A 144,179-nucleotide genomic window follows, 5' to 3' on the forward strand; every position below is an offset into this window, starting at 1 on the left:
CAGACAACATCCAAGACAAAAAACATAAGAATTGTAAACAAACAAACAAAACACTACAATGCTGTGTCGGAGCTCGCAACGCAGCAGCCATACTCGGCGCCATCTTGAGTCTAAAAAAGCACATGCTAGTAAGGGGCCATTTAGTGGCTCCGTGGGTCATGGGGGCGGTCCTTGGCACCCCGAGGAGGAAGTGATGCAATATAGTGGGCATTTGGGCCTATAGGGTTTTCGTGGTCAACCCTCACCTACCCAAAAAAAAGAGCCCACCTGTGGTTTATTTGAATGGAGAGGGAGCCCACTGCACCCTGCGGTCAGCTGTAGAACTGCAAGTAAATACTTTCAGTTTTTGAACGCTCGTAGCGCGGCCACCGTAGGGCACAGCCGCATGGGGACACCTCTGGTCTTCTTCGGGGGGCCCACCGGTCAATGCGGAGTAGCGCTGCGCGTCGGCAAAAATCATCTAGGGGGCGTCGCACAGTGTCCATGAACCAGCAGCCACGGAGCTACCGAATAAGTGCTCTGAGGACCTCCTGGCCTTACTACTTCCCTACGGGTGGGAAGGGTCTTTGATTAAGGCTCTTCTGTACACTCTCTTGTGATAGATGTCATGCCGAAATGGCAAGGCTGTGCCAGTGATGGACTGTGCCGTTTTGACCACATGCTGAAGTGCTTTGCAAGCTTGGGCATAGTTGCCATACCAAACAGTTATGTAGCTGCTGAGTATGATCTTGATGGTGCACCTGTAGAAGTTTCTAAGGATTTCCTTGGTCTCCTCAGAAAATAGAGCCACTGTAGTGCTTTCTTTATTGCGTGTGTGATATTGTGTGACCAGGTGAAATCCTCATTGATGTAGACCCCAAGAAACTTAAAGCTGCTCTCCCTCTCTACCTCAGCATCACAGATTTTCAGTGGCCTGTGGTTTACCTTCCTTTTCCGCATGTCTATAATCATTTCTTTAGTTTTGTTGATGTTCAGGAGGAGGTTGGTTTCCTCAGACCAGACTGTCAGGTCTGTTATTTCTCTCCTGTAGGCCGATCCCTTCAGGAGCTGGGGGATCGGAGTACAGAGGCGGAGCCGGTGGGACTGAGGACCAAGGCGGAGCCATAGGGAAGGAGGTCCCCGGTGGAGCCGCAGGCTCGGATTGGAGATTGTAGCTGTGAGATTGGAGAGCTCAGGCAGAGCCAGGTGACCGACTGACCAAAGCAGAGCTGGAGGGACAAGGGACCCCGGTGAAGCCGATTGGCCGAAGGACCACAGTGGAGCCAAAGGGACATAGAGCCAAGGTGAAACCGAGGGCCCGGAGAACCAAGGCGGAGTCCAGGGCCTGGAGGGTCTAGGCAAACTCATCATTCCTAGTGATGAGACCTATTTGTCGGCAAACTTGATGATCGTGTTGTCTTTGTGGGCAGAAACACAGTCATGCAAAAATAGGTTAAATAGGGCTAAGAACGCAGGCTTGAGGTGCAACAGTGTTTCTAATCAGGGTGGTGGAGGTCCGGTTCCCCACTCTGATGGTCTGGGGTCTACCTGTGAGAAAGTTGAGTGTCCATTGGCAGAGAGTAGGGTGTAGTTCAAGCGTGAGAAGTGTGTCTGCTAGTTTGATGGGAATGATCATAATGCAGTCCGAACTGTAGTTAATGAACAGCATTCTCACGTAACTGTCCTTATTCTCCAGAAGCCAGATTCACAAAATGTTCTTAAGAAGAAATTTCTTCTGAACTGCCATTTTCTTCTTAATTTGTAACTTAAGAAAAAAGTTACGAATATTTTGTATTCCTGATTAAAAATCTTAAGAAAGTTCTTGTAAACCATGTAAATGTTATCACCGTATTCAAACAATAAATGTTGTTTTGAAGCTTCCTAATGTGGTGACCAATCATGCTAATTCAAACGGATGTGCTACATATAGCGCTCTGTCTCTGCAGTCTTTTGAGTTCATAGTAACATAATAATTATAACATTCACTTGAGAGGTGGAGCCATGGAAGGCGGAGCTGTGAGAGACTTGAAGGGCGACACCATGGAACTTGGTGCCCGGAGAGTAGCCGACGACTCGAAGGACCATAGTGGAGCCAGAGGTTCGGAGAACCGAGGTAGTATCCAAGGCTCGGAGGACCGGGGAGGAGCTGGGGGATTTGAAGACAGAGGCGGTGCCGGTGGGACTGAGGACCAAGGCGGAGCCATAGGGAAGGAGGTCCCCGGTGGAGCCGCAGGCTCGGATTGGAGATTGTAACTGTGAGATTGGAGAGCTCAGGCGGAGCCAGGTGACCGACTGACCAAAGCGGAGCTGGAGGGACGAGGGACCCCGGTGAAGCTGATTGGCCATAGAGCCAAGGTGAAACCGAGGGCCCGGAGGGTCTAGGCAAACTCGGAGGGTCGGAAGCCCCCCCGTCTGATCCTGAGGAAAATCCATAGGGTGGGTACCAGGGCAGGAACCATCTCCAGGTCCAATAGCTCAGATGTGGCTATGACATGGTGTGGAACAGACTCAGGCGTGGCTGTGACATGTCATGGAGCAGGCTGAGGCGTTGCTGTGACATGGCATGGAGCAGGCTCAGGCGTGACTGTGACATGGCATGGAGCAGGCTCAGGTGTGGCTGTGACATGGCATGGAGCAGGCTGATGATCCAACATTTTCCTTGCAGTAATTTCCTCAACAAGAACATCCAGCTCTTGTCTACTGAAGTTTTGTTTCTTTTCTTTTCCTCCATGTCAAAAGTAAGCAGCAAGTAAATTCTCCTATGACGGTTAATGTCGTTAAACTAACACATCTCACACACTTTACATTAAAAAAATTTATCGTGAGGTGCTTGCTACTTAAAAAAAATGGTTAAAAGATAAATGTATAATTTCGATTTACCAGTGTTGAAGTACTGAATTTGTTGTAGACTATTAGACAAGGCAAGCCCATGAGCAGGCTGATCAGACAATGTCAAAGCCTGTCTTTTTTATTCTTAAGAAAAATGTTCAAATGTTTTTAAGAAAATATTTGAGAATTTTTCAAGAATTGCACTTAGGAACGTTCTTACAAACTTCTTATAATTTAATTTAAGAACATTTTAGTGAATCTGGCCCTAGGTGTGTGAGAATTGTGTGGGCGGCAGCAGAGATGGCATCCTCACCGGACCTGCTGTGACAGTTTGCAAACTGAAGACAGTCTAATGAATCTGAGATGATATTCTTTACATAGGCCATGATTATTCTTTCAAAGCATTTCATGATGATTGGTGTGAGAGCTCATTTGGTAGTCATTCAAACATGTCACACTGTTTTTATTAGGCACTGGGATGAAGGTTGTTGTCTTGAAACAGATGGGCACAATAGCTTGGGTGAGAGAGAGGTTATATGTGTCGGTGAGTACAGCAGCGTGTTCCCTGGCACAAGCTGTAATTGCACGTCCAGGTATGTTGTCAGGACCTGCAGCTTTGTGTGTGTGTGTGTACTCTGCAGAGGGTTTTGCAAACATCTTCAATGGACATAGTGAATGCAGGCTCCGGTGTAACTGGAGCAACTGGAACCCAGTTCTGTGATGCATTGTTGGATACATCGAACCCAGCATAGAAAATGTTCAGTTCATCAGGTATATTGTTGTGGCTGTATACATTGTCATTCTTTGTGATCTTATAGCCTGTGATGTGCTGCAAACCTTGCCACATTCTTCGAGGGTCATTTGTAGTGAACTTGCATTTGAGTTTGTGCTGATATTTTCTTTTTGCCTCTCTAATACATTTCGTCAGATCATACTTTGCTTTCTTGTTAACTTCAGAGTTACCTGACTTGAATGCAGAAGATCGGGCATGAAGCATGGTCCGGACCTCACTGGTAATCCAGTGTTTCTGATTCATAAATGTCCGTTTATGTGTTGTTGGAGCTATGTTATCAATTCAATTGCTTATATTGCCAATCACACCAGCAGCATAATCCATAATGTCAACAGTGAATTCCTCTTTCAGAGCTGCTGTTTTAAACACTTCCCAGTTGGTGCGGTCAAAGCAGTCTTGCAGGATGCACTCAGTCTCCTCAGTCCAAACTTTGACGGTCTTACTCACTGGGGCAGACTGCTAGAGTAACTGTCTGTATGTACAAGGGTGTGGTGCAGCTTTGTAGGCTCCATGAATGTTACTGTAGACATGGTCAAGTGTGTTTTTTACCCTGGTTGGGATATGCTGGTAATACTTTGGAAGGACAGTTCACAGATTACAATGAATTAATTTCCCAGCGATGATGAATGCAGCATCAGGGTGAGCACTAATGGTGTCACAGAAAAGTCAAGTCAAGTGGCTTTTATTATCATTTCAACCATATACAGCTAGTACAGTACACAGTGAAAAAAACAACGTTCCTACAGGACCATGGTGCTACATAAAAACAACATGAAACAACATAAAACAAACACAGACCTACATGAGACTACACAGAACTAAAAGACCTACACATTTCTACATAAAGTTCATGTGAAAACATGTGCAAACAGTACAAGACAGTACAATTATTGCTGAAACAGGACAATAAGCACAGTAAGAGACAGTGCAGCACTGACCAGTACACAGTTCTAGTGTGAAAGTGTCAGATGAAGCAGGTAGTGCAAAAAGATATTACAATATAATAGAAAATGCTGTGAATGTAAATATAACATACTATGACATAGTATTCAGCAGATAAGCTTATACTATATATGGACATAGCAGTCATTGGTGTAGCAGCCAGCTAGAAATGACAAGAATTTAAGTACAATATTTTATGAATACAGTAGCAGCAAAAAAATTCAGGTAGATAATACAGAAATGTGCAAAATTGCAAAGGGAGTCGGATGGTGTTCAGTTGAGTGTGTGTGTGTGTGTACGTGTGTTGTCAGTCCAGTCTCTGAGTGTTGAGGAGTCTGATGGCTTGGGGGAAGAAACTGTTCCACAGTCAGGCCGTGAGGGCCCGAATGCTTCTGTACCTTTTGCCAAATGGCAGGAGGGTGCAGAGTTTGTGTGAGGGGTGGTGGGGTCATCCACAATGCTGGTGGCTTTGGGGATGCAGTGTGTGGTGTAAATGTCTATGATGGAGGGAAAAGAGACCCCGATGATCTTCTCAGCTGTCCTCACTATCCTCTGCAGTGTCTTGCAATCTGAAACGGTGCAATTTCCAAACCAGGCAGTGATGCGGCTGCTCAGGATGCTCTCGATAGTCCCTCTGTAGAATGTGGTGAGGATGGGGGGGTGGGAGATGAGTTTTTCTCAGCCTTCGCAGAAAGTAGAGATGCTGCTGGGCTTTCTTGGTTATGGAGCTGGTGTTGAGGGACCAGGTGAGGTTCTCTGCCAGGTGAACACCAAGGAATTTGGTGCTCTTGACGATCATCACAGAGGAGCTGTCAATGTTCAGCAGAGAGTTGTCTCTCAGTGCTCTCCTGAAGTCAACAACCATCTCTTTTATTTTGTCCATGTTCAGAGACAGGTTGTTGGTTATGCACCAGTCCGTTAGTCGCTGCACCTCCTCTCTGTATGCTGACTCGTCATTCTTGCTGATGAGACCCACCACGGTTGTGTCATCTGCGAACTTGATGATGTGATTCAAGCTGTGCATTGCTGCACAATCGTGAGTCAGCAGAGTGAACAGCAGTGGACTGAGCACACAGCCCTGGGGTGGCCCAGTGCTCAGTGTGGTGGTGGTGGAGATGCTGCTCTCGATCCAGACTGACTGAGGACTCCCAGTCAGGAAGTCCAGGATCCAGTTGCAGAGGGAGGTGTTCAGGCCCAGAAGGTTCAGCTTTCCAATAGGTCTATGAACAGCATTCGAACGTACATTTGTTTTTTGTCCAGGTGGGTGAGGGCCAGATGGAGGGTGGTGGCGATGGCGTCATCTGTTTACCGGTTGGTACGATACATGAACTGCAGAGCGTCCAGTGAGGGAGGCAGCTGGGTCTTGATGTGCCTCATGACAAGCCTCTCGAAACACTTCATGATGATGGGTGTGAGTGCAATAGGATGGTAGTCGTTGAGGCAGGAGACTGAAGAATTCTTCGGCACAAGGATGATGGTGGTGGCCTTAAAGCACATTGGAATGATGTCACTGCTCAGGGAGATGTTGAAGATGTCAGTAAGAACATCCACCAGCTGGTCTGCACATCCTCTGAGCACTCTACCAGGAATGTTGTCTGGTCCAGCAGCCTTCCGTGGGTTGACTCTGAATAGAGTTTTCCTCACATCAGCCGTGGTAAGACATAGAACCTGGTCGTTGGGAGGAGGGGTGGACTTCCTCGCTACCACATCATTCTGTGCCTCAAACCGAGCGTAGAAGTCATTCAGTGCATCTGGAAGGGAGGCATCTCTGTCACAAGCAGGTGATGTTGTCCTGTAATTGGTGATGGCCTGGAGAAGACCCAGCTGTGCTGTCACGTTAGCATGTGGTTGAATGTAAACAGGCATGATGAAGATCACAGAGAATTCTCTGGGTAGAGAGAAGGGTCTACATTTCATCAGCAGCATTTCTATATCAGGTGAGAAGTGTCTGTAAGTAGGCTGCACATCTACTCACCATGCATTGTTGACAAAAACACAAACACCTCCGTTGCGGTGCAGTCTCTGTGATAGACTGTGTGTGTCTGTAGCTGAACTACTGAGTCCGGGATGTTTTCAGATAGCCAGGTTTCCATGAGAATCAAGATGCAACAGTCTCTGATTTCCCATTGTGATGTAATCCTGGCTCTCAGATCATCCATTTTATTATCAAGAGTGTAGACATTAACCAGTAGTATGCTTGGCATAGGAGGACTATTAGCCCTAGACTTTAGCCTTGCATGAAGCCCTGCTCGTTTACCCTGTCTCCACTTCGGTCGAGTTCCAGACCGGCCGTCTTCTGCGCTAGGCCGGGGTGGTGATAGGCTGTGTCAGAGTAGATATGAGTGTAAGGAGGCAATCCAGATCAAGTAGACTTAAAAGATGATTCCCGGTGGATTTTACCAATGTCAAGTAAAGTTTGTCCGTCGTAAGTTATAATTGCACAGCAATAGTGGACATGTGAAATCAAAACAAAAGTGAACTAATACAACAAAAAACGGCGATTATGGGAGGAACACAAAGACGTCTGCCACAGTGGGCGCCATCTTCACTAATGTCCACTTTCACCATCCCCACCATTTCTTTGAAACTAGATGCTCCTTTGGGGTGATAAATGCTGTGAAGTATGCAGTCAAAAAAAAAAAAAAATGGACAAAGCTCCCTTTTGTGCCATAACAACTCAATGTTCCCAAATTGTGGAGCTATCAGAATAACACCTAGCTGAATTGTTTTTTTCTTTTTCTATTCATCATGTCTAACTATGTGTGAAGGAATTCGTTGGGTGGAAAATGAGGAAATGGGAAACTTGGGTCTTTAACTAAAAAGATAGATCTTTTAATTTAGACAAAACTCAAAATAGCTTTTCAGCTGACTTATAACAGTTTGCTTTTCAGCAGTCAATTTTCACACACTCATCTTCGTGTGTCTCTCTCTCTCTCTGCCTCTCGCTGCCTCTCCTATATCGCTCTCCCCAGTGCTTACTGCAATCAGAAGCAGGTGTTAGATATTATAGCGCTCAGGTGTGTACACCCTTACCTACGAATGTGTACCAAGATAAAGGACATTCATTGGGTTTGTCCAAGCAACCCCTTTGTTAGAGAGGTGACTAACTACCTCTATGGCCTAAGAGCCGAATCACCTGAACAAAAGTGTCAAGGTAGCATGTCTGTCATAGATGATGGAACAGAGACAAAGGTAGAGTGAGCAGGCAATCGCTGGCTCATTAACACACCAACCACCGAAGTTCTAATGTCATATGACTGCCATGATACAGCCACTAAACTAACGCTACCAAATCAGATGGTGTTCTTAACGGTTCCCCAAGGAGCCACCGTGCACATTGACGATATTGTCCTCCATCATCTCAGTGTCAACAACAATGAGGCGTAAATTGAGATCATGGACACATTTAGAGGTCACAACCTCACCATTGATGACACCCTTCAACAGCAGCTTCAGGCTGAAGGGACGAAATTAGTGAAGTTCAGTCTCAAACCGACTGGACTGACCACTATTTCCTACTCACATAAGCAGATCATTATCTTACCAAAAACACCTTATCAGTCTGATTGCCCTTGGGCTCCTCCTTAGTGGTTGGATCATCACTGCAATTATTGCACATGCCATGTACAGGTACATTCAAAACCTACAGGCCAGACTGGACTCCCTCCTTCTCGTACAGCCGCATTTTACACACCAGTTTGAGCCCATCCCACAGGTTAACCCCAATCATTTCCAAGGATAAGCCTTTTAACCTCTAACCCTCCTTTCCTTTCCTCTAACCCCTTTCCTCTAACCTTTTGGTCCTAGTATTCATTGTCAGGTTCTACTATGATTTTGTGTTATGTCCAAAGAACAGCAAAGGATTGTGTTACGGTTAATGCTGTGCCTACCTATAACTTGGAATATTTGTTTTCATGTGTGATGAATGTAGTTTTAGACTTAGCTAGAAGTTCTATGCCCAGATGTGCCTCAGTCTCTGCCCAGACGATAAAGCCTCTGTGAACTCTATGAATTGTATGGACTGTGCAACCGTTTTCTTTTCTATCAGGAAGACATGGACGGTGTAACCAACAGGTTACTGTGAACCTACAGGAACTGTTTGGCCCTTCAGTTGCTCTAAAAATGCTGGACAACAACCAACTCTTTAGATCAAAGGGAGGAATGCTACAAAGGCAGGCCTACACACAGTCATAAAACCTGACAGAGGCCTGTAGGAACACTCAAAGCCTAAAGCCTATATATGTATATATCAGTGGCGGCCCGTGCATTTTAAGTCTTGGCCCTCAGCGTGATTCATGCCATTAAGAAAACACTGTTTCACAATTAATAAGACACCCAATGCCTATGGACATCATACATTACATCGCAGCCAATTAATAATACCAACTGACATTTTTAAAACACGTCTACACACGAAAGCCAAAACCAAGAAGGTCTAATACCAGGAAAAAGCTATCTAATAATATTTGCGATCTAAATGTTGCTTGCAATAATTTTTGTCTCGTATAGGTATACGTTTACTTTTCAAAACTTAAACTGACACGAAATGCTCTCGCCAGCCTAATTTACACTTAGAAAACTCCTGATGTTGCTATAACAATTCATAAAGCACTTATCAATTTACTTGAAGTGAAAATCAGCCCTCCTTTCCTGTTTACATCTCAGGTTTTTAAATCCATAAGGATCTCTTTCTCAATGTCAATAGCGGCAGTGATGACAGCCGACTCGTCAGCTAGATCTCGCGCTCTTCGCTTTCAAATTACGTACATCACTTAAAGCGTGATTGCGTCACTCAAGGCCAGCTAGAAGGCCTCGACTGGGACATATCCTAAAGACCACACCGACCAAGAACAAATAAATCAATCTGATTGGCTGATGAATCTGACAGTCTGACTTTAGATGCCTATTCACTGCACTGTTGAGGGATTCTGTAAAAATTCTGAAGGCTTAACGGGCTTAACACGCTGCTTCAGCTAAAGTGCTCGGTATTCCCATAGCTTTCCTTCATGTTTGACAGCGGCCAAACAAATGCTTGAAAAGCCTGAAGCAGTCGCAACATATCCAAATGCACAGCTGCTGTTATATCATCTCCATAGTAACAGTGTAGCATATCCTCCATGTTGTGCGTTCACTATCAAAATCTTATAGTGATTTATCTTTATCATTCGCGGGACTGCAGACAGCACACATACAACACAACTAGCATTTTATCTTCACCCTGCGTGCTGAGAATGTGACACAAAAACCCGCATTTATACAAAGAATCCCTAACATTCACTTAAAATCCCCATTAGTTGTGTAATAAAATGTGATTAGATTTTGAAGTGCTAATAATACAGTAGGCTATGAATCTGAAAATGGCAATATATGTTGAACACTTGTATGCTGTAAGTGTTCATAAATGTTTTTACTGATATAAAAATGTCAATTATATACAATAGATATGTGCAATATATAGAAAATGACAATATGCCAAAATTGACAATTTTCATATAGGTAACATGTTTTTTTAAACACTTTTGGAATTTAAATGTGTATATAAATGCTCAAATATATGAACTCTAATTGTATTTGTTCGTAGATGGCCATATACCAAATTTATCCCTCAGCATGTCTGAGTTCAGAGCTCCAAACTCATGATTTGGCTAGCCCTCTCAATGAAATAAAATATGCATCAACTGTCTCTTCCGAAGGCTAGGCTCTCTGTCTACATTTATGACATTTTAGAACTACATATCTCCGCAGTGTGAAGTATGTGTCCAAAGCAGCAACAGCCTGTGAATCAGTACCTTTCTCACCTGGCAGGTTGGCAAAAAAATCCTTCTGTACAAGAGCTCCTATACAGTGCAGTAACATTCTCACATTATCCTCCACCTCAGTTATTCCACTCGCAATTTTGAAGTGTTATATTCACTCCACATTTTTATACTCTGAGTATACATCTGAAGACATCTTTCAGTTCCATTTTAGAGTTTTATTGAACTCCATCTCACATCACCTGTGTCTTTCATCACAGTAAACTCAATACTGCCTCCAGCAGTCACTTCCCGTCTTGTACGCTCTCGTGAGAATATCTATAACTATACTACAATCTGCTTATTTTAGAGGTTTTTGGTCTAATAAATATTACCTCTGTTTTTTTTTTAAAGAATTGAGTAGAAAGAAATTACTAGCCATTCAATCTTTGATATCATTGATACACTCCTCTAACTTAGAGAATTGGGAAATTTCATTGGGTTTCAAGGAAATATAAAGTTGGGTATCATATAATAGTGAAAAATAATTCCACGGTTCCACTTCCCAGGGGAAGCATATATAGAAAAAAAGCAGAGGCCCTAAAACTGATCCTTGTGGCACTCCATACCTAACTTTTGCTTGATCTGACAATTCCTTGTTTACACAGACAAAGTGGTATAAATATGACCTAAACCAAGCTAATGCCTATCCACAAATGCCAGCATAATTCTCAAGCCTATCCAAGAGAATTTCATGATCTGTTGTGTCGAAGGCAGCACTAAGATCATAAAGTACTTGAAGAGAAATGTAACCATGATCAGATGACAAGAGCAAGTAATTTGTAACTCTGATAAGTGCAAGCTCTGCACAGGGAAGGGGGCCTAAATCCTGACTGAAATTCTTCACATATACTATTTCTCTGTAAAAATGAACATAGTTGGAAGACACTGCCTTTTCTAGTATTTTCGACATAAATAAGATATTGAGATCTGTCTATAATTAGCCAACACTCTGTCTTCTGAAGTGCTGTGGCAGGAAGTTGCATAGTTCCAATTTTGTTTCTGAAAGTTTACATTTTATCAGCAATCTATGTAGAGTGCTAGAAAAGACTTTATCTATATTTTCTGTGACAACATCAAGTTCTTCTGAAATGTATGCCTTATGGAGTATTTGAAACAGATCTGGAAGTTTGAGTTACCTTAGCTAAGCACAACATGCAAGAGACCAGGTAATGATCTGAGATGTCATTGCTCTGTGGCAGAATTGCTATTTCATCATCATCAACTCCATATGACGGAATTAAATCTAGGGCATGATTATTGGTCCTGACACATTTTGACTGAACCCAACAGATCAATTTGAGAATATTGATAAATGCTAATCCCAGTGTATCATTTTCATTATCTGTGTGTAAGTTAAAGTCACCAGCAGTATTAGATCTGACAGAATATCAGCAAATTCACTAAGGAAATCAGAATATGGCCTGGGTGGTCTATATACTGTAGCAAGAGCAAAGGACGACAGAGTGACGATGGTCACATTAAGCATTATCACTTCAAAATAATTAAACTTGTGTCCTGACTAGGGCTGGGTATCGATACAGATTTGATTCTGATTCACAAGCTCTCAATTTGATTTGATTTCGATTTGATTAGATTCAATATCGATTCATATGGGTATATTCAGTTATAATGTCCCTTTTGACCTTCTAACAAGGTCCAATATGAAAATATTATAATATAATAAATACATTTTACTAATTATATTTTATTAGTTTTTCATAATTTTGGTCAAATTTTAGCTTTTTAAAAATGAACAAATCAATTTATTTAATCAATAAATATAATATTATATTGCAAATATTATATTTTGTTACATTTGTATTGTTTAATTGCATAATTTGTACTATTTACAGGTATTTACATTGATTTGTTGAACACGTGCTAAAATCAGTACTGTCTCTATAAGGAATACTGCATTTCTGTGAACAGCATCTTTAAATAAGTGCATGTTAACAAGAGAGACTCCAGTGGCTTTATCGCATCTGTGCTATGCCTGATTAGATTTGAATATTTATTTTTTGTTTTGTTGTGTTTATAATCAACAACTGACTGTAAAGAACAGAAAGGGTACTAAAGTAGACATTATTCAATGTCAAATGGGTTGCGAGTATCTCATCTTTGAACACACATTAAACAGAACAACTTTTCTCGTTGAATCCTCCACCACTATACTAAACAATTAATTCACTGGTGAGTGAAATCTAAACATTTACCAGCCAGTTGCTAAATATATAAATTTTAGTCGCTTAGTGCGAAATTTGGTTGCTACTGCAAGTGATTTCCTCTCATTGTAGTGGAGGGCTGTGCATAGAGTAAAAGATCAATCTTGGGATTTAAGAATCGATATCGAGATCATTCAAATGAAGATCGCGATGCATCAGAAAATTTATGTTTTTACCTACTTCTTGTCCTGACCTCTGATTAACACCAAGAACATCACTATAAATTGTAGCAACACCTCCACAACCCTTCATTTAAACTAATATATATTTATCCGGTTTAAGCCAGGTTTCAGTCCAACAGAGTGAATCCAAACTATGATCTGTAATAATTTCATTTACAATTAGTGCTTTGGATGAAAACAATCTAATGTTTAGTAGCCCTACCTTTATAAGATGTTTATCTTCACTTTCTTTGTTATTTTCTAGTTTGACATAAGTCCATTTTTTTTCTAAATGACTTAATGAGGGTTTGGTAGTTTGGGGAACAGACACAATCTGTATTTGATATCTAGGTGATACAGTCTCTATGTGTTGCAGTTTATGTGACCTGTGTGACGTCTCAAGGCAGCTAGCAGATGGTTGGAATAGCCAGTCTGTCTGCTTCCTGACCTGGGCCCCAGTTATCAAATCAAAATAAAATGAAATCACTTTTATTGTCACACAGCCATATACACAATTGCAATAGTGTGTGAAATTCTTGGGTGCAGTTCCGAGCAACATAGTAGTCGTGACAGTGATGGGACATATACCAATTTACAATAAACATCAGATTTACAACACAATTTAAAATCTACTATACACATAATTACACATAACACAATATACAAATAATAACATACAATGTACAGTATACAATACACACAATATAGATACACATTATTCAATAAAAAAGTATATATAGTATATATAAAATGTACAGTAGGTTGTATTGTACTGTATTGACATTCAGGCTGTCGGTTGATAGTAAGTTGCCAGTGTGTTGTTAAGTGATAATTTAATATAATAATATTATTATTTATGACAGTCCGGTGTGAGATATAAGAGTAAGAGTAATAAAGTGCAGTGCTGATGTATTTTGATCGTGGGAGATCAAGAGTTCAAAAGTTTGATTGCTTGGGGGAAGAAGCTATCATGAAGTCGGCTGGTGCAGGTCCTGATGCTGCGATACCACCTGCCTGATGGTAGCAGTGAGAACAGCCCATGGCCTGGGTGGCTGGAGTCTCTGATGATCCTCCGAGCTTTCTTCACACATCACCTGGTATATGTGTCCTGGAGGGAGGGAAGCTCACCTCCGATGATGTGTCTGGCAGTTCGCACCACCCTTTGCAGGGCTTTGCGGTTGTGGGTGGTGCTATTGCCGTACCAGGCGGAGATGCAGCCAGTCAGGATGCTCTCTACAGTGCAGGTGTAGAACCGTGTGAGGATGTGGCGGTTCATTCCAAACTTCCTCAGCCGTCTCAGGAAGAAGAGGCGCTGATGAGCCTTCTTCACAACGGCCTCAGTGTGGATGGACCATGTGAGTTCCTCAGTGATGTGGACACCCAGGAACTTGAAGCTGCTGACTCTCTCCACTGGTGCTCCATTGATGGTGATGGGACTGTGTTCTCTATCTCTTCTCCTGAAGTCCATCACAAGCTCCATTGTCTAACTGACATTGAGGGAGAGGTTGTGCTCCTGACACCAGTGTGTCAGAGTGTGCACCTCCTCTCTGTAGGCTGTTTCATGATTGTCAGTGATCAGACCTACCACCATCGTATCATCAGAAAACTTAATGATGGCATTGGAGCTGTGTGTTGCCACACAGTCATGTGTGTACAGAGAATACAGGAGTGGGCTGAGAACACAGCCCTGCGGGGCTCCAGTGTTGAGGGTCAGTGATGAGGAGATGTTGCTGCCCATTCTAACCACCTGGCCTCTGCTTGAAAGGAAGTCCAGGATCCAGCTGCACAGTGAGCTGTTTAAGCCCAGAGCCCGGAGTTTCTCATCAAGCTTGGAGGGCACTATGGTGTTGAATGCTGAGCTGTAGTCTACAAACAACATCCTCACATAAGTGTTCTTTTTTTTTCCAGGTGGGAGATAGCAGTGTGTATTGTAGATGCAATGGCATCATCAGTGGAGCAGTTGTTGCGGTACGCAAACTGCAATGGGTCCAGTGATGGAGGCAGCACAGAGCAGATGTAATCTCTGATTAGTCTCTCAAAGCATTTGCTGATGATGGGGGTCAGAGCAACAGGATGCCAGTTATTTAAGCAAGTGATTTTGGATTGCTTTGGAACAGGCACAATGGTGGATGTTTTAAAGCATGTGGGGACTACAGACAAAGAGAGGGAAAAGTTGAAAATGTCCGTAAAAACACCATCCAGCTGGTTCGCGCACGCTCTGATGACGCGGCCCGAAATGCCATCTGGACCCGCGGCTTTGCGGATATTCACCCGTCGGAAGGATCGGGTTACATCCGCTACAGAGACGGAGAGTGAACTAACCTCTGTAGCTTCGGCTGCGAGAGCTCTCTCCGCGAGGGCGGTGTCATTTCCCTTGAAACAAGCATAAGAAGTATTTAGCTCATCCAGGAGAGAGGCAGCAGTGTTCATGGCGGAGTTTTTATTTCCTTTTAAAGTCCGTGATGATATTAATTCCCTGCCACATGCTTCTAGAGTTGGTGGTGTTGAACTGTCCTTCAATCTAGTTCCTGTACTGATGTATTGCTGTTCTGATAGTTTTTTGGAGGGCATAACTGGCTTGTTTATGCTCCTCCGCATTCCCGGAATTAAAAGTTGAGGTCCGCGCATCAAGTGCTGCGCGAACATCGCTATTAATCCAAGGTTTCTGGTTCGGGTAGATTCGTATTGTTCTGGTCGGAACGACATCCTCTACACACTTTCTGATGAAACACATTACGTTATTAGCGTAAAGCTCGATGTCGTCATCAGAGGCGGACCGGAACATCTCCCAGTCCACATGATCAAAACAGTCTTGTAGCGTAGAGTCTGATTGGTCCAACCAGCACTGGATCGTTCTGAGGGCGGGTGCTTCCTGTTTCAGTTTCTGCCTGTAAGCGAGCAGAAGCAGAATGGAAGAGTGGTCCGATTTGCCAAATGGTGGGTGGGGGAGGGATTTGTAGCCGTCCCAGAAGGGAGAGTAGCATGGTCCAAAACCCTGTCCCCTCATATGTTAAAACTAATGTGTTGGTGGTATTTTGGTGCGACTGATTTGAAACTGGCTTTATTAAAGTCCCCGGTCACAATGAACATGGCTTCAGGGTGCGTGGTTTCCTGCTTGCTTATAATCCCATACAGTTCCTTGAGTGCCCGGTCTGTGTCGGCTTGTGGCGGGATGTACACAGCAGTGATAATGACCACTGTGAATTCCCTCGGCAGCCAGAATGGTCGACACAGAAGCATGAGAAATTCCAGATCAGGAGAGCAGAAAGACTTGATAGAATGTACGTTCCTCTGATCACACCAGGATTTGTTGATCATAAAACATACACCACCACCTCTGCTTTTACCTGAGTGGTCTTTCGCTCTGTCCACTCAGTGCACGGAGAACCCCGCGGGTTCAGTGGCTGAATCTGGATTCTCAGCAGACATCCAAGTTTCCGTAAGGCAGATAATGCAGCAGTTCCTCGTCTCTCGTTGGAAAGAGATCCGCGCTCTCAGCTCGTAGAGCTTGTTGTCCAGAGACTGAACATTTGCCAGTAGTATACTGGGTAGCGGGGGTCGATTTGCATGACGTCTTACTCTGATGAGAACGCCGGCTCTGTTTTCCCTTTTCCTTTTGCGTTTCCGCGGCCGGGCAGCCCAGACAAAGGGCTCCGCTGGTGTGTTTGTAAACAGTGGGTCAGCATTGTGGAATTTGATGTCCGGTTTACGGTGTGTAATTCCAGAACCAATGTCCAAAAGTGTTTGTCTGTCGTAGACAATAAGGCAGACAACATCCATGACAAAAAACATAAGAATTGTAAACAAAACAAACAAAACACTACAATGTTGTGTCGGAGCTCGCAACGCAGCAGCCATACTCGGCGCCGTCTTGAGTCCAGTTATGTTAAACACTATAAATCCTTTGCTCTTCTCCGGACACTCACAAGATATCCAGATATTTAGGAACACTACTCTACTATAAATCTCATCACCGCAGCAAGCAGGAAGGGGGCCAGAGCATGTTACAGTGTCTGAGATCATTAGGTGGAAAACTTTTTCAATAATTTAAACAGAATTCATGGCCATCCAGACATTAAAGCCTATTCTAAATTGTACTTGCCCTTATTAAAGTTGTCCATTGTCCTTGCATTGTTTAACAGAGCCATATGTCAAAGGCCATAACCACAGGTAAGACCATAGATGGCTCCTCATTTCTGTGGTTAGGTCAATGTAGATAATATTTTTAAATAATAAACTATAGTATTTGATTTGAAAAAAAAATAAATAAATAAATAAATAAAAATAAATAATAATAAAAATAGCTTAAACACATTTAGAAACTTTAACTACAACTTTCACAGTTGTGATAAAAATATAGTATAATAGATTCATTCTAAAAGATTTAATGAATCTATGACCCTGTTTACACCTTCAATATGAGTCTCGGGTAATTTGATCAAATATGGTCAGATGAGACACATTTACACGTGGTCGCTTAAATGTGTTTCCTTTGACCACTTCTGTTCGGATTTTGAGGGGAGAGTCATTTCATGACAACATACATCAATCAGTGTGTCAGTGTGCTACTGCATGATAATAAAAAGCACAAAAGAATAAAAGACAGAAAACACAAATATAATTGGCTAGTGTTTCTCCTAGATGCAGTTGAAATTCAATCTAAGCACAAACGCAACATTTTGAACAGAATTATCTGTTGTTTTAATGGAGTACCTGTATTAAACTGAGGTTCAGATATGTGTGCTTGTCATTTGTCTCCCTGCTTTTTGACATCACACACACTGAAGATCTGTGAAGTTCTCATGCTTGTGTATGTTTTTTTTATTTATTTATTTTTTTAAAATTATCCAATCGGACAGTTATTTCCATTTCAAGCCGTTTGTAACCGGCAAATTTACACTTTTGTTTTAGCACAGAGTTTGATTGACATGTAAGGGGTTGTGCTTAGCTGCTTTCTGGGATGAATTCAGTATGATACCTCAACTATGATGTGGTCACATGTCTTTTTGACTACTTCCTTATGTGTTTTTTGTGATCCAATAACCAAAATTTTGCACCCCATTTACATCTATATTTAACGCTGACCATTTATAATCGCCCTTACGAAAATTGAGAGTTTGTGGCAAATTTGTGTTTGTGGCAAATCATTTTCACATGCAAATGAGCTTTGCGGCAAAATTGTCCATTGTTGCCAAAGGATTGTCGGAGGTTCACCACTACCAGCGAAGAGCTGCAAATTTCTGCCAAACATTTGCAGCAAATCAAAAGCTCATTTGCATGTGAAAATAATGAGCGGCAAATTTCCTGCAAATTTTAACTTCCTCTGAAGCGATGTAATGTTGAAAAATCTGTGTAGAATTAAAATGGGTTGCAGAAGTTATGTGCCACAATGTCGAGGGAAGCATGGTTGTATCCTGCTATTGATCCACTATGTGCTATCCTATTTCCGGAGCATACTGCTGTGTGTTGCAATGTTTCGTGAAAAAACACGCTTCATTCACCCCGTGCAGATGCGAGTGTCAGATACTGGAAGCATATTTAGTTCTTATAAAGCGGTGAACTCAAGATTGATATAAAATAAATTTCTATAGCGGCCCGATATTCAATGCAGGAAAAACCCTTTGTAGGTGTTTAAATCAGTTTTACTATCAGAAATAATCAATAATTAATTGTTATTAATTATGGAGTAATTAAATAACAATTAAATAATAATTAAATAGAATTTAACTCTTTAAATTCTATTCTCGGGGCACCATTCTTTGAAAAGAGAAAAATGATAGCAAGTTACTGATTGAGTCTCACAGAAACAAAATCTACCCTGAAGGTTGAGTATCTTAATTGTTAATCAAAATAATCAAAAAGGGGAAAAACTAGTTAAATTATTGCTATACAAATCTAATAGTAATCTAGTTACAGTTAGTTTCTAACACCAATAAAATAACAGTACTCTGAGGTAACGTCATGGTTACTTGTGTAACCTCCGTTCCCTGATGGAGGGAACGAGACGTTGTGTCGATGTAGTGACACTAGGGGTCACTCTTGGGAGCCCGAGACACCTCTGGTCTTTGATAAAAGGCCAATGAAAATTGGTGAGTGGTATTTGCATGCCACTCCCCCGGACATACAGGTATCATGGAGCTGGTATGCAACCACTCATTCAGGTTTTATGCTGAGGAGCCAATATAAGGTCTGGCCATTTCAGCGGGTAGTTCAGCGTTGTAGCAGGAGGGACACAATGTCTCGTTCCCTCTATCAGGGAACGGAGGTTACGCAAGTAACCAGGACGTTACCTGTCTGTCACTCACTCGACGTTGTGTCGATGTAGTGACACTAGGAGTCCCTATATGAAACGCAGCAACTGGCTGAACTGTGTTACGTGAACTGGCAGTGTGTGACAGGCAGACCACTGTGTGCCTCATAACCAGTGCACCAGGCTGACATGTAACCTCCCCCAACGCTGTTATGAGTTTCGAACAGCCCTTTAGGGACAAGTCGACTGCCCAAAAGATAGAGACAGGCTAGCCCAGTCGTTGCCTCTTATCCTCTTTTTTTTTTCCTCTCCCCAAAAAAAGGAATTAACCGACTGGGGCCACTAGGTCTAGTCGGGGGGGGGGGGGGTCACTCCCAAGGGGAAAACACCGTGGAGACCACACCCCATCCAAAGAGAGGGGGAGGTATTTTGAGTGGAAATACGTCACATGGTCTTGCCGAGCTTTGTCGGAAGTATGTCATGTGGAGAAGTCCCATGGTAGGAGTTTCTACAAGCATGGTGACTGGGGCAGAGGGGCCTCTGCCCAAGGAAGTTGCAGTTTACCAACAGGGAAACAAATTAGTGGAAAATATACATTGCATGGGTTTACCTACGGGGAACCACCACATGCGGAGCACCTACCCCAGTACAGGGCTTAGTTAGCACATGTACTGAGCCGGCAGCGAGTTTCTCCACAAACTCATCTGCCACAGGGCTCGGAGGAAATCATCCAATGAACACAGTTTGTGAAAACTACTGGGAGTCAACAGTGCATGTCTTCAGCTCAGGGGAGGTGAAAGGCGCTATGCACAAGCGATATACCCGGCCAGCTCTCCAGGACTTACCTGCTTATGCGTGCCACTACACGGGACGAAACCAGTTCCACCCAGAGATTGTAGAACCTCGCAAAGGTGTTGGGTGTTGCCCAGCCTGTTGCTCTGCAAATGTCTGTTAGAGAGGCACCACTGGTCAAGGCCCAGAAGGCTGCTACACCCCTGGTAGAATGGGCTCATAGCCCTGCTGGGGGCGGCACGTCCTGGGCGTGATATGCCATTGTTTTGGCATCAATGAGCCAGTGGGCAATCCTCTTCTTGGAGACAGCGCTTCCTTTCCACTGTCCACCAAAGAAGACAAAGAGCTGCTGAGAGACTCTAAATCTCTGTGTGCAATCCAAATAGATGCATAAAGCGCACACCGGACACAGCAACATCAGGGCTGGGTCTGCCTCCTCCTGGGGCAGCGCTTGCAGGTTTGCCACCTGGTCCCTAAAAGGGGTCGTGGGAACCTTGGGCACATAGTCTGGTCGTGGTCTCAGGATCACATGAGAGTAGCCTGGACTGAACTCCAGGCACGTTTTGTTGACAGAGAATGCTTGCAGGTCTCCTACCCTCTTGATGGAAGTGAGCGCAGTAAGGAGGGCAGTCTTAAAAGAGAGTGCCTTAAGCTCAGCTGACTGCAAGGGCTCAAAGGGGGCTCTCCGTAAACCCTGAAGAACTACAGAGAGGTCCCATGAGGGAACGAGGCGTGGTCTGAAGGGATTCAACCTCCTGGCACCTCTCAGGAACCTGATGATCAGGTCATGCTTCCCTAAGGACTTACCGTCCACTATGTCGTGGTGTGTCGCTATAGCGGCTACATACACCTTCAAGGTGGAGGGGGACAGCCGCCCTTCCAACCTCTGCTGCAGGAAGGAAAGCACCAATCCGACTGCACATCTCTGGGGGTCTTCGCATCGGGAAGAACACCACTTAGTGAACAGATGCCACTTAAAGGCATACAGGTGCCTTGTAGAGGGGGCCCTAGCCTGAGTGATCGTGTCTACCACCGCGGGTGGTAGGCCGCTTAAGTCTTCCATGTCCCGTCCAGGGGCCAGACATGGAGATTCCAGAGGTCTGGTCGCGGGTGCCAGATGGTGCCTGGTCCTTGAGAAAGAAGGTCCTTCCTGGGAATTCACCAGGGGGGGCTGTCGCGAGGAGCGTGAGGTCCGAGAACCATGTCTGGGTGGGCCAGTAGGGTGCTACCAGGATGACCTGCTCCTCGTCCTCCCTGACCTTGCACAGAGTCTGTGCAAGTAGGCTCACTGGGGGAAACGCATATTTGCGCAATCCAAATAGGTGCTGCTGACTCCAGAGGAGGAGACGGCGGGCGAGTTGTTACATACAACGGGAGCACAGACCGCCTTGGCGGTTGACATATGCTACCATTGCCGTGTTGTCTGTCTGAACTAACATGTTCTTGCCCTGGTTCAACGGCTGAAACCTCCGCAGGGCAAGCAGAATTGCCAGCAACTTGAGGCAGCCGATGTGCCAGTCGCAGCCGTGCACCCATCCATGAGCCGGCGGCTGCCTGACCATTGCATACAGTGCCCCAGCCCAATTTGGAGGCATCTGTCGTAACCACGACGTGCCTGGAGACCTGCTCTAAGGGAACGCCTGCCCGTAGAAACGTGAGGTCGGTCCAAGGGCTGAAGAGGCGGTGACATATCGGCGTGATGGCCATGCGATGTGTCCCACGGCACCATGCCCATCTTGGGACTCAAGTCTGAAGCCAGTGTTGAAGTGGTCTCATATGCATCAACCCGAGCGGAGTGGCCACCGCTGAGGATGCTATATGTCCCAGGAGCCTCTGAAACAGTTTCAGTGGAACTGCTGTCTTCTGTCTGAACACCTTCAAACAGGTCAGCACCGACTGTGCATGCTCGTTCGTGAGGCGCACCGTCAACGAGACTGAGTCCAACTCCAAGCTGAGAAAATAGATGCTCTGAACCGGGAGGAGCTTGCTCTTTTCCCAGTTGACCCGAAGCCCTAGTCGGCTGAGGTGCGAGAGCACCAGGTCCCTGTGTGCACACAACACATCCCAAGAGTGAGCTAGGATTAGCCAATCATCAAGATAGTTGAGGATGCGAATGCCCACTTCCCTTAGCGGGGCAAGGGCTGCCTCTGCGACCTTCATGAAGACGCGAGGGGACAAGGACAGGCCGAAAGGGAGGACCTTGTACTGATATACCCGACCCTCGAATGCAAACCGCAAGAAGGGTCTGTGTCGAGGTAGAATTGAGACGTGGAAGTACGCGTCCTTCAGGTCTACCGCTGTGAACCAATCTTTATGCCGGACGCTCGCTAGAATGCGTTTTTGCATCAGCATCTTGAACGGGAGTCTGTGTAAAGCCCGGTTCAGTACTCGCAGGTCCAAGATTGGCCGCAACCCACTTCCTTTTTTCGGTACGATGAAGTAGGTGCTGTAAAACCCCTTCTTCATCTTGGCTGGAGGGACAGGCTCTATTGCATCCTTCCGTAGGAGGGTAGCGATCTTCACGTGCAAGGTAGCAGCGTTCTCGCCCTTCATCGAGGTGAAGTGGATACCGCTGAACCTGGGCAGACGCCCGGTGAACTGAATCGCGTAGCCGAGTCGGATGGTCCGGATCAGCCATCGCGATGGATTGGAGAGTGCAAGCCACGCGTCCAAGCTCCAGGCAAGGGGGACCAAGGGGACAATCTCGTCGGATGTACCGGAGCCTGAGGTGCCACGCCATGTTGTGGCCGTGCTGAGTTCAGGGACATCGAAGCACTTACCTGGCTCCGTCTGACCACCCCCAAAACAGCATGGGATGGCTGCCATAGGTGCACCGCGTGCGCCTTATCCACTGGGGGAATCGCCGAATAGCCCCTGGCCGCCCCACCATCGAGTGTAGTGAGGGTGGGGGAGCTGAAAGATTGGGACCGGGCAGTAAAAGGTGCCTCCCACGAGCTTGTCAGCTCCTCGTGCACTTCCGGGAAGAAAGGAACTGGAGCGGGGCATGGTTGTGAGCAGTGCCACAAGCCCAGGAACCAATCATCGAGCCACGAGGGTTCAGGGGAGAGCGGAGGGTTCCACTCTAGCCCGACGCTCGTGGCTGCCTGGGAAAGCATGTCCGTCATTTCCACATCAGCCTGTGACTGGGCGACTGTACCCGAGGGGGGGATCCCAGCTGAGGCTTCTGCATCTAACTGGATGAGCCCACTCTCCGATGCTGCACTCGAGAGCTCATCAGATTCGCGGGGTCCGAACAAGAGGTCGAACTTGCCATGAGACGAGCCGGCGGACTCATCTGGAAGCCCGATCGGGGCAGACGATCGTGCTGGGGAATGGGAGGTCCGTGGTGGGATACTCCGTGTGGGTTGCGCCCAGACACGAAAGACAGCGATCGTGACTGTCAGAAGTTGAGAGATAACGACTGCAACCAGGAATAACACACAAACGGAAAGGAATCTTTAAAAAGACGTTCTGTGTGTGCCGCTATTTTAGAGAAATATACTCTCTTATTTCTGCCGAAGCGTCCAGGGGCATTCTCTGCAGTGCACCAGTGCAGAGGAGGGAGAAGCCGCTGAAATGCACCATCAGATCCAGCAGAGGTGAATGAACAGTCAGCTCAGTAAACATCGACCGTTCGGCTCCGAAGAGAAAATCTGAATGAGTGGTTGCATACCAGCTCCTTTTATACCCGTATGTCCAGAGGAGTGGTATGCAAATACCACTCGCCAATTTTCATTGGCTTTTTATCAAAGACCAGAGGTGTCTCGGGCTCCCAAGTGTGACCCCTAGTGTCACTACATCGACACAACGTCGAGTGAGTGACAGATAGGGAACCAATCATATGTGCTTTTAGCTTATATTGTCATGAGTATCTGGTAGTTTTCAGAAATAAAATCAGTGATTGGATGGCGAAGATACTGAGACAGGAACCATGGAAATAATTGTTCCCAAATTTGAACACTCCGGCTGGTAAGGGTTAAGCCTTGAATGAGAGTTCTAGGCACTTTGGCAGATTATGTACAGAATAAGATTACAGTAAAGTAAGTTTTGCGATTGTGTCAGAGGTTATAGATTCAAATGCTGTTTGCAGGAAACGATTACAATGTCTCGTAATCTGATGAGTCTAGTTTAAGTGTAGCAAATTGGTTTATATTGAAGGACAAAAGGAGAGTGTCTTAGCTTTTCCTGGGGTTTCCAGGGAGTGTGATCTAACTCATAGGAGTCATAAGGGATTCCCTGATTTACGACATGTACGAGAAGGGGTCCTCTGCATTCACAGATCTTCTTTTGTTCGTTTTATTGGTCAGATGTGAGCTTCAGTCCTTCAATCTCTGTCTCCCTCCTCCCCTTTGTTTCTGCTAGTCTTTTCTTATTGGTTGCCTCCCCATATCTATCTCTGCACGCCTTGTAAAGGATGTCGCCAAACAGGATAAGCTTGGCCTCTACTGATCCTCGTATGTTTTTCTGTTGCAGATCTAGCAGGTACTCATCTAGTCTTCTCCACTCCCCCTCTTCTTTCGACCTGGGCCATTTTCTTTAAGCCTGCCTTATTTCTTCAGGCCTCTCTCCCTTTGACTTGGCTCCAGTCTTGGGTCGCTTCGGGGTGCTGATTCTGGGTCTTCATTATGGTGGTCTCTGCTCTCCCGGTCTACCAACTCCTTACTCTCTTTCTGCCTACTTTCATGCACTTTAATGTTTTTAAGCCCCTCCTAAAAAATAATTCATTTTCAAAACTCTTCACGCAGTCATCTCTACCAACTAGCACAACAGTTAATCTTTCATCAAAATCAATTAATTTCACCAAAACACTGGCAAACTGTTTCTCCCAATAGATATACTTTGCCACTCAAAAACACATGACCTAATAAACACAAACAACAGGAATCAAAACAATATGTTTCATTTTTGCTTAAGGTATGCTAGATTATTTACATATGTAAACCAGTATTTTGTTACAAAGCAAGATGCACTTCATTGTGTAGAATGTACTCCATTCTATACTAACAAAATGTAATTAATCTCAAATGCTGCAGTTTTCTTCAATGTACTTTTCTGTATTTTCACATATGTGTGCATGTGGCACAATAATTCCAAAAAAGCTCAAAATGAAAAAGTTACAAAGTTACAGTAAGCAGTACTTCCCCTTGTATTACTGAAAAAAAAAAAATGGATTCTCAAAATCCAAAAATGAAGCAGTAATTCCAGTACTCGACAATAAAAAATAAACAAACATAGATATACAAATTAGACAGAGAGAGAGAGAGAGAGAGAGAGAGAGAGAGAGAGAGATCATTACTAAGCTCGGCCAGCCCAGTCTTCCACATTTGGCCACATGTTCTCGTCCACATCACACCTTATGTCCTCTCCAATCTTCTGCAGAGATGTCCAGGCATCCAGGTGTCATAGCATCTAGTAAAGACATTTGGTCACGTGGGCGATGTTCGTAAACCTTCCAACTCCAGGAGGAAAATAATTTGTCTATGGGGTAAGGTGGTAGAAAAACAGAGACTACAGTTCTTAGTCTTCTCCTCATTGGTCTGCTACCACACATTACTCTTCTCTCCTTCTCCTGCCAGCTCATCTTTCTCTGTGACCTACTTGTTGATCCATACTTGCAAAAGGAACCATTCCAAAAATGTTATTTTGTAGAGATGGTAATGGCATAGAAGACAAAACACCTGGGTAGGTCTTCAGCTAATGTTGTGCTGACTGTATAAAGAGTTTTGAAAATGTGTTCTCAGTATTGAGGAAAGTGTGAAAATAATTGTAAAAAACTGTAATACCCTTTCTATACTTTACAGTCAGTTGTTGATTAATAAAAAAAAAAGAACATTAAATTCTAATCACACATAGCACAGATGCGCTTAAAAAACAATTTGCAACTCCACTCAAGTTAATATGCGCTCACTGGCTGATGCCGGCAGTCTTAAAGAGACAGCACCGATTTTGCATGTGTTCTATATATCAATGTAAAAACCTGTAAATACAAATTATGCATGTAAATAATAAACATGTAACAAAAAATATATTTTCAATTTAATATTTACAATTTCAAGACATTTATTGATGGAAAACATTGAATTTGAACATTTTTCTAAAGCTAAAATGTGACAAATGTGATTTAAAAAAAATATGAAGCGATATTTAATCTAATTGAAACCTTGTGAATCTGAATCAAATAGGGAAAGCTGCATCAACACCCAGACCTACTCATAAAGGTACTTAATGATATTTGGCTATATACTGATTCAGGCAAAATATTGTTGACCACAATATACTCATAAAAAGACTGGAAAACTGTGTAGGGCTCTCTGGGACAGTCCTTTGCTGGTTCAGGTCATATTTACAATAGACTCCCTATGCCTGATTAAATTAACAGTTGGATGTGCCGGAAATTCCTTTAGTCAAACAAAGACAAAATAGAAGTAATTGTATTTGGAAATAAAGACGAAATTCTCAAGGTTAACACATAACTTTACTCCAGGGGTCAAAAGATGAAAAATCAAGTCAGGAATACTGGTGTCATTTTGGAATCAAGGCCTGTTTTCACAGAGATTTTTAACTTACCACTAGGACTTCTCCAGAGAGTTCCTAGCTAGGAGATTTTGCTTAAAACCTATATACAAAACTGCTAAGTGTAAGTTTTACTAAGGAAATCTTAAGATCAGAGTAAAGCCCCATACACGCATGCAGCGACTTTAATGCTTGATGTCGCCAGTCTCTGTACTGTGAAGTCGCTTGTGGGCGTTCCTTCTGCTGTCGCTCTAACGTTATTGGTGGACTACACGTCTGGCCATGTCTTTTGAAAATATGATCACAGATTAAGAATTTTGCTAGTAAAACTACAATTTCATTCTAATTTATCAAGGAATCCGTTTTCTTGTCCCTAAAAATGCACATTCTGCAGGGGAGAGTGTTTTTATATGAACTGCAGCAGTGCTCAATGCATTATAATATTAATAAGATGAATGAACTATCAATGTACGAATCAAACTCACTCAGACTGCCAAGAATGTCATCATTTTTTTATTTATCCATTTATGTGGTCACAGACAAATCATATAGAACAGTGAAATCGCTCACAGAAACTTTAACTTCTCTCTCTTGCTTGCACTTGACTCCATTATAACAAAGGAGACGGATGACGTGAGCTCTACTGACACAGTCTTCACTCCTATTGGTTGTCGTCCTCATTTGCATCAAGTTAAACTTTTCTCAACTTTGTCGTGTCGCTCGTCACACCCACGTCTAGTCGCCAGTGGTCACTGTCGCTCGTGTCGCCGGAAGTCGCCAGCTCTCATTGACAGTGAATGAAATGAGGTCGCTTTGGCCCTGTCCCAATACCCACACTTGCAGTCTTGGCCACTTGAGTGCACGTGCATGCGACATGAAGTAAGTGTTCAAGACTGTCCCATGTCTAAAATACGCCAAAGCTCAGTGCACTTAACCAACACTAAATCAACACTAGTGCGAATACCGCTTCGGAGCAGTTTTTCAGGCTAAGTGTATCCCAGAGTTCATCACGATCAGGAGCCACACCCCACCTACCCGAGCGATCAGTGTATTTTCGCCATGATGACGTCAAGAGAAGCTTTTCAACATAAGTTATTTATTATAATCAGACAGTGAAATGTAAGTGAAGCATATATTTATTTTAGTATAAATGAAAGTATTTAACATTATATAACGTGTTTAGGATGACTTAATATCAGCATCATAATTACAAAATATTATTTATGTGTGTATATATATATATATATATATATATATGTATCCTTCTGCCCAGTAATCACCTTATTTAGTTTGTTCTTGCCTAATACTGCTGGTCATTTTGGTCATTTATCAGCCTATGTGGTCTAGTAAATGCTGTTTTAAAATGTATCAACTACTACCACCGGTTCTTTCTCATTTTTATGGATTTAAAATAAATGATTTAATGCTTTTTATTTGTTGTATGAAACCACATACTGATAAGTTGTGTAAAGCAGTCTCTGGTCATCTTATATAAATGGAAGCCAAAGCATATCATTTAAATGGCTTGTATTAGTAGCTATTAATAGATCACGCAGGTTTATAGAATAAAGTTTAATTTTTTTTTATTAAGTTTTAAAATTGACTTTTATGTACTTTTATTTTCTTATTATCATTTCTATGTAAAGCACTTTGAATTACCATTGTGTATAAAATGTGCTGTATAAATAAACTAATAAACTAATAAATAAATAAACTGCTTATTTGTACCTATATGTACTTTTTATCATGTGTCCTTACTATAGCTGGGTTTCCTTACATGTATTTTTATCTGCATTTTGGAATACCGCGTAAAAACTGTGCATAAAAAACGTATAAGCTCGCTTGAGGTGGACACAGATGTTATTAAAGAAGAAGAAATGCGCACAAACTATGATGGAAACATATTTACTGAATAGACCCCTATTCAGTTAATTAGGAATACAAGATGCACATAAAAAAAAAGTGGTGACTGAATAACTCGTTCAAAACTGGACTAACCAGCGTTCCAATCATCGCATCTGAAATGTTGCTCTGGCCATCCTGAAATAATGGTGTCTAGAAAATCAAAAGCCTGCAAAGAGTTTGCAGAGCAAATAAGTTAATACAATACAAACTTGAACTATGCCGAAGAGCAGGTTTATTTTTATTTTATTTATTTATTTATTTATTTTGTAATTAAAGATCTTTATTGATTCACAGTGAAAACACAACATATACACACCGAATCAACATTTGACTTTTAACACTCATTAACATCCCTCCCCAAACACCAACCCCACCCTACCCCAAAGAACACCCCTGTGGTCACATAAAATAATACACACACACAAATAATAAAATAAAAAATAAATAAATAAATAAAATATAAAATAAACATACATAATTAAACTAAATGTCTCCCTCCGCATCCCTTCCCCTAGAGTCCTCAAAAACTGCCAAATACCTACCCCACTTCCTGAAAAATAAGTCCTCCAGCCCCAGCCTCCATCTATCATCTTCTAATAAAATCTTTATAAAATCTTAAACTGCATAAGGCAAACCCTTGCATCTCTAGATGCAGACTTTAAATTTTTCAGAATCTTAGTCCACACTCCATCCTCCAATACCAAATTCAAATCTTTCTCCCATAATTTCTTAATAGAAGTTAAAGCTACATCCCCCATACTCTGAATTAACAGAGAGTAGTACACTGATGCCTCATGACCTTTTCCAAAAACCGCAATCACCTCTCCCAAAGCATCTGCCTCCTTAGGGGGGCTGTGTGCTACTCCCAAAAATAGTACAAAGCAGGTGGCGCAATTGTAAATACCTATAAAACTGAGGTCTGGGGATCCCAAAATGTTGGACCAAGTTTTCAAATGATCTCAACACTCCACTTTCATATAGGTCACTGAGTGTAGCAACCCCCCTCACAATCCACTCTGGCCAGCAGAAAGGGGACTTGCCAATGCATAATCTTGGGTTCTGCCATATGCTCAAGGCAACATTTAAATAAGTGTCCAATTTAAACAATCTGGACACTTTAGTCCGTACCGAGTGTAAATGCGAAATAACGGGGTATAACTTAACTTTTCCGATTAGTTTGATAGAGATGCTTTGTAATGGCGAAATAGGGGCAAGAACTGCCTGTTCAATAACAAACCAGGGAGGGGCTCTCTCAGGTGGATGTGACCAATGAGCCAAATGTCTGAGACTGAACGCATAGTAATAAAACAAAATCTTGGGTAGGCCTAGCCCACCTTTGTCAATCGGCCTATGTAACTTATTAAAATGCAATCTGGGACATTTACCATTCCAAATGAAGGACTTCTCTATGCTATTGAATTGCTTGAAATAATAGAGGGGGACATCTACAGGTAGGGACTGTAGCAGGTAGTTCAATTTTGGAATACAATTCATTTTAATAACATTAACCTTTCCAATCATCGATAAATGTAATGAAGCCCACCTGCCCACATCGCTAGAAAATCTTTTTATTAAAGGGTCAAAACTGACTAACTAAATCAGACAAATTTGCTGGGAATAAAATCCCCAAATACTTAATGCCCTGTTTAGGCCATTGGAAGGCACCCGGCTGAAAAGCCATTACTGGACAGTACACTGTCAGAGCCAAAGCTTCGGATTTAGACCAATTAACTTTGTATTCTGAGAAAATGAATTAATAATTCTGTGGAGGCAAGGCATAGATCTAGTAGGTTCAGAGCCACATAATAAAATATCATCTGCGTAAAGCAGCACCTCCCACCACCACCCCTGGAAAATCATCTTCCTTTCTTATCGTGGCTGCTAATGGTTCCAAGGCAAGACAGAACAATAAATGGGAAAGAGGGCAGCCCTGCTGAGTGCCCCTATCCAGAGTAAAATAATCTGAAATGAATCCATTTGTTTGTACCACTGCTACAGTGTGTTCCTGAACCCATACATTTCCAAAATCTTAAAAAGATAATCCCATTCTACCATATCAAATGCCTTTTCGGCGCCAAGTGAGATGGCAGCGACCAGAGTCTGATCATTCGCCACTGACCACATAATATTGATGAGACGCCTAATGTTATCAGAAGAGCTGCGGCCCCGAATAAATCCCACCTGATCTATATCATATATATAACTTTTACACTCACTTGGATCTTTGTCCATTTTAAGAATCAGACTGATCTGGGCTTGTGTCATGGTTGGAGGAAGCTTTCCATTCTTTAATGATTCAGTATAAACTTCTAACAAAAGTGGAGCCAGTTCTGTAGCACAGGATCTAAAAAAATCAGCGGCAAAACCATCTGGCCCCAGAGCCTTGCCAGTAGGTAGGGACTTAAGTTTCTAATATCTTCATCAGTAGATGGAGACGTGGAACTATAAAGATCAATATAGAACTCTTTAAAGACATTATTAATATCAATGGCTGAGGTAAAAATTTCACCACCAGCAGATTTCACTGAGGGAATGGTAGAAAGAGACTCTCTCTGCTTTATATATCTATGCAAAAGCTTCCCTGCTTTGTCACCTGACTCAAAGAATGACTGTCTTGCCCTGAATAACCAAAACTCCACTTTCTGCGACAATCTAGTATTATATCTATATTTCAATTGGGTCAATTCTCTGAGGCCATCAGCTGACATACAGCACTTCAGCTCTGCCTCTGCACTTTTAATATTTCCTTCCAACTCCACAAGTTCTCTTGCTTTGGATGTTTTTGGTGAATGAGGCATACTGTATGATCCGACCCCTAAGAACTGCCTTAAGTGCCTCCCAAGCCACGCCCACAGAGGATACTGAGGACCAGTTGGTCTCCATATAAACACTGATTTCAGTCTTTAACATTTTTTGAAAATCAGGATTTTGCAAAAGGGACACATGAAGGCGCCAACTATATGATTTCTTTGTCTCTGTATATGGCAACACATCTAAACTCACCAGGGCATGATCTGAGACTAAGATATTTCCAATTGAGCAATCAACATCAGATGAAATGAGGGATTTGGATATTTAAAAAAAAATCTATTCTAAAATAAATCTTATGGACTGATGAAAAAAATGTATAGTCCCTACCAGATGGGTTCAAAAGTCTCCAAATATCCGTAAGACCAAGATTTTACACATCCTGTGAAGCGTCAATGTTGCTCTTGGGGGTTTACACACTTTTGCTTCACTGTGATCAAGGACAGAGTCCATCAAAAGAATAAAGTCTCCTCCCAATATTATATCATGAGGGGTGCCAGCAGTTTGTAACATCCCTTCAAGATCTATAAAAAAGCCCTGATCATCAATGTTAGGTGCGTAAATATTAGCCAAAATCAACCTTTGCCCTTGAATTTCAACTAACACAATAATGACTCTTCCTAATTTATCTTTAGTCTGTTTGAGACATTTGAATTGTAGATGTTTATTAATCAATATAATGACTCCCTTGCTCTTACCTGAGCCAGCACTAAAAAACACATGTCCACCCCATATCTTCCCAAAAGTTTTCAGCTTCCTGTGGGGAAAGATGCGTTTCTTGAAGAAACACTATATCATATTTCTTACGTTTAAGAAAAGTAATAACCTTCCTTCTTTTTATGGGGTGCCCCAACCCATTTACATTCCATTTGGAGAGAGATAGTACACTCATATTAACATATGACATTTTGATATAGTAGAAAATATAAATTGTGTGTCAAAAACAAGATTATACAGACCACATTCCCCATTAGTGAAACAATCAAACCCCGAACTTCCCCCCCGAACAAAACAAACAGAAAAAAGAAAAATGTGCGCATTAACCCCGCGCACGAAAGCGCCAACCGGCGACAAACTCAAAAGGTCCATACACGCCCAAGAGCCCCACAACAACTTTGCCATCGGATTGCTCAATTTTGCCTGACAAATTTGTGAGGCAAAATTACATAACAGAAAATACTTTGTAAAATAAACCCAGCAAATAGGAAGAATGAACACAAAGAATGTGTAGATTCATTCACAGAACTGTCTCTGTGATCTTCCACAAAACAAATTCTAGCCGATATATATCCTTTGTGTGAGCATGTAGATATTTTGTGGTCATCCGTAGTGTCCACTCTCAAACTGGCCGGGAACTTCAATGCAAATGTAATCTTTCATCAATGCAAAAGTTTCTTTAAGGAAAAGTGTTATTCACAAAACAAGCTCCAGCCGCACGGTGGAGCCAACGCAAGAAACCCAAAATGTCGCCCAGCTTCCTCAAGAGTAAGTACAGCGAGTCGACCCACTCACATGAGAAACATCCAATGGTTTACTCACCCAGTGATTCAATAAAAGACATTGCCTGATTGGGACATGTAAATACTTTGCGACCGACCTTCATTTCTATTCTCAGTTTGGCCGGAAACATCAGAGCAAATGAGATCTTTCACCGGTGTAAGAGTTTCTTACATTCCTTGAACTGATCTCATTTCTCTCTTGTCGAACTCGCAAAGTCCGGGAACAAGAAAATATTATGGTTCTTCCAAGAAAGCTTCCCTTTGCTCCTCGCCTGGCACAACACAAGATTTTTATCGGAAGATCTCAGAAATCTGGCCAGAATCGATCAGGCCTGTCTCCCTCAGCAGATCTGTGAGCTGGGACTCTGTGAGCTCGCTTGATTTCCAGCTTGTTTCCTGTTATGTCAAGCAGACTCAGGAAAATTTCACCATATCTCTGCCCTCCTCATGCTCAGGAATTCCAACAATTCAAACGTTATTCCTGCGGCTTCTATTCTCAAGATCTTCAAGCTTTTCAAGGAGATGTTCCGAATCAACTTTGGTCGCGGGCGGATTAGTGGTTAATTCCCTCTCCGAAGATTCCAAAAAATCGATTTGTTTCTCAATATCAGTCACTCTTGTAACTATCTCAGAGAATTGTATTTCCATTGCCATAATCGATCAATGTATTACAGTGAGATCCTCCAAGTCAGCAAGAATCTTCGTCAACATCACCGACATGTTGGACAACTGATGCTGGATCACCGCTCCCGCCGCGCCATCCAAATCGAGTCCCCAGTCTGTAGGCCTGTCGGGGATTTCATCCTGAACACGTAAGTGTCTTTTAATGTCTCCAGAGCCAGAAGATTTTGACTTCTTTGCCATGTTTTGAGTCAAAGAGCAAATGTGTAACTGGGTGTATTAAAATTCACCAGATTATAACATGAGAATAATAAAAAATTTAGTAAAGTGCGCAGAGCTCGTCGCTCACACGTCTGCTCCTTGGATGGCGTCACGTGACCTCCATCTGTACTTCTTTAGATGAATGTTAAGAAGTTAATGTTCTGCTGGATGGGGTTATTGGAAAGCTGTTGTCCACCCTGTTTAGACGTTCGGCTGCACTCACTGCTGTCTTCCTTCCAACTCAGCAGCCATGCTGAAGAGCAGCTCGAAGAGCAGGTTTATTGACACTTTTGAAAAATATATTATAGATCCTCACGGCAAAGTCATAAGGAGGAATCCACACACATAGTGCTCCCACTGTGTGACGCGCTGTCACCCCCAGACATGAGACACAGTTCTTTACAATGTTTTGTCTGTGTGCTCTAAACTGTGAACATTTTATTAATAAAACAGTCACAGTGGCTACAATGTCTCTGGAAGTAACAATTTTGTTGTTTTGAACACATGGGATGGAAACGCAGCTTTATTCTCACATTGTTTTTGCGATATTATGGTTTTAAGCACAAATTCAATTTGCAACATTTGTTATGTAATGACAATATGGAGATGGGCTGTCTTTATAAGACGGGGTCAGGACATTGTCAACACACTAAAGAAGGCCGTAGTGTCGAAAAGACTGTGACCCACCAAAGAGAATAAATCTTACTGTCTGTGCTGATCACCATCTCCTTCTTTTAGAATAGTGAAATAATTTCACTTAAAAGAATAGTTCACCCAAAAATTATAATTATCTAATCATTCACGCACATTTATGCCGTCTCAAACTTGGGGGTGTGGACATCTGAAAGTCGTCCCTTTGAGAGGGGGTAGTGTCAGGATCCTGCCTTCTGTCTGGTTTATTATTTACTCTTTATTGGCAGGATCCTGACACATGTTCTGTTCTTTCTTTTTTGTCCAAAATGTGCTCCCCTGACTCCACCACTTGTTACTCCTTGCCACGTCTCCTTGTCTAGTCTTCGTTGTTAATTGTTGTCACCTTTTCCTCATGTGTTTTCCCCTGTATATATGGTGCCTTTTTCCCTTCATGTCTCTGCCAGATTGTTTTGTGAGTTTGCATGTTTAAGTTCAGTCATGCCTTGTTCGGTTTTGTACCTGTTTGTTTTATCCACTTGGAGTTTCTTTAGTTCTTGTTTATTTTTGTTCAGTGAAAGCCCTTTGATTGTCTCTCTGTGTTTGGGTCCTACCTCAGATTCATGACATTAATCCATGTCTTTTAATGCAATACAATCAGTTGCATGAGAAACAGACAAAAAGCTCTTGCTTGACAAATGAAGAAAGCGTGTCTACAGCACTCTGCATATGCGTCAAGCGCAAGGGCCATGAACAAGCTTCTCTCATTTAGTTTGGTTAAAGTGATATAATCCTTTCAAAAAAAAAGAGTTTAATATGGCACCAGCAATCATACAAAACAGAATGAAACCATTATAATGTCAAACTAGGTTAATGTGTCAACTGTTAAATGTGATGTCATTGAACATTTGACATAGCCTAGTTAATTTGCCGTCTTCTGCCTGTTTCCATTCAAATGGCCTTTTATCGATAAAAGTGGTGTGCATGATTACTTCATGCCTAAAAAAACACTTTGTCGCATAAGTTTTGGTTTATCGCAAAATAAATCTGCCCTTAAGCTGTTTCCATATAGAAATGTGTGTTTATCGCTAATTTGCTTGCCAGATGTCCCTAAATTTTTTCATCCAAAGTTTTGGTAAAATGGGGAAGTATTGAGACAATTCATTGAAATTATTTTAATTTACAAATAAATGCAATCAGTAGACGAGGAAATGCAATCAAAAGGGAGCAGTTGCCCTTCTGATAGTACTGTAATATTGGTTCTAATGTTGCGCCTTTTGCAAGTTGCCATCAGTTCTGACCTGAAAGTGAATCATCATGGCCCTGTTCAAGCTGGCAACCTGCACCAAGTAGCGGGGGAAACTTTCAGTCTTAGTATAAGGACCATCCATCCATGTGTTTATGCTGTGTGCACAGATATTAAAGAAAAATTGATGCAGTGTAATATCAGGGTTTACATGATACATTCATGATATTCAACAGGCTATTCTGAACAATCATCTAATCTAAAGCATTGCCATCACAACTGCATTATGTCCTGCATATTTGTCGAGCAACTTTTAATGACCAACTGAACTTGATTGTCATCTCAAATTAATTTTAGTGTCATAATGCAATTTACATATTCTGAAGATGCTCAGCAAATGCAAAAGTTTTAAAAGGTTCAAAAGCTGGTTTTCTGAAAGTGAACTCATTGGACAAATAGTTGATAGTTTATAGTCTTGAAGTGTAGAAAATGTCATTCAGCCGACTTTTTTCTTCTACAGAACAGGGTATGGCTAATTTAAGTTTGTGTAAAGAAAAGGCATATATAGGTCTAAAAAATATATATATATATATATATATATATATATATATATATATATATATATATATATATATATATTAGTTTGGTAATTTATTTCTTTTAATTTAATGCGTTTTTCGTTTGGTAATTTATTTAATTTAATATAGGGAATTTTACAGGTATTTTTTCAAAAGCTAAACAATAATTTTATAGATTTGGGCTATATGTTAGTGTTCCAAAAAAGCACACTTAAGCTTTTCTCCTAGTATTGTGTATTTATTTTTAATTTGAAACATCTTTGTGCACAGAAATGATATGTTTTTTGTATTGATTCCATGGATTCAATAAGAATTTTAAAAAATTGTATGCCAATTTGTAAAGTTGTTAATATGTAAAATTATACATTTTAAATGCTGTCAGTACATCTTTATTGTATTATGGTGTCAATACGTAATTATTGCATGTTACATAAGAATACATATGCATACTCATGCATTGCTAACTAAAGATAGCCTTGAGTAATGCTTGTAGTCATTATTTACAGCACATATCAACCAAACTTGCCCTCAAAATTCAGTCAGATAGTCACTTTGGGTATAAAATGTCTGTCTTTCAAAGCAGCCACTGCAACACACTTTCAAAGTGATGGTTTTTACAAAAATAGCCTTAGCTTTTATGGCATTACATTTTCTCTGACACTTTACATACTGTATAACCTGACACATAATTTGAACAATATATGCTAAAACAACCTCCAGTTTCACCTAGAGAATGTGTGCTAAAATAACCCAAATATTCTCAATAACAAACATTTTCCTTTTCAGCAGAGAAACGTCACCTCAGTGCAAATAGATCAGCAGTCTTCGGGTGAGATATGTGTCACTGTTAGTTCATAAGGCTTGAATTTTTATTTTATTTATTTATTTTACATGCTGTCTTGTGTTTGCACTCTTCCACTAACACTGGCTGATCTATGCCATAGGCCAATCTCTTTATTCTGCTACTTTGCTGATTGCTTATGCACTTCTGTAGCACTGCTTTTTTCTATGGCCCATTTATCAACCTCACTTCAGAATGGAGCCACAGCAGGGGCACTCTAACGACCCACTTTCCTGAACTTGCTACAAAAGAAGCTATCTGTTTGAATGCATCTAACTTTGCAAATGCTGTTTTATTTAGTTTCAGGTACAGTTCAACTGAAAATGAAAATGCTGTCATCATTCACTCACCTTAATGTTGTTTTAAACCCATATGACTTTCTTTCTTTCTTTCGTGGAACACAAAAGATGAATTTTTGATGAATGATGAATTTTTATCCTGGCTACTCTTTTCCAAATGATGAAACTGAATGGACACTGGAACTGTCAAGCTTCAAAATTACAAGAAAAACACCATAGAAGTATAATAAATGTGCTCTACACAACTTGTGCATTATAAAGAAAGGTTCCTGAAGCCATGTGATAGCCATAATAGAACATCTGCCGGTACACAAGAGTTGCTATGATGTCATTTTGTCAATACTGTCGGTGCTGTGTACCAGCTCACTTTGAGCACTGCTTTTATTATATGGAAAGCCGACAGGAATGTCTTAATACATTCTCCTTTTTTGTTCCATGAAAGAAAGTCATACAAGTTTGTAATATTAGGTTAACTGTGAGGGTTCACGAATGGTTTTTCAGTTATTTGTCAGGAACATTTATTAGGGCCCAATCACTGAAAGTGCAGAGGCTCTATTGTTCTTCTAAGGATTATTAGCAATTATTAGCTATTAGCAAGCAATAATCCAGCCACTTCTTAAGAAGCCAAATTTTATCAAAAATTCTGGAGAAATAGTTTTTTTATTTTTTTTTATTTTTTAACTCTCTTCATTCCTATCTGAAAACAACCTTTTAGATACATTTCAGTCTGGTTTTAGAGCTCATCACAGCACAGAGTCTGCACTACTCAAGGTGACAAATGATTTACCGCTCACTTTGGATTCTGGTAGACCTGCAATTTCAATGTTTCTTGATCATAGTACTGCTTTCGATACAGTTGATCATACTATCCTCCTAGACCGTCTTAGGTGTGAAGTTGGTATTAAAGGCACAGCCTTAGATTGGTTTACATCTTACCTTTCAGATAGAACTCTGAGTGTTAGGATTGGGAATTCTTCCTCTCCTTCTGCACCTTTCACTTGTGGGGTACCTCAAGGTTCCATTTTAGGCCTGATTTTATTTTATTTTCTATTATTCAGTTTTTAGGAAATATAAAATTTCATACCATTGTTATGCCGATGATACACAGCTGTATGTCCCACCTAGATCTGATGATTCATATTCTGACATTTTTAAATGCTTTGAGGATATTAAATGCTGGACAGCAAGAAACTTTCTCCAGCTAAATGAGAGCAAGACTGAAATTGTTGGGTTTGGCCTCCCTTGCACTGTCTCTGATATTACTAACAATCTAACGACCCTGTCATTAAATGTTCACCCCTTTGCTAAAAACTTGGGAGTGATCTTTGACACTGCTTTAAATTTAAAAAAAATAAATAAGTGCTGTGGTGAAGGGCAGCTTTTTCCAGCTCAGGTTGATTGCTAAATTAAAACCATTGCTCTCATTTAAGGATTTGGAGATAGTTATTCATGCCTTCATCTCATCCAGACTTGACTATTGTAATGCACTGTACATCAGTCTTAGTCATTCATCTCTGTATCGCTTGCAGTAAGTCCAAAATGCAGCTGCTAGGTTGCTGACTGGAACAAGGAAGAGGGAAAGTATTTCACCTGTTCTAGCATCTCTTCACAGCTCACTAGCCCAATACAGGATTCATTTTAAGATTTTGTTATTTGTTTTTAAAGCTATTAATGGTTTAGTCCCATCTTATCTCTCAGAACTCCTTAGTCATCAACAATCCTCCAGGACTCTCAGATCCTTCTGAAGATGTATCTATATTCTTTGGCTTTTGTATGAATGTATATTGTATTGTTTATTGTTTTTAATGTCAGTCTTGTTTTTTATTTCCCCTTAATTCATTGTTTTATTTGCCCATGTACAGCACTTTGGTATACACTTGTTGTTTTTTAAATGTGCTCTATAAATAAATTGACATTGACCATGACCTATTAGGGCCCAAGCACTGAAAGTGTGGAGGCCCTATTGTTCTTCTAAGGATTATTATTATTAGGGCTCTGTAGCACTTCCCTTTTGAGCTACTGTCACCAAAATTTGTACACATATAGATCTCATCAAGCCGGACAACTTTTGCACTCACAGTCATAAGCTCTGCCCAACAGGAAATCTGACATTTTGGATTGTTTGTAAAATGCATGCTCTGGAATTTTAAATACTCCTCCTAGAGATTTCATGTTACAGGCACCAAATGTGTGCAACATCATGCCAAGACATTGTAGATGCTAAATTGCGAACTGATTTTTTATATTTTGAGCAGTGTTACCATGGCAAAGCAATACATTTATGTTGAAAAATGGGAAACAGGGAGTGCCTTATATCTTCTGAGTGCATTGTGTGATTTTGATGAGAATTAAGCTGTATGTTTGGTAATGGGGGCTGATCACATGGATGCAGTTATTATAGGTCACGGTCATAGTGCCACCAACTGGCAGCAGGAAGTATGGCACTTTTAACAGACTTTGAAATAGCCCTCTTATGTTTACATGAATTGCTTCAAAATTCTTCAGAATAATGTGAAGACACTGCTGATGTAAAATTGTTAAGGGATATTTTATATCTTTAATAGTGTTGCCATGGCAACACATTGATTGTTATTCCTATATTTGGGTGTTTTTGAGGCACTTGGCATGCTTAAAATTTCGCACACACATCAGAGTCGTTGACCATTAGGGCTGGGCAAAAGTTGCAGGGGGGTGTGTACGGGGGCCTCTGTAGCACCCCCTTGAACATGGACATGTAAGTGGGGCCTCTGTAGCACCCACTTTTTCACCTAGTCACCAAACTTGATACATATATTGTTCTCATCAAGCTGGACAACTTTCATAAATACAGTCATTAGTGCCACCAACTGGCAGCAGGAAGTTTTGAAATAGTCCTGTTATTTTTATCCAAAACGCTTCTTGATATCTTACATGATATTATCATAGCCACAAGTCAAATAACAATATCATTTTTTTGACTGTTTAAGGGTATTCCAACACTTGCCATAATTACACATTTATTTTATTTGCCACACACATCAAAGTTGTTAACCATTATGCCTGAGAAGAATGTAAGACATGATGTCATACTTGTTTACTCGACCAAATGCATGTGTCCATCATGCATTGTTTTCCGAAAGCCACCGGGTGGAAATGGACCCATGGTGCTTGGGCCTGTCATCGCTGCTTGCAGCTATATTTATTATTACTCTTTTCAAGGTTTTGGGACACTTAACATGCTTAAAAACTCGTGAAATTTTGCACACATATCCAAGTTCTCGGCCCTTAGGCCGGACAAAAGATCACACACGGGCATGTAAGGCAGGATCTGTAGCGCCACCTTTTGACTAAAGTGGTGGTGTCAGTTTCACCTACAGTCACCAAACTTGGTACACATATTGTTCTCATCAAGCTGGACAGCTTTCAAAATTACAGTCTATTGCTCTGCTAAATGGATTGAATTTGGATTTTCTTAAAATCACAGGCCCTAAACTTTTAAATACTCCTTGGAAATTCATGAAACTGTCACCACATTTAGGCAACAATATGTCAAGACATTGAAGATGCTAAATTACAAACTGATTTTTGATATATTGAATGGTGTGCCATGGCGAGGTAATAAATTAATTGTAAAAAATTAGAAACAGGAAGTGCATCATATCTTCTGCGTGCATTGTGGATTTAGATCAAAACTGAGCTCTATGTTTGGTAATGGGGCTTATCACATGGATGTGGCTATTGTGGGTCATGGTCATAGCACCAACAACTGGCAGCAGGAAGTGTGGCACTTACAACAGACTTTGAAATAGTCCTGTTATTTTTATCCAAAACCCTTCAAAAGTTTTTAGAATAATGTCCAGACACTGCTGGTGCACAAAAATCAAAGTGTATCGGAAATGTACATAGTGTTGCCCTGTTAGTGTTACATGGCATTGTACTCAATCTGGATTTGTGGCTTATGATTTGTGGCCATTAAGTATTTTAATAATAATAATATATATAATATGTATAATCACGCTTATGACATGCATGTGGCTATGGTGGGTCATGGTCATAGGGCCTCCAGCTGGCAACAATAGATGTGACACTTCAAATAGACTTTGAATAAGGTAATAAGGGGTTTCTTGATATCTTACAAGATATTTTCATAGCCACAAGTCAAATAACATTATTCATTTTTTGGACTGTTCATGGGTTCACACTTGCCATCATTACATATTTATTACATCTGTCACACACATCAAAGTTGTTAACCATTATGTCTCAGCAGAAGGTAAGACATGGTGTCTTACTTGTTTACTTGACCAAATGCAAGTGTCCATCATGCATCGTTTTCCAAAAGCCACTGGGTGGAAATGGACCCATGGTGCTTGGGCCCTTCATTGCTGCTTGCAGCTATATTGCAATTGAAATGCGTCAAACCCTACTCAAAATAGTAGGGAATAAAGACCACAGTGAGCTATAAGCCTAAATAACACAATGCATAGAACTCCCTGCAACATAGCCTTGTATTTGGAATTAAAGATCTAAAAAAAGCTTGATGCAGCACAACAAATGGATCAGAGATGTGTTTCAAGATGTGTTTATAAATATTTAAGTTATTTTTAATGTCTAAAAATGCAGCAGTTCTGCATGAGATGCTGAAAAAGAAAATGCGGTGAGATGCAGTGCAGTCATCAAAGATGTCCGTCCAGTGTGTTTACAACGGCAAAAAAAAAAAAAAGTGAAGACGTGCCAAAAATCATGTTAACAGCCTGGCAGTTTGTCTGGTAACGTTGGGCTCGGATCGTGTTGAAGACTTTAGAATAACCGAATAATGATTTTGGTATTTGAATACAGGTGCATCAAATGGTTAGCCGAATGTCCATGCACATCCCTGGTTTGGAACAATATGATGAGTAAATGATGACAGATCTTTTTTACGCTTTAACACCTAAATAGACTGGTATATGTTTTAAATAAAAAGAACAGTGTCTTACTGGATGGTGACTTCAACACTGACTTGAAGGGATGAATAATACAAGAGATATTGATTTCTCTTTAAACAAGAGTGGGGAAATGATGACTCAGGCAATCATATATTGAAAGGCCCTTTTCCCTTTACGTATTAAACATAATTTCCTTTTCAAGTCAGTCACTTGGATGCTGTGTCAGTACCGGTTCCTGAAACCCTATAAAACAAGCTTGAATGGCCCATGCTTGATGTGCCTGAGCTCTCTTTGCTGGACAGCTTGATAGCGAATTACACAGACCGCTGTCATTCTTTCCCGAGCTGCAGACAAATGGATGAAGATATGGCACACACTGTACTTGAAGAGAACGCATGTCTCAGGTGCAGGGGCCTTCACGTCGCTGGATTACGCTGCACTTAGATGCTATACACAGCTTCCCCTGGTTAAAGAGGCAGTTACTTCCCATTTATGGCCCTCTTCTTCTGCTCTGGTGTGGAAATCTAAGCATCAATCTCTGGAAAAGTTGTCTTCTCAGGTGCAAAAATCACTAAATAATTCCACAAATAAAGATCAGCATCAGTCATTAAAGGCTTAGGCCATTCCAGTTAAATCCATTACCCATTCCATGAGATGGAGGGAAGTTAGCGAGGGAAGGGGAACGCAGCCCTAGACACGACCCATTACAGCTGCCAGCATGGAATACCACAAAACTACTTCCTGTTTCACCTGGAAGCAGAGAATCACAGTATTTTTGGAAAACACCAAAACTGCCACTGGATGGAGGTCCAACACAACAATATTGTAATTATTTTCTTTATAGGCAATTAGGAATTTTAAAAAAAATAATTAACTTAACAATCTATCAAAACATTAATATTTAAAGGCAGTATTTTAAATCTGTCAGCAACTACAAACCATCACAGCACACACCATTTGTTAAGCAGTTTTAAACACTACTGGCATGAAGGAAAAATTTCATTTCTGATGTTATGAGAAAGAATGCGATAAAAATAAAAAATGCAAATGTATTACCAGTACCGAGTAGCGGCACTTGGTTATATTGGACCTCCTGCACGAGTGTTACTTTCACTCTCTGTATTCTGTGTTCACACTCGCTCCCTTATTATTCAGTTAAGCTTGCCTTCAATTACATGCTCGTGTCTCGACACTTTATTGTTACCTCAACTGGCTTATATTGAGAATTAATGATGTGAAGGAGAACTCGAGCAGGGAGGTGTTTGCCACAACCAAAGGTTTTTTTGTGGAATCTTAAAAGATGTGTCCAGAAAACAAGATAATATCCATTCACATGTGGAAGAAAATCTAAAGGTCAGCAAAACAGATCTCTCTCTCCCCTAATAAATATTTAGAATAATCATCATTCTAATGCATCGCCATCTCAGCTGTATTATGTCCAGCAATAAATAGAATTGAACTTTTAATGGCCTAAAACACCAACTGAACTTATCAATTTGTTAATATAGCTTAGTTTGGCATTACTTTTATGGCCATCTAAAAAAAAAATAGTGCCATAATTTATGCATTTGCAGATGATGCAGCTCAGCAAACGCGAGCCAAGAGAGGTAAATTTAAAATATTTGAAAGTGAACTCAGCATTGGGCATATCGTTTTGATAGTTGTATCTAGTCTAGATAAAAAAAACCTGTAGAACATCTGAGAGATAGAACAAGGTTAATTTATAATTTAAATAAAGAAAAGGCAAAAACAGAAATGGCAATAGCACACACACAAAAAAAAAAGTCATTTTTATTTGGATAGCACTTTTCACAATACACATCGTTTCAAAGCATCTTTACAGAAAATCATGCATTAACAGAAAATGAAACGTCCTGGTTACTTGCGTAACCTCCGTTCCCTGATGGAGGGAATGAGACGTTGTGTCAATGTAGTGACACTAGGGGTCACTCTTGAGAGCCCGAGACACCTCTGGTCTTTGATAAAAGGCCAATGAAAATTGGTGAGTGGTATTTGCATACCACTCCCCTGGACATACGGGTGTAAAAGGAGCTGGTATGCAACCACTCATTTGGGTTTTATGCTGTGGAGCCGAGACAAGGTCCCGGCCATTTCAGCAGGTAGTTCAGCGTTGTGGCAGGAGGGACACAACATCTCGTTCTCTCCATCAGGGAACGGAGGTTACACAAGTAACCAGGACGTTCCCTATCTGTCACTCACTCGACGTTGTGTCGATGTTATAGGGCTTTACTGGTTGTTTAGATCAGTGTTACTATCAGAAATAATTAATAATTATTTCTTTAGTTATTAATTAATATTTAAATAATTAATTTAATCTAACTCATTAAAACCTCATATGGGGCTACAGTAAATGTAGTGCGCTACGTTTAGGAGCGGGTTTGGTTATTAGCAATAATTAATATTTATCAAAGACAATTATTAATTATTAAAATCAATAGAACATTGATGAGAATCAATGTAAGCTTTTTCTAATCCTTTAAATCAACAATTATCAAAGATAATCATTAATTGTTAACATCGATGAAACATTAATTAAAATTAACACTAGCTTATTGATCATTCAAATTCAACAATCATCAAAGATAATTATGAATTATCAAAAATCAATAGAATATTAATAAGGATTAACATTGACGGGGCACCACCCTGGAATCGGGGACTAATAACCAGATAGTATAACAGTCTCAATATTAGATTGCTTTCTTAGGAAAATCGACATCCGAAGAATATCGATTTTCGGGAAAAAAACAATGAATGAAGGCTTGAATCCGAGCACTGACATCCCATCAGCATGACACAGGCGTATGCAAAACAAGCCAAAACACTTCTCTTTGTAATATAAACAAAGTTTATTTATGCAGTAATATCAATTAATAATTAATACAATGCAGTCAATAAACTTCCGACTTACAACTACAAACTAAACAGTGATATGATTAGATATGGAAATCAAAATAATCCTATAACACATGAGGGTGTGTGTGTGTGTGTGTGTGAGAGCGAGTGTGTGTGTGTGTAAGGAGGGACGTGCACAAAACGGCGGACGTGACTCTCGTGGAGAGTAGGTCACGCGAGACTTCCGGCCAGGGAATATGGCCGCGAATGTGGGCGGAGAGAATCCAGTCAATGGCTTCTACCAGTTACCGCGTGTATCCACTTGTACGATAGCTTAGGGACAAAGCTGAGCTTTAGCACGAAGCTATCTACGCACCAAAAATGTGTGCCAGAATGTTTGTGAGGGGTCGCGTGCGTGTGTGTGTGTGTGGTTAGTATGAGAGAGAGAGAGAGAGAGAGAATAAAGTGACGGCCCTAAAGCCGATTTCACGATCGTGGGAGAGAAAGCAGCTGTTAGTTTATCGCTCAGAGACGCAGTGGACGACTCGTAAAAGTCCCGCGTTCTTTGACTCTTTAATAGATAAACTCAGTTTGCCGGTCTCACCCGTGATGGCGAAAATGCACAACAGTCCAATTTGGTTGAACCACAATACAGCAAACAAATATGTGATAATTAATACCCTGAGTATTAATAATGAGCGGACATGGCTGTCCGTAAACTGTATGAGCAAAAACCTCGAAACACAAGAATAACGCACTATAATATTTTATCTCTGCCCAGACGTAAACCTCTTACTTGAATTGCATGAGGATGCAGAATGTGTGTTCATCCGTCCTTTAACTCAGGCTCGGTTCCTCGAGGCTCGGGTGATGACGGGAGGCCGTTTCCTCGCTCTGTCGGCGGGCGTACAGCTGCTGATTCTCGGCGGGTTGGTGGAGAAATCAGAAATGTCAACTTGACTGAAGATGGAAGAGAAATCTTTAATCTCTTCACTTCTGCAGGCAAACGGATGAAGATGCAGATTGCTCAGCGGTCTCCTTCGGATCCATTAGAGTGTTCAGTTGAACACAGAGTAATCTCAACTCGTCCAGCGAGATAGAGATTGAATGGCTACAGTTCAGAGAGCAGCGATGAGCTGCGTCTACACATTGCAAGCAAAATTGCTGGAAGCAAATCCCGGAAGCATTTCAGAGGTATTTCTACTCCTGATGATGTCATAGTTGAGGGATGTTCTGTTGTGTGCCTCATCCAATAGGAGTTGAGAGTTCGATCCTTTAGTGAGCAAGGCTTCATGGGATTTGTAGTCTGTTTTGGACTCCCTTTGTTTGATTTTGGTGTGATTTTTATCAGTAAGATTTACGACTTGGTATGTGGGGGCTGAGTTAGGTTTTACGACTGTGTTAGGCCTGCCTTTGTCTTCTATCTGAATACATGAGGCCCAACAATGTAGTGACACTAGGGGTCCCTATACAAAATGCCGCAACTGGCTGAACTGTGTTACATGAACTGGCGGTGTATGACGGGCAGACCACTGTGTGCCTTGTAGCCAGTGCACCAGGCCGACACGTAACCTCCCCCAACACTGTTATGAGTGTCAAACGGCCCTTTGAGGACAAGTCAACTACCCAAAAGATAGAGACAGTCTAGCCCAGTTGTGGCCTCTTATCCCCTTTTTTCCCACTCCCCCCAAAAAAGGGGGATTAACCGACTGGGGCCACCAGGTCTAGTCGGGGGGTGTCCCTCCCAAGGGGAAGACACCGTGGAGACCACACCCCGCCCAGAGGGGGGTATTTAAGTGGAAATATGTCACATGGTCTTGCCGAGCTATGTCGGAAGTATGCCATGTGGGGAAGTCCTATGGTAGGTCCTATCCTACGGGGGAGGAGTTACTACAAGCATGGTGACTTGGGCAGAGGGGTCAAGAGGGATATACATCCATGGGGTTACCTACGGGGAACCACCACATGCGGAGCACCTACCCCAGTACAGGGCTTAGTTAGCACTTGTAGTGCGCCGGCAGCGAGTTTTTCCACAAACTTGTCTGCCACAGGGCTCGGAGGAAATCAACCAGGGAACACAGTTTGTGAACACTACTGGGAGATAACGGCGCATGTCTTCAGCTCAGGGAGGTAAAAGGCGCTATGCGCAAGTGATACACCCAGCCAGCTGTCCCGGACTTACCTGCTTGTGCGTGCCACTACACGGGACGAAACCGGTTCCACCCGGAGATTGTAGAACCTTGCAAAGGTGTTGGGTGTTGCCCAGCCTGCTGCTCTGCAAATATTTGTTAGAGAGGCGCCCCTGGTCAAGGCCCAGGAGGCCGCTACACCCCTGGTAGAATGGGCCTGTAGCCCTACTGGGGGCAGCACGTCCTGGGCATGATATGCCATAGTTATGGCATCAATGAGCCAATGGGTGATCCTCTGCTTGGAGACAGCGCTTCCTTTCCGCTGTCCACCAAAGCAGACAAAGAGCTGCGTGCAATCCAAATAGATGCGTAAGGCGCGCACCGGACACAGCAACGTCAGGGCTGGGTCTGCCTCCTCCTGGGGCAGCACTTGCAGGTTCACCACCTGGTCCCTAAAAGGGGTCGTGGGAACCTTGAGCACACAGGTTCGGGGGTATCAGGATCATATGAGAGTAGCCCGGACCGAACTCCAGGCATGTTTCACTGACAGAGAATGCTTGCAGGTCTCCTACCCTCTTGATGGAAGTGAGCGCAGTCAGGAGGGCAGTCTTCAAGGAGAGTGCCTTAAGCTCAGCTGACTGCAAGGGCTCAAAGGGGGCTCTCTGTAGACCCTGAAGAACTACAGAGAGGTCCCATGAGGGAACGAGGCACGTTCTGAAGGGATTCAACCTCCTGGCGCCTCTCAGGAACCTGATGATCAGGTCGTGCTTCCCTAAGGACTTACCATCCACTGTGTCATGGTGTACCGCTATAGCGGCTACATACACCTTCAAGATGGAAGGGGACAGCCACCCTTCCAACCTCTCCTGCAGGAAGGAAAGCACCGACCCGACTGCCATTGGGAAGAACACCACTTAGCGAACAGATGCCACTTAAAGGCATACAGGTGCCTCGTAGAGGGGGCCCTAGCCTGAGAGATCGTGTCTACCACCGTGGGTGGTAGACCGCTTAAGTCTTCCGCGTCCCATCCAGGGGCCAGACATTGAGATTCCAGAGGTCTAGTCGCGGGTGCCAGATGGTGCCCCGTCCCTGAGAAAGAAGGTGCTTCCTCAGGGGAATTTGCCGGGGGGGGGGGGGGGGGCGTGAGGTCCGAGAACAAGTCCAGGGGGCCAGCTGTGTGCCAGTGTGTCTATACCGAGAGGTGCCTCAGTCAGGGCGTGCCTGGAGACCTGCTCTAGGGGAACGCCTAACCGTAGAAACGTGAGGTCGGTCCAAGGGCTGAAGAGGCGGTGACAGATCGGCATGATGGCCACGTGATGTGTCCTGCGGCGCCATGCCCATCTCGGGACTCGAGTCTGAAACCAGTGCTGAAGCGGTCTCATATGCATCAACCCGAGCGGAGTGGCCACGGCTGAGGATGCCATATGCCCCAGGAGCCTCTGAAAGAGTTTCAGTAGAAACACTGTTTTCTGTTTGAACGCCTTCAAACAGGTAAGCACCGACTGTGCATGCTCGTTCATGAGGCGTGCCATCAATGAGACTGAGTCCAACTCCAAACCGAGAAAATAGATGCTCTGAACCGGGACGAGAGCACCAGGTCCCTGTGTGCACACAACATATCCCAAGAGTGAGCTAGGAATAGCCAATCATCGAGATAGTTGAGAATGCGAATGCCCACTTCCCTTAACGGGGCAAGAGCTGCCTCTGCGAGGTGGGTTTTGTGGAAGGGTTATGTTCTCATTGCGAGAACATGCCCATCAGAACGTTGCGATCGTGGCTCACTTCCTTCTTCGTGAAGCAAGGAGCCACCGTGGCTGCTCCCCAACCTGCTCCGTCCTGGGCTGATGCTCAGCTGGCCGGGTCGGCAAGCACCACGGGCGATATGGATGTGGATTTGGGAGCATTTTCGCTGGCTCAACCCCCACGGACCTCACATCCCCCAGCAAGCTCGTTCTGTCCAGATGAGCTGTCGAGTGATGCAGGCGGTCTGCCTCAGGGCGGGTTTATTATGTCGTTTGCGGTTCGCGACGAGGATGAGCTTTCGGTCACGGCATTGGAGGGTGGGCTTCTGCTATCGGAAGCAGACGAATCTTTTGAGCTCCTGCCCACGGGTAGTAGAGCACAGGATGAGTCGGACACTGAGATGACAACCATGCTGGCCCGGGCGCCTGCGAACATCGGGCTGAAGTGGAACCCTCCACCCTGCTCTGAGCGTTCGCGGCTGGATGATTGGTTTCTTGGCTTGGAGCGTGACTCTGGCCCGGGCTGGAAATGCACGGGAGGTAATGAAGTCATGGAAGGCACCTTTTACTGCCCGTACATGCTTCGTGGGCTCGTCCACTCTGACTACCCTTGACAGCAGAGCGGCTAAGGGATATGCCGAGCTTCCCCAGGTAGAGCGCACCATAGCAGTGTATTTATGCCCACAGGGCGCAGCCACCTTGCGTGACCGACCAAGGCTCCATTCCAAGGCCTGTAAGTTCTCTTCCTCTTTAATGATGAAGGCTTACAAGGCTGTGGGTCAGGCCACTTCTGCCCTGCACACCATGGCCATCCTGCAGGTCCACCAAGCCAAGGCGCTAAAAGACCTGCATGAGGGTAGGACCGACCCAGGGCTGATGCAGGAACTACGCACTGCGACCGACCTTGCCTTACGTGCGATGAAGGTCATGGCGCGCGCCCTGGGGCGGACGATGTCTGCGCTTGTGGTCCAAGAGCAGAACCTGTGGCTCAACCTTGCAGAGATGCGTGACACCGAGAAAGTCCGCTTTCTTGATGTGCCCATCTCACAAGGGGGCTTTTTGGCGACACCGTGGAGGATTTCGCCAATTAGTTCTCGACGATGAGAAAGCGGACTGAGGCAATTAAACACATCCTGCCTCGGTGCGACCTGGCCGCCTTCAAGCCACTGATGTCCTGCACCCCATCTGCTTCTCGCCAGAGCCATTCCCCTGTGGTGCTGGCCCTGGCTCCTGTACCATCGGAACCCGCATGCCGGCCTCAGACAAAAAGTCGGTTCCACCTGCCTGTCAGCTGGCCCCCAAGAACCCCAGATGGGCTTCGAGGCGGTTCTGACATGGCCCGCCCAGGGATGAGGCGACCGCTCCTGACTGGTCTGGCCCGGGACATCTCTCCAGCCCCACCATCGTCCGTGGGCCAGCGTGTAGTGAATATGACATCGCCGAGTGCTCTCTGGGCCTCGGCACCCACATGGTTAATAAAAGAGCAGTTTCCTCATTCCCTGGGCCAGTGCACTCACAATGGCCAGGCGCTGGAAGTCTTTCCGGTCAATAAGGTGAACGCGAGTACTTCCTGTTCCCTCGTCCTCCATCGAGAGACAGTCGGCGAACAGGTAAGTGTGCTGGTCTCTGGGGCCGCTCGCCCGCCCCAGTCACCAGCCACCATTGGGGGCTTGCGGAGCAGCATGTCCACCCTGGGCTGTCTTCCAGGTGGGGTACCTGCTCTGCCTTGCTGTGAACCACCCTGCCCGGGCACGGTAAGTCCAGTCGTCCCCCTGGTGCCGCTGTCACGGAGACTGGAGGCCTGGTTAGAGCTCTCCAGCCCCTTACGGTGGCTCATCAGGATGATTCACCTCGGCTACGTGATCCAGTTCGCCAGACGCCCGCCCCGGTTCAGTGGCGTCCTCTCCACTACGGTGCAGGGTGCCTCCGTTCTTCGGGCAGATGTTGCCACCCATCTGGTGAAGGGAGCAATAGATCCCGTTCCCGTAGCTGAGTTGCGCAAGGACTTCAACAGCCATTATTTTATCGTGCCCAAGAGAGGGAGAGGGTCGCGCCCAATCTTGGACCTGCATGCCCTGAACAAGGCCTTACACAGGCTTACGTTCAAGATGTTAATGCACAAGCACATCCTGGTGTCAGTACGACATCAGGATTGGTTCGCGGCCATTGACCTGAAGGACACGTACTTTCATGTATCAATCCTTCCTCGACACAGACCCTTTCTTTAGTTTGCTTTTGAGGGACAAGCATACCAGTACAAGTTTCTCCCTTTCGGTCTGACCCTGTCCCCTCGCGTCTTTATCAAGGTCGTAGAGGCTGCTCTGGCCCCGCTAAGGGAGAAGGGCATATGCATTCTCAATTATCTCGACGACTGGCTAATCCTAGCTCACTCGCAAGATCTATTGTATGCACACAGGGATCTTGTGCTTCAGCACCTTGACCGATTCAGGCAGAAGGTAGCAGTGTCAGTGAAACAATTTAAGAGGCTCCTGGGGCATATGGCATCCTCGGTGGTGGTTCTCCCCCTCGGGTTGATGCATATGAGACTGCTTCAGCACTGGCTACAGACTCGAGTCCCGAGGTCGGCATGGCACGTGTGTGACCATCACGCCACAGTGCCGTAAGATTTTCAGCCCTTGGTTGGACCTGGCATTTCTACCGGCAGGAGTTCCCCTAGAGCAGGTCTCAAGGTGCGTCGTGGTCACAACAGACACCTCGAACTGAGGCTGGGGCACCGTGTGCAATGGGCAGGCAGTTTCAGGGCTCTGGACGGGGCCCCGACTCCAATTGAGCATATTGAGTTGCTGGCAGTATCGCTGGCCCTGAGGAGGCTCAAGCGTGTGTTGGTCTGAACCGACAAGCAACCACCAAGGCGGCATACGTGCGCGTTTAAACCAGTTAAACCATGCAGTGGACGCACTCTCACTGCAGGTAATGCTCCACAGGGAGTGGAGGCTCCACCCCCACGTAGTCCAGCTGATTTGGGAGAGATTCGGGGAGGCACGGGTAGACCTATTTGCCTCCCAAGACTCCTCTCAGTGCCCCCTGTAGTACTCCCTGTCCAAGGTCCCCCTCAGCATGGATGCCTTGGTGCACAGCTGGCCTCGGGGGCAACTCAAGTATGCGTTTCCTCCTGTGAGACTCAGTGCACAGACTCTGTGCAAAGTCAGGGAGGATGAGCAGCAAATCCTGTTTGTTGCGCCGTACTGGCCCAACTAGACTTGGTTCTCAGATCTGATGCTCCTGACAGTAGCACTTCCCTGGCGTATTAGCCTGAGGCAGGACCTTCTCACTCAGAGGCAAGGCATGCTCCAGCACCCGCGGCCAGACCTCTGGAATCTCCACGTATGGCTCCTGGACGGGACGCGGAAGACCTGCTAGGTCTTTAGCAGTGGTAGACACTATCACTCAGGCCAGGGCTCCCTCTACGAGGTGGCTGTATGCCTTGAAGTGCCGTCTTTTCACTAACTGGTGTTCTTCCCGTGGGGAAGACCCACAGAGATGCGCCGTCAGGTCTGTGCTGTCTTTTCTTCAGGAAGGGTTGGAGAGACGGCTGTCTCCCTCTACCCTGAAAGTGTACATGGCTGCCATAACAGCTCACCACGATACACTGGACGGCAGTCCCTCACGACAGTGCGACCTGATCAACAGTTTCCTTAAATGCGCGAGGAGATTGAATCCTCCTAGACCACACCTGATGCCCTCTTGGGATCTCTCTGTGGTCCTACCTGCCCTACAAAGAGTCCCGTTTGAGCCCCTGGAGCAGGCTGAGCTCAGCACTCTGTCTCTGAAGATGGCCCACCTGGTGGCGCTCACTTCCATCAAGAGGGTAGGGGACCTGCAGGCACTCTCTGTTACCAGCGAATGCCTAGAGTTTGGGCCAGCACACTCTCACGTGATCTTGAGACCCCAGCCCAGTTTTGTGCCCAAAGTTCCCACCACATTTCTTTTCAGGACCAGGTGGTGAACCTGCAAGCACTACCTTCAGATGAGGAAATGTCACACACGTGCCATGCCCACCTTGTTGTTGCGGTGTCCAATTCGCGCATATATCTGGACTGCACACAGAGCTTTAGACACTCCGAGCAGCTCTTTGTCTGTTTTGGAGGACAGCAGAAGGGGAAAGCTGTCTCCAAGCAGAGGTTGGCCCATTGGATAGTGGATGCCATTTCTCTCGCATACCAGTCTCAGGACTTTCCGTGCCCCTTGGCAGTCTGGGCACACTCCACTACAGGCGTTGCGTCCTCCTGGGCACTCGCAAGGGGGGCCTCTCTAGCAGACATGTGCAGAGCTGTGGGTTGGGCTATGCCCAATATCTTTGTGATGTTTTATAACCTACGCATATACCCGGTTTCGACCAGAGTGTTACACGGTAACAGCAAGTAGACCGGGCAGCCGGTTGGGTGTACCGCTTGCATTGTGCCTTTCCCTTTTTTCCAAAGGTGATAATGTGCAGTTTTTGTCCACAACAGTTCCCCGTACCGGTGAACTCCGGATGCCTCTTTAATTCTTTAGCACTGTCCGGTGACGAACTCGGCGGAGGAGTAACGCCATCAGGCCCAGTACTCGTGGTATTCCCCTTTTCAGGTGAGCCCGTGTGCTCGGGCTCAGTGCTCCATGTATGGTGATTCCCCTTTGGTAATCCCGTATGATGAGTTTCCACTGTTCGGTTTTCCCGTTAGGTGAAACCTGTGTTTCCCCTCTTCAGAGCTTTCTCTATCTCGGTCACTGTGCTGCGTACCCTCTCTGTAGATAGGGTCCTCCTGTTGTATCATTCCATATGTGTACTTCCCCATTGGTAAGTCCATGTGAGGTATGCTCCACATGTTAACCTCCTTCCGGCAGGATGTGGTCTCCATAGTGCTCTCCTTCCTGGAGAGGGAAGAACACTTCCCAACGCTATTCTAGAAAGTGATCTGCAGGAGATTGCTTAACAGCAAATTAAGAAAGGCACCACCGGTAGCCTACTTGGGTAAGTGCCCTCTCCCCCCTTAACGGGACTAGGGAGACGCCTTACCTAACTCGCTGGAAGGTCACGACATGGTTGAGCGCTCGCTGTGAGGCACGCAACAGCTTGCCTGTGTCCACTCTTCCGTGCCTCGTGACACGGTTCAGCGCCTGCGGCGTTTCCTATAGGAACTCCTAGTGTTACTACATCGACACAATGTCGAGTGAGTGACAGACAGGCAATGTCTTGGTTTCTGATGTAACCTCTGTTCCCTGATGGAGGGAATGAGACATTGTGTCCCTCCTGCCACGGCGCTGAACTGACCGCTGACATGGCAGGGACTCTCTATTGGCTCCTCAGCATAAATCTGAATGAGTGATGCACACCATCTCCTTTTATACCCGTATGTCCGGGGCGGAGAGTGGTATGCAAATTCCACTCGCCAATTTTTATTGGCATTTTCTATTTTAAGCAAAGGTGACTGGGGCTCTCAAGATCGAACCCCTAGTGTCACTACATCGATACAACGTCTCGTTCCCTCCATCAGTAATCAGAGGTTACATCAGTAACCAAAACATTATTTATATGCAGTTAAAGTCATGGTTTAAAATTAGTAAACTAAGTAAGTGTTAAGGGCTACTGTTTAAACAAAGATTTCGTATGAACTGCAAGATTAACGACTAAATGTCTTTGAAGTTCATCCTAGATTAACTGCAGAAGTTCTCATAGATCCATTGTCCTTTGTTAGTTGGCTGATGAAGGTTTTTGTTGGCAAAAGTTTTTGAGTGTAGTCCATCATTAGACCAAGGTGATGCAGGCAGAGATCAGTGAGGTGCATCACAGTTCAACCAGCAGGTCATTTCATGAGGTCTATCCTAAGTCCAAGGTTCAGGCAGTGGCATATGAAGTATCCCATGTCTTATGGTTGGAGTTGGTGGGATATGAATCCCAAGATTGAGACAGGGTAACAAATTGTTATTATAATATATATTATAATAACAATTTACTCGTGGGGCATACCACAAGTACTGGGCCTGGTGTCTTTACTCCTCCATCAGTGCTTAAGGATTAAAAAGGTGTCCGGGTTTCACTGGATACGGGGAACTGTTGTGGACAAAAAGGCACACATTGTCACCTTTGAAAAAAGGGGAAAGGCGCAATGCAAGCGGTACACCCAACAGGCCACCCGGTCTACCTGCTGTTACCGCATAACACTTGGGTTGAAACCGGGTCTGTGGTATTGGGTGTATCCCGACCCGCAACTCTGTATATGTCTGCTAGAGAGGCCCCCCTTGCCAGTGCCCAGGAGGACGCAACACCTCTTGTGGAATGCGCCCAGACTCCCAAGGGGCATGGCAAGTGCTGAGATTGGTATGCAAGAGAAATGTCATCCACAATCCAATGGGTTAGCCTCTGCTTGGAGACAGCTTTCCCCTTCTGCTGTCCTCTAAAATAGACAAAGAGCTGCTCCGAGCATCTAAAACTCTGCGTGTGGTCCAGATAGATTCCCAAGGCGTGAACTGGACACAGCAACGACAAGGCCGGGTCTTCCTTCTCTGAAGTGAGCGCTTGCAGGTACATCACCTGGTCTCGAAAAGCTGTGGTGGGAACTTTGGGCACGTAACCGGGCCAGGGTCTCAAGATCACATGAGAGTGTGCCGGCCCAAACTCCAGGCATTCACTGGTAACAGAGAGCACCTCCAGGTCCCCCACCCTCTTGATGGAAGTGAGCGCCACCAGGAGGGCCGTCTTCAGAGACAAAGTGCTGAGCTCGGCCTGCTCCAGGGGCTCAAACGGGGCTCTCTGTAGGGCAGGTAGAACCACAGAGAGATCCCAAGAGGGAATCAGGCGCGATCTAAGAGGATTCAACTCATCGCACCTGTTGATTAGGTTGCGCTGTCATGAGGGCCTCCTGCATCGTGGTAAGCTGCTATAGCAGCCACGTACACTTTCAAGGTAGAGGGAGACAGCCATCTCTCCAGCCCTTCCTGAAGGAAAGACAGCACAGACCCAACGGCGCATCTCTGTGGGTCTTCCCCATGGGAAGAACACCAGTTTGCGAAGAGATGCCACTTGATAGCATACAGCCGCCTCGTAGATTTTATTTTGTAATTTATGTTTTTAATTACATTTATTGGGGGTTTTTCATTTGGTAATTTATTTTATCAAGAGAATGTTGCTAACATATTTAAAAGTAAGCTAATATAAATAATTTTATATAGACTTGGGTTAATGTTAGTGTTCCAATAATGCTCATTGTAGCTTTTCTCCTAGTATTGTGTATTTATTTTTGATTGAATTCAACCTGGAGAGGGATTTCTCTTATCTGGGAGCATGGAGCGAGTGAGGAACAGGAAATTGACAACATGGAGTGGAACCTGGGTGGAGTTCCCTTACAAAAAATCTAAACTAGCCACAAACTTGATGCAAATTTGCAGAAAATTTGCCACTTGTTATTTTCACATTCAAATGAGCTTTTGATTCACCGCAAATGTTTTCTAGAAGTTTGCAGTTCTTCGCCGGTAGTGGTGAACCTTTGGCAACAATGAACAATTTGCTGCAAGTTTTCTGCAAAGCTCATTTGCATGTGAAATTATCAGTGATAAATTTCTGGCAAGTCTACGGCAATTTTAAAGGGTTATTATAGAATGAGTGTGGAGGGGAAATTGTTGCCACTCCACTCCACTAACATACTCTGGTGCACTCATATTAGTGTCTATACAGAAATTTACTAAGATTTAATCTACCCTGAGAAATATTCACTGCAGTTAAAACAATTGTGAAAACTAGACCCATTTTCCCTCTATTTAAAAACAATACTGCAGAAAAAGGGTACCTCAAGGCTGTCACAAGGAAAGAAGCCCTTACAATAAATATGTCTATATAAGAAATTAAGAAGAAGTCTATAAAGAAATCGAATACTTAATAACGAGAAAATGACATACACAAATGCAATTAAGTTGCTCTATGAACCAATATTAGGTTCTATGAGAGCAGGTGTCACAACAATACAATACTAAATACTCTCACAGTCTCAGGCAGATTTGAGATATATAATACCTGTGCAGAGGAGGGACTGGAAGGAAGAGCGGGCCATTGATAAGATGTAATTAATTAATTTTATGGTGACCCGAGTGAGTGACTCAACCTCAATCTATCCGCTTTCATCACTCACCATATACCACAACAATGTGTAGGACTTAATTTCAACTGAATGCCAAATGGTAAACAAAATAATGTAAGAAATGTCATTGGGGAAATAATCTCAGAGGCAGCGTGAGGTAAGGAGATAAATGTTGACTGGGGGACTGTCATAAAGAGGATTGTCAAAGAGGGGCGATGTTGTAAAATGAGTCTATCATCAAACACAATGCAAATGCAAATAAAACAGTCTGAAAACAGTTTGCTGGGTTAACACTGCAAAATAATTTTCTTACTGGTTTTATTAGTCTCACTTTCAAGTAAATAATATCTAAATGTCCTTACAACAAGATGGATTTACTTCAGTAGCAAAACCGTCTAAAAATATGACTTGATTTCAAGAACATATCTTGATTTAATTTAATTTTTCTTAACCTATTGCGATACTGTCTTTCTTGTTTAAAGAATTATTTATAATATACATAGCAGATATATGATGGTACATGCAACATTGATTAATTTAACTAATAACTGAGTATTGCATTCAGGTATGTCACATTAGTCAAGCTTGCAATCAGCTGAAGCTCAACTGATCACAATGTCTACGAATGCAATTCAGACACTTAATCGCAGTTGTTCTGTTTAAGTCCTCCATTTATTCTCTTAAGCCGGCATCACATTAGTCGATTTTTCAAGTGATTTTTGGGTGTTAGCTTTATTAACAGAATTGCCAGCCAGGCGGAGGGAGATGATGCATGCATTACCGTTTACTTGATCATTGGGACTCCCTGCAAAGTTAATGGTTCCAGCAATGGAGAAAAGGATCCAACATGTTAGAAACAAATCACACTGTCAACAAGGAGGGCTCTTGTGTTCTCCACAAATGATCAATAAGCTTCCTCTTTTACCTAAGAACTGACAAAACATCAAGCTGATCTGAACTAGTGATGTTCAATTTGTGAACGAATCGATCTTTTGAACCGGTTCTTTTCAGTGAATGAGTTGAACCAGTTTACCAAATCAGACTGAATTGCTTGAAACAGTTCACAGGCCTGTACCATGAAGGTAGCTGAACAAACTCAGGGTTACAGGATTAATTTTGAGTTGACAAAACCAAACCGATGCAATCGGGCTTTATTAGTACCATGACGCAGCTCACTCAAGATGGCGCCGAGTATGGCTGCTGCGTTGCGAGCTCCGACACAACATAGCAATGTTTTGTTTGTTTTGTTCACAATTCTTATGTTTTTTGTCTTGGATGTTGTCTGCCTTATTGTCTACGACAGACAAACACTTTTGGACATTGGTTCAGCGATCTCACACCGAAAACCGGACTTCACATTCCTCAATGCCGACCCGCTGTTTACAAACACGCAAGCGGAGCCCTTTGTCTGGGCAGCACGGCCGCGGAAACGCAGGAGGAAAAGGGGAAACAGAGCCGGCGTTCTCATCAGAGTAAGACACCGTGCAAATCAACCTCCGCTACCCACTATTCTACTGGCAAATGTTCAGTCTCTGGATAACAAGCTCTGTAAGCTGAAAGCGCGGATCTCTTTCCAACGAGAGACGAGGGACTGCTGCATTATCTGCCTTACGGAAACTTGGATGTCTGCGGAGATTCCAGACTCAGCCATTGAACCTGCGGGGTTCTCCGTGCACTAGAGCGGACAGAGCGAAAGACCTTTCAGGTAAAACTAGAGGAGGTGGTGTATGTTTTATGATCAACAAATCCTGGTGTGATCAGAGGAACGTACATTCTATCAAGTCTTTCTGTTCTCCTGATCTGGAATTTCTTATGCTTCTGTGTCGACCATTCTGGCTACCGAGGGAATTCACAGCGGTCATTATCACTGCTGTGTACATCCCCCCACAAGCCGACACAGACCGGGCACTCAAGGAACTGTATGGGAGTATAAGTGAGCAGGAAACCGCGCACCCTGAGGCCACGTTCATTGTGACCGGGGACTTTAATAAAGCCAGTTTAAAATCAGTCGCACCAAAATATCACTAGCACATTAGTTTCAACACACGAGGGGACCGGGTTTTGGACCATTGCTACTATCCGTCCCGGGATGGCTACAAATCCCTCCCCCGCCCACCATTTGGCAAATCGGACCACTCTTCCATTCTGCTTCTGCCCGCTTACAGGCAGAAATTGAAACAGGAAGCACCCACCCTCAGAACGATCCAGTGCTGGTCGGACCAATCAGACTCTATGCTACAAGACTGTTTTGATCACACGGACTGGGAGATGTTCCGGTCCGCCTCTGATGACGACATCGAGCTTTACGCTGATAGCGTAATGTGTTTCATCAGAACGTGCGTAGAGGAAGTGATTCCGACCAGAACTGTACGAATCTATCCGAATCAGAAGCCATGGATCAATAGCGATGTTCACGTGGCACTTAATGTGCGGACCTCCGCTTTTAATTCCGGGAACGCGGAGGAGCATAAACAAGCCAGTTATGCCCTCCGAAAAACTATCAGAACCGCAAAACGCCAGTACAGGAGCAAGATTGAAGGACAGTTTAACACCACCAACTCTAGAAGCATGTGGTAGGGAATTAACAACATCACGGACTTTAAAGGGAATAAAAACTCCGCCATGAACACCGCTGCCTCTTTACCGGATGAGCTAAATACTTTTTATGCTCGTTTCAAGGGAAATAACACCGCCCTCGCGGAGAGAGCTCTCGCGGCTGAAGCTACAGAGGTTAGTTCACTCTCCGTCTCTGTAGCGGATGTAACCCGATCCTTCCGACGGGTGAATATCCGCAAAGCCGCGGGCCCAGACGGCATTCCGGGCCGCGTCATAAGAGCGTGTGCGAACCAGCTGGCTGGTGTTTTTACGGACATTTTCAACCTTTCCCTCTCTTTGTCTGTAGTCCCCACATGCTTTAAAACATCCACCATTGTGCCTGTACCAAAACAATCAAAAATAACTTGTTTAAATGACTGGCGTCCTGTTGCTCTGACCCCCATCATCAGCAAATGTTTTGAGAGACTAATCAGAGATTACATCTGCTCTGTATTGCCACTCAATCTTGACCCGCTGCAGTTTGCTTAACGCAACAACCGCTCCACTGATGATGCCATTGCATCTACAATACATACTGCTCTCTCCCACCTGGAAAAAAGAACACTTATGTGAGAATGCTGTTTGTAGACTACAGCTCAGCATTCAACACCATAGTGCCCTCCAAGCTAGATGAGAAACTCCGGGCTCTGGGCTTAAACAGCTCGCTGTGGAGCTCGATCCTGGACTTCCTGTCAAGCAGACGCCAGGTGGTTAGAATAGGCAGCAACATCTCCTCATCACTAACCCTCAACACTGGAGCCCCGCAGGGCTGTGTTCTCAGCCCACTACTGTATTCCTTGTACACACATGACTGTGTGGCAACACATAGCTCCAATGCCATCATTAAGTTTGCTGATGACACGACGGTGGTAGGTCTGATCACTGACAATGATGAAACAGCCTACAGAGAGGAGGTGCACACTCTGACACACTGGTGTCAGGAGCACAACCTCTCCCTCAACGTCAGTAAGACAAAGGAGCTTGTGGTGGACTTCAGAAGAAAAGACAGAGAACATAGTCCCATCACCATCAATGGAGCACCAGTGGAGAGAGTCAGCAGCTTCAAGTTCCTGGGTGTCCACATCACTGAGGAACTCACATGGTCCGTCCACACTGAAGTCATTGTGAAGAAGGCTCATCAGCGCCTCTTCTTCCTGAGACGGCTGAGGAAGTTTGGAATGAACCGCCACATCCTCACACGGTTCTACACCTGCACTGTGGAGAGCATCTTGACTGGCTGCATCTCCGCCTGGTACGGCAATAGCACCGCCCACAACCGCAAAGCACTGCAAAGGGTGGTGCGAACTGCCAGACACATCATTGGAGGTGAGCTTCCCTCCCTCCAGGAAATATATACAAGGCGGTGTGTGAAAAAAGCTCGGAGGATCATCAGAGACTCCAGCCACCCGAGCCATGGGCTGTTCTCACTGCTACCATCAGGCAGGCGGTATCGCAGCATCAGGACCCGCACCAGCCGACTCCATGATAGCTTCTTCCCCCAAGCAATCAGACTTCTGAACTCTTGATCTCCCACGATCAAAATACATCAGCACTGCACTTTATTACCCTTACTCTTATATCTCACACCGGACTGTCATAAATTATATTATTATTATATTATGTTCTCTCTTAACAACTGACTATCAACCGACAGCCTGAATGTCAATACAGTACAACACTGTACATTCTATGTATATATATCCTTTTTTTTAATATATATATACTTTTATTTTTAATTTTTATTGAATAATGTGTATCTATATAGTAAAAAAAACAACAAAAAAAAAACAGCGTATTGTATACTGTACAGTGTATGTTATTATTTGTATATTGTTGAGTGTAATTATGTGTATAACAGATGTTTAAATTGTGTTGTGTTAATTTGATGTTATTGTAAATTGGTATATGTCTCATCACTGTCACGACTGCTATGTTGATCGGAACTGCACCCAAGAATTTCACACACCATTGCACTTGTGTATATGGCTGTGTGACAATAAAGTGATTTGATTTGATTTTGATCAACTTTCTCTGTCAACTCAGGCTTTGATCCTTAAGCTATGATTACACATAAAAGTGACGTCTGCACCGAACAACCAATGGCGTTTGATATGGATAGAGCAAGATAGAGCAAGAAATAATTATGCAGAAATATGAGGAATATAAAACTGTATTACAAGCATGCAGTAATACTGTCTCTGCTGCCAAAGCAAGAGAAGACTGTTGGAGAAAGACTGCTGATTGCGTTAATGCGTAAGTTAAACAAATACATTCTATATTGATGTAAAATGATGTATATGTATGATGTACATGTGTTTGCGCATGGTAACACTTTACAATAAGGTTGTATTTGTTAAGATAAGTTCATGTATTAGCTAACATGAACTAACAATGAACAATATAGTTTTTCAGCATTTATTAATCTTTGTTAATGTTAATTCCGATACAATTGTTCATGTTACTCATGTTAATTCACTCTGCATTAACTAATGTTAACAGTTACAACTTTTTATTTTAAAAATGTATTATAAAATGCTGAAATTAACATGAAGATTAATATATATATATATATATATATATATATATATATATATATATATATATATGTGTGTGTGTGTGTGTGTGTGTGTGTATGTATGTATATGTGTGACGAGGCAGACAAGGAATGAGGATCTAAATGGAGCTTTAATGAGAACAAAAGATGAACAAAGTAACTCAGAATAAAACGAAACAAAAACACGGGAAACCAGGCACAGAACATGACAACACATGTAAAGACTGACAAAGAAACCAGGGGAATCAAGGGCTTAAATACACATGGGCAAACAAGAAAACGAGGAACACCTGTGGAAAACAATTGGGAAAACCAATCATAAAATGAAACTACAAAAGAACTACAAACTAACAGGAAACAGGAACTAAACAAGAATTTCAACATAAGTCAACACAAAACAGGGAATATGTGACAGAGCCCCCCTTTTAAGGAGCGGATTCCAGATGCTCCAAAAAACAAATTGTCCATGGAGGGTGGGGGAAAACAGGTAGTTCAGGGGGGCACAAGGGGTAAACAGGCAGTTCAAGGGGGCACAAGGGGCAAGGGGAGCAGAGGAACAAGGCAAAGTCAGGGAGGTTTGAAACCAAGGCAGAGCTGGAGGGATGGAGATCCAGAGTGACGCTGCAGGCTTGGAGGACCAAGTAGACCAGAGCAGATCAGGGGGGCGGCCAAGTGGCCAGGGAGACCAGAGTAGATCAGGCGGTTGGCCAGGAGACCAGGGAGACCAGAGCAGAACATACAGATGGCAGTGGAGACCAGGGAGACCAGGGCAGATCAGTCGGATGGCCAGGAGACCAGGGAGACCAGAGCAGATCAGGCGGATGGCCAGGAGACCAAAGCAGCTCAGGTGGATGGCCAGGAGACCAGGGAGACCAGGGCAGATCAGGCGGACAGCCAGCAGACCAGGGCAGATCAGTCGGATGGCCAGGAGACCAGGGAGACCAGAGCAGATCAGGCGGATGGCCAGGAGACCAGAGCAGCTCAGGCGGATGGCCAGGAGACCAGGGAGACCAGGGCAGATCAGGCGGACGGCCAGCAGACCAGGGCAGATCAGGCGGATGGCCAGCAGACCAGGGCAGATCAGGCGGATGGCCAGGAGACCAGAGCAGATCAGGCGGACGGCCAGGAGACCAAGGAGATGACCTCACAGTGGGGACTGGGTCAGGAGTCCTGGGAGGTGGCCGCAGGACCAAGATAGAGTCAGGAGTCCTGGGAGGTGGCCGCAGGACCGAGACAGTGTCAGGAGGCCAGGGAGGTGGCTGCAGGGCCGAGACAGGGCCAGGAGGCCTGGGAGGCAGCTGCAGGGCCGAGACAGGGCCAGGAGGCCTTGGCAGGACAGGGACTGGGTCAGGCGGCGGAGCCGCTGTAGGAGGAGTCTCTGGGGGAGCGGGCGGAGCCACTGGAGGAATAAGATCTGGGGGCAGAGCCGCAGGAGGAATAGGCTCTGGGGGCTGAGCCATGGCAGGCTCTGGGGCGGAGCCATGGCAGGCTCGAGGGGCGAAGCCGTGGAAGGCGGAGCCGTGGCATGCTTGAGACAAAGAGTCCTGGATGAATGAGAAACGACCTACGTGGTCATGGGCATGGGCAGAGACTCGGGAACGACCTCTGTGGTCGTGAACATGGGCAGAGACTCAGGAACGACCTCTGTGGTCGTGGGCATGGGCGGAGACTCGGGAACGACCTCCGAGGTTGTGTATACGGGAAGAGACTTGGGAACGATCTCTGTGGTCGTGGGCAGGAGCGGAGACTCGGGAAAGACCTCCGTGGTCATGTACATGGGAAGAGACTTGGAAACAGAAACTTTTCTTCTCCTTCTCCTCCTCCGGATGGCCAAAGTTGACAACGCTGGCTCTGGGATGGGAATGACCTCCGTGGTCATGTTCATGGGAAGAGACTTGGGAATGACCTCTGTGGTCTTGGGCATGAGCGGAGACTCGGGAACGACCTCTGTGGTCGTGTACATGGGAAGAGACTTGGAAACAGAAACTTTTCTTCTCCTTCTCCTCCTCCGGATGGCCAAAGTTGACAACGCCGGCTCTGGGACGGACGAGGCTGGCAACGCAAAAAACGAAGCACACAGTAAAATGGCAAAGGATAAAACGATGAACATAAAGGAATAAGCAATGCTAAGCAGGCTAGCAAGCTACAAACAAACACAGACTTGTGCAGCATGCTGGTAGCAACCGGAACAGCATGTTTTTTTGTTTGTTTGTTTTTTGTTTTTGTTTTGTCTGGTAATTTATTAATTTAAATTCATTGTTTTTTCATTCTGGTATTTTTCTATTTTTATTTTTGTAATTTATTAATTTGATTTAATTGAATGTTGTTGTTTTTTTACGTTCTGGTAATTTTTATCTTTATTTTATAATGTTTTTAATTTAATTTATTGGGAGTTTTTCGTTTGGCAATTTATTTAATCGAGAGAATGTTGACAACATGTTTAAAAGTAAGCTGATATAAATAATTTTATATAGACTTGGGTTAATGTTAATGTTCCAATAAAGCTCATTGTAGCATTTCTCCTAGTATTGTGTATTTATTTTTTTATTTAATACAACCCGGAGCAGGATTACTCTTATCTGGGTGCACGGAACAAGTTAGGAGCGGGGAATTGACAAACCGGAGTGGAGCTTGGGTGGAGTTCTCTTACAAAAAATCTAAACTAGCTGCAAAAATTATCAGTGACAAACTTCTGGCAAGTTTACGGCAAATTTGCCATGAACTCATGATTTTTAAAAGGGTTATTATAGAATGCTTTGAGTGTGGAGGGGAAATTGTTGCCGCTCCACTCCACTAACATACTCTGGTGCACTCATTTTAGTGTCTATATAGAAATGTACAAAAAATTAAACCTACCCTGACAAATATTCACTGCAGTTAAAACAATTGTGAAAACTAGACCCATTCTCCCTCTATTTAAAAACAATACTGCAGAAAAAGGGTACCTCAAGGCTGTCACAAGGAAAGCCCTTACAATAAATATTTCTATATACCTCAGAGTCTAAAGAAATCTAGAAGAAGTCTATAAAGAAATCTAATACTTAATAATGAGAAAATGACATACACAAATGCAATTAAGTTGCTCTGTGAACCAATATTATGTTCTAAGAGAGCAGGTGTCACAACAATACAATATTACATACTCTCACAGTCTCAGGCAGATTTGAGATATATAATACCTGTGCAGAGGAGGGACTGGGAGGAAGAGCAGGCCATTGATCAGATGTAGTTCATTAATTTTATGGCGACCCGAGTGAGTGACTCAACCTCATTCTATCCGCTTTCATCACTCACCAGATACCACAACAATGTGTAGGACTTAATTTCAATGGAATACCAAAAGGTAAACAAAATTTAAGGTAAGAAATGTCTTTGGGGAAATAATCTCAGAGGCAGGGTGAGGTAAGGAGATTAATGTTGACTGGGTAATTGTCATAAAGAGGATTGTCAAAGAGGGGCGATAATGTAAAATGAGTCTATCATCAAACACAATGCAAATAAAACAGTCTGAAAACAGTTTGCTGGGTAAACACTGCAAAATAATTTTCTGCTCTCTCTCTCTCAAACACACACACACACAAACACACACACACACACACACACAGACAGACACAGACTGTTGCAATTTGACAATGCTCTGGTTAATGTCGGATCGTCTAAAACTACCGGAATGCAAATATCCCAAATCTTACATTTTCCAGAACAGGATCCGGCAGAATCCACCTCAAATTAAGCACTGCTTATTACCATAACTTAATTAAATAAAATGTCATATTCAGATATATGCGGTTACATATTGCTTTATTGAATGTGTTTGAGTGTGTATTCCGAGACGCCAGGGTATTAGCATAGTGATGTATAGTGACGTTATTACGCGATGAAGTAAAATAATTGATGAATCATTTTTTTAACCAGTTTATTAAAACAAACTGTCTGAAAGAACTGGTTCGCAAAAAAGAATCGGACTTCCCATCACTAATCAAAATGTCTTCATCACACTCAGCTGCATATCATCACAAATGCTGACTGTAATTCATATGATTCTGTCACCAAGCTTTTTTTCCTGTCTTTTTCCCCACAAAAAAAGACTAATGCACAACAGTCTATTTTTATTTAACTTAATTTCTTTGCTCGCTGAAAGCTGCATATGGACATACGTGTTCCACTGAAAGCCTCGAGGGGATAAATACACAATCACATACATTCACAAGATATGTTACTTCATGAATCACTTCCTAAAATCACTCTTTTACAATTGTTTATGCTCACACGGTACTCCTGTTAGCTCGGCAAACTCAAAGTGACAGGGACACGAGAGAGTTGCGGTGAGCTGGTATGTCTCCCCTTCACCATTTTTAATCGGCAAGTGTGTCATACCTCAGACTAAAGAGAGCGATATCTCAGTAAAACAGTCTGCATGTGTGACACCCTCAGCCAAAACCAAGTTGTTTTGAGTCAGCTAGTGTGGCTCCAGCTTTAGTTACAATTTCACTGCATGGATGTAAGCTCCACTTAACACCCTCCTCCATACCCAGCTCCACATCTTGTCAGACAGACTACTCTATAACATCTGTAAATCTGTACCAAAGTTATTATAGTTAACTTAAACTAAAACTAAAATCTTCCAAAAAACAAAAAATAAACTGAAACTATCATGCATTGATTCACAACTAACTAAAACGAAATAGAAATTATCATAAAATATTTTTACTTTTCGTTTTTAACACTTTGACTTGTGCATGTTACAAAATAGTTTTTGTTTCTTTAAACGTATCCATCTGCTGCATCTCAAACGTCTTGGTTACTAATGTAACCTCTGTTCCCTGATGGAGGGCACGAGATGTTGTGTCAATGTAGTGACACTAGGGGTTCGATCTTGAGAGCCCCAATCACCTTTGCTTAAAATAGAAAAGGCCAATGAGAACTGGCGAGTGGAATTTGCATGCCACTCTCTGCCCCCGGACATACGGGTATAAAAGGAGATGGCGTGCACCACTCATTCAGAATTATGCTGAGGGGCCGATAGAGAGTCTCGGCCATGTCAGCGGCCAGTTCAGTTCAGAGAGGGTATGCAGGAGGGACACAACGTCTCGTTCCCTCCATCAGGGAACAGAGGTTACATCAGTAACCAAGACATTCCCTGTCTGTCACTCACTCAACGCTGTGTCGATGTAGTGACACTAGGTGTTTCTATAGGAAATTCCGCAGGAGCTAAACCGTGTCACGAGATATGGAAGAGTGGACACGGGCAAGCTGCTGCGTGCCTCGTAGCGAGCGCTCAACCACGTCGTGACCTTCAAGCAAGTTAGGTAAGGCGTCTCCCTAGTCACGTTAAGGGGGGAGGAGACAAGTAGGCTACCGGTGGTGCCTTTCCTGGTTTGCTGTTATGCAATTTCCCACCGAACACTTTCTAGAATAGTGCTGGGAAGTGCTCTTCCCTCTCCAGGAAGGAGAGCACTACGGAGACCACATCCTACCAGAGGGAGGTTAACATGTGGAGAATACCTCACATGGACTTACCAACAGGGAAGTTCACATATGGAATGATACCACCGGAGGACCGTATCTACAGAGAGGGTATGAAGCCACAGTGGCCGAGGCAGAGAAAGCTCTGGTGAGGGGAAACACAGAGTTCACCTAAGGGGAAACCGAACAGTGGAAACTCATCATATGGGATTACCAAGGGGGGGATCACCACGCATGGAGCACTGAGCCCGAGCACACAGGCTCACCTGAAAAGGGGTATACCACGAGTACTGGACTTGGTGTCATTACTCCTCCGTTCGTCACCGAACAGTGCTTAAAAATTAAAGAGGTGTCCGGGGTTCAAGAACAAAGAACACCAGCTTGACATTCTCGGCGTCACGCATCTCTGCAAGGTTGAGCCAAAGGTGGCACTCTTGGACCACAAGAGTGGACATCATCCGGCCCAGGGCGCACGCTGTGACATTTGTCGCCCAAAAGGCAAGGTTGGTCGCAGTACGCAGTTCTTGCCTCAGCCCTGGGTCGGTTCTACCCTCATGCAGATCTTTCAGCGCCTTGGCCTGGTGGACCTGCAGGATGGAAAAGGTGACCAGAAAAAGGTGCCTTTCACGACTTCGTTAGCTCCTCATGCACTTCTGGGAAAAAAGGCACCGGGGCGGGGCTCGACCGTGAATCATGCTCCAAGCCCAGAAACCAATCATCCAGCTGCGAACGCTCAGGGCAGGGTGGAGGGTTCCACTTCAGCCCGATGTTCGCAGCCACCTGGGCAAGCATGGCTGCCATCTCAGCATCCGCCTTATCCTGTGCTCTACCGCCCGTGGGTGGGAGCTCAGAAGATTCGTCTGCTTCCGACAGCAGAAGCCCACCCTCTGATGCTGCAACCGAGAGCTCATCCACGTCACGAGCCACGAATGACACATTAAATCCACCCTGAGGCGGACCGCCTGTATCGCTCGACAGCTCTTCCAGATAGAACAAGCGTGCTGGGGGATGGGAGGTCCACGGGGGTTGAGCCGGCGAAAACGCTCCCACATCCAGATCGCCCCCGGTGCTTGCCGACCCGGCTTGCTGAGCATCAGCTCATGACAGAGTGGGCTGGGGAGCAGCCGAGGTGGCTCCTTGCTTCATGAAGAAGGAAATGAGCCACAACCACAATGTTCTGATGGGCATGTTCTCGCAATGAGAACATAACCCTTCCACGAAAGCTGCCTCGGCGTGCTGGTGCCCCAAGCACTCGAGACAGATTTCATGGCTGTCCAGAGGGTAGAGATAACGGCCACATCCAGTAGCGCAAACACGGAAGGACATCTTTAAAAAGACACCTAGCGTTTGCACGAGCTCTTTTAGAAGGAAATATACTCTTTTGAATATACTCTTTTAGCACCCACGGACTGCCGAAGCACCCAGGGGAAGCACAACACTCGACCGTGCGTGGGTGGCCGCTGATATGCGCCGTAAAATCCAGCAGCATAAGCTAAAGGTGAGAGGACGAACACAAGCATGCATTCGGCTCTGAAGAAAAAATCTGAATGAGTGGTGCACGCCATCTCCTTTTATGTCCATATGTCTGGGGGCGGAGAATGGCATGCAAATTCCACTCTCCAATTCTCATTGGCCTTTTCTATTTTAGCAAAGGTGATTGGGGCTCTCAAGATCGAACCCCTAGTGTCACTACATCGACTCAACATCGAGTGAGTGACAGACAGGGAACATGCCATCTACTGGCCATGAGTTTCATGTGTATGTGCCCACATTCAGTTAATGTTTCAAGATAAATGGAATAGTTTGTTTAGTTGGGCCTCATGTATTCAGATAGAAGACAAAGGCAGGCCTAACACAGTCATAAAAACCTAACTCAAGCCCCACATTCCAAGTCGTAAATTATACTGATAAAAATCGCGCCAAAATCAAACAAAGGGAGTCCAAAACAGACTACAAATCCCATGAAGCCTTGCTCACAAAAGGATCGAACTCTCAACTCCTATTGGATGAGGCACACAACAGAACGTCCCTCAAACATGACATCATCAGGAGTTGCAATACCTCTGAAATGCTTCCAGGATTTGCTTCCAGCAACTTTGTTTGCAGTGTGTAGACGCAGCTCATCGCTGCTCTCATGTGCAACCTCGTGGCACAAGGAAGTAACGTCCGACTTGAAACTGTGGCCATACAATCTCCATCTCACTGGATGAGTTGAGATTACTCTGTGTTCAACCGAACACACTAACGGATCCAAAGGAGACCGCTGAGCAATCTGCATCTTCATCCATTTGCCTGCAGAAGTGAAGAGATTAAAGATTTCTCTTCCATCTTCAATCAAGTCGACATTTCTGAAGTTCTTCGCCAGCCCGCCGAGAATCAACAGCCGTGCCCGCCAACAGAGCGAGGAAACGGCCTCCCATTATCACACGAGCCTCAAGGAACCGGGTCGGAGTTAAAGGATGGAGGAAAACACATTCTACCTGTGTCCTCATGTGATTCAAGTAAGAGGTTTACGTCTGGGCAGTGATAGAATATTATAGTGTGTTATTCTTGTGTTTCAAGGTTTATTTTGCTTGTACAGTTTACGGACTGCCATGTCCGCTCATTATTAATACTCAGGGTATTAACTGTCACAAATTTGATTTGCTGTATTGTGGTCCAACCAAATTGGACTGTTGTGCATTTTTGCCATTGCGGGTGAAACCGGCAAACTGAGTTATCCATTAAAGAGTCAAAGAACGCGGGACTTTTACGAGCCGTCCACCGCGTCTCTGAGTGATAAACTAACAGCTGCTTTCTCTTCCACGATCACGAAATCGGCTTTAGGGCCATCACTTAATTCTCTCTCTCTCTCTCGTACTAACCACACACAACACACACACACACACACACACACCTTCTGTGTTATAGGATTATTTTTATTTCCATATCTAATTATATCACTGTTTAGTTTGTAGTTATAAGTCGGAAGTTTATTGACTGCATTGTATTAATTATTAATTGATATTACTGCATAAATAAACTTTGTTTATATTACAAAGAGAAGTGTTTTGGTTTATTTTGCGTACCCCTGTGTCATGCTGACGGGATGTCAGTGCTCGGATTCAAACCTTCATTCATTGTTTTTTTTCCCGAAAATCGATATTCTTCGGATGTCGATTTTCCTAAGAAAACAATCTAATTTTGAGACTGTTTTACTATCTGGTTATTAGTCCCTGATTCCAGGGTGGTGCCCCGTCAATGTTAATTCTTATTAATATTCTATTGATTTTTGATAATTGATAATTATCTTTGATGATTGTTGAATCTGAATGATCAATAAGCTAGTGTTAATTTTAATTTTTGTTTCATCGATGTTAACAATTAATGATTATCTTTGATAATTGTTGATTTAAAGGATTAGAAAAAGCTAACATTGATTCTCATCAATGTTCTATTGATTTTAATAATTAATAATTATCTTTGATAATTATTAATTATTGCTAATAACTAAACTTGCTCCTAAATGTAGCGCACTACATTTACTGGAGCCCCATATGAGGTTTTAATGAGTTAGATTCAATTAATTAATTTAAATATTCATTAATAACTAAAGAAATAATTAATAATTATTTCTGATAGTAACACTGATCTAAACAACCAGTAAAGCCCTACAGTTTAATTACATCATTGATTGCTGTTCTAAAAATAAAGGGATACATACACTCATTTTATTAGGAACACCTGTACACCTACTTACTCATGCGATTATCTAATCAGCCAATCGTGTGTCAGTAGGGCAATGTATAAAATCATGCAGATATGGGTCAGGACCTTCAGTTAATGTTCACATCAACCATCAGAAAGGGGAAAAATGTGATCTCAGTGATTTCGACTGTGGCATGATTGTTGGTGCCAGATGGGCTGGTTTGTGTTTTTCTGTAACTGCTGATCTCCTGGAATTTTCACAGACAACAGTCTCTAGAGCAGTGGTTCCCAATATTGTTCCTGGAGGCCCCCCAACACTACACATTTGGGATATCTCCCTAATCATACACACCTGATTCAACTGATTAGCTCGTTAGCAGAGACTCTACGACCTGAATTGGGTGTGCCAGGTAAGGGAGATATATAAAATGTGCAGTGTTGGGGGGCCTCTAGGAACAGGGTTGGGAACCACTGCTCTAGAGTTTACCCAGAATGGTGCCAAAAACAAAAAACATCCAGTGAGCAACAGTTCTGTGGACGGAAGTGTCTTGTTGATGAGAGAGGTCAACGGAGAATGGCCAGAATGGTTCGAGCTGACAGAAAGGCTATGGTAAGTCAGACAACCACTCTGTATAATTGTAGACAATAGCATCTCAGAATGAACAACACATCAAAACTTGAGGCAGATGGGCTACAACAGCAGAAGACTAAGTCGAGTTCCACTTCTGTCAGCCAAGAACAGAAGCCTTAGCTTTCTGTTCTTGGCTGACAGAAGTGGAATCCGACATGGTCTTCTGCTATTGTTGCCCATTCGCCTCAAGGTTTGATGTGTTGTGCATTCCGCAGAACTGTAGCTGCTGAAATCCCAGGAGATCAGCAGTTTCAGAAATAGTCAAATCAAACAATCATGTCATGGTTGAAATCACTGAGATCAAATTTTTCCCCATTCTGATGGTTAATGTGAACATTAACTGAAGGTCCTGACCTGTATCTGCGTGACTGTATGCAGTGCACTGCTGCCACACGACTGGCTGATGGAAAAACCGCATGATTGCTGCCACACGACTGGCTGATTAGAAAATTGTATGAATAAGTAGGTGTACAGATGTACCTAATAAAGTGGTCGGTGAGTGTATCTCCACATTTGCAAGTCCTTCTAATTTGTTTTTACCATGTTGTATGTCAGTTTAGTTATACACTATGTAGATCTATGTGTAATCTGGACTGGATAGGGAATAGTTTAATTTAAAGAAATTTAATAACACAATGTTGTCCCCTGCAAAGTCATTTAATAAAATAAAATAAAAATAAAATATATTGATAGACTAAAATAAAAACCAAAATTAAATGAAAAACTAAAACTAAACTAAAACAAACAAATACAGTTGGTAAGATAACTGAAACTAAAGTAAATAATTTGAAATTGAAAACTAAATAAATATTAAAACTAATTTAAAAACCCAAAACTATAATAAATTAAGGAATTACAGACTAGCAGTTACTAATTGTAAAGAGTCTATCTTCAATGTGTTATTGCATCTTGATCCTGATTTACCTACAGTGCTGTGAAAAAGTATTTGCTCCCATCCTGATTTCTTCTGTTTTTGTGTATATCTCAAATGAAATTGTTTCAAAAATTCAAACAAAATCTAACATAAAACAAAGGCAATCTGAATAAACACAAAATACAGTTTTTAAATGATAATGTTATTTATTGAAGCAAAAAAATTATCCAGTACCAACTGGGCCTGTGTGAAAAATAATTTGCCCGCTTAGTTACTAAATCCCCAAATCTATGAAACTGCATTCATAATGGGATTCAGCTGGACTAGACACACCAAGGCCTGATTACTGCCAGCCCTGTCCAATCAAATCAACACCTAAATAGAACTTTTTCAGCAGCATGAAATTGGCTAAAAGGTTTCATCTAGTAGCACACTATGCTAAGGTTGAAAGAAATTCCAGAAATTATGAGGAAAAAGGTGATTGGAATACATCAGTTTGGGAAGGGTTACAAAGCTGTTTCAAAGGCTACGGGTCTCCAAAGAACCACAGTGAGAGCCATTATCTCCAAATGAAGAAAATTTGGAACAATAATGAACCTTCCCAGAAGTGGCCAACCTTCCAAAATTCCTCCAAGAGCACAGTGACGACTCGTCCAGCAAGTCACAAAAAAGCCAAGGACAACATCCAAGGAACTGCATGCCTCTCCTGCATCAATAAAGGTCACTGTTCATGACTCAAGGTGAAAACCACTGCTAACCCAGAAGAACATTTAAGGCTCATCTGAATTTTGCCAAAACACACATTGATGATCCTCAAACCTTTTGGGAAAATGTTCTGTGGACTGATGAGTCAAAAGTGGAACTGTTTGGAAGGCAGGGGTCCCGTTACATCTGGTGTAAATCAAACACAAAATTCCACAAAAAGAACATTATACCAAGCATGGTGGTGGTAGTGTGATGGTGTGGGGATGCTTCGCTGCTTGAGGGCCAGGGCGACTTGCAATAATTGAGGGAAACATGAGTTCTGCTTTCTACCAGAAAATCCTAAAGGAGAACGTCTGTTCATCAGTCCGTGAGTTGAAGCTCAAGTGCGACTGGATTATGCAGCAAGACAATGATCCAAAGCATAGAAGTAAGTCCACCTCTGAATGGCTCAAAAGAAGCTCAATTAAAGTTTTGGAGTGGCCTAGTCAAGTCATTTTTATTTGTACAGCGCCTTTCACGACACACATCGTTTCAAAGCAGCTTTACAGAAAATCATTCATTAACAGAAAATGAAACTGTAATATCTATAATGTCTTGGAGTCATCATTGTGTAGTTTGATAAAATACGATTGTGAAATGTGTTTAAAAATAAGTCATTAAATAATAATTGTATTTAGAACCCCAGTGTGCAAGCCGAAGGCGACTGTGGCAAGGAACACAAAACTCCATAAGATGTTAATGGAGAAAAATAACCTTGGGAGAAATCAGGCTCACTGTGGGGGCCAGTTCCCCTCTGGCTAACAGCATGAATATAATGCCAATATTTATGTGCAGTGCAAATCATGGTTTAAAATTAGTAAACTAAGTAAGTTTAAAGGGCCATTTGTTTAAACAAAGATTTTGTATGAACTGTAAGATTAATGTCTTTGAAGTCCATCCTGGATTAACTGCAGAAGTTCACATAGATGCAATTGTCCTTGTTAGTTGGCTGATGAAGGGTTTTGTTGGCAATTAATTGATAGTCTATGTATTCCATTTCAAGAGTGTAGTCCATCATTAGACCAAGGTGATGCAGGCAGAGATCAGTTAGGTGCATCACATTTCAACCGGCCGGTAATTTCGGTGAGGTCTAGATCCAGCCGGTTCTGGTGACCTCAGGATAGGAGTCCCGAGGTTGAGACAGGGAAACAAATAGAATAATATTAGCATAGATGCCATTCAATTTATTGCAGAGTTATAGATCATGATCAATGTTTCTGGTTTCTGGTTCCGGCAGACCTAACTAAAGCAGCCTAATTGTGAGTTGAAGGATAAATTAGGTGTATGCCTGGCTAAATTGATGAGTCTTCAGTCTAGACTTAAACTGAGTGAGTGTGTCTGCTCTCTAACAGTGTTATGGAGACTATCCCATAGTTTAGGAGCCAAATATGAAAAGGATCTACCTCCTTTTGTGGATATTGATATTCTAGGAACAATAAACAGGCCAGAATTTTGCTATCGTAATGAACATGATGGAATATAGTGTGGTAGAAGGTCACTTGAGTACTGCAGAGCTAGTCCATTCAAAGCTTTATATGTAGTTCACAGAATTCAAAATTAATACGAAATTTAACAGGTAGCCAATGTAACAACAATAAAATGGGGCTAATATGGTAATATTTCCTGGTTCTAGTCAGCACTCTGGCTGCTTCATTTTGAACCAATTGAAGTTTATTTACTGATCTCGCTGGACATCCTCCCAGTAATGCATTACAGTAATCTAGTCTTGAGGTTGTGAATGCATTAGTTTTTCGGCATCAGCAACAGAGAGCATGTGTCATAATTTAGCAATATTTCTTAGGAAGAATGCTGTTCTACAAACACTGGTAATTTGATTTTCAAAGGACAGACTAGTATCAAATATAACACCTAAGTTCTTCACTGTTGAAGACGATGTAACAGTACATTCATCGAGAGTCAACTTATATTTTAGTGGTTTGTTTTTAGAAGTTTTTGGTCCAATAATTAGTACCTCGGTTTTGTCGTAATTGAGTAGAAGGACATTTCTGGCCATCCAGTCTTTTATTTCATTGATACACTTTGCTAATTTGGAGAACTGTGAAATTTCATCAGGTTTTGACGAAATATAAAGTTGGGTATCATCGACATAACAGCAAAACTTATTCCACGATTCCTGATAATATTCCCCAGGGGAAGCATATACAAGGAGAAAAGCAGAGGCCCTAAAACTGATCCCTGTGGCACTCCATACTTTACTTTTATTTGGTTTGACAATTCCTCATTTACATAGACAAAGATGTAGCGGTCTGCTAAACAGGACTGTGGCATGGGGGCGTGGTCATGTGTCAGTCTGCGGCAGAGGGAGAGTGGTAAAGCTCGTCACCTGGCTCATAATTTTCTCTAACACCTGTCTCTCATTACAGTGATGGCAGAGGGAGACTTAAAAGGCATGCCAAAGCATCAGGGAGGCATAGAGTGTCCAGAAAGCATGACAGCCCCAAACTGAGAGAGAGAGTGTGTTTGTTTATGATTTAGAGTGCTGTCAGTTATTTCAAAACTATTCCTTTGTTATCGACGGTTACCGTCGATTGTGTGTGTTTAAGAAGAGAATAAAAGAACTGACCTTGAACCTGCTTCGTTGTCTCCTGACTCTTCCATTGTCCCGAACTAAGATGCTTTTACAAGGACCTAAACCATGCTAATGCAGCTCCACAAATGCCAACATAATTCTCTAGCCCATTCAAGAGAATGTCGTGATCTATTGTGTCGAATGCAGCACTAAGATTTAAAAGCACTAGAAGTGAAATGCAGCCGCTATCAGATGATAAGAGCAAGTCATTTGTAACTCTGATAAGTGCAGTCTCTGTACTGTGATGGGGCCTAAATCCTGACTGAAATTGTTCATATATACTATTTCTCTGTAGAAATGAACACAGATGGGAGGATAATACCTTTTCTAGTATTTTCGAAATAAACGGGAGATTTTAAATTGGTACATAATTAGCCAATTCTCCAGGATCAATTTGTGGCTTCTTAATGTGTGGTTTGATAACTGCCATTTTAAAGTTTCTTGGGACATGTCCTAAGGATAGCAATGAGTTAATAATATTAAGAAGAGGTTTTGAGATTACAGGGAACACCTCTTTTAAGAGCTTGGTTGATACACCTCTTTTAAAAGCTTGGTTGGTATTGGATCTAACATACATTGTTGTGGCTTTTGATGTTTCAATAAGTTTTGCTAGCTCTTCATGACCTATGACAGCGAATGATTGAAGTTGCACATGAGAAAAATTATGAGACACTGTTTTCTGAGGTACTGTGTCAGATGACTGCATAATTCCAATTTTATTTTTGATTATTTCAATTTTATCAGTAAAGAAATTCATGAAGTCATTACTCTTGTACTGCAATGGAATATCTGGTTCTGTTGAGGTTTTATTCCTAACCAATTTAGTCACAGTACTGAATAAACACCTATGAATGTTGTGGTTATTTTCTATGAGTTTGCTAAAATATGCTGACCTGGCAGCTTTTAGTGCCTGTCTGTAGCTACAGACACTAACCTTCCATGTACCGCAAAATACCTCTAATTTTGTATTCTTCCACTTGTGCTCCATTTTCCAAGCTGCTCTCTTGAGAGCATGAGTGTGATCATTGTACCATGGTGTAGGGCTTTTTTCTTTAATTTTCTTTAATCGAAGGGGGGCAACACTATCAAGAGTGCTAGAGAAGACTGTATTTATATTTCCTGTTATTTCATCAAGTTCTTCTAGGCTTTGAGGTTTACTGAGTGTATGAGATATATCTGGAAGATTATTAGTGAAGCTATCTTTAGTGGTCGAAAGAATAGTTCTTCCTGAATGATAGCGCGGTGTAGATTGAGGGATGGAGTCCATATCTCTTTGGGAGGTCAGGTCTACCCCAAAAACTCTTCCAATTGTCTATAATTCCTATGCTATTCTCCAGACACCACTCGGACATCCTGCCATTCAGTGATACTAATCTTCTATAAACCTCTTCACCACAATGAGCAGGGAGGGGGCCAGAGCATATTACAGTGTCTGACATAGTTTTTGCAAATTCACACACTTCTTTAACATTATCTCTAGTGATTTCCGACTGGCGAAGCCGGACATCATTAGTGCCGACGTGAATAACAATTTTAGAAAATCTATGTTTAGCATTAGCCAGCAATTTTGATCACAATTTGATCTGATGTCAGTCGCTATGGCACCCGAAATGCATTTAACAATAGTGGCTGGAGTCTCTATTTCCACATTCCTTACAATAGAATCTCCAATTATTAGGGCTCTTTCAACATGATTCTCAGTGGGTGCATCACTGAGTGGGGGAGAATCGATTGGAAACCCTAACAGGAATGGGAGAGTGGTGCCACTTTTCTGAGTGAGTACATCACCCAAATGCCCTGCTGTGGGGGCTCTTCAGCCGGAACCAAAATGTGTGTGTTGCTCTCTGTACTGCCCACATCCGAAGCAGTATCTACTGGCTTCTCTTTCTCACTGACCTCCACTAGCATTCAGATGCGTGTTTCTAACTCATTAACCTTCTCCGTCAGCCTGACTAATTCCTTACATTTATCACATGTGAATCCCTCACTGCTGACGGAAGAAGCTATTGTAAACATGTGACATGCAATGCAGGAAGAAATAACATGAGCGGATGCCATGAATTACCGCAATTTGTTGTTGTTGTTGTTGTTTGTTTTTCCTGAGCGGTGAAGGTTTGGAATTGATGTGAATCCCTCACGCAATTGTTTGTTGTTATGGTTGTTCTTGATAAGCGGTGCTTAGAGGTCGATGCAATAATCCGTGCAACACAGAGGAGTAAAACGGGTGTGCACTTAAAGATGCACGCAGTTTAATCGCAATAAAAATAGAAAGCGTATGCACGTGGAAAATGCACACAGTTGAATCACGATAAGAGAATAATGCGGGGGAAAACCAGATGCACGCTGAAAAGGTAGATGTTAAGGATTAAAAGCTGAAAACAGATAGATAAGAGATGCTAAAAAAGCTAGCAGGCTACAAACACAGACTCGATCCAGCAGCAACAGGTAAAATACACACAGATGAAACGGTAGAAAAGCGGAAAACCCAAAATACACAGTTAAATGAAAAAGGATAGAATGGTGAACGTGTGAGAATAAGAATAAGCAATGCTAAGCAGGCTAGCAGGCTCCAAACACTCATGCAGCATGTCGTCAGCAACAGGAACAAGAAGTCCCAGTCAAAGTCCTGACTTAAACCCAACTGAGATGCTGTGGCAGGACCTTAAACAGGCAGTTCATGCTCAAAAACCCTCCAATGTGGCTGAATTAAAGCAGGTACAACCAGCTATTAAAGCAGGCCAAATTTCCACCACGGCATTATGAAAGACTGATCACCAGTTATCTGAAGCTTTTGGTTGCAGTTGTTACTGCTAAAGCTGGCACAACCAGCTATTGAGTTTATGGGGAAAGTTAGTTTTTCACATAGGTGATCTGGTGTTGGATAACTTTTTTGCTTCAATAAAAAATATAAATATTTGAAAACTGTGTTTTGTTATATTTCGTTTTAAAGATTTAAAACAATTTAGTATGAAAAATACACGGAAACAGAAGAAATCAGGAAGGGGGCAAATACTTTTCACATCACTGTACTTGTTAAATAGAACTTATATAAAGTGTCCATTTAATCTATATTGTGAAAACGAACAACTGTACCATGTTGCACTGTCAAATATGAAGAATTTTTTTTTTACAATGTTGTAATATAATTCTGCTGGATCTTTTCTGTTAACCCCTGGGGGGATGGGGGGATGGGGGGATTTGCTGCCCTCTTAGCTCTGTCCATGCATGGCCCAGAACAGAACCATCGTTAAAGAACAGAATGAGGACCCATAAGCAGAAGAAAAGTCAATGATGTTTATAGAAAAACAAACTGGGAAAACACACTTAGCAGATGAAAAGCAAGGACAAGCTGCAGTGGTTTGGAGCAGTCATGGATATGGCAGAGAAACTGGAAAAACAATAAAACAAGAACAACCGAAAGGAGAGACTGAATGTGCAACAAACACCGAACAATCTGGTGAACACTTGAGGGGAAGCACAATATATACAGAGGGAAATAAACAAGGAACAGGTGACACCAATTGACAAACAAGCATTAGAAAGGTTTCTCGATGTTCATTCTTTTTGCATTCTTGTGAACTTGTTTGACATCACCACCCACCTCCAATAAAAGAAAATAGTTAAGAGGTTGTTGTATCCACATATCGCAGCACATCTCAAAACTTGCATAGATATGTTTAGGTAGGTAGGTAAGTAGGTAGATAGAACAGAACACAGAATTACTTCTGTAGGTAAGACCACAGAATTACAATATATATACATACACACACATATATAATAGACTGGGTGACAACCATGAAAGAGTGTTGACAACTGGAGAGACAGTGATGGAAAGATACCCCCAGAGGATGAGCACCCCAGTTGGACGGACACAACGGATTTAGATCCATGCAACGAACAAACGACTGTGAGTAAGCAGCTTGCATGTGGCATCTGCAAGTACGAGGCCAGCTTGAAGATCCACCAAGCAAGGATAAAGTGTCTGGCGGGAACAGGAGCAGCACAATTCACAGGTGTTCAACCTGGTGAGATGCAGGAGGAGCCAGGCCCGGAGTCACCCCATAGTGTTAGGAACCTCCAATTGTTACAAACTAACCCCCTAACATAAAGTCTAGGAGGAGGCAGATCAAATGGCTGGAAGCTAGCATGACCTCACTGTGGAAGCAGTTCAACAAAAATGTCAACCAGGAGAAGAAAGGCATCAAAACACCTTACTCAAAGAATCAAAGAGCGTCCATAACATCAGGCAGGAGATGAAAGTGCTGAAGTCCCAGTACAAAGAGGAAGGAGAAGAGAAACGCATTGGCTTGGCCCAGCTGATGTGCATCCTACGAAAAAAGAGCAGGGTCCTCTGCTGGGCAGAGTGGCATTGGAGGCAGCATAGTGAAAGGTCCCGAAAGCATGCTACCTTCATCGCCAACCCCTTCAAGTTCACTAAGGAGTTTCTGGGGCAGAAGCACAGTGGGAAACTGAACTGTTCACAGGATGACATAGACCAACATCTGAAGAAGACATACAGTGACCCTGAAAGAGAGCAGAAGTTAGGAGAGTGTAACATTCTAATACAGCCCCCTGAACCAGATGTGCATTTTGACATGTCAGAGCTGCACCTAAAGGAGGTCGTCTGCAAAGCAAGGGCAAGCTCAGCTCCAGGACCAAGCAGCACCTCATACAAAGTGGACAAGAGCTGTCCCAAACTCCTACTTCATCTGTGGACACATCAGTCCAGAAGGGTGGCATTTCAGGGATGCTAGGCTGTCTGGAGCACACCAGTGTTGTGACACAGCTCATCAGGGAGGCCACAGAGAACAAGGGCAACCTTTCAGTTTTGTGGCTTGACCTGGAAAATGCATATGGCTCCATTCCACAGAAGCTGGTGCAGCTCACACTGACCAAATACCATGTCCCCAGCAGAATCAGAGACTTCATCACTGACTTCATTCAGGATGAGGGTCTCTTCAGGAGTAATTACATTAAACTGGCACAAGGTGGAGATATTCATCACAGGATGCACTATCTCTGTGACACTGTTGTCCTTAGCCATGAACATGCTCACTAAGTCTGCTGAACTGGAGTGTAGAGGGCCCAGAACGAATTCCACACAACGGCAACCACCCATCAGGGCATTCATGGATGGCCTCACAGTCACCACAGAATCAGTCCCAGGCTGCTGGTGGATTCTGCAGGGGCTTGAAAAGCTTGTGGAGTGGGCCTGGATACATTTCAAACCAGCAAAATCAAGATCGATGGTGGGAAGGGAAAGGGAAGGTGGAAGACAAGTTCCGTTTCAACATCGCAGGGACAGCCATCCCAACATCACAGAAAAGCCAGTCAAGAGATTAGGCAAGGTTTTTTACAGCTCTCTAAGGGACATGACATCCATCCAGGTGACCTACACAGAGTTGCATGACTGGCTGAAATCCGTGGACAAGTCTGGCATACCTGGGAAGTTCAAAGCCGGGTGTATCAGCATGGCATTCTTCCCAGAATCCTGTGGCCTCTCCTTGTCTATGCAATTCCGATCACGACAGTCGAAGCCTTAGAGAGGAGGGTCAGCAACCACCTCACGAGATGGCTGAGGCTGCAAAAGAGCCTGAGCAGCATTATGCTTTATGGACACCACAACATACTGAAACTATCCCTCAAATCTTTGGAGGAGGAATTCAAGGTAACAAGAGCCAGAGAAGTGGTACAGTACAGGGACTCAAGTGATCTGAAAGTGGCTAAAGCAGGGATCCAAGTGAGGACTGGCAGAAAGTGGAGGGCAGTGAAGCTGCATGCATCCCTCACATTTGCATAAAGTAAATCCAGCATTCTATTTTCTCTGGTGGGTCAGTTGACAGACTAAGTGTGGTAGAGAGAAGTATGGTTAAAATCTCCAGAAAATGCATTCGGGTGTTGTGTTTGTAGTCTGGCTTTGACTGAATTGATGATGTCACATGCCACGTCGGCAACAGCTGATGGCAGCATGTAAACCGCAACAAAAATGATGCATGTGAACTCCCTCAGCAGATAATATGGACGAAAACTCACAGCTAACTGTTTGATGTCTGGGTTACAGAACAGCTCCTTCACAGTAACATGTCGGGGATTACACCATCTTTTGTTTACAAACACTGCAACTCCTCCTCCTTTCTTTTTACCACTTTGTCTGCAATTTCTGTCTGCCCATACAGTTAGAAAGCCGGGGATGATGGCATTAGAGTCCGGAACATGTTCCTGCAGCCATGTCTATGTGAAACACATAATACTGCATTCCCGATATTCCCGCTGTGTCCTCGTCAGCTCCTTGAGCTTGTCCATCTTATTTGCCAGGGACCTCACATTCTCTATGACAATCGAGGGAAGAAATTGTTTATATTTCCTCCTCCTTGCTCCCCGACATCTCCTCTTCAACTCGTTGGGGATTTGGGGTCTCGCTCCTGTCAGCAGTGTAGGTTTGATGAGCGCAATCAGCTGGTCCTGGAGGTAAACAATACTCTCACTTCCATTGGCATAGTGACCCAGCACAATAAAGGTTAAAAGTGCCAGGAGTATCAGCAGAATTCAATTTAACTGCACAGGATCCATATTAGCATGAAAAACTGTAAAAAAAATAAATAAATAAAAAAAAAAAAAACGCAATATGAAACACAAGACAATAAAAAAAGACACGAGACAACTAGAGCTACTGCAACAGGCTGCCACTAGCACTGTCACTAAGCTATCTATCCATCTATCCATCACATGCATACAAGAATTTAGAAGCATGCGGAACCAAGGGAGTACATGGCTGACACAAATAGAAACAGAGCCATGTGCTGAGACAAGAAACAAAAACAAAAAAATGCACCAACACATGAGAGCCAAGGCAAGATCATGACAACCATACTACCAACACCAAGAGATTGCTTCAAATTGTCTGTAAATCAATAAAATAATTAATTTGAATGTTGTCCTGACTTAATTTATATTTTTGTTTATTATATACTAATATGTAAAACAATAATTTTGAAGGGCCCTTTGAAGCAGTTATTTTGAGCACTGTGGTTTGGAATAACCCTATAGCATGGCGGATATTATGGTTCTCCCAAAGTACATTTTGGAAGCTGATTTAACCCATTTGGAAAACATGGCCAGGTTTTTGGAACAAGTGATCTGAGCTATTAATACCATGTGACTTTTCACTCTGAAGCTGCAGAAAAATAACATTATGACAATGGTGCCTGGCGGATGGAACCTCATGGATGTGCAAAGACCTAAGCCTATCAATTACATTTAGTCATTTAGCAGAAGCTTTTATCCAAAGTGACTTACAAATGAGGAACATAGCAAAATATTTGTCATACAAAGTTCAACAACATCTACTGTGTTGTACTGCCAAGCTCTCAAGGTGGCTGGAGTAGTATAGATGCTAGTGCAGAAGAAAGAGTATTATATATTTTCATTTAATAATAATCATTTTATTTATTTATCACACATTATACATTTGTACAATACAGTGAAATTCTTTTTTTTTTTTCTTCACATATCAGAGTGCAGGGTCAGCCATGATACGGTGCCCCTGGGGCAGATAGGGTCAAGGGCCTTGCTCAAGGGCCCAACAGTGGCATCTTGGCTTGAACCCCCAACCTTCTGATCAGTAACCCAGAGTTACTGATCAGTAACCTAATCTTTCAGTTAGTCCATTTTGATAATTTAATTAACATGTATGCAATATGCAATGATCTAAAAATAATAATGTGTAATCAATGTACTAAGAATAATTGCATTACGAATGTTATTCAATATGATATTTAATCATTCATTTATTGATTTAATTATCATTTACTTACTTTAATAATCAAGGTGCAAATAAATGGAAAAATGCAGCTTGGCTTCTCTTGGGAAAATTACAGCCTCTTTTTTTTTTTTAATCAAACTTTGTATGACTCTAAGGGAGATGTGTGTGGGGATACTAAAAGGATGATTTAATGTTTTAATAAGAGCAGAGCTGGTGTCCAAAAAAGGCAGATGATATATGTTCAGGGTTGGGGAGTAACGGAATACATGTAATGCGATTTACATATTTAAAATACAAAATATAAGTAAATGTATTCCACTACAGTTACAATTTTATTACTGAAGAGATTACTTTGCATTTTATTGTCATTTGTTTCATTTAATATTTAGTCCTTTCAGATGGAAAACATTTATACATATAAATGATTCGATCCAAAGTGCATTTGAACAGCGGTGAAACACTTTCTTATGATGTTTTACATTCATACGAACAGACAGAGAAGTAAGTTTGGAGCAGAAGATATAGAAATAAACCTTGTGTAAATTGTCAGCTTTATGCTAAGCTAAAATGCATTTTACATGCACTTTACCAGGCACGATCATAATTTTTTATCAAGAAAATTCACGTTGGATCACAATTTCATTTTTCTAGTAAGACCTTTGATATTAGGGCAAAAATTGTATTCTTGATAATCAGTTTTGTATTGTTTTCCTGTAAAAATATCTAAAAATCCTTAAAACAAGATCAATTTGATTTATCTTGTTTTAGAAACAACACTGCATAAGATATTTAGGTTTTTCAGAGAATGTATTTTTAACGTGTATTTTGTCTTACTGTACTGGCAGAGTTTTTATAGTCAAAACAAGTCAAAAAAATCTACCAGTGCTGAAGAAGTAATCCAAAGTATTTAGAATATGTTACTGACCTTGAGTAATCTAACGGAATACATTACAAATTACATTTTACAGCATGTATTCTGTAATCTGTAGTGGAATACATTTCAAAAGTAACCCTCCCAACCCTGTATATGTGAGTTAATTAGTGCTAGAAATGACATAAAACATGTATGTGGGCAGCCTCTTTTTGTTAAACTCTATATGACTCTAAAGGTGGACATTAAAAGGATGAATTAATATCAGAGACAGGAACTGCCTGGTGTCTATATATATATGATATATATGATATATGTGCATTAATGCTAGAAATTAGATGAAACATGTATGTGTGTGGACAAACAACTCTCCATTTTTAGGAAAGTGTGTAACCAATGACTGTAATAAGGGAAATCATTTAATATTCTAATCAAATTAATGCAGGAAGTAAGGATAGTTAGTTGATATACAATATGTAACCATTTGAAGTGATTACAGTGTGTTTTATACATAGAAAATGAAATAGTCATGCTTTTGCCATCACTGAAGCACGTTGGGTTCAAGGGTGACCAGCTAGAAGGGAGATGGCAAAGATGAAACTAGGGAGGCATAAGATGATTTCATTGGATGAAGATGCCATCACTCAAAGAGATAAGGGGGGAAAGAAACTGTATAAAAATTCATGTTTCTTAAGTGTAATTTTAGATGATCCATGGACCACCTTGGATTTGTTATTCTGTAATAAAAGTCTATTTTTGGAATCAGAACTTTGCGCCTCCAAGAAATCTTTGACTCGACTGAGCTTTGATGGCTGTTTTGGAGAATCTGCCATAGCATAATTAATTGGTGTTGGAGAAGTGGGATTGGAACAGGAGCAGAATGCAGGCTGCTCCGTCGGGCTGGCACAAGGCGAGCTGCACAAACTGGTGGCCACTTGAGGTAAGCAACTTTGCTTTTAGTATAAATTGTTTAGTATAAATTGGTCTGCCCGTAGTGGTAAGAGCATTCTTAAAAAGCTTCTCCAAATTAAAGAACAGACAAATTTCTGATTAAAAAATTTGTGTTTTACTGTTAAGTAGGCCTTGATGGATAACAGTGAAAATTTAAGATAAATTAATGTGTAGAAATTCCTACGGATACAGCTCTATTGTGTAGCAATAAGAGGTCCGCACGGGTTGGCAGGGGAAAAAGTCCTATGGATACCGCTCTGCTATATTAGCAAGAGCTCTGCATGGATAGGCAGGGAAAAAAGTCCTATGGATACCGCTCTATTGCACAGCGATAAGAGGTCTGCATGGGTAGGCAGGAGACAAAGTCCTACAGATACCACTCTGCTATATTAGCAAGAGGGCTGCACGGGTAGGCAAAAATCCTACTAATACTGCTTTTGTGTTGAGGAAGTGAATCGGCGAGAATGGCTGCTTGGTAGATCACCTAAGAGAGGTGGTAGAATAGTTGCGTTTTAGAATTGTATTGTATTTTATTTATTTATTTTTTTGAGAGAGAGCTCTGTGTTTATAAATGCCTTGTGCTTGTAAAAAGTGTCAACGTTTCTGTGTTTGTGAGAGTGTTTGTATGTGTGTCTGAAAGTGTGTGTGAAATGACTGAAGTGTGATTGTTTGTAAAAGTGTGAAGTTGTAAAAGCAAAAAGTTAACTCTTAGCTGGCTGGACAAAATTTAGCCTTGGGCTGTTCTTTTCATGCCATGAAGGAAGCGTGATATAAGATTAACCAAACTGAGTAAGAGCAGCTGTTGTGTTTGTTGGACATGTGCCAGATCATAACTCCTAAAACTAGACTGTAGCATAGAAGCTTATTTGACTTTATACAGAGAATTTATACACTCAAGTGGTATAACTGTGCTTAGGGTTAAAATTTATATCATAGTGAGAAGTAAGAATATTTAAGAACTTTGTAAAACGTGTAAAGAATTGATTGATAAAATCTCAAAGAAATGGTAAAGAGAAATTAAAAAGAAAAGGATGAAACTGACTAATAAGAAAAATGTTTCTAAAACCAAATTCTATTTTGTAACTGGGGTATAAAAAGCAAACCTTAAATGTGAAAACGTCACATTCATGGTCTGGTCCAGTTTATGAGAGAATAAATTTTTGCACAATATTAATTAAACACTGTAAAGTCTTGATATCTAAATGAAAGAACCCATGATTATTTGTTTTGTTTTTGATTTCCTATGTGTTTAAGTATGTCTGAAGAACAAATTTACATGTGAGTTGCAACTTTATCAGTGTAAACTTGATCAACCAACAAAAATAAGATAGGTAGAGTTTATTATTTTGTTAGGGACTGTCTGATGGAGAGATTGAGTGAGATGCTGTTAGTGCCCTGAATAAAAAGAGACCTAAGACCCCGCACTCTGTAAGGAGAGTGAGCGGGAGGGGTTACACCCTGTACTCTGTAAGGATGGTATGCAAATGATAGTCTGCAGACTTTGAATGGAAAAATTCATCTCTCTAAGTGTTTCCACTCAGACAGCCACTCAGACAGGGGTGCCCCGAATTTAGGAAAGATAGATAGCAGATACTTTTAGTTTAGATTAGATATTTATTTTTAAATTATATTCTTGTTTTATATACACAGTGTAGGCATTGGTTGATCATGCGTATGTTGAGATCTGCCTTTGAGACTAAAATTAAAGGAAAAAAATAAATTTAAGAATGATTTGGATCATTTCATGTTCTCTGCTTTTTCAATTCGCTGAAGTCATGCTCCCAATACCTGTTCTCCTGATCTTTATGTGTGGCAGCCTTGCCAACATTGTGGTGCTTTTTCCTTGGGTTTGATCTGTGACCAATCATGCCAGATAAAATGGAAAATAAAGTCCCAACCTCCAATAAGGTGGCAGAACTAAGCAAACGTTATCAACATTTTTGCTCAGATGCTCTGATATCTAATAAAATGGAAGTTTTCTTCTTTTGGAAGTGCATAAAATGTAAAATGTTATTTGTGCTAGAAGTACTGATTTGAAGATTTAAGAAATATCTTTGATGTATTTGATTGTAATATATATATATATATATATATACACATATATATATATGTGTATATATATATTGATAATGCTAGGGAAAAATTGGTCATTTGTAGTAAGTGAAACCCATGGAGAAACATTAAGATTAAATTGAACATTGTAACTTCCTCAACTATGAATGTTAATAACTGTGTGTGTATTTGATACTAACTATGTTTTACCCTTTCTTTTGTCGTCATTATGTGTATGTTGTTCACTAACTCATTCTGGAACCAGTCTCTCACCATTGCAGATGGCTGGGCCAGATGATTTATTTAAGCTGCTAATACTGCAGGAGGAAGTCCGGACAAAAAGAAGATTGAAAATGATTTGGGCTTTTATCCAATTGGTCCTCCCGCGCTCATGACTGCTGGTAATCATGATTGATTTGCCATTTCTAATGTGGATTCAAATTTGTCTGGATAAGTTGATTTCAGTATTATACCACCACTTGGGTATATGATTTTCCAGACTGCCATCCAGGGGTTCAATACCCATGTCTAAACTGTTCTGAGAGTCTAAATTTAAATCCAGAATCTAACTGCTGATTTATTGATTTGAAGAAGTAAATATTACAAACTTGATAGCAAAGTTAGAGTTACCTATTGGATTGGTTACTACCCCAAATTTTCCAGAGAGTACCCTCACATTAAATAAAGGTTAGTGGGTGCTACAAAGAAGGATTGAGTGTCTATTTCTATTACTACTATTTCTATTTGCCATAGTTAATCCATGAAAGTATCACTTTAGAGGCATACAGTTTCTGCACTGTGACGTTTGGTTCTGCTATTTAACTGAATAATTTGTCAGGAAATGCTGATGAGTATAAGAGAATAATAACTGAAAAAAATCTTATTGTTAAATAATGCTGAAACATTAGGATATAAAAAAATCAAATCAAAATCAAATCAAATCAAATCACTTTATTGTCACACAGCCATATACACAAGTGCAATGGTGTGTGAAATTCTTGGGTGCAGTTCCGATCAACATAGCAGTCGTGACAGTGATGAGACATATACCAATTTACAATAACATCAAATTAACACAACACAATTTAAACATCTGATATACACATAATTACACTCAACAATATACAAATAATAACATACACTGTACAGTAAACAATGCGCACTATATAGATACACATTATTCAATAAAAATAAAAAATAAAAATATTTAAAAAAGTATATATAGTAGTAAATATAGAATGTACAGTATTGTACTGTATTGACATTCAGGCTGTCAGTTGATAGTCAGTTATTAAGAGAGAATATAATATAATAATAATATAATTTATGACAGTCTGGTGTGAGATATAAGAGTAAGGGTAATAAAGTAAGGGTAATAAAGTGCAGTGCTGATGTATTTTGATCGTGGGAGATCAAGAGTTCAGAAGTCTGATTGCTTGGAGGAAGAAGCTGTCATGGAGTTGGCTGGTGCGGGTCCTGATGCTGCGATACCGCCTGCCTGATGGTAGCAGTGAGAACAGCCCATGGCTCGGGTGGCTGGAGTCTCTGATGATCCTCCGAGCTTTTTTCACACACCGCCTTGTATATATTTCCTGGAGGGAGGGAAGCTCACCTCCGATGATGTGTCTGGCAGTTCGCACCACCCTTTGCAGTGCTTTGCGGTTGTGGGTGGTGCTATTGCCGTACCAGGCGGAGATGCAGCCAGTCAGGATTTGAGATGAGAATATAAGGTTCAAGCAACTGTTCTAACAAAAAGTTGACTTCTCATCATATAAGAGACATGAGAAATTAAAGGACGTAGTGTATTTACTGATCAATTATTTCAAAACACAAGAAAAGAGATTTGTTTGAATTTCCATTGTGCCTCTTTACTACTTGATTCTGTTTACATTTTTACTTACTTTTCTGTTAGTTTAGAAAGGAGATTTATGTTGTTTCATTAGATAGAATGGAAGTTCCTTCTCCTGAGAAAGAGAGTAAGAAAGGGAGAAAGTAATCATAAGAGTTATTCGACTTAATCTAAGGCAGGGCATCACCGCCCTGGAAATTTGCCTCAGAAAGAAGGTGTGATATGGGTTTAAGGAAGTGGATGGATGCTCTTAGGCCGGAAGCATCAAAAGGAGGTGTAACCCATATCTCCTATACCAATTACAAGTTAATTTTTACTGATGGACCAGTGGGTTCAGAAGACTAGATTCATCTGAGGAGAAAGAGGCTGCAACAGCAGTGAACAAACTCAGGCAAGTCTCTGGTTGGGGTAAGAACAAGGTTTGATATATTATAAAAAAAAAAAAAAAATAAAAAAAAAACATAAATTGCATTCACATAAATCTTGTACAATGACTTTAAATTCCTGTAGGTTATTTGTACTCAATGTTACCCTCTTTTCTCTTCACAGGTTTTATGGTTGTTTCTCCTTGTTGGTAAGGTAAGTTTGATATTTCTCTATTTAGATTTTAATTACCTATGTTTATTTGTTTTATTTATTAGTTGATTCAGCTAATTTAATTATATTCAAGCTATTTGTATTGGACTTTTATCTAATTGACTTCCTTTTTAAAGATTTGTTCTAGGATTTGATCCTATTGTTAGTTTTTTTTTTCTTTTTAGCTGATTAAGACACTTTTCTTTTCAACCCGTAAACTCTTTGAAAATAAACCCATACAATTTGACCACAAATTTCAGAAAAATTTAATAAAACAATAAAATAAAAATACATTCACTTGGAATGATGATAACCAAATTAGGCAGATAAGTATTTTAACTTCTCAAAGTCAGATTTTCCTAAATGAAAAAACAAAAGAATAGCTCCTCAAATGAAAACAATAAATCAGTCTATTAATTCAGTCCATGGTTATCCATGAATGATTGTACCTCAACAATCCTTGAATTTCATACCAGGTTAGGACAAAATTAGTTGATTTGCAAATCTACTTTCTAACGTTTCCAGAAGATGAGCAAGTTCAGTTTCCGTATCTCTTCAACACAGGAAATGTAAAGGATTCGTTCACGGGTAGCTCGCCAGTCCAACCCCACCTCGCACATAGGAGTTGAGACAAATCCACGATCCAGGAATGATTCACACTTCACTCAATCCACATCCAGATTGGACCAATTCAGCAGCTTGAACATCAACAGAACTCACACAAAACATCAGCAGAAAAAAAAAAAAAAAAAAAACTGACCAAGGAAATCTATTTACATGCACATCGGAAGATCCAGGAAATTTCCGGATCATACACGTTCCAAGATGTCTCATTCAAGCATTCTCTGCTCCTCTCTGAACTGTTATTTATATCTGATTTTGGAGCATTGAATCTCCCGGAGCAGCAACAGACATCCACTCGTATCAGAGGTTCATGCGAAAAAAGAGCGAACTTGCGTGCAGTCACTCCGTAAAAGTGGCGCAATAGAGGAAATTTAGTGACGTTACTCGAGATGCGATCTCATTGGATACTTCACAAGGTAAAACATATCACTATTGGAGATATTTATAACCTTCAATATTTTATAGTTATATATTTTTATTTGCTGCCTTATTTTCACTCTGTTAGCATCTTTCATACTTTTAATCTGTTATTTAATTTGTTACTAACCTCTAGTAACCTGGATTACAGAGGTCTAGAAGAAACCTGCCCGAAAATTGAGAGTTCCACTCAACCCGAATGCATTTTAATAACCACTTTACTAAAACAACTTATCACAGTGTAAAATACCAAGCATTCTGTCACTGTGCCATCAGGGGATCATACCCTGTGTAGAAGATTATTTATTGACTGGTTTTGGGGGTAAAGTTTTGAGAACCGCTGCAGACAAAGGTGTGCCTGACTTATTAAAGAAGTATTAAACAACTCTGGGAATGTTTGTATGATGAATAATTAAGATTGAAAGATGATTTATTACTTATGCTTTTATTGAACTCATGTACATTTTCAAAATAAAAAGTACAGATCAAAAAATAACAAGTATGAATAAAAAATATATTAACACATTTAATATATACAAAAAAATATTATAATTAATAATTATAATAAAAGCAAAGTCATCAGAATTGCAAACAAAATCATGTTCCCTGTCTGTCACTCACTCGACGTTGTGTCGATATAGTGACACTAGGGGTTTCGATCTTGAGAGCCTCAATCACCTTTGCTTAAAACATAAAAGGCCAATGAGAATTGGCGAGTGGAATTTGCATGCCACTCTCCGCCCGGACATACGGAACTTACGAAGTCATGGAAGGCAACTTTTTCTGCCCGTACATGCTTCACGGGCTCTTCCACCCTGACTACCCTCGACGGCGGAACTGCTAAGGGATATGCTGAGCTCCCCCAGGTAGAGTGCGCTGTAGAGGTGCATTTATGCCCGCAGGGTGCAGCCACCTGGCCCGACAGACCAAGGCTCCCTTCCAAGGCCTGTAAGTTCTCTTCCTCATTAATGACAAAGGCTTACATGGCCGCGGGTCAAGCCACTTCCGCCCTGCATGCCATAGCCATCCTGCAGGTTCACCAGGCCAAGGCGCTGAAAGATCTGCACGAGGGTAGAACTGACCCAGGGCTGATGCAGGAACTGTGTACTGTGACCGACCTCGCCTTACGGGTGATGAAAGTCACGGCACATACCCTGGGCCGGACGATGTCCACTCTTGTGGTCCAAGAGTGGCACCTGTGGCTCAACCTTGTGGAGATGCGTGATGCCGAGGAAGTCCGCTTTCTTGATGCGCCCATCTCGCAAGGGGGGCTTTTTGGCGACACCATCAAGGATTTTGCCCATCAATTCTCGATGGTGAAAGAGCAGACCAAAGCGATTAAGCACATCTTGCCGCGGCATGACTCGGCCGCCTCTGAAGTCCCGCTCCCCATCTGCTTCTCGTCAGAGCCGTTCCCCTGTGGTGCCGGCCCCGGCTCCCGAACCATCACAGTCTGTACGCCGTCCTCAGAGAAGGAGATCCTCCCGTGGGAAGTCGGCTCCACCTGCCCTTCAGCCAGCCCCCAAGAACCCCAGATGGGCTTTGAGACAGCCCTGACATGGGCAGCCTTCCAGGTGGGGTGCCTGCTCTGCCTTGCTGTGAACCTCCCTGCCCGGGCATGGTAAATCCAGTCGTCCCCTTGGTGTCACTGTAGCTGGGGCTGGAGGCCCTGGTTAGCGCTCTCCTGCCCCTCGCAGTGGCTCATTAGGACGATTCGCCTCGGCTATGCGATCCAGTTCGCCAGATGGCCGCCCAGGTTCTCTCCACTATGGTGCAGGGCGAGGGTGCCTCCGTCCGAAGGAAGCAATAGAGCCTGTCCTCGTAGCAGAGTTGCGTGAGGGATTTTACAGCCCTTATTTTATCATGCCCAAGAGAGGGGGAGGGTTGCGCCCAATCTTGGATCTGCGTGCCTTGAACAAAGCCTTACAGGATGTTAACGTAGAAGCACATCCTGGCATCAGTATGACATCAGGATTGGCTCGCGGCCATTGACCTGAAGGAGGCGTACATTTACGTATCAATCCTTCCTCAACACAAACCCTTTCTTCGGTTTGCCTTCGAGGGATGAGCATACCAGAACAAGGTCTTCCCCTTCGGTCTGTCCCTGTCCCCTCACGTCTTTACCAAGGCCACAGAGGCTGCCATGACCCCACTGAGAGAGAAGACCTTCAGGCAGAAGGTAGTGGTGCCAGTGAAATAATTTCAGAGGCTTCAGGGACACATGACATCCTCTGCGGCGGTTCTCCCCCTCGGGTTGATGCATATGAGACCGCTTCAGCACTGGCTACAGACTCAAGTCCCAAGGTGGGCATGGCGCCACAGCACCCGGCGTGTGACCATCACGCCACAGTGCCGTCAGACTTTCAGCCCTTGGTTGGACCTGGTGTTTCTACAGGCAGGTATTCCCCTAGAGCAGGTCTCAAGGCATGTCGTGGTCACGGCTGGTGTGCAATGGGCAAGCAGCCTCAGGGCTCTGGACAGGGAGCCGACTCCTTTGGCACATCAACTGCTTACAATTGCTGTTGGAGTTGTTGGCCCTGAGGAGGCTTTGGCCGTTGATTCAGGGCAAGCATGTGTTGATCCAGACTGACAACACAGTGACCGTAGCGTACATAATCCGCCAAGGCGGTGTACACTCTTCCGCCAGTGGTGGTAAATACAATCATTCAGGCCAGTGCACCCTCTTCGAGGCGCCTGTATGCCTTGAAGTGGCGTCTCTTCGTGAACTGGTGTTCTTCCCGTGGGAAAGACCCACAGAGATGCGCCATCGGGTCTGTGCTGTCTTCCTTCAAGAAGGGCTGGGAAGATGGCTGTCTCCCTCTACCCTGAAAGTGTACATGGCTGCCATAGCAGCTTATCATGATACACTTGATGGGAGACCCTCACGACAATGTGACCTGATCAACAGGTTGCTCAAAGGTCGCAAAGAGGTTGAATCCTCCTAGACCGCGCCTGATTCCCTCTTGAGTTCTCTCTGTGATCCTATCTGCCCTACAGAGAGCCCCCTTTGAGCCCCTGGAGCAGGCCGAGCTCAGCACTTTGTCTCTGAAGATGGTCCTCCTGGTGGCACTCATTTTCATCAAGAGGGTGGGGGACCTGCAGGCGCTCTGTTACCAGCGAATGCCAGGAGTTCGGGCCAGCACACTCTCACGTGATCTTAAGACCCCGGCCCGGTTACATGCCCAAAGTTCCCACTACTCTTTTTCGGGACCAGGTGGTGAACCTGCAAGTGCTCCCTTCAGAGGAGGAAGACATGGCCTTGTCATTACTGTGTACAGTTCATGCCCTGCGCATCTATCTTGACCACATGCAGAGCTTTAGTTGCTCGGAGCAGGTCTTTGTCTGTTTTGGAAGACAGCAGAAGGGGAAATCTGTCTCAAAGCAGGAGCTAGCCCATTGGATTGTGGATGCCATTTCTCTCACATACCAATCACAGGACTTGCCGTGCCTCTTGGGAGTCCGGGCGCACTCCACTAGAGGTGTTGCATCCTCCTGGGCACTGGCAATGGGGGGCCTCTCTAGCAGACATATCAGAGCTGTGGGTTGGGCTACACCCAATACGTTTGCGAGGTTTTATAACCTACACATAGACCCGGTTTCGACCCGAGTGTTACGCGGCAACAGCAGGTAGACTGGCCGGCCGGTTGGGTGTATCGCTCGCATTGCTCCTTTCCCCTTTTTAAAAATGTGATAGTCCACAACAGTTCCCCGTATCCGGTGAACCCCGGACACCTCTTTAATTCTTAAGCACTGTTCGGTGACAAACTCGGCGTAGGAGTAACGGCACCAGGACCAGTACTCATGGTATGCCCCTTTTCAGATGAGCCTGTGTGTTCGGGCTCAGTGCTCCATGCGTGGTGATTCCCCCTTTGGTATTCCCATATGAATTTCCACTGTTCAGTTTCCCCTTGGGTGAACCCTGTGTTTCCCCTCGTCAGTGCTTTCTCTGCCTCGGCCACTGTTGCTGCGTACCCTGTCTGTAGATAGGGTCCTCCGGTGGTATCATTCCATATGTGAACTTCCCCGTTGGTAAGTCCATGTTGGTCTTGTCTGCATGTTAACCTCCCTCTGGTAGGATGTGGTCTCCATAGTGCTCCCCCTCCTGGAGAGGGAAGAGCACTTCCCAGCGTTATTCTTGAAAGTGCTCGGTTGGAATTTGCTTGGGTAATTGCCTCCTTGGGTAAGTGCCTTCTCCCCCTTAATGGGACTTGGGAGACACCTTACCTAACTCGCTGGAAGGTCATGATATGGTTGAGCGCTCGCTGCGAGGCACGCAGCAGCTTGCCCATGTCCACTCTTCCATACCACGTGACATGGTTCAATGCCTGCGGCATTTCCTATAGGAACCCCCAGTGTTACTACATCGACAAAACATCGAGTGAGTGACAGACAGGGAATGTCTTGGTTACTGATGTAACCTCTGTTCCCTGATGAAGGGAACGAGACGTTGTGTCCCTCCTGCCGTGGTGCTAAACCGGCCGCTGACATGGCCGGGACTCTCTATCGGCTCCTCAGCATATATCTGAATGAGTGGTGCATGCCATTTCCTTTTATTCCCATATGTCCGTGGCGGAGAGTGACATGCAAGTTCCACTCGCCAATTCTTATTGGTCTTTTATATTGTAAGCAAAGGTGATTGGGGCTCTCAAGATCGAACCCCTAGTGTCACTACATCAACACAACGTCTCTTTCCCTCCATCAGGGAACAGAGGTTACATCAGTAACCAAGATGTTTTCCTTGGTTATATTACTGTTTTTTGTGCTCTCTGACAATTCTGCTCATATTTGTTTTTCTACGATTACGCTGTATTTCTCTTTGCTTTTGTTTCCAAGTTCTGTGCTTGGTTTTCCAAAACTTGTGAGTAGAGTTTCATGTAAATCAGGGGGCATTTTGCATGCCTTTTGGTCCACTAGTTCTTGATTGACAGTTCCTCCTCTAGCCAATCATTCGAAGAGGGGAGGTGACGTCACTCCAATGCAACTCTGACGGCTGCTCAATACTATATTATTTGTGGCTGATAGATACACTGCTTGTGTCTGTTTTGAGTATTTTCTGCCAGCTCTCGGAAACAATGTGTTGTCCGAGTAGGCCATTATCATAGTCCGTTAACACATGTATCAATTCAGCTGAATTTAGTTAGCAGAGTTTTAGTTTAGGCATTGTTTAGCCATCCAGCCTGTGACTTATCCCCCCCCACCCATTACTAGAGAGGAAATCCGCGACAGCCATCTGCGGCCCTCGAACTTAAAAGGCTGGAGAGCTAGATACCAACAGGTTATCCACACATTGGCATGATTCATGTGTTGGAGCCACTGGAGCGGGGTGTGGTCTGAATAGAGGGTAATCGCACGCCCCAACAGATAGTACCGGAGGGTGAGGACCACCCACTTGATGGCCAAACACTCCTCCTCTATCGTGCTGTACTTAGTCTACCTCAGTGAGAGTTTGCAACCTATGTACAGCACGGGCGCTCCTCCCCCTCCACCATCTGGGACAGTACTGCTCCCAACCCTCTGTCCGATGCATCCGTCTGCAAGATAAAAGGGAGAGAGAAGTCAGTAGAGTGCATTAATGGCCCGCTGCAAAGGAGAGTTTTCACCTGCATGATTGCCTGCTGACATGGCCCCATCAACTGGACCAGATCTGGTGCCCCCATTTTAGTAAGACCAGTCAGCGGGCTGGTGATGGTCAAGTAGTTAGGCACAAACCTACGATAATAGCCAGCCAACCCCAGGAACTGTCTCACCTCCTTTTTGGTCTTAGGTCTCAGGCAGGCTGCAATCGCTGCAATCATATCAATTTGGAGCCACACCTGTCCATGACCCAAGTGGAAGCCCAGATACCATACATCCTCCCATCCAGTTGCACATCTAAGGGTTTGCCGTGAGTCCCGCCCATCTCAATGACTTCAAGACAGTCCTCAGATGCTGCAGGTGCTGCTGCCAGTCATTACTGTTAATAATGATATCGTCCAGATAGGCAGTGGCGTAAGCAGCGTGCAGTCTGAGGATTCTGTGGTGAGAAATTGGTGTAAGCCAAACGGTGTGGGAAATGCAGTTTTTTCACGGGACATTGGAGTTAAGGGGATCTGCCAATATCCCTTTGTCAAATCCAGTATCGAATATAAGCGAGCCGTGCCTAACTGATCAAGCAGTTCATCAAGCCGAGGCATTGGGACTCTTCTATTAACCCCATATCCCATGGCCTTTAATTCTTCCCGAACCACTTTTTTTGTGTTCGGGTAATCTGTAGGGACGACTGCATTCCACTACCCCTGGGGTGGTTTTGATATGGTGCTCTATGAGATTTGTACAACCGGGAAGAGGCGAGAAAATATCGTACAATAATTTGAAAGGGGAGAACCCCGTGGAGGCTTGCAGGACCTCTCGTACGGCAAATATCAGGGGCTCGAGCCACTTGTCCCAATTTCGAGCGTCTTTGTGCACGAACATACAAATCATATTATTTAGTGTCTGAGTAAGTCGTTGACCAAGCCATCCGTTTGGGGGTGGTAAACGCTGGTCCGAATCGATTTAATCCCCAATAATTCGTACAGTTTGCGTAGTGTACATGACATAACGTTGTGCCCTCATCAGTGAGGATTTCTTTCAGAATCCCCACTCCGGAGATTATTCTGAAGAGTGTCTCCACAATACTACATGCTGAGATGTTGCTGCAGAGGCACTGCTCCCGATTATCGCATTCCGTAGTCCAGGAGAACCAACACAAAATGATGCCCGTGTGCCATTCACTCTAATAGCCCGAAAAGGTCCATGCCAATTCTTTCAAAGGGGACCTCGATCAATGGAAGGGGGTGCAATGGTGCTTTTGGGGTGGCCACAGGATTCACCAACTGACATTCACGGCATCACCACCTGTGAACATCCCTGCGAATGCCCGGCCAATAGAAACAGGCCATCAGACGGTCTAGTGTTTTTCTCTGCCCTAATTGTCCTGCCATCGGATTATAATGAGCCATCTGGAATAACATTTCCCAACGGCTCTTCGGTACTAACAGTTGGGTTGTATCCTCCTTTGTCTGAGCGTCCTGCGTCACTCGATATTGAGTGCAACTTCTGGCTGGAGACGCTGACCATCAATCACTTTCACTTGATCAAAGGCATGCCTAAGGGTCTCGTCTTGCATCTGCTCCAGAGGGAAATCCCCAGTAGGGAACCCTCTAAGGGCAGGGGAAGCCGAAACTTCCTCCTCCCATACGTCCTCCTGATGTGGAGCTGACGTAGATGGCCCTGGCTCCGCCTCCTCAGCCAGCGAGTCACACACAGATACGCTTTGTTGCAGGACCCATCCATACACATTCCCCTTAATAAGGTAGTAAATGCCGGCCAATTTGTTCCCAAGATTAGTGGATGGGTGAGGTGGGGAATTAACCACAGCCTCGACACTATGCTTTTGTCCCCTTAATTGAATAGTGACCGTAACTACAAGGTAATTTTGGATATCCTCGTGTACACACCTTACCTTCACCCACCGGCTTGTATCCAAAGCCTTGGATTGAACCAAGCTTTGGTGAATGCAGATTTGATTACAACCTGAATCCACCAAGGCTTGATATGTACCCATCTTAATACTCACAGGTATCTGGTATGCTCCTGCTCGACATGTCACAGAGGGTGGCCTGTGACATGTCGGGGACCCAGACCAATGTCTCCACCTCCATCGTGGGGCATCAGTCCTGGAAATGCCCAGGTTGCCTACAGCTCCAGCAGACCAGCCCAGACTTCATGCCCACACCGCAGCAGTGGATTCACCAGCCTGTGGGGGAGAGTGGAGTGGTTTAGGGTTTTGGGGTAGGAATTCCCAGGGACAGGATGAGGGGAAGGAGAGGGGGAGGGAGGAAAGAGAGAGGGAGAGAGAGAAAGAGAGAAGAAGGGGGCTCGCCGGCCCCCGAATATGCCACCATATGATCCTCTGCCAGCTGGACCTCCCCATCCAGCGATGCCGGTAAGTGGCACTGGACTCACTCCGATGTCCCTGTTGGCAGCTGGGCGATGAACTGTTCCAGTACAACCAGATCGAGTTCCTCCTCTGCACCGCGATCTTCAGCCAGCGGCCACCTTCGGTAGGTGTTCAACACAAAATGTTTTGCTTTTCAGCAGCATATCAAACACAGTGAAACACACAGCTTCATGCATCTCTCTCTCCCCCCCGGCGGACTGGACTGCTCTTTTATATCCTTCTCAGTTCTCAGTGAAAACACAAACAGCTGTTAGAAATAATTTCCCACAGGTATCAATCCTGCACTGGCAACTGACGCTAGAGGCTGTGGCCTTTAGCCTCCTCGTTAGTGTACCCACCTCCCATGCCAGAGACACCGGTTCAAATCCCACTCAAAGCGGGTTGAGTATGACCGTTACAGTGGTGCCATGACCTGGATGGGAGTGTTTAATGAGATATAATGATAATTTTGCTAAACTTTTTTATTTTTTTTATGTTTTTCAATAATGAAAGCAATTTAATCAATTAATTACATGATATGCTCATTAATGATATGCTCTTTAATTAATCAAATTAATAACCATGAATCGTATATATAAATATTTTTTCGGCAACACCAGTAAGGTAAATTAGGAAACATTTTCCCCCGGCCTTGCACGGTTCTTCTCCTGTAAGTGTCTCCTAATACCCTGTGTCTTTCCGTTATCTGCAGATCTGAAGAAAATAATCCCAAACATTTTGACAAACGTATGCCATTTCTTTGTTTTAATAGCGATAAATTCCACACAAAAATAGACTCTGTTCACCAACTGCTTGTTTCTGCTTGTATCACTTGCCCTTTTAGCACATAGTGTGTTTAAACCTTTGACAATTTAAAATTGCATCTAAAAGCCACAATAGGTACAAGGTACTACAAGGTAGTTCCCCATGAATGTATACTCAAATCAAGGTGTTTATAATATATAAATTTCATTGAACAATAAAATACATATTAATTTGTTTAGCATGTAACCATCTCTGTATTATAACATTTTACTGTCAAAGAAACAATTATGTAAACAGTTTATTATTGTAATTGTTATATTGCATATTTTTGCATATTATTTTCATGTTTAATAAAGTATATATTATACCCATCATTATGGAATCCTTTTTTGTGTTTTACTGTTATATTGTATGTATTATGGTTTACTTGCATTGTCCATTAAGCCTGTAGATTGTAATATACAAATAAGTTTTAGTTTTACCATTGATATGTGTAGTACAATTCAAACATTAAACCCTTGAATAATAATTTGCAAGTTGCTTGCAATTTTACATTTCAACCATGTTGATAGAGAGCTTAAAATTGTGTAGTGCAGCTTTAAATAATAACAGAATTGTCATTTTGGGCTAACTATTGCTGTAATAGTTGAATATCAGCTGTGTATAACCTTGAGTTATTCATGAGAAAAAGCAAAGTATAGTGTTGTAACACTGTAGCCAATATCTTACTCACACTGAGTCTGCCAGGATGTTTATCACAATGCTGCACGACTCTAACCTCTGTCCTTCAGTAAAGCCCTCCACTGCCATACACTCGGTGTCAGTTAGTAGCTGCTATCTCTGTTCTAACACCTCTGGGGACAAGCTTTACGTGGCAGCTGTCCCATAGTTCTGTTTTGTAGAATGACAGCCCTCTCTCCATTAATCACAGCTTCTTATAAGAAACACATCACACATAACACTTACACAAGGGCCCTATTCCAAAACCTAGTGAGCTGTCTTGCTGTTTAATGCTGCCTAAGGCAGCATCCTAACTGAAATGGAACCTCATTAGTGACCACTTTGGAACACTTTACATAAGCAGTGGCTCTGTGCGTCATACGAGTAACACTCATTGTGCAATGCACACAAGACACTAAACTCACAAATGATTTCAGCACAGTTTGCCGTTAGCATGTTGCTAAGCTAACAATGGATAAAGGCATAAAAATGAGTATGAAGTAGTAATTTAAGGTTTCATAACAACACATAATATGGGCGTATAAGCAAGGGATGGTCAAAATTTAAGAACCGGCTTTAAATTCATTTATTGGAATTTTAATTTAATTAGTCACGCTCCTTAGGATACTGAATTAGAATGACAGGAAAAAGAATTTACTGAATTGCAGTTCAATTAACCTACTTTCCACTTCTGAAGTGGTAAAGTATGTCCAATTGCTTTGTTGTTGGAGAGAATGGGAAACATGAATATTATACATGTTATGTTCTACAATCAGTGTTGGATAAGTTGCTCCAAAAAGTAATCCACTACAATTTACTAAGTACTTCTCTAAATTTGTTATCAGATTTCTTTACTGATTATTTTATCAAAAAGGTTTGATCACATTACTAATCACATTACATAGTAAATCACATTACTAATTAATTTAAGTTACTTTCTAAAACATTTTTCACAGAAAAAACATTTTTTTCTTCCCACTCAACAAATTCTAAGGTTCTTTCTAAAACACTTTTCACAGAAATTTTTTTTTCCACTCAGATAATTCAAATTAATGTTTATATTTCCTCCTTATTCATTGCTGTACACTCTTCACTGTCACAGAAACACATGCAGACATAAATATGAATTCATTTTTTAAATAAATTATACATTATTAATATTATTATAGAAACCGTAACTGTAATCTGATTACAAGAATTTAAAATGTTATATTTTACGCTACTTTTTAACTTAAAGTGATTTGATTACATGAACTAATTACTCTGTAATCAGATCACAACCAACACTAATTACGATAATGTATTATGATAATGCAATTTCTCTATGTAAAAAATTTACAATAAGCATCAAATGGTTACTGATATACATAAATGTAAATGGATGAAACAGCAAGCAATAAGGTAGTTGCATTTAGAAAAATGAATAAAACCTACCAAATACTACAGAAACCGTACTTGAAAATGTATGTTTCCGCTGAACTCGGACTCTTGGGAATCAAAATGATCTAAGAGTTTTCCAGTCATATTTACAATTTGAGGGGGTGTTCAAGTGCAACTTCCAACTATGAAACTTGTATTTACTATAATTCTAATTGCAGGTGAAAGCAGCATAACACATCATCAAAATGGACAAGAACAGAAAACTTCTCAGGTGTTTTGTTTAAGGTTTCAATCTTCTAAACAGCTTCATGTTGTTTAGCTCCGTTTTCAAGATTTTGCGGTAAATTTAGGGGAATTTTGAATTCAATTAAATGCAAATTTCTATAATTGGCATTTCAAACACTAATTATGATGTTTTTGGAAATGACCAATATGTTGTATGTTTGATAACGTGTTTTAGGTAAAGTCAAATTAATAACATGTATTAATAACAACTACTCGTAGGTTATAGTAATTTCTTTGAATTTCAGTCCATTTTAATACTACTCCTTTAAATTATTAAATTATAAAATTACAATTTTGCATCCTGTTTACCATCAAGAATTTATTTGGAATTTAAACTGTATTCTGAATGATGCACAACCCTAATATAAGCACGTCAAAGGGTAATCAATAACTAATGACAAAATATGTTGTAAGAAACAGTATGTCAGTAATGCTAGGAAATTAATTTCCTGATGTAAATCCTATAACTTGTTCTGCATCGAAAGCTATGTGTCAAAGCAAAACCTTTGTTTTGCATGACTGATTGTTTGAAAACTCATTAAGTGTTGGAAATGGATTTTACAAAGTTTAATTGTTAGAAATGAAACCATGGTAGCATGTAAGATATTGCATGCAGTGCATGTTTGCTTTTACTGTCATTTGGGCAGTGCTTACATGGATTGAGTGTAAATTTCAATTACAGCTAATGGACAAGTGGACACTGAGAAAATGATGTTGCACCATGAGAATAAGGATTTCAATTTAGTTGTTCACTCTCGTGGAAAGTTAGTTAGGTAATTGAGTGACTCATTATGAGGCATAGTTCCAGGCTAAGAAAAAAAACAAAAAAAACATAAAAACATCCATTTCCATAATATTTAGTTGGCTCCTACATCACACCTCATTTTATTTAAATAAAACAATCCTGCTGGTTAATGTTACTAACCCTGGTGGTTTCTCATTTCAACTTTCCATCTGAAGTCCCATAGACAGACAGTAATAGATTTGTACTCAATCCAATAATATCAGTACTCAAGTACATAGTATCAGTAAATGACGCTGGGCAAAGGAAATGTTCTTCAAATTTGTAACCTCTTAATTGACTTAATGAGCCCTATGTTAAACTGGCCACTTTTTCAAAGTATTTCCCCTCCTTCGGCCCAAGTTAGTTGTGGGTCCTGGGACTCTACATAAGATAAGCGGGTATAGAAAATGAATGGATGTATAAATGAATTTACTCAATTAAACACCATCAAAGATTATGTGTGTAATTTTTTAAATGTTAAAATACTTTCTCCTATGCCATCTTAATATGCAGAGACATGCCATTTGTAGGTTGATTCCCCTAAAAAGTATGGGGATCTGTGGCAGCCAGACATGTGATTGGCAAAGGACAAAACAAGCAGCAAAGACTGCAACTAAATAAAATCAAGCCAATCCTAAACTCTGGGGTCAAGTTAAGGTTTACAGGAGTTACATTTTTGTGATAATTGTAATTACAAAAGATTGCTCATGAGGGAGATCTCATTAGCACTAATGCCTGATAAAACCTGAAGATGTGGCTCTCCCAGACACAGGGCATCGTTCATGTGCTTCAAGCAGTTATGGACTTTAATGTGATTTATGGTGTGGATTAAGTACTGTTTTAAAGACACACTGGAGAGGAAGCATGCAAGCTGTTCCCTAGAGGTGCTGCATAAACATGATTAACCAATACTGCAAACATGCAATACTGCAAAGCAAGAAGTACATTTTGGCCATTTTTGTTACACAGGCCTTTAGTGTTGTACAGCAGACATTTATTAAATAGTTAGAAATGGGCTTGCTTAAAGAATATTTGCCAAAATATTTTAATTTTATATGAATTTGAAACAATTTTGATTAAGCCAAGCAGGCTATGCTGTTCCTTGAGGTTGTAACACTAACCTATTTTTTTTTTCTGGCAAGGATTACAAAACTGAGGGAAGGAACCTCCACAACACTCCAACTCTTGATTTAAAGGGGACCTGTTATGCAAAATTCACTTTTACATGGTGTTTGAACATAAATGTGAGTCGGCAGTGTGTGTACACGACCACCCTACAATGTTAAAAGTCCACCCACTCCTCTTTCTTATATTTCTATTAATCAAAAACAGTGTCTCAAAATGACTGGTTTTCGTATCCGCTCTAAAGTGACGTCACTTTAGAGCAGGCCACACCCACGATGGGTGACGGACTCCACCCTATTATCATAGATCCTCCCCTGAGTGATCGACACACAGTCTGCCATTTTTTTCCACACTGGAGCAGCTACAGTGAGAAGAATAATGTCTCAACTTCGTAAGCACCATAAGTGTTCTGTTGTTGGCTATAAAAGTGAACATAAGAGTCTTCATGTACTCCCGGCATCAGACCCACTGAAGACGCAGTGGACAATTTTTGTTTTTGAAGAAAATGTGCCCCAAAACATACCAAAATTTGTGTATGTTTGTGCAAATCATTTTACACCGGACTGCTTTGTGAATGAGGGTCAATATAAAGCAGGAGTTTCAAAAAATTAGACTCTCAAGCATGGATCAGTACCAACCGTTCGTGTTCCAGCTTTATATCCTGAAGATGTAAGTATTGCACTTTATATTTTGTGAATGTTTCCAAATCGCCTTTCCGAATGTGTTTGTTAGCTGATTCCACGGCTAATGCAGCTAAAGTTACCATTGTCTCTGATTGTATTCACGGAGACCAGAGCCGTTATAGCTTGTTTGCACATGACGTCACGTCACTGCGTTGCTGTGGCGTGAAATGCAGATGGAGGGTAGGAAGTGATTTTCTACATAAGAAGCACTATCACAAACTCAAAATGCCTATGTTTTGCGTCATTTATGGTTGCTCATACATACAGGTGCATCTCAATAAATTAGAATGTCGTGGAAAAGTTCATTTATTTCAGTAATTCAACTCAAATTGTGAAACTCGTGTATTAAATAAATTCAATGCACACAGACTGAAGTAGTTTAAGTCTTTGGTTCTTTTAATTGTGATGATTTTGGCTCACATTTAACAAAAACCCACCAATTCACTATCTCAAAATATTAGAATACATCATAAGACCAATAAAAAAAAAACATTTTTAGTGAATTGTTGGCGCAAAACATAGTGAATTGGTGGGTTTTTGTTAAATGTGAGCAAAATCATCACAATTAAAAGAACCAAAGACTTAAACTACTTCAGTCTGTGTGCATTGAATTTATTTAATACACGAGTTTCACAATTTGAGTTGAATTACTGAAATAAATGAACTTTTCCACGACATTCTAATTTATTGAGATGCACCTGTATATGGCTGAACTCTGGTATTTACGGTGTCAGTCATATTGGTTCTGATTTGTTGTTGCTATAGTATCCGAAGCACCAGCTGTAAAGGAACAGCCCTGTTCCGGAAAGGGGGCGGGGAGCAGCAGCTCATTTGCATTTAAAGAGACACACACGAAAACAGCGTGTTTTGATTCCACCCAAAAAGAGGCATTTACAACATGGTATAATAAATGATCCATGGGGTATTTTGAGCTGAAACTTCACAGACACATTCTGGGGACACCTGAGACTTATGTTACATCTTGTAAAAAGGGTCATAATAGGTCTCCTTTAAAGGATATATTGGCCATTCTATCAAATTAGTGCAAACTGCACTTCCACAGTAAAAAGAACTAATATATATATATATATATATATATATATATATATATATATATATATATATATATATATATATATATATAAAACAATAAAAAAAAAATTAAGAATTCAGATATTGGATATTTAATTAAAATATGTTATGATCTATTTAAACCCAAGGCATTAATTGAGATTAATTTGATTTAATTAATTAATTTGATTAATTAATTTTAGTCCATTGGCTGAGCCTGATTTTAGCTACACCCCTGCATTTTAGACCAGGACTTGAGACTGCACTCCTGTCCATTATGGCCATATGGATGAGTAGTTAGATTGTTTGAGTAAACGTGCTCCAAAGTCTGAAAAATCAGTGTGGAACCCTAAGAAATGTCACTAACAAAACACACATTTTCTGCCTTTAAATAAACCTTTTTTTTGGTTTTAATTTAAAAGTTATGTTGTTATGTAGTTATTTATGTAGTTTAAAAGTTACGTTTATGTAACTGTTCAAAGCTTACGATTATTTCCTAATAATCATAAGTTAAAATGAGCTTAAATTAAAATTAGCTAAAATTGTCACTACTGGAACAGTCACTACCTAAACATATGATTAAGTTTCGAGAGTTACATGATTATTTCAGTAGCGACAAAATATTGTTCCACCAATAATCATTAGCTTTGAACAGTTCATGTACATACATAACAACATAATATTTTAAGATAAAATAAAATTATATAAAAACACAAAAATAAATATATTTCTGTAGTGACAATTCTTATTTTCAGACTTTGGAGCACATTTACTTCAAAATGATGGCATCTAACTACTTACCATTCAGCCATGATGGACATGGATGCAGTCCCACTTCCTGGTTATATTTTTCTTTAAGATGTTGGATCCATTAGATTTGTTACAGATGTTTTGAGGATACATTATCTTAAAAAAAGTGCTCAGAAAGCCAGACAACTAAGGCTTAATATTAATGACATTGTTGAGCTTTGAAACTGAAACCCCTCTTGTTAATATTTAAACTATTGCTCGTCTGTATGAAAAACAAGCTGTGTGACCAATCAGTCCTTTACTTCAATGACAATTCAAAAGTAATGTTTGTCCTTCCAAATACAGATGACTGGAACAATTGATATGTCTTTAATAATTAATTACTATATTTTATTTATGATTTCCATTTGTAATATTTTCAATTAATTTTAAGATTAGGCAAAATATTTCAGGGAATATGATATAACCTTGCAAACAAAATGTCAATGTCGAAACAGTGCGGTCAATTTCATAAATCATTAACTCTCAAATCAGTATGATCAAATTTATGCATTTTACAGAGAAAATGTGCATTTAGATTTTTATGAATCTTATAAATTGAACTTTGAAACTGGTTAAAAGTAGTGTGACCGGATGGGACAGTCCCGTATTTAAACACTTTTTCTGGTGTGTTTTGTCCCATATTTTGTCCCGTATTTCCCCTCTCCTAAAATTTCTCTGTCGCCTATGCGGCTTTCTCAGTCACGTGAGTATTCTAATCAGTGGTATCCAAGGATCCGGCTTGAAAAACCAATAAAATCACACTGTGTTATTTGAGGAACATGATTGGATGAAACTATCCAATTACAATCTCCTATCAATAGATGTCCAGTTAGTGAACTGATTGAAGAGTCAGTTTGAAAGAGCACAAAGATGAAATTGCAGCTGGAAAAATGTCAAGGAAGCGTGCATGTACATTTAATGAGGATCTTCAAAAAGAGTTTACATTTCTAAAAAAGGAGTCACAGACAGAGCCTAGTAAAGTGAGGTGTGAGATTTGTGGAGCTTGCTTTTTCATCGCCTATGGAGGCCGCACAAACACTGCGCATCCTGTTCATACAAAAAAGCGTGTGGATGCTGCTATAAGGAAGTGTGCCACACCAAGTGTTAGCAATTTTTTTGTGAAGCAAAGTTCAGAATCTGACAAGGTGCATGCAAGTAAAGGACTTTTTGCTTATCATTCTGTTGTGCAAGGCCATAGTTTTCGGTCAGCTGATTGCACTGCGAAATTTATCAAGAAATTGTATGATCCGAAATTTTCTTCTGCCCGCACCAAATCTGAAGTTGTCATGTGCAACGTACTTGCTTTTGTGTAGCTGGACTATCAGAAATTACTGCAGCATGGCAACACACATTTCCTCTCTTTTGGTCCAGCTCTTGAAAGAATACTACACATTTTCAATGGTCTGCGTGCATACTTTCTTTCTCATGAAAAATGCCCAAAGTTTCTAAGAGACATTTTCAGCAATCCTTGCACTAAACCTTGGATTGGCTTCGCACTCAGCCACTTTTAACATGTACTGGAGATAGTACAGAAAGACCACATATCAGCCACAGAAGTGGTTTTGCACATTCATGACCTGAGAAAAGTTTTGCAGGCTGGAGGAATCATTCATACCCTCTGACATTAAAAAGCACTTGGATGCCCTGGTTGAAGCTGGTGACATGTGAGCAGATGATTTCTTTTGTGCAGTGAGAATCTTTTATTCAGCATAGGTGGATTACCTCCAAAATTGGAGCCGTTCATTGGAGATCACAGAAAAACTTGAGTGGGCCCTACTGAGAGACATCCAGAGTGGACAGACATTCAGAGCAGCCTCGAACACTTCTACTCCAGAATCCCCGCTCTCAGTTTGATTGACGAAACCATCACATCACTGAGTGGAACGTGAACAAGACGGCCATGTCTGAGAGATTGACAGACATTTTTCGTGAGATGGAGAGTAATACCATGAACTTCAGAGTCTTAGCCAAGATTGTGGAGTTTGTTTTATGCCTGCCTGGGACATTTGCATCTGTGGAGCGCGTGTTCTCATTAATGAATGCAGCATGGACACCGTATAAATCTTGACTCAGTGTAACAGTCATGAAGACAGTTCTTTTCGTATGTCTTAATTTTGGACTGGACTGCTCTGCATTTTACGATAAACTCTTGAAAGACAAGTGCACACTGAGAAAAACTGCTGCCAGCGAAAAGTACAAGGTGACAACAGTTACAGATGCAGATACACCCTCTACTTCGCATTGATCTGCGCCTAGGAAAGGATATGTCAATTTCATTTTTGCTGGGAGGGGGCTGTCCCATTGTCCATAAGCAGGAATCTTGTCACCCTAGTTAAAAGTGTCATTTTATTTGATATGGCTATGAAAATCTAGAAAAAATATTAAAAACCATCTTTAGAGGGTAGATAGAAAAAAATCTTAATTGATAAATATAATCCTTTTTACTATGGTGTATTTCTACATTTCGGTAATTTTGGGAGAGGTAAAACATTACAAAGAAAAGTCTGAAAATATAATATGAAAACTGTTCTTTTATTAGATATGTGAACCGAAGATATGGTACAATATACACTGTATGTATGGACAACATAAAAAATACATATTTTTTTAATGTTTCCAGCTCCATGTATGAACCAATTCGGTAGAATGGTCCATATATTAAAGTTGCAACTCAGTATTTTTTTCCTTATTTAGTAAGTTTTACTTCTAAAGAACTTAATTGTAATTTAGAAAGATATATCTAATATCATGTCCACTCACATGAGATGAAGAATCCAGTTATTAGTAACATTATAAAAGCTGTTTTATTCTACATAGAGAGGGTCCCATGGGGGCTTTCATGTTAGAATCACATGACCAGACAAATATTATTTGCTTAATCTTAGTAAACACCTTGTTTTCGGACACTGGGGGGGGGGGGTGGTTGCAGCGTAAAGCATCTATGTTGTTTCCATTGATCATTTCGTTGTTTTGGTTATTGGGGGTTTACTTCAATGGCAGTCAGATAGTGCTGACTTTTGGAATAACGTGTTCTATAATGAGTCTCATTTGCGTAGAAAGGAGGAATGTTTGTGCTGAAAAGACAATGCCTAAATTTATGCATGCCGCAGCACTATATCAGTGCAGATAGTGCCTGGTCAAGATGGACTGTGGGTGGTTAATAAATAAGATGCAGGTTTTTGCACTGAAATACCCACACAAAGTTCAAACTGTTTAGTAAATTCACCCCAGCATGTTCTGTACACTGCCTGTGATCAAAGCATTTTTGCATACATTTGGACACATCCATATTCTAGACATATATTAAGTGAATATGTATGATTACTGGAAACAATCAGTATTTATTTCCCATTTAGTTAGCATTACAGCACCACTGTTGGTGAATCATAAGTAGCTTTATTTAAAAAAAAAAAGAGAGAGAGAGAGAGAGACACAACATTCCTCCCACTCTGTCAAGTTATTTTATTTTTTTATTGAGTCTGTGTCACTAAGAAAGGTTTTAAACTGAGCACGCTTGTCCTCTCACTGTTGTTTCTCCTCAGCCAGCTTATTAGTCACAGATGGCTCTTTTAGTCGCTCAGACTGACGTTTGGCCTCTTTGAAGTCCCTGCACATGGCCAGCAGCTTTATAATAATTAATGTTGCATCTGTGACACATGGTTGGGTGGGCTGACTCGCAGACCAGGAGGGATATACTGTACAGTCAACAGAGCTGACCTTGATCTCCAAGGGAGATTTATTGATATTACGAGACTGCAAGAGGTTTGGAGGTCTGATTCCCCTGTTCCGCTTATGCATTTACTCCTGGCTTGTAAATGTTTTATTGTGTGATTATATCTTAATGAAGCGGTTTGTAGACTATGCCCCATCTATCTTGCTTGTTTTTTTAGTTTTTTTTTTTTTATGTCCTTATGTTTACCTTGCATCCTTAATAATTTGCTAATGGAATGAGTTTCAAAGTTTTAGATTGTAAGTGATTTTCTGCACCTGTTTTATCACAATCCAGCCAACAAGCAATAACTTTTGCTTACCAGGAAGTTTTATTTGTAGTTGAACAGATTTTGGTAGACATTTAATGGTGATATGTGCATTAAAATATCTTCTCCTCTTTAAACCATATGTGGATAGACAACTATAAGTAAGACATTCGTAACTTGATTTCCCAGAAGTCTATAATGGTTCTCTTTAAATGTAATAATTATGAGGTATTTTCAGGTAATAATCCAAAAATTTATTTAGATGATATACAAACCAGTGGCTATTTTACCTGACATTACCCTAATGTAGGTCTAGAAGGTGTTTCAGAGTAAGTTTCAGGTTGACAAACCAGATCTTCAGCGATCTCAAGAAGCTTGGTACAAACGTTCTCTGTCAACTCAGAATTTGATCCCGAGTTCGTGGTTAACACTGAAGTTCGCTCACATGAATGAGTGATGTTTGCCACGAACAGCCAATGGGTGAATGTTGGAGACAGTCTGCGTGATTTACTCCTCGGGAGACGTTCAGCATGATTTACATCTCCACCGAAGATCATGGGTTCATTATGAAAATATGAAGAATTTTAACATTTACACAGCACGATGAAACGCTGCTGCTGCTGCTGCGAAAGAAAAAAAAAAGAATATAATGTATAATTTATCTGATATAGGTTCACGATAAGACACAGGCTTATACATTTTAAAAGCATGAAAATCTATATATTTATCTAAAACGTAAAAGCTTTTGTATTAATTTAAATTAAAAGCCTAGTATATGTGTGATTGTCTACAACAGGGGTCAGCAACCTTTTTGACATGGAGTGCCATTTTTATTTTTTTTTTCTGGTCAATGGCTTTTCGGTGAATCGCACCTGCAAAATCCTAAAACTTTATTTCCAGGTCTAATTTATATTTTCAATAGACTTTGAATAGATCTTGGCAACATGCACTGTCTCTCGCGAACACGGGTGCGCCTCAAGTTGCGCTCGAGTTGCGCTGCATGCCCGGGTCACGAGCTGTCTTGTGTTTCATGTCTGGAGCATGGTGTGTGGATCCTGACTTCCCTGTCTGGTTGAGTTTCAGTCTGGGATCTGGACCCTCATGTTCCATGTTCTGTCTGTCTTTGTGTCTGCCTCTCACGACCACAGAAGCGCATTGCGCTCGCTTTGCCCTGCACGCCCGTGTCGGTCTTGTATGTTTGAGTCATTCTTGTCTGTTGGTTGGTTCGTGTTTATGCTATTCCCCTGTTACTGCTCGGTCCGGTCGGTCCTGGTTTCCCGTTACCCTCTGCCCCAGCCCTGGATTACCTATTTCCCCCACAGGGTAGTTTATATTTGTTTTTCCCCCTTGTGGGAGTTTTGGTTTGTTTTTGCCCTTTTTGTGTTATTAATAAATCCTTTGTTTTTTAAACTCTGCACTTGGGTCCTCAGCCTTTCACACCCCTAAAAGCATCAGTTTGCAATCTGTAACCCAGAATAAAACCTGCTCCGGTGCAGTTAAGCCACGTGGCATAAGTTGCTTTGGTGATGAACACCGGCAAAAACCGACCCACTTTCTTGAGCATGAAAAAACAGAGTTTGCTCAAACAAAACTCAAACTTAACTGGTTAGCTACTGAAACCAGCTTCGTGCAACAGGCAACAGAAAAGATGAAAATCTTTATTTTAAACCAAACTAACAACACTCACATATTTGCCTGTTGAAGTTAAAATAATTTTCTGATAATTTACTGATCCAAGAGCACGTCTGTCTTTTGCATGTGTGTACTTATCACCCTGCTGTTCTTATGAAGGTTCCACCCAGTTCTTAGAAATCAAGGCTAATGCCAAGTAAATGCATTAACAACATTAAACATATTTAAATAATATAACTTGTGTTAACACGTAAACTTTGCCGGCCCTATAATTTAAATTTCCATTCATTACAAACCTGAACCCAAAGCCATACATGATGGGGGCAAACCTGTTCATAGAATGAGGTACTACTGCCCCCTACTGATCATGTATCTCCTGCTCCGCCTGATGGCGAGAAATTGCGTGATCCATTTAACTTTCACACATTTTTAAGGCCACATCGTAGTTTGCTGCATCCTCCACAACCTAACACTCAAAGCCTGCCTGCAAAATGGGGACATGCACAGAGCAAATTTTATTAAGCACAGTTTTGTTTTTAATTGATTGGCATTGTTCTTTTAATTAATAAGGAGCAGGTCCATATAAATGGGGAAGATGTGTACATACTCTGTGACTTCAACCGTGGCATGATTGTTGGTGCCAGAAGGGCTGGTTTGAGTATTTCTGTAACTGCTGATCTCCTGGGATTTTCATGCACAACAGCCTCCTAGAGTTTACTCAGAATGGTGCCAAAAACAAAAATTATCCAGTGAATGACAATTCTGCAGACGGAAACACCTTGTTGATGAGAGAGGTCAATGGAGACTGGCCAGATGTTTTAAGCTGACAGAAAGGCTAAGGTAACTCAGATAACCACTCTGTACAATTGTAGTGAGCAAAATAGCATCTCAGAATGCACAACACATCGAACCTTGAGGCAGATCATGTCATGTCAAGTGAGTGTATATTGTTTCATCTTCAATTCTGCTAATGAAATTCAAAGTTTGAGATTCCTAAGTGATTTCTTCACATTCACTTTGACTTGCAATGTTTTTTGCTAAACAGGAAGTTGACTTTTTTTTTGTATATGCAAAGCTTTGCAATTTTAATTCCTCAGAGCTTGCCAAAATAAGTCGACAGTTAAAATCTCTGTATTTTCATGGGAAAAAGGTTCCTGTACATCTTAGCTAGATGTTGACAAACCAAAATGCATAAGAATCAGATGAGGACAAGAAAAGATTAACAGCCCAATCGATAGAAAGGGCTTTGGCATGAATTAGATCATCATAAATCATGTCCTACAACCCAGTCAGGAAGCCAGACATGTTCATCAAGCGTTTGATCTGTACTGACACAGGATGAGAGTCCTTTGAAGGCCTTGGTCAATATAAGTTAAGCTCAACTGATAGCATTTGTGAAATAATGTTAATTACCACAAAAATTCATTTCGACCTGTCCCTCCTTTTCTTAAAAAATAAAAAATAAAAAAAATAAAAAATCTGGGTTACAGTGAAGCAATTACAATGGAAGTGAATGGGGCCAATCCGTAAACATTAAAATACTCACTGTTTTAAACATATAGCCACACGATGTAAGCAATATGCACTTACTAACCTTTTCTGTTTGCAGTTATATTTATCCATTTCTCAGTTTTGTACGAGCTTTCGAGTGGCATCCCCTCCCACAGCAGTGCCCTTCAAGAAAGCAAAAAATGCAGTTTTGAATTCACACTGAGCATTGAAGTGCTGTTACCTCAGACAAGTAGCATGTCAGATAAAACGTCCACTCCATGTACTGTGCTGCAAGTTCATCAAAAGAATAATACTCGATTGCTACCTAATTTCTGACATCGTGTACCACTAGTGTAGACAGATTTATTAATTATAATGGGAGCAGTCGCGATGCTTTCAGTGATATAAATTCAATTCATCTTTTATAGAATATTGACAAACTGAAAGAGCTGTCAGGTTCAGCCAAAGCCAGTTTGGTTTTGTTGAAACTATTAACCCATTAGACTGATCACTTTCAGAAAAATACCATTAGGCTACCACAGTACCACCACTCCCTATATGCATATTAAGCAGTCTGCGTAGGGCACCAACTCCCTAGGGGGGCACCATTATACCCTAGGGGGGCACCAGGAGCTCCACCGGCTGCCCTTATTTGCATGTTATACGTTATTCAAGGACCCTGTAGCATTCGCAGAACACAGTCAATCGCCTCACGCTCACACTTTCTCACCGTGCGTTCGCACCGTGCACCACGTTACCAGGGTATTGTCATGGTACTGAATGATTGATCATGTTCATATTTCATGATACTGTCATGGTACTCCAAAGTACTTATACTTAAAAATACTATGGTTTTACTATGACACATGTCAAAAACATGGGGCTATCAGACCATGTCTGAAAATAAATAAATAAACAAGTGTATTACCATGGTGCATTTTGTGAGAAATATAACACAATAGGCTATTATTCGTGATAAAGGAAAAATTGAAAAAAGTATGTACAGTATATATACCCAGATTGAGGCGAGTCACTATGCCACCACGAGGACTTAGTGCACATTGGGAATTGGGCATTCCAATCTGGGGAGAAAAAGGGGAGAAAAAAAAGCAAAGAAATTAGTTAAGTATTTATAATTACTACTCATAAAAAAAAAAAAAAAAAGAGTGCCCTTTTTTATCCTTCTACCCCTGTTCCTGCTAAGGTCTGGTTATAAATATGTAATTTTGTGGTTTGAAAGATTGAATGAAAGACCTATTCATGGCTACATACAGAGAAATTGCATAATAAACATCGCCATTTATAATCATTCGGTTTGTGAAGTTACACCCATTTCAATAACCTGCAAACTGATTAAAATCACTTTGTTCAAGAGGTAGTAAGTAGAAGGCTGTGGTTTAGGGACTTATTTGCTAAAAAATGGGGCAAATATTTAGTTTTATTGGGGGACTCTCGGGGAGGGGATGTGGAGAGTGTAGTTTAATCATGTATGTTTATTATTATTTTATTTATTTATTTGTGTGTATATATATATATATATATATATATATATATATATATATATATATATATATATATATATACATATATAATTTTTTTGGATTGTGTGTGTGTTATGTGGAACCACAGGGGTGTTCGTTAGGGGTCAGGGTGGGATTGTATTAGTAGGGTTTAAATGTAAAATGCTGATTCATTATATATGTGTTGAGTTTTTTTCCACTGTCATATGCACATGAATCAATAAAAATGTTAATTACAAAAAAAAAAAAAAAAATAAAAAATCACTTTGTTCATTATTGAATAAGTACCAAAACTTTCGTTACATTGGTCTATCATCTCCTGTGCCACTTTAGCTCGTCGAGTGTATGTGCTTCAGTAAATTGTATACCGCCCTCTTGTGGTCTCCCAATGCTATTACGCCAGACTGTTAAACAGAGGCCAACTGAGTGAATTGGAAAGGACGGATGATTTTAGTATATCGATGCCTCAAAAAATATATCAATAAAATAAAATGCAGATCAATAATCGATATATATCGCTATTTGATGACATCCCTAATAATTTTTAATAATGCACTGTAAGGTACAACAAAAAATGCTTAGCACAGCAACTACTGTTTCATAAAGATTTATTAAACTGGTTTTATTTGGATGAACAGTTTGTTTGTTTTAATAATGCACTATAAGGTACAACTGAAAATGTTTCATTCTTTACAGCTTCATTAAGCTTAAACAAAGTAATGATTTCTTTTATTGTAAGGAAATGTTAGTAACAAATACCAAAAATAATGTCTTCACATTCTCATGGAAAAAGTCTCAATCGTCTTTACACCTCTGAGGTCCGCTATCGGTGCATCTGTTTTAGTGAACAAAAAATTGTGTAAACAAAAGTAGATAAGTGTTTTGCATGACATCGCAACAGAACTGACTATTGCAAACTGTACTAGCAGAGTACAACTTAAAATCCAAGGCTCAGCAAGAAATGATTTACATAAACAATCATGTTTTCACAATACTGTGTGAGTTACAGTTTTTATATTATTTAAAGTACCACATGTAATTTGTAAAAAAATTAAATAAAAAAATGTATCTTCAATTTGAGTAAACAGAGAAAACCTAAATATATGAGTTTTTGAGATGGGGTGTGTTCTGTTTTTTTGTGGGGGTTCCTCAATAAAAAACACAGTATGCCCACCTCTTCAGTCACTACTACACCACTGCTTGTCACCAATACGAAAGCATGCTTGATTAGCATGCAAACGGTACATAAGGAGGACGAGGAGTTTGGAAACCTGTAAAGGTAGGGGGCCTGTCAAGGGAGAAAAAGGGTGGAGGTAAGACACTGCAAAGGCCATCAATCATAAGAGAGACAAACCACTCAGTGGAGCATAGATTTGACTCCATGTTTGTGGAGATGAGACACTCCTCTCCCTGTTGGCATTCTGCCATCTGTGTTGACATCCACTCATTTCGTTGCTGTTGAAGCCTTTGCAGAAGCAATTTGTACTGCGTGGTCCAGGTGGTGAATGTATTAAGCCTATTTCTTGATTCTGCATGCTATCAAGGCAAAATCACATGTTAGTAGTGCATAACAGTTTTCAATTTCAGATAAAGCTTATATATGTACAGTAGCCAATATTAATACAATATTTTAGCTTAAAGGGGAAGATTAATGCAAAAATTAACATTTTGTCATTCACTCACCCTCATGATGTTCCAAGACCATATGATTCTTTCCTGTGTAATACAAATGGAAATTTCAGGCATAATGTTAGCCTCAAGTCACTATTCATTTAAATTGCAAACTGTTTTTCAATAAAAGTGAATGATGACTGAGGTTGTCATTCTGCATAACATCTCCTTTTGTGTTTCACAGAAGAAAAAGTCATACATCTGGAACAACATGAAGGTGAGTAAATGATGGCAGAATTTTCATTTTGAGTGAACTACCCATTTAAAAACTAACCTTGTGTGCAATGTGGTGTCTCTGGCTGTGGGACATCAGTGGAAGCAGCTGATGTCCCTGTCTCCTCAGAGTCAAGGGTATCAGAACTGTCAAGAGTATCAGAACTATCTGCAAAGACCACACAACATGAACTGTCTACTGTCATACAGTTTAAAAGGTAACAAGAACAAGATATTCCATTCTGTTTCTGGATGGCCACGTCCTGCAAACTTCAGTTCTAACCCTACTTTCACTATATGAGTATATTTAATCAAATGAGTACTATGGGTAAGAAAGAATTTGCATCGGACAATAAGCAGAATACTGTACCTAGCTAGCTGATGCTTGTAAATTATACACTCACTGAGCACTTTATAAGAAACACCTGTACACCTACTTATCCATGCGATTATCTAATCATCCAATCATGTGGCAGCAGTGCAATGCATAAAATCATGCAGACATGGAACATGAGCTTCAGTTAATGTTCACATCAACTATCCGAATGGGGAAAAAATGTGATCTCAGTGATTTCGACCGTGGCATGATTGTTGGATCCAGATAGGCTGGTTTGAGTATTTCTGTAACTGTTGATCTCCTGGGATTTTCACACACAACAGTCTCTATAGTTTATTCGTGACCACGACACACCTTGAGACCTGCTCTAGGGGAACACCTGCCCATAGAAACGGCAGGTCCGACCTAGTGCTTAAAGTCTGATGGCACTGTGGCGTGATGGTCACACGCCGGGTGCCGTGGCACCGTGCCCACCTCAGGACTCGAGTCTGTAGCCAGTGCTGAAGTGGTCTCATATGCATCAACCTGTGGGGGAGAACCGCCGCCGAGGATGGCATATGTCCCAGGAGCCTCTGAAATTGTTTCACTGGCACCGCTACCTTCTGCCTGAGCACGTTTGGTCGCAAGACGTGCCTTGAGAGTGACCGAGTCCAACTCCATACCGAGAAAAGAGATTCTCTGCACAGTGGAGAGCTTGCTCTTTTCCCAGTTGACCTGAAGCCCCGAGTCGGTTGAGGTGCTGAAGCACAAGGTCCCTGTGCGCACACAATAGATCTTGCGAGTGAGCTAGGATTAGCCAGTCGTTGAGATAATTGAGAATGCAAATGCCCTTCTCCCTCAACGGGGCCAGGGCAGCCTCTGCAACCTTGATGAAGATGCGAGGGGACAGGGCCAGACCGAAGGGGAGGACCTTGTACTGGTATGCTCATTCCTTGAAGGCAAACCAAAGAAAGGGTCTGTGTCGAGGAAGGATCGATACGTGAATCTGTGTCGATGGCCGTGAACCAATCCTTATGTCGTACTGATGCCAGGATGCGCTTCTGCATTAACATCTTGAACAGAAGCCTGTGTAAGGCTTTGTTCAAAGCACACAGATCCAAGATTGGGCACGACCCTCCCCTTCTCTTTGGCACGATAAAATAAAGGCTGTAAAAGTCCTTGCGCAACTCGGCTACGGGGATGGGCTCTAATGCTCCCTTCGCCAGAAGGGTGACAACCTCCACCCAGAGGACAGAGACACCCTCGCCCCGTACCGTAGTGGAGAGGATGCCACAGAACACGGGCGGGCATCTGTCTGGCGAACTGGATTGCGTAGCCGAGACGAATAGTCCTGATGAGCCATAGCGAGGGGCTGGAGAGCGCTAACCAGGCCTCCAAATTCCACACCAGCGGCACCTAGGGGACGACTGGACTTACCGTACCCAGGCAGGGTGGTTCGCGGCAAGGCAGAGCCGGTGCCCCACCTGGAAGACAGCCCAGGGGGAACATGCTGCTCTGCAAGCCCGCAACGGTGGCCGGTGACTGGGGCGGGCGAGCGACCCCAGAGACCAGCACACTTACCTGTTTGCCGGCTGTCTCTTGACAGATAACGAGGGAACGGGAGGTACTAGCGTTTGCCTGATTGACCGGAAAGACTTCCAGCACCTGGCTGTCATGAGTGTGCTTACCCAGGGAATGAGGAAACTGCTGTTTTACTGACCATGTGGCCGCCAAGGCCCAGAGGGCACCCGGCGATATAATACTTACCATGCGCTGGCCCAGGGGCGATGGTGGGGCTGGAGAGTTCACCCGGGCCAGAGTCAGTCGCCTCATCCCCGGGTTGCTCGTGCCAGGGCTGCCTCGAAGCCCATCCGGGGTTCTTGGGGGCCAGCTGACGGGCAGGTGGACCCAACTTCCCACGGGAGGATCTTCTTCTCTGAGGCCAGCATATGGGCTCCGATGGTATGGGAGCCGGGGCCAGCACCACAGGGGAACGGCTCTGGCGAGAAGCAGACGGGGCACAGGACTTTGGAGGCCTGAAGGTGGCCGAGTCATGCCGTGGCAAGATGTCCTTAATTGCTCCAGTCTGCTTCCTCACCGTCGAGAACTGATGGGCTTGAAATCCTTGACGGTGTCGCCAAAAAGCCCGCCTTGGGAGATGGATGCATCGAGAAAGAGGACTTTCTCGGTGTCATGCATCTCTGCGAGGTTGAGCCACAGGTGCCGCTCTTGGACCACAAGAGTGGACATTGTCCGGCCCAGGGCACGCACCATGACTTTCGTCACCCGTAAGGCAAGGTCGGTTGCAGTACACAGTTCATGCATCAGCCCTGGGTCAGTTCTACCCTCATGCACATCTTTCAGCGCATTGGCCTGGTGGACCTGCAGGAGGGCCATGACATGCAGGGCAGAAGCGGCTTGACCCGCGGCCTTGTAAGCCTTCGTCATTGAGGAAGAGAACTTACAGGCCTTGGAAGGGAGCCTTGGTCGGTCGCGCCAGGTGGCTGCACCCTGCACGGGCATAAATGCACCGCTACAGCGTGCTCTACCTGGGGAGCTCGACATATCCCTTAGCCGCTCCGCCGTCAAGGGTAGTTAGGATGGACAAGCCCGCGAAGCATGTATGGGCAGAAAAAGGTGCCTTCCATGACTTCGTTAGCTCCTTGTGCACTTCTGGGAAGAAAGGCACCGGGGCGGGGCGCAGCCGTGAGTTACGCTCCGAGCCCAGAAACCAATCATCCAGCCGCGAATGCTCAGGGCATTGTGGAGGGTTACACTTCAGCCTGATGTTCGCAGCCACCCGGGCAAGCATGGCTGCCATCTCAGCGTCCACCTCATCCTGTGCTCTACCGCCCATGGGCGGGAGCTCAGAAGATTCGTCCACTTCTGACAGCAGAAGCCCACCCTCTGATGCTGAAACCGAAAGCTCATCCTCATCGCGAGCCATGAACGACACATTAAATATGCCCTGAGGCGAACCTCCTGTATCGCTCGACAGCTCTTCCAGATAGAACAAGCGTGCTGGGGGATGGGAGGTCCGTGGGGATTGAGCAAGTGAAAATGCTCCCATATTCACATCCAGATCGCCCGCGGTGCTTGCCGACCCGGCCGGCTGAGCATCAGCCCAGGATGGAGCGGGTTGGGGAGCAGCCGCGGTGGCTCCTTGCTTCATGAAGAAGGAAGTGAGCCATGACTGCAAAGTTCTGATGGGCATATTCTCGCAATGAGAATATAACCCTTCTACGAAAGCTGCCTCGGCGTGCTGGCGCCCCAAGCACTCAAGACAGATTTCATGGCGGTCTGGAGGGGAGAGATAATGGCCACATCCAGTAGTGCAAACGCGGAAGGACATCTTTAAAAAGATGCCAAGCGTTTACGCGAGCAATTCAGTAATTCTTTTGAATATACTCTTTTAGCGCCCACGGACTCAGCTGCCGAAGTGCCCAGGGGAAGCACAACATTCGACCATGCGAGGGTGACCACTGATATGTGCCGTAAAATCCAGCAGCATAAGCGAAAGGCGAGAGGACGAACACAAGCATGCATTCGGCTCCAAAGAAAAAATCTGAATGAGTGGTGCACGCCATCTCCTTTTATACCCATATGTCCAGGGGCGGAGAGTGGCATGCAAATTCCACTCGCCAATTCTCATTGGCTTTTTCTGTTTTAAGCAACGGTGATTGGGGCTCTCAAGATCGAACCCCTAGTGTCACTACATTGACACAACGTCGAGTGAGTGACAGACAGGGAAATTTACATAGTTTTCAGGACACTACCATTTCTAGTATTTTAGATATAAGATAACTCTCCATAAACAAATTGTGGTTTCTTGATAAGCTGTATGATAACAACCAGCTTGAAAGTTCTGGGGAAATGTCCTTAATATATTGAGAAGTTATTAATATTGAGTAGAGGTTCTGATATTACAGGAAACACCTCTTTAAGTAGCTTAGTGGGTATAGGATCTAGCATTGATGTTGTTGCTTTGAATGCTTTAATAAGTTTTGTTAGCTCTTCCTGATCTATAACAGCAAAGGATTTAAGTTGCTCATATAAAATACTATGAGACACTGTCAAATGAGGTGCCATGGCAGATGGTTGCATAATTCCACATTTCTTTCTTATGGTCTCAATTTTATTTACTACTGTTCTGCGAGGGGATATCTGGTTCATTCGAAGCTTTGTCCCTTGTCAATTTAGCCATGGTACTTAACAAATACAGGAGGGGGACGACACTATTTACAAGGAGAATTTTGAGGTGACACAATCAGATGATTCATTTCCCTTGGCTTATTTTTGAACCCTAACGCACTTCAGGCTTCAGAGATCATCACTCCTGGGAGGAGTTCCCAGAGCGTTAGCTACTGATGCAGCGTCGAGAGATCGACTTGAAAGGGAACAGCCTATTTAAAATGAACCCATCCGTAAATGGTATGTAAAAATAAAATGATCTGTGGTAGGTGGCTTTACATATCACACAGAGAGTCTCTTCCTTTTTTAAGTGGATGGTTGTTGGTCAAAATAAGCTGCAATGAGAACCAAGTCAACTCAAATTCTGGCTATATGAGACTAGCAGTCTTATAATAGATGATATTTCAATGAGTAGCTCTAAAAGAAAGACTATATTACTTGAAATTATACCATTTATATTTCTAATTCTATCTTTTAGAGGCTATTTCTAATTCTATCTTTTAGAGGCTATGCCCTGTTTTTTTGTTAGTGGCAGGTAAATGGCTTTACCACAATCCAGTAACATATGGCTATGGCTCTAATTGTTTTACTCTGGGGGGAATATATGGTCAGTTGGTGTGAGATTAATCTGGACATCAGAGGGGGGCTGGGGATGAAGTCATTATCTCGGGCAACCGTCTAGGTCTCCGGGGCTGATAGAACCACAAAAACAGCATCCTGCAGGTATTATCTGGACTGAAGGGAGAAGGGCTCTTCCTCTTTCACAGTGTATGTCAGCCATATTTTCTGACAGGCTAATCTCAGTAGATGGCAAAGGCTGTTTTCAAAAGCATATGGAGTGTTGGCATGCAGCCATGAATATTCCTTAGATACAAATGTCCATGTATACTAATGAGGCATGCTACCTGACGTTTAGGAATTGGTTGGAAAGTTTATCTTATTGAATATACATGATATTTATTATATGAAATAGACAATCCCAATAGATTTAAAAAATAAAAAATAAAATAAAAAAAATAAAAATAAAAATAGGTAATATTAACATGTTAATATCTCTAACATGCAGTTTATGTTTACTTGAGATTTAAAATAAGCATGCTAATGAGGAGACTTAGAGCAATTGAAACACTTGGAAAATAAACAGAGGCAACATTATTTTTTCCCTTTTCCCTCATTACTCAAAGACAACTACTGTAGAAACCTGCCTGTCATATTTGACTAAAGAGACATATGTGCCAACTGTAATAGAACCATTGATTGTACCAAATATTTAGACTGAGGAAGACTTAGATCATAATAATGAAAGTGAGAATGTTACAGTGGCTATACTTGAAATAGCATACTAACATACTGTTCTTACTATTCAGCAGTAAATGCAGTATGCAAATTTTCTGTATGCATGGAATACCCTGATGACCAACTACATTTTTTTACAGTATACAGCAAAGAACACTGGGATACTGTATCCCACAATGCACTCAACTTGATCTTCCAAGTGATTAAATTAACTGAAAGTAATTACCAGAGGTGGGAGGAGTTGTCACACATGTGCAAGTCTCAAGCAAGTCTCAAGTCCTCACCTTCAATTTCCTAAGTCAAGTCTCAAGTCAGCAATGCATACAGTCAAGCAAGGCAAGTCAAGTCAGTGGTTCACCTCAAGCAAGTTATAAGGGTCATGACGAGGAATCAATGTTTCCTTGATCTTTTGTCATATAAGAGGCCATTGTACTATAAAACTACTGTAAATTTCAGAACTGAAAACTTCCTCCTTAATAGAAAAAGAGCATTTATTTAAACCAAGCTGCAAAAATGGCTTGTTTGGAAATCGTGGAACTTGTGACATCACAAGGACCAAATACATCTGCATATGCATCGCCTATTTTTCCGTCATTGCACCCTTGGTCCCACCCACTGGTGCTCAGTCAGTCACACAGGTGAAGAGGAGAGAAATGGGGCCTGTCATGGAAGATTAATCCTAAGTGGATTTACACAGGACACCTTTATGTGCCTGTCTGGATTTAAATGTTTTTCTACATAAACATACACAGACAGATGTCTTTGACCACTTGATATATATCTCGGGCTGCTTTTAAAAGACGCAGTGTCAAGTTACAACTGTGAAGAGGAGAAGCTATCTGTCAATGATGGGGCTGTTAAAAAACACTTGGACGCAATTGCAAAAACTGTGAGTACTCAGTTTCAATCATGAATATTTCATATGTTATGACTGTGTGATAGTTTATGGTACTGACACCCTGTTTACACCAGGCGAGTCCACTGACGCAACGGCTTGCAGCTGTCTACACCGGGCTCGTCGACACAAACTTTCTAAACTGTTTATGTGTGTTGTTGGCAGTAGAAGCGCCCCCACGTGCAGTGCAAAATGGAACGGGACATCTGTTTACTGTCGGCACAATGTGACGCGCTGCAATGAACGCTTCCATGGAAGACAGCATCACTGATTATAATGGGTTCTATTGCTTTTGATGCGACTCTCGCGTCCGGTGTAGACAGGGTGTGAGTATTAACAGCTGTGCTTGAGATGAACAGTTTAATATTTTCAGATGCAATGTGTATTATGTGTAAACCTTGAAATGTAGTTTTATAATGTTTTGGTTCTTATTCATTCTCTTTCGATTGAGTTTAAAAAATGGCTCTATTCGAGGGGTCAAGTCAAGTCACAGTACAAAACAGAATCAAGGAGAGAGGTTATGTTACTTTTTATTTTTTACCCAGGAAATGGTAGCATAGTGGTAGTTCTTTTAGGAAGACTCATAATAGCATACACCATTCATTCAATTCAGGTGTCTCGTCCAATCATAATCCAGCATCTTCTTTATAAATCTGCAGCTGTCGGTTATCACGTCATGCGCATTGTTTTCACCCCCCTTCAACCCCATTGCCTTCATCACCAGTTTAGGTTCTGTCCTGCTGAGGGGTAAGTTCCACTACACTGCCGTTCGTCTTCCAGCAGGATATGACAGTTCAAGTGAGTATCTGAGCGCTGAACCGTAGAACAGGGCTTATGCCAAAGGAAACTATTATATCCCCATATTTTTTATGATTTATTCTCATTCTGTTAGTCTTCTGTTAGAATTATGTTTGTTTTTTGTTTTTTATATATATACATACAAATCTGAGGATGGAAATGCCTTGATGATGAGAGAGGTCAACAGAAAATGGCCAGACTGGTTCGAACTGACAAAGTCTATGGTAACTTAGATAACCGCTCTGTACCATTCTGGTGATAAGAATAGCATCTCAGAATGCTATTCTGAGATGCGGGTTGGTGCTGTTTTGGCGGCACGAGGGGGACCTACACAAAATTAGGCAGGTGGTTTTAATGTTGTGGCTGCTCGGTGTATATACACATATTAGAGATGTCAAAATTAACGTGTTAAAGCATTCATTTAACACGTTATTTTGTCTTCATCCCGATTAACGTATTTACCGTTAATAATACAGCATTAACCAGCATAAACATTGGTTAGAAGGACAGAACCTTTGCGATGTTTCCACCCGGACTCAGAACACTGACGCACACACCACAAACACACACAACAGCCGTGTCAGTGCTTTTAATTACCAGAGAAGCACGGCAAGTCTTAACTATCACTTAAAGGCAGAATGAGATGTTTTTGTCTGTAAGCACTTTTCATATGTAGTTCAAAGCGGGGCTGATGCCCTGACGCAAATCATGTACGCGGATTTGCACAGTCTACAGGTAAATTAATATTGTGGTGGAAGAGAGTTTATAGAGATGAAATGCCTATTGCAATGAATATGCAACATGTGGGGACTAGTTCTTTCAATTAGTCAAACTCCCACTTAGACTCTCATAAGGGTTCATACAGGCATCACTGAATGAAAATACTTGAAAGTCATGTACTTTTTCCAGCATTAATTTTTTGTTTTCATGGACTTCATTCAAGTGAGAGAACTTAGAGCTTTCAAAAAATTCAGTGTTTCAAATTTGAGTTACTAGTGATGTGAATGGTTTTACTAGTCAGACACTCGTTATTACAATAATTCTGTGAACGGAGCGTTAACAAATGTAAAAAAGATGTAACTGGCCAGAAAAAGTAACACAATATATATATATATATATATATATATATATATATATATATATATATATATAGTATGTGAAAGTCTATATTTATTTTTATTTTTATATTTTTTGTTGTTATCATTACTATGATCACATTTGAGCATTAAAGAAATTATGAAATTCTTCATTCAAACACATAATATGAAGTAATGAAATTACATATATTATAATTAAATGAGCTATAACTGTTTTAAATAATTTGTACAAAAAAGAGCTTGTCTCTTTAAGAATGGCAGAACACATCACATTGTAGACACATGGAGGAGAGTTTTTAACAAATCCATGCAATGAGTGATTACAATTTGTTTCTTTTTACTTTTTTATCTATTTTTTAATGAAAATGGAGCACAAGATATTATCTTTGGAAACACAGAACAAGTTAAACCAAACATTTACTCTCATAATAGTGAGCATATTATATATATATATATATATATATATATATATATATATATATATATATATATATTAATCCATTAATATTTCTCTTAATGTACACACTCTTGGACTAAATATTGGATGTTGTTCACTGAAGCCTGCAAGATACAAATTAATTGGAGCTTACATTATTAGATAGGTATGTGGGTCTTTATATCGGTTTAATTTCATAACTCTTGTTTTGATGTTTTGAAATGTAGACAAAAATGAAATTATTCTCACAGTAACATTTCTATCTAGAAACAGTGGCTAAATATTGAAAAATGAGTAGTACACATTACTAATGCTTTGTTTGTCATGATTAAATAAGAATTGTATGGTAATAGCATGCAATGAATGTAAACAATACTCTTTGAGATCGCCGGTGTTACGGTTTAATTGGTTTTCATGTTAACTGGTGACCTTCTTCCATTTTACTCCAGATGTGAATGACCGGCTGCAGATTCGTCAGTTCCGATAATCATGCTCCAGACAAAACGTTTCACTCTCCATTAAATGTAAACTTATTACATGATATTGGCATCCTTGTATAGATTAAAATAAGTGGTATTATAAACTTGAATGGCAGAAGTAAGCAAGGTTTAAAAAAAAAAAAAAAAGAAGAAAAAACTCATAGGAGGCAGGACAATAAAACTCGGCAATCAATAATATGATCAGTGTGACACTACAGAGCATTATAAATTTGAGCTACAAGACGGCAACAAGAGACGGGGGCATCTTTGTTTTCAAATAAGTCTGTGTTCAGTGTGAAATGGTGCACATTATCCAGCAATGTGTCCATTTAAACTTATGCCTCACATTCACAAGCTGATGGTCTTGTCTGATTCTGACATTGTATGAAATCTGAACGTCATTTTCTCATCGAAACACTGCACCCAACAATTGTGCAATATCATAAAATCAGTCAGTAATTGAATTAACAAGCTGCCAACATTAATAAAGCCCTACTGAGTTTGTTTGTTATTAGTGCGGACATGCTCAGTAGGCTTAGGTCTAAATAGTGACATTAATGTAGGCCGACATCATAAGATCCCCCCATTAAAAACATCCTGCTCAAAGCCAATTAAAACATCTTGTCATTGTCAGTAATTCTAATGCAATAGGAATAGTATTGTGTGGCATGTCATCAACCACTTTCCATCGAAGCCTCTTAGCACTAAAAGGTTTTGTAAATAGGCAACGTGACAGTCTGCTGAAACTATTTTAAATCAAGCTCCTTTACCACTATAATCAAACAAATTCAATAGGACTTTGTTGGTAGTTTGTTCATTCAATTACTGATTTATTTTATGATGTCGCATAATATTTGGGTGTAGCGTTTTGACGAGGAAATGATGTTCAGATTTCATACAATGTCAGCTTGTGAATGTGAGGCACAAGTTGAACGGAGTAAAACAGAAGAAGTACAAAGGGAGTAAAATGAAAGTTAACATTACAACCAGTTAAACTGTTACGGCGGCAACCTTTACATGAGAAGGTTTTAACCATAATGAACAGATTTGCTTACATACATCTCCTTGTGTTTTTTTTTTTTTTTTTTTTTAAGTGTCTAATGACGTCTGAGGTAGATGTGGTTGTGTCTGAAATCTGCACATTGCATATTGTGTATACGGCAGATTGCTTTTTATGGATATGGCCCACAAAAAATTATCTTTGGGGCTGCTTTGCTATCCTCTGTCATAGTTGGCATGCGCTGTTTTAGTTCTGTGTGTGCATCGTAATGGAAGCACCCGCACATTTATAAGTGGTTCCATGGTTTACATTTGTTGTATCAATTCACTGTTGTTGCATTTAGTATTACATTAGTCTTCAAGTCCAAAATGAGTCTCGATTCATTGGTCCTCAAGTCAAGAGGTGTGTGGTAATACTACTATAGACTGACATAGATGAAGTAGTATGTATAGTATGCCATTTTGAACTCGACCCATGACACGTGTCACTGTTGTCAGGACAGGCATCTGTGCCTCGACTTACCGATCTGTGAGATTTGCTGGTTGCAGTCGGGGGAGGAGTTAAAATAAAGAGCAGTCAAGCTGGACACTTGTGCTCCCCATCATGTGCTGATCCTGCACCAGTCATGGAAGATTGCACGATATTTGCTTTCTTATTGCAGACAAAGTGGAATTCATATAGACAGAGGTTTGAATTTTGCATATAATAACCAGAAACATTATTCATTTAAAAAGGTTATGTGCTGTTTGACAGTGCCTGGTGTGTGTACAAGAAGAAAGTCCATTAAAAGCCTATATTATTTTAAATCGCGAAAAAGCTGTCCGTCATTTAGAGTTATGAAGCTGCTCTGGAGAACCTGAAGTGGCTGAGCCAGATAGCTGCTCTCGAATCGTTCTCGCAGTACTTTGATGGCATACGTCACAGTGACGTGGCAGTGGCGCCATCTAAAGTCTGACAAAATGTCTAACCGAGATGCACTGCTTCAACTCCAGCGCCAACTGGTCTGTGCAGTGGTGCATGAAAGATATAGATTTTCCATGGATGGAATATCATATCTTTGTCAGCTTCTTGAGCCGCACATTAAAAAATTTCCTCGGCGAAGCCATTTCCCTTACTGTACTGCAAATGGTATGAATTGCTTTGTGTTTTTTTGTGGTCAGTGATGCAGAGAACCTCGAAAAAAAAAACAAAAAAAACAGTATGTTATGCAATTCACAAGGTGGTCATCGCACTACAGGAAAGCATTGACAGTTTCATTGTTTTCCCCAGACCTTTATCAACCCTGTCCAAAAGAAGGCTTCTATAAAATAGCTGGTAAGATACATAAATACTGTGACATTACATTTCTTAAATTAGCAGACGCTTTTATCTAATTAGGAAACACACAAGCAATTTACTATAAAACACAGTACATAGAAAGACTTCTTAACTTATTTTTAAATGCTGTGATCTTTTGAAATCATTCCCTGGAGTCATGGGAGCAATAGATTGTATACTAGGGGTGTAACGATTCACTCGCTTTGTCAATGCATTGATCTTGAAATATGATTTTTTTTTAATCGAGAATCTTTAGTTACTCAGTAATCGATTTAAAATGCAAAATATTTAATGAATCGTGATCCAAACAAACAGTGTAAAAATGTTTTAAAATATATAAATACTTGATTAGTTACATGTGCAATTTAATGAAGACATATTCAGCGTCGTTCTCTAACACATCTCTCATTTAAATTTTTCTGAGCAGTTTTCGAGCACCTCATGTCTGATCTCTCCCCAGGACAGCCACTTACTATCACACGAGCAACTGACAACTCATACTCTTGTCTCGAGTGAAACGCCCTCAAAGCAGTATTCTGCTGCCTTCTCATTGGCTGCATCCGAAAACTGGAAAATGCTGCCTTCATAGGCTGTATACGGAGGTAGGATTAAAATAAGGTGCTTTTCAAACTGTTCTGAGACCAGTTTCCTTAAGAGTTCCAGTCATTTTACTGGTATCATTGTTTAGTTGGGGACTTTGCAGAAAACATTTAAGTTGCGTCTGTCGATATTTATTTTCCTTATTTGTAAATGAGGCCTTGAGGAATGTGAGACTTAAGGAAAATGACCAAGGGAAGAGCCACTACGATGGTACTGAGTGGAGTGGATAGTTTATTGCAGTTTTTGGCAGAAATCAACTTCCACACACACCCTTATGAAAATCAGGAGTTCATGGCAAATTTGCCGCAAATTCGCCACTGATAATTTTCACATGCAAATGAGATTTGCGGCAAACTTGTGGCAAATTTTCCATTGTTGCCAAAGGTTTACCGAAGGTTCACTACTGCCGGAGAAGAGCTACAAACTTCTAGCAAACATTTACAGTGAATCATAATCTCATTTGCATGTGAAAATAACGACCGGCAAGTTTGCGGCTAGTTTAAAGTTTTTGTAAGGGAGGTCAACAGGAATTTTTTTTTTTTTTTTTTAAAGAGGAAAAAAAAAAAAAAACACATAAGAAAAAAAAAAACTGTTACGATTACCAAATACTTCAAAGGAAAAACTGTCACAAAAGAAAAATGAATGTACATAAAACAAATGTATGTGCAAAATTCTGCACACATACAGAGGAAGACAGAAGACATCTATCCAGCACCAAACCAAAAATATAAATGCCAGCCCCAGGTAAGAGCTACCACCCCTTTTTTTAGCACCTGCCCCACACCAAAGATGAATCACAGGCAAGGATCAATCAAAACAAACAATATTTAATAAATATTTTCACTAATTTTACATTTTTAGTTTAAAAAAACTAAACTTAAAAAAAAAAAAAAAAAAAATATATATTTTTTACCGAATTTAGCATTAACCAATATCCCCAAAAAAATAAAAAAATAAATAAATAAAAAGAAAATAACAAATAACAAATATTTTATTTTCTCATGGCAGCAGCCCTGATGACAGAATGGAGGCTTGGACAGGCACTCGCATTCTCTGACTCGCCCACTTCCTGAAAGGAATAGTTCACCCAAAAATGCTAATTCTCTCATTATTCACTTACCCTCATGCTATCCCAGATGTGTATGAATGTCTTTCTTCAGCAGAACACAAATGAAAATGTTTAGAAGATAGAGCTCTGTCAGGTCCTTATAATGGAAATTCACAGGTGCCAGCACTTTGATGGTCTAAAAGTCTATTTATGCAGCAATAAAGTAATCCACACGACTCCAGTTGATCAGTGAATGTCTTCTGAAGCGAATCGATATGTTTGTGTAAAAAATAAATAGATAATTAAAACATTATTACGTTTTTTAAAAGCGCTTCCTGCCAGCAGCTGATGCGAAGCGTGATGTAAGCATGTTGGCGAGTGTACGCGAGAATTCGGAAACGCTGCTTATTTACAACAGAAGAATGAACATCACACGAGAGTTCAGCCATTTCAAACAACATCAGAGTCAAGGAAACAGAAAGCAAGACATATGTTGTTACTTTAATGCTGTAATATTTGGATTGTTTTACTGATTCAGGGTTCCCATGGTCATGGAAAACCTGGAAATATCAGGGAATTTTGAAATTGTGTTATCCAGGCCTGGAAAAGTCATGCAAATTAATAAAATAAAAAAAATTTAAAAAATAAAATAAAAAATAATGGAATTTTTATATTGAAATATGGAATATGGAATACTTTTGTAGTTTGCTTGGCCCTAAAATATTTTATCGCCACATTGCACTCAGTTGTATTCCAAGAAGCCTGAAAGTACATGTATTTAATGTGTTTTCTTTCAAGCAGCATTTGGTGTAATAAACTTAAAGGCGCACTCAGTAATTTTTTCCTCATTAAAAATGTTTAACTCCTAAAGACATAAATTTAGCAATTTATGTAGGAAATCATGAATACTCACCTGAGATGAGGACTGTAGTCATATCAGTTACCTTATAAAAGCTGTTTTATTCTACATGGAGAGGGTCCGCACATGGGGGCTGCCATGTTAGAATCACATGACCAACCAAATACTACTCACTTAATCTCAGTAACCGCCCTGTTATTTGACACTTTCACTCATTGATTAAAGTAGGGCTGTCAAATTAAAATTCAAATATTCTTTGAGTTTAAGAAAAAAAAAATTCACATTCAAATGCTAAAACTTTGCATTCGAATTTTGGATGTGTGCCAAAAACTGATGATGATTTCAGATCAATTGGATTCTTGCACTAAAAAAGGCTAGACACAGAGCAACAAATACAGTTTAACAGAAAGCAGGTGTCTCAAGATTCTTTTTAAAGTTCTTTTTAATTAGACAGCTTCTAAAAAAATAAAATAAGAGCGCTTCTGCACGAAATGCTGAATAAACAAAAACAAAGCGAAACTAATGGATGGTTGCAAAAGCGTTCTGTGTGAACAGCCCCTTACAGTAGGTGGAGGTACAGTACTTGGCCGTTGCATCTTGCTCTCTTATAAGTGTTTCTCAAATTAAGCAATGAGTTTTTTTAAAACGCTTTGTCAGGAACGATGTTCAACTTGGAAATGTGTCTGTTTGAGCAGCCCCTGGCCTGTACTCATAGTTGTAGGGCTTTACTGGTTGTTTAGATCAGTGTTACTATCAGAAATAATTAATAATTATTTCTGTAGTTATTAATCAATATTTAAATTAATTAATTGGATCTAACTCATTAAAACCTCATATGGGACTACAGTAAATGTAGTATGCTACGTTTAGGAGCAAGTTTGGTTATTAGCAATAATTAATAATTATCAAAGATAATTATTAATTATAAAAATCAATAGAACATTGATGAGAATCAGTGTTAGCTTTTTTTAATCCTTTAAAATCAACACTTATCAAAGATAATCGTTAATTGTTAACATCGATGAAACATTAAAATTAACACTAGCTTATTGATCATTCAAATTCAATCAAAGATAATTATCAATTATCAGAAATCAATAGAATATTAATAAGGATTAACATTGACGGGGCACCACCCTGGAATCAGGGACAAATAACCGAATATTAAAACAGTCTCAATATTAGATTGTTTTCTTAGGAAAATCGACATCCGAAGAATATCCATTTTCGAGAAAAAAAACAATGAATGAAGGTTTGAATCCGAACACTGACATCCCGTCAGCATGACACAGGCGTATGCAAAACAAACCAAAACACTTCTCTTTGTAATATAAACAAAGTTTATTTATGCAGTAATATCAATTAATAATTAATACAATGCAGTCAATAAACTTCCGACTTACAACTACAAACTAAACAGTGACATGATTAGATATGGAAATAAAAATAATCCTATAACACATAAGGTGTGTGTGTGACAGTGTGTGTGTGTGTGTGTGTCAGTGTGGTTAGTGAGAGAGAGAGAGAGAGAGAGATTATTCAGTGACAGCCCGAAAGCTGATTTCGCGATAGCTGGAGATAAAGCAGCTGTGTTCATCACTCAGAGACGCGGTTTTACGAGCGGGGCTCGTAAAAGTCCTGTGTTATTTGACTTTAATGGATAAACTCAGTTGCTGTCTCACCCGCGATGGCGAAAATGCACAACAATCCAATTTGGTTGGACCACAATACAGCAAACAAATTCGTGATAATTAATACCCTGAGTATTAATAATGAGCGGACATGGCGATCCGTAAACTGTACAAGCAAAAATATTGAAACACAAGAATAACACGCTATAATATTCTATCTCTGCCCAGACGTAAACCTCTTACTTGAATCGCATGAGGACACAGGTAGAATGTGTTTTCCTCCGTCCTTTAACTTTGACCCGGTTCCTTGAGGCTCGGGTGATGACGAGAGGCCGTTTCCTCACGTTGTCGGCGGGCGGTACGGCTGTTGATTCTCGGCGGGCTGGCGGAGAACTCAGAAATGTCGACTTGATTGAAGATGGAAGAGAAATCTTTAATCTCTTCACTTCTGTAGGCCAACGGATGAAGATGCGAATTGCTCAGCGGTCTCCTTTGGATCCGTTAGAGTGTTCGGTTGAACACAGAGTAATCTCAACTCGTCCAGCGAGATGGAGATTGTATGGCTACAGTTTCAAGTCGGACATTACTTCCTTATGCCACGAGGCTGCACCGGAGAGCAGCAAAAAGCTACGTCCATATTCGGTGAACTAAGTCGCTGGAAGCAACTTTGGAAGCATTTCAGAATTATTTGAAGTCCTGATGATGTCATAGTTGAGGGACGTTCTGTTGTGTGCCTCATCCAATAGGAGTTGAGAGCTCGATCCTTTAGAGGGCAGGGCTTCATGGATCTGTAGTCTGTTTTGGACTCCCTTTGTTTGATTTTGGCGTGATTTTTATCAGTAAAATTTACAACTTAGAAGGAGGGGGCTTGAGGAATGTTTTTATGACTGTTAGGCCTGCCTTTGTCTTCTATCTGAATACATGAGGCCCAACATAGTCTAAGCCGCTTCACCATCGAGTTCAGCCGAATACCACTGCTATCTGTGAATACTGCTACCCTACATACAACTGTACTGAATAAAAAAACAATATGGTATTTTGCTTTTATTATGAAGCTTAAGTCTGGGGTAGTATACTGTGGCATCAGTGCTAGAGTTAACACCATTTGGACTGCCTATAGAAACGTGTATCCCGCTCATTTTACTTTTGACTTAAGGTTTGAAAATATGACCGACTAAAACTTTGTATTTATTTATATTATGCACATTAGTTGAAAATGGAATGCTCTTTTTTTAACAGCCAGAAATGTTCTTTGCAATAATATAACGGTGCTGTATGGTTTATGTATTTAATGCGACCTCTTGCGGACTAAGGAAACAACCTCAGTTTAAAAATCAGCTGACTTTAAAATTAGAATATTATTCGGATTTTGAAAATATTTAAGGTAACAATTTGAATTTAGTCTTTCTGCCCAATTGACAGCCCTAGATTAAAGTAATCATGGCTGACTGTGAAAACTAAACTTCTACAATGGCATCTGAAACTGAAAACTATTCATTTTAAATGATGTTGCATCCAAGCCGCTAGGTGTCAGTGTAAGTCCAAGAAGACACAAACACAAAAGTTACTGAGTGCACCTTTAAGTGTTTTGTCTTTCTTTTTGTTGCCTAAGACACATTAGGAGGAGTGTTTAAAGAACCCAATAAATGCATTTAAAAAAAATGCAGATGTACATTTCATCTTGTGTGTTGTCTTGAAATCATGAATGAACACTCACTGAGCACTTTATTAGGAACACTACGGTCCTTAATAAAGTTCCTGGCATGGTCTACTGCTGTTGTAGCCCAACCGCCTCAAGGTTTTACGTGTTGTGCATTCTGAGATGCTATTCTGCTCACTACAATTATACAGAGTGGTTATCTGACTTACCGTAGCCTTTCTGTCAGCTCGAACCAGTCTGGCCATTCTTCGTTGACCTCTCTCGTCAACAAGGCATTTCCGTCTGCAGAACTGCCGGTCTCAGGGATGTTTTTTTGTTTTTGGCACCATTCTGAGTAAACTCTAGAGCGGGGTTGGCAACCTTTTTCCTGGTCAATGGCTGTGTCACCACCCCCCCCCAAACAAAAAACATGCGCATGTATGTGATTTTCCGAAGTTTGAGTCCACTTGTAAAACATTTTTCTATTTTGCAGTTTTCTAATTTAATAATTTATGTTTCATTACAAATGATATTATCAGCATAACAGTTTGAGTGAAAAATGTGTGCAAAACCTGATGATTATGATATAATAATGTGATGTAATGTGAATTTTCACAGAGCATCTTGTGAAAGTGCTTTAATGAAAGAAAACCTTTTGAACAAAATGAGTTAACACAGTTAATGTCACAAATTTGCTTATTTGATTACTGATCGCAAAATTGTGTAATCTTAAATATTTTTATATTATGTCATACATTTTTTAAATCACTAGCATACAAGCAACATTGAGAGAAGAGCAGGCTATTTTATTTATATGAAGTTTTTCACAACTGCATGCCAATATACATCTTGATGTAATCCTTTCTCATGATCACGCAGCGTGTTTTCATCAGCTGAATTGGAGGCTAAACACTATTAAAGTGTGACGAGACTCACACTGCACGTACAAACCATTCGCACATCACAAGCCGATCAACTGTTTAGCCCTTTTTGGCGAATCAAATCTGCAAAATCCTAAAACTTAATTCCAGGTTTAATTTATATTTTGAATAGACTCAGATTTTTGAACTCACCACATTGTGGGTTTATGTTTTCTCTTTTAATTGTTTAATGTAATTTTGAGTGTGGCTATGGTTTAAGGAGGGTGTACCTGCATGCTGGGTTGGAAACCTCAAGGATTAATAGTGGTGTTTTCTTTATTACATCACACGTTGTTCTGAAAGCAAAAAGAAACAAATTAAACGCGGAATGTAGGCTGTCATCTGTGCAGCCTGACCGAAGCAAAGCGGGTACGTTTACACACGTGTTTAACCCAAAGTGAATCGCTGCCAGCTCATGATGCACGAATGGCTTGCACGCGCTGCATGAGTCTGTTGGGTATACTGCTGTCTCATCACATTTTTACTTTTTATATAGCCTCCCATTCAGCTCATGAAAACACACTGCGTGATCATGAGGAAGGATTACATCAAGACGTAGATTGGAATGCAGGTGCGGAATTTATATAAATAAAATAGTCTACTCCTTTCTCGCCGCTGTTGGCATGCCATTGATTACCCCTCCGCGTGCCAGTATACCATAGGTTGCTGACCCCTGCTCTAGAGACTGTTTCTTGTGAAAAATCCCAGGAGATCAGCAGTTACAGAAATACTCAAACTAGCCTGTTTGGCACCAACAATCATGCCACAGTCGAAATCACTGAGATAAAACTGATGGTTGATGTGAACATAAACTGAAGCTCCTGACCCATATCTGCATGAATTTTTGCATTGCACTGCTGCCACACTTTTAGCTGATTAGATAATTGCATGAATAAGTAGGTGTACAGGTGTTCCTAATTAAGTGCTCAGTGAGTGTATGATCACAAGCTTGGAAGCCAAATGGCCTGACTCGGTGCATGACTACCGAATTTTACGTTGGTCAGTGTTATGTCAATGTTTTGAGGAAGGTAAGGCAAATTGGGAACAGTGCAGTATACTTTAAAACAATTGACTGTTACATGGAAAAAACAATTTGCCCTTCTCTGTTCAATGACAGGGCTATTTGATGGCCTCTAGGTGGGAGACAGGGGTTAAGCACGCCAAAGCTTTTTGCTGGCCCTCTATCCTTACCCTCAGACAAGACCACAGAACTGTTTCAGTGTGGCTCTGTCAAACCAGGGTCAGAATTAAGATTACCTTTTGGATTTTAAAGGCACGCTTCAACTGTCTTCGTTGACTAAGAGTGTCTCCAGAGTGGGCATCACAGATTGTGACTGCATGTGCCATCCGGCAAAATGTAGCTACTACAGAAAGGAGTGAGTGCAACCATTATATTTTAGTTAAAATTGAATAAATGCCCACTGGTACTCCTAATTTGTCTCCATAATTTTATATTGGTTTTCACTTTGCTGTGAGAAAGAGAGAAAAGAAGAAATCACAGGCTAATGTCATTCATCCCTGTGTGTTTACATCACGTCTGTGAGCTCAGAAAAGACAGTCTGAGTGATGATCACAAGCAACCACAGATGTTGCTAGATAGCCCAAAGTTCCATAGTGCAGCTTTAATAAACATAATTCATACTAAAATGTTGCATGATTAAGTATGTATAACACTTAAAATATTGATCTGTTTTTCCAGCTGTTCAATCTCCAGTTTATTTCCTTTTTTCCAGTTTGGAGCCTATTTACAAATACATATAGTGGTTACAATTATTTTGCAGGTTAGGCAATCACAAAGTGACATGGATGTGTACTGTATAAACAAGACTGACTTTAATTTCAGTGAAGAAATGAATACATTACCTCCAAGGGTTGCAGAAGGACAGTGAACACGGTAGAGGCTTGAGGTTCCAGGGCAGGTTGCGAATAATCCTACAATTCAGTACACACAGGAGTGTAAGGACCAGGAATTAAAAGTGTTTCACATTTAAATATGTGCCGTAATGAATAGAACCATGCATTTACCTCTGTGACTGTCTTAGAGCACACATAGTGTCTCCTCATCATTTGCTTCACCATAATAAATTAAATTAAGACTATGTAATGAATGCACTGTCAAAGGAAGGTTACATTCAACTACTGTGTACCCTCCGCACCATACTGACCTCTGTGTTGGACATTGTGTGTGTGTGTGCTGGCTCCAACAAGGCCACTCAACTGCAGATGACACATGTTAATAAATTAGAACTCATGCATTATACACATACCCTGTGTCACCCACTTGGGGGAGCCAGCAGCACCTTGAACCCCATCCATGATTAGCCGCCCCTTGTTACTGCCTAGAGTCAACTCCTCTGCCACAGCGTGTTCCAGAGGAGGTTGTCCACCCCATGTTTTATGGATCTCACACTTCTTTCTGTTTGCTGTAGATAATACATTTTTGATAAATGTACACACACAAAGAATAAAATGTTTATGGCAAGTAGTCACCACTTTGAATTATATTTTGTCTTGATCTGTTACCAAGTACGTTTGGAGTTGGGGTTGCATCTATGAATATATAGAATTGTTTAAACCATTACACACACTAATATATATATATAGGGTTGGGAGGGTTACTTTTGAAATGTATTCCACTACAGATTACATGCTGTAAAATGTAATTTCTAACGTATTTTGTTAGATTTCTCAAGGTCAGTAACGTATTATAAATGCTTTGGATTACTTCTTCAGCACTGGTAGATTTTTTTCACTTGTTTTGACTATAAAAACTCTGCCAGTACAGTAAGACAAAATACACGTTAAAAATACCTTCTCTGAAAAACCTAAATATCTTATGCAGTGTTGTTTCTAAAACAAGATAAATCAAACCGATCTTGTTTTAAGGATTTTTAGATATTTTTACAGGAAAACAATACAAAACAATATTATCAAGAATACAATATTTGCCCTAATATCAAAGGTCTTACTAGAAAAAAAAAAAAAAAAGAAATTAAGATCGAACGTGAATTTTCTCGATAAAAAAACAAAATATGATTGTGCCTGGTAACATGTGCGTGTAAAATGGCTAGAAATAGCATTTTAGCTTAGCGTAAAGCTGACAATTTACACAAAGTTTATTTCTATTTCTTGTGCTCCAAACTTACTTCTCTGTCTGCTCGTATGTATGCCACACATCATAAGAAAGTGTTTCACCGCTGTTCAAATGCACTTTGGATCGCATCATTTATATGTATAAATGTTTTCCATCTGAAAAGAATAAATATTAAATGAAACAAGTGACGATAAAATGCAAAGTAAACTCTTCAGTAATCAAAATACTTTTTGAATGTAACTGTATTCTAAATACCTGTGACGAGGCAGACGATGAATGAGGATCTAAATGCAGCTTTAATGAGAACAAAGGATGAACAAAGTAACTTAGAATAAAATGAAACTAAAACACAGGAAACCAGGCACAGAACATGACAACACATGTAAAGACTGACAAAGAAACCAGGGGAAACAAGGGCTTAAATACACATGGGCAAACAAGGAAACAAGGAACACCTGGGGAAAACAATCAGGGAAAAACCAATCATAAAATGAAACTACAAAAGGACTACAAAGAAACAGGACCTAAACAAGAATTTCAACATAAGTCAACACAAAAACAGGAAATATGAGACAGATCCCCCTTTTAAGGAGCGGATTCCAGACGCTCCAAAAAAACAAAAACAAATTGTCCATGGTTTGTGGGGGTAAAAAGGCAGTTCAAGGGGGCACAAGGGGCAAGGGGAGCAGAGGAACAAGGAAAAGTCAGGGAGGGTTGAAACCAAGGCAGAGGCGGAGGGATGGAGAGCCAGAGTGATGTTGCAGGCTTGGAGGACCAAGTAGACCAGAGCAGATCAGGCAGGCGGCCAGGAGGCCAGGGATACAAGAGCAGATCTGGCGGACGGCCAGGAGGCCAGGGAGACCAGAACAGATCAGGCGGACGGCCAGGAGGCCAGGGAGACCAGGGCAGATTAGGTGGACGGCCAGGAGACCAGGGAGACCAGGGCAGATTAGGCGGACAGCCAGGAGACCAGGGCAGATCAGGCGGACGGCCAGGAGACCAGGGAAGAACAGGCCAGATCAGGCGGCCGGCCAGGGAGATCAGGACAGATCAGGCGAATGGCCAGGAGACCAGGGAGACCAGGGCAGATCAGGCGGATGGCCAGGAGACCAGGGAGACCAGGACAGATTAGGCGGCCGGCCAGGGAAACCAGGGCAGATCAGGCGGACAGGCAGGAGACCAAGGAGATGACCTCAAGGTGGGGACTAGGTCAGGAGGTCTGGGAGATGGCCGCAGGGCCGAGACAGGGTCAGGAGGCCTGGGAGGCGGCCACAGGACAGGGACTGGGTCAGGTGGCGGAGCCGCTGTAGGAGGAGTCTCTTGGGGAGTGGGTGGAGCCGCTGGAGGAATAGTCTCTGGGGGAGCGGGTGAAGCCGCTGGAGGAATAGTCTCTGGAGGAGCGGGAGGAGACGCTGGAGGAATAGTCTCTGTGGGAGGAGCCGTGGAAGACTCTGGGGGCGGAGCCATGGAAGGCGGAGCCGTGAGAGGCTCAAGGGGCGAAGCTATGGAAGGCAGAGCCATGGGAGGCTTGAGACAAAGAGTCCTGGATGAAATGACCTCCGTGGTCGTGAACATGGGAAGAGACTCGGGAACGACCTCTGTGGTCGTGGGCAGAGACTCGGAAATGACCTCCGTGGTCGTGTGCGTGGGATGAGACTTGGGAACAACCTCTGTGGTCGTGGGCAGAGACTCTGAAATGACCACCATGGTCGTGTACATGGGATGAGACTTGGGAACGACCTCTGTGGTTGTGGCGGAGACTCTGGAACGACCTCTGTGGTCGTGGGCAGAGACTCGGAAAAGACCTCCGTGGTCATGTACATGGGCGGAGACTTGGGAACGACCTCTGTGGTCATGGGCGGAGACTCGGGAACGACCTCTGTGGTCGTGGGCATGGGCGGAGACTCGTGAATGACCTCTTTGGTCGCGGGCGGAGACTCGGGAACGACCTCTGTGGTCATGGGCATGGGCGGAGACTCAGGAACGACCTCTGAAGTCGTGGGCATGGGCGGAGACTCGTGAACAATCTCTGTGGTCGTGAACATGGGCAGAGACTCGGGAATGACCTCTGTGGTCGTGGGCATGGGCGGAGACTCGGGAATGACCTCCGTGGTCGCGAACATTGGAGGAGACTCTGGAACAACCTCTGTGGTTGTGGGTATGAGCAGAGACTCCAGAATGACCTCTGTGGTCATGAGCATGAGCGGAGACTCAGGAACGACCTCTATGGTTGTGGGCATGAGCGGAGACTCGGGAACAACCTCTGTGGTCGTGGTCATGGGCAGAGACTCGGCAACGACCTCTGTGGTCGTGGTCATGGGCAGAGACTCGGGAATGTCCTCTGTGGCTCCGAAGCCGTGGAAGGTAGAGCCATGGGAGGCTCGAGGGGTGAAGCCATGGAAGGCAGAGCTGTGGGAGGCTCGAGGCTAAGAGTCCTGGATGACTGGAAAATGACCTCCATGCTCGTGAACACTGGCAGAGACTCAGGAATGATCTCTGTGGTCGTGTACACAGGAAGAGGCTTGTGAATGATCTCTGTGGTCGTGGGCATGGGCAGAGACTTGGAAATGACCTCCGTGGTTGTGTACACGGGAAGAGACTTGGGAACGACCTCTGTGGTCATGTACACGGGAAGAGACTTGGGAACTAAAGCCTTTCTTCACCTCCTCCTCCTCCGGATGGCTGAAGTTGGCAATGCTGGCTCTGGAACGGACGAGGCTGGCAACGCCGGCTCTGGGATGGATGAGGCTTCCAGCTTGTTGGCCGTGGCAGGCGTGGCCGTTGGCTCATTGGCCATGGCAGGTGTGGGTGTTGGCACGTTAACCGTGGCAGGCATGGGCGCTGGCTCATTAACTGTCTCCTCTATGGTGAATGGTGAACCACCATCAGTAGGGCAAGGTTGATATACTGAGCAAGGCCATCGGCACACTGACTGTCAGGCATCAGGGAGGAAACCAGCTCATTCAGTAACGAATCTCAGCAATGACAGGCAGATGAAGACAATGATGATGTAGGAACCCAGGTGCAGTTTATTCAAACCTGAGTATATTCCAGAATGTGAAACCAAAACAAAACATAAACATGGACTTGACTTGAACATGGACTACGTTACACCTGACAATCGACAATGGCAAACATGAGGTCTTAACTACAAGGACATGGGTAACAGGTAAACAAGACAACCAATCACAAGACTAAACTATAAACAAGACAACAAGACTAAATTAACTTTGACCAACAAAAAGACAAGACTAATAACAAAGTAATCAAACAATGAACCAATGAAAACAAGACACATGAACAGGGGAAACACATGACAAGATCACATGAGGGAACAGGAATTCACATGACATGACACCACATGACCTGAACAGGATCTAAACTTTAAAATAAAAGACATGAAAACAAGAGCAAAACACATAAACATGACAGATTTTCTGTAAATCTATTTGAAACGATGTGTGTTGTGAAAAGCGCTATACAAATAAAAATGACTTGACTTGTCATCATTTTAGTGTATAAATATAGCAGCATTGCATATAGTGAGGACAGACAGATTGCTTGTCGCTTGTCGCACACGCAGACGTCACATAAGGCAAACGCAGAAGTTGCGTTAATGAGCCATATTTTATTTCGGATGACTGTATGCAGTTGTGGAGGCGGGGTGTGATCGAGTGCCGATCTGTGGAGAGTGAGGTCTGGGAAAGCTGAGTGGTTAAGGATTTACACCTGTGCTAACACCTGTTTGTGTTTCCAGTGAGTGTGCTGGAGATAAAAGGGGAGGAGACGGCGGCAGACAAGAGAGAGTGAGTTGTGCTTGAACCACCTGTGTGTGTGTGTGCAGAGTGTGTTGCTGAAAAGCAACAAGTTAACTTGCAAATAAAGAACTGTTTATTGGAACTCAGTACGCCATCTCCCGCTTCCTTCTTCCGTAGAACTAAGGGATTTGTTACAGCAGTGTTTCCCCAAGTTTATTCAATTAACTGTAATTTCTAGATGCTGCTTCCCACTCTGTTTTAAAACCAATGAGGCTCTACCTGTTTTGTTTTTTTTTGTTTGTTTTTTTAAAGGCCCGCCTCTGACTTGGGAAAGGACCAATTATTGTTTAGACAGTGGCACCTGGGGTGACCGATAAAATTATAGGTCACCCATCTGTACATGCCCCTGCATGGTTCAACTATTTTACGAAGGCAAATTTTTACAGAAAGGTTAAAATGTGTTCTTGGACAAAAGTATTTCATGAATCGTTTTGCCTTGAAGAAGTGTATTTGCAGCTTAACCTCTAACTGGAACGCGCATTCTGTACCATGCAGTGACATTTTGCATAAGCGTGACATAAACAACACTCAAAAATGTGTTATGGTTGACAACATTTTTGCAAGTATTGAGGTATATAATTTTAACCAAATCCCGGAACAGTGCACAAACATTCTGGCCAACAAGGGAACAGTTTGCTTACATGTGATTTTTACACAGTTTTAATCTGATTTGAAATATTGCCTTGTAAAAGCAAATCGAACTAAGAGGAAAATGCAATATTGTAAAAGTTTTAGCCCCTGTTTGGAACAAATCAAACGAGCTTTGGGTCTCAAAAAGCCCTAAGTAAATCAGGGCCTTTGTGTGTTACAATTACCCCAGCTCTCCCCCACTAACTTGAGGGAAAAAACAACGAATTTGTTTACAATATAGGGATGAAAAAAAAAAAAAACAGGCCAAGCTTTTCAGACTAGACATATACGCAAGTCAGAATAATTGATTAGGTAATTAACTGATGCTCTAGGACTGTCATGATCACTACTTGGCTTAACCAGATCTCGCTGTTTGTTTACAATGCAAAAACTTTCTGCTGTCAGGTGCTCACTGAATACCATCCATCAAAGCTGGCTGCCAGGGTTGGGACTCTTGGAATGAGTCTTCTTGAACAGCAATGGTCCAGGACACATAATGTACACTATTGATGAAATGGACCCAGCAATGGACTGATATTTGATTTCCATTGACTGCTTTAATGTTGAAGTCTTTGAATATACATTTACATTCTACTTTTTCAATGATGTCTTATTAGTTTTCGTAGATATTCATATGCAAAGTGTGGTTCTAGCACGTTTTTTGTTTGTTTTATTTATTTATTTATTTTTAAAGACTGGAATGTACAATATCAACGCATTGACAGCTTCTAAAATGTAAACACTTTAACATATGAACAACTTCATAGATGTTCAAATGAATTTTTACAAATCCTTTCAGCTTCATAAAATATTGAATTCATGGAATTTTAAAGTTTTTATTGTATTTCTAGTAAATGAGATTTATTATGTTTAATGCCATCACAGTTATTTAACCCAGTTAATACATTTATCAAATTATTCACACATCAGTAAACGAGTGAAAAACACATTAATGCTACATCATAACATGGTCTAATATTTCATACTCTTTATTTAATAATTAAATACAGCCATGCAAGAAGTGCAAATGATTTACTTTTATTGCACTGTGAAATAATTTTTATTTTATTTAGTATTTTCTTTTTCCAGTTCAAAACAAGATGATTTTACCCGATAAGCAAAGAGGCACA

The 144,179-nt window shown here is 41.9% G+C and overlaps 1 pseudogene; it reads left to right on the forward strand.

Moving 5' to 3' along the window:
- The first annotated feature begins 6,410 nt into the window (after positions 1-6,410).
- On the forward strand, positions 6,411-81,614 carry LOC127433208 (uncharacterized; annotated as a pseudogene).
- Positions 81,615-144,179: the final 62,565 nt, after the last annotated feature.

This window comes from Myxocyprinus asiaticus, chromosome 43, assembly GCF_019703515.2.
Source record: "Myxocyprinus asiaticus isolate MX2 ecotype Aquarium Trade chromosome 43, UBuf_Myxa_2, whole genome shotgun sequence".
NCBI classification, from domain to species: Eukaryota; Metazoa; Chordata; class Actinopteri; order Cypriniformes; family Catostomidae; genus Myxocyprinus; species Myxocyprinus asiaticus.